Genomic DNA, 103,184 nt, shown 5'->3' with positions numbered 1-103,184 from the left:
AGACCATTGAGGGTAATACCTGATGGGTTAATCTTGCATCTACCTATAGTCCTTGGGTTTTCATAAGGTGGTTGGACCCAAGGACCATTTAGTGTAAATGTTGGGCCCATTAAGAGCCCATGGTGATGGACTCAAGGGTTCACTGTCTCCTATAGTGAATTCGGCCAATCCTTGTAATGAAGGCTAGGTTGAACCCATGTGGCTGATGTGTAGATCGATGTAAGGGTCCCACGACATACAAAGATAGCCAACTGGGTAGCAGGTTAAAGTTGTAAGTGAGCACATAGGCTTAAGGGGCCTAAAGCCCAATTCGAAATAGGCTTTAATTGGTTAATTAAAAGGAGGCAAGAATTGATTTATGATCTGATCAGGATTAGCTGAAAGGATAAGATAAGTCTTATCCATTAAGAGTCCATATCTAAATATCAGATTTGGATCAAGAAACCCTCTCCTAATTAGATTAGGAGGCTGATCCAAAAAAGACTATAAATAGGGGGCAAATTCCTTAGTTTTAAACACAGCACTTAGCAAAATTCTCTTATTGTTTTTGCTATCCCTACCTAGTTTGATCTCCGCCTATCAAGAAGAGTTCTTGATATTGTTTCTTGGCTGAAGAAACAATCTGAAGTCGTGCTCACCAACCCTTTACTCCATTCTTGCTGAAGAGCCATCCTGTTGATCTTGCTTCACTTTACGCTGTGTCATATTCAGTGGAAGCGGGTTTTTGGTTTTCTCCTTGGGCGTGAACACCTTCATTGGGAGTAACTATTACTTCGTATTAGGTATATCACTCTCCACCCTTTGGTTTCAGATCTAGTCTGGTCTTGCTTCAATAATGATCTTTGAAAATGTAGTTTTCTACAATAGGGAATGCGATTCCGAGATTGGAGAGAATTTTCTGCCCTTTTCTCCTCTTTAACCTTCTAGAAAATGCTGCCCCTTTCTCTTGAACTCTCTAGATGTTGCCACCCCTAGCTCTTCTTGGGCTGCACTTTGGGCTGCAATTTGAGCTATTTATGGGCTGCAATTTAGGTTGCTCTTGAACTGAAATGGGCCTCCTCTTTGCTAGGTCAAATTTGCTTTCTTGCTAGGCTCTCTCTTTGGGTTCTTCCAAAGAGTGTAGCATGGGCTGCATGGGCCGAGTGAACCTCTCTTGTTCTCTCGGCTGGGCCATGGTTCTATCTGGGCTAAATTACCTAAAATTTGGCTCTTTTCTTTTTGTTTTATGTCTTCTTTCTCCTGAGTTGGTTTGCCCTGAATTATTTCCTGAAATTAAGCTGAAATGAGATGAAACTCAAACAAACCGTCATAAAAATCATGCATAAATCCTTATAAATTATATGTAAATTATGTACTCATCAAATACCCCAACACTTAGGCTTTTGCTTGTCCTCAAGCAAAGACATTAGCCATAAACTGATCATCCCCCCTTTTATTCTCACCATTTACCGGATGAATTTTTAGGAGGGAAATGCATTGAGTGGTTGGGAAACTTTTGTAAGTATTCTGCTCCTATTCCTATAAACTACCATTTTACCATATGCATAAGAGCCAAGGAAAGGGAGAATATGAGATCCTTCAAGTTCCAGCTTTCACTCCCGTTCAATATGTAGATCAGCTCCTTGACTGCCAGAATTAACCATCACTTTGAACTAGGTTCAAATCTGTAACTGCACCTCATGAGTAATCAACTGCATTTTGTCCCCTTGAACCTAGTCATCACCAAATTTTCTTTCTTTCTTTAATTTTTTTTTTGGGTGTGAATGCAACTTATGCTCTATCTCACACTTTTTTCCTTTTTCTTTTGGTATGAGTGCATTTTATGCTCCATCTCACACTGGTCATAGGCTTGAGTGAGTGCATTTTTTGTGTGAGTGCATTTTGCTAGTTTTACTATTTAGCTTGGAATAGCAGAGTCAATTGGACTTTGTCCTTTTGTAGTTATTGAATCTCATGCATTAATAGTTCAGATGTGAACTAGCTCGACTAACCATTAATAATGAAATCAAGTGCTTTCATACACATGAAGGTAGTTAGGGCTGGTCATGATGAAAGACATATTCAACCCCCTTAACCTCATGCATATGCTAAGTTGAATCTTTTACAAGAATAAAAATTGATACATATGTTGGTCTCCCTCAACTCTTTATACTCCCTTTTTAAATTCACTTAATAAACAACATTGAACTTGGGGGATTTCAGTCTAATTGGTCATGTCATTGCCTGCATGTGTATGTTGGGGTGATTGAGGTGCATGGTTCCAGCCTAACTCCCCCACACTTAAGGTGAGCATTATCCTCAATGTTCCTAGTGTTAGGGAGCAACAATAAATCCAGCAATGAAGGTAATTGCATGAAGAGTACTATCAAGTAAGGAGAGGGGTTTAGAGGACTTCTCCAAAGATTATTCTGAATTCTGAAATAACTCTTTTGATGGGAAGCCTCTAGCTGCTAAGAATCACACAAAACTAAAGAGAGAAATCAGTAACCTAATTCAATTGAAATCCTAAGAAACAACTAACTAAAATCAACTACTAAAACTAAGAAAAGCAGAAAGCAAGTAAGTTAATTTATGACTAAGCATCTGAATTGGGATGTCTCCCAACAACCTCTTGTTCTCTTGGATTCACCATGGTGTTGCTTGTTAGAGTGCCCGGTGCTCTTGCTAAACTCATTTGCGCCAACTGCCCAACCTGATTTTCCAAGTTCCTTATCGATGCTTCGTTATTTTGAAATCTTGTTTCAGCACTAGCTATGAACTTGGTCATCAGCTCCTCTAGGTTAGATTTTTTTCCGGATGATAGAAATTTTGGGGAAAGGGCTTCGGTGCATGCTGATTCTGCCATGATTGGTTCGGATGTCCTCTCCATCCCGGGTGATAGGCATGATGGCACTGATATCCTTGCTGCCTTGGAAGGTTGCCGACAAAGTCTGAAGGGATGATATATCCATCGCATGGACGCTCGAATCTTATGGAATAGAATGGGCGAATTTCAAAAATTTCTCTTCATCCTACTGGGAATCGTATTCCCTATTTTAGAAAAATCATATTTTTCAATGATCAATCTTGAACCAAGAACCGAACCAGATCAGCAGGAGAGGGATATACTTAATACGGAGAAATAATATCTCCCAATGGAGGTGTTCATGAAGGAATGGTAGGATCCATCATATGTACACCAAAAAGGTTGTGGAATGGGTGGGCAAATTTCAAAATTTTCCTACCTTCTTCCAACTGGGAATCATATTCCCTAAATTTAGAATACAATATTCAAGGATCCTACTTGAACCATAATTGAACCAGATCTGAACTAAAAGACAATGAGGGAATTATACCTGATCCAGAGAAGCAGTATCTCCCAAAGTTGGTGTTCACACCCAAAGAGGACACCAAGATCCGCTCCTGTTGAAGATGACACAACTGTATGTGGAACGGAACCAGCAGAGTGCATCCTACACACTGAATCCTTCACAAGAATCCACTGAAAACTCTGAGCACCAAATCATTTTAGTCTTTTCTGCAAAACTGATGTCAAGAACCAATTTCTTGATTTCTTTCTACTTCAAAGATCGAATCTTGAAAGAAAGAATGGCGGGGGCTGGAGGAGAACTCCTGAAGTGAAAATAGCTAGATCGCTTCTCTTCTCTCTGGAGTGTGTATGAGATCCAATCCCAATTCGCAGGATGATTTTCCTTTCACAAAACCCTATGTTTGAAATCTGATTGTGATCTCTTAGGGTTTCTCCTCTTTTCTTCTTGAATAAGAAACATCCTAATTAGGAGTTATCCCAATCCAAATCAGTATTTGGATAGGGGATGATCTTAATCATATTTGCAGACTAAGTTAGCTTACTCCTGATATTATCAAGAGGTTACCAGATTCAAATCTGATTTGAATTTTGTCTCCCAGAGTGGATAAGGTTAAAGGCCCAATTCTTTTGCTAACTTTAATCCCAGATTCGCCACATAGATGGGTGATCATATCAGCCCAGCTCGAAATGGGCTTTTGGCCCATTAAGTGTTTAGTGCTTAACTAGTTTCCAATCTGTTACCCAGTTGGGCTTCTTTGTATGGCGTGGGATCCAAGCGTTGTTTTGCATGCCAGCCACATGGGTTTGGCCCAACCGAATTCATTGAAAATCTCAAAAAAACCCTAAGCCCATCATATAGACCCTTTGGGCCCAACACTTACATTAAGTGGTCCCTGGGCCAAGCCATCTTATAAAAACCCAGGGGCTGTGGGCAGGTGCAAGATTAGCCCATCAGGTACTATCCTAAATGGTCTTACACTTAAGTGATAAGGGATAACCCTTATCTTATCTACAGATCAGATCAGCCATCTCCTAATCTAATTAGGAGCCTTGCAGATCTAAATCTCATTTAGATCTTGGACTCTCTAAGTGGATAGGGTCTAGGCCCAATCCTATCAGCTGATCCATCTCAGAATTCGCCCCCTTTTAATTGACTGATCAAATCAGCCGAGTTCGAAATGGGCTTAAGGCCCATTTAAGGTTATATACTCACTTAGGCTTCCAAACTGCTGCCCAGTTGGGCTTCCTTGTATGGCGTGGGACCCAAACATTGATCTACACATCAGTCATATGGGTTCAGCCCAGCCTTTGTTACAAGGCCTGGCTGAATACACTGTTATGGATAGTGCACCTCCAAAACCCATCTTATGGGCTCTATGGGCCCAACACTTACCCTAAGTGGTCCTTGGGCCAAACCACCTTGTAACACCCAGGGACTGTGGGCAGATGCAAGATTAGCCCATCAGGTATTATTCTCAATGGTGTTACACTTAACCTCTCAGACCATAATGATCACACAATGCGCGACAAGAGAGGACCTCTCCCTCGGCTGCAAGGAACAGTGTTGCACTCTCTACTTATATGGATCCCGAGAATTAAAACCTTTTTGCAAATCATTTCGAAACCATAATATATATATATATACTTTTATCTCTCACATAAAATATATTTTGCAAAACAAATCTCAACGATTGAAATCGGTTGCCAGCAGTCTTGGTTTCCATCAGTAAGACTGCATCCCCGATCATTACCTTTGTCCGACAAAGGGGCTGATCTTGTCACTTTGATCACCCACTAAGATGAATTCTCAGACTGTCCCAACATACCCAGGTTTTGACCCCCGCAATGGATCTCACTGATTGGTATATCAAAGACAACCCAATCCGACACCTAGTGCAGTATCGTAATCGAGTATAGGGATTAGGTGTAACTTTCCAGTTTTGCCCATCAATCTCCAAGGTCCAGGGCAATACTGGAAATCTGGTCCAGTTCAATGTTTCAATTAATCCTACACTGTATGTTCCTAGGGTCTCACCCTAGCAGCTGAGACAGGCCACCCTAACCGACTTGGTGGCACCACAGTGGCAACCTTGTCAGGATAGGTCTCCCCAGACCGACCCAATGGCTGTGAACATTTTAAACTAACACGAGTCTCATTAAGTGTCCAGTTTAAGGGTATTACACAGAAACATACCAAGGGAACATGAATCAAATATGCACTTTTATTCATTTACAACAAACTCATAAAGTACATCATCTTGATTGAAGCTAAGGGCATACGAAACTGTCTAACAATAGATATCTTCACCAAGATCTCCATTCAGGAACGCAGTTTTGACATCCATCTGCCAAATCTCATAGTCATGGTACGCTGCTACAGCTAGCAAGATCCTAATGGATTTATGCATGGACATGGGCAAAAAAATTTTCCTCATAATCGATGCCTTCTTTCTGAGTATACCCTTTCGCCACCAAACGAGCTTTGTAGGTCTCAATCCTACCATCGGGGCCCTTCTTCCTCTTGTAGATTCATTTGCAACCAATTGCTTTCACCCCAGAGGTCGGATCTACTAGAGTCCAGACTTCTTTGGTCTCCATCGAGTCCATCTCAGCTTTCATGGCCTCCACCCACTTCTAGGAATTTATGTCTAACATAGCTTCTGCAAAATTTACGGGATCCTCCTCACTAGTTAAGGCTTCCACCAGCTAACTATCTTGGTCATAACCATATCGAACTGGTGGTCTAGATACCCGAGTGGATCTTCTAGGTTGGTCACTACCTGAAACTTGTAGGACATCCCCTGTTGCTCCTGCGCTCTCCTCATCAAGAACAATTTCCTGACGATGGGTGTCCAGGATGTATTCGGTTTCTAAGAATTGGGCATTTCGACTGCAAAACACTTTCTGCTCACTTGGGTCATAGAATAGATATCCCACCGAATCTTTTGGGTAGCCTATAAATAGGCAACGACTGGTTTTAGACTCCAACTTGTCCGCACTTGTTCTTTTAACGTGTGCAGGACAATCCCAAATCTTAAGTGTCTTACACTTGGCTTTCTTCTGGTCCATAGTTCATATGGAGTTTTTGAAACTGATTTGGTTGGAACCCGATTCAGTACGTAGATAGAAGTCTCTAATGCGTATCCCCAAAAGGATGTGGGTAACTCTGAGCGTACGAGAAGTGACCGGACCATGTCCAACAAGGTCCTATTCCTCCTCTCTGAAACACCGTTGAGTTGAGGTGTAGCAGGAGGAGCTAGTTGTGACACTATCCTGTTGACCTTTAAGTAGTCCCTAAATTCGTCAGAGAGATACTCGCCACCTCGATCTGATCAAAGGGCCTTAATTTCTCTCACTAACTGTTTCTCGACTTCCTGTCTGAACTCTTTGAACTTTTCAAAGGATTCAAACTTGGGTCTCATTAGGTACACGTAACCATATCATGAGAAATCATCTGTAAAGGTGATGAAATACACGTGTTGATTCCGTGCCCTAACACTCAAGGGACCACATACATCAATATGTATTAGGTCAAGTGTGCCTACAGATCTTTCAGGCTTACCGTCAAATGGCCGCTTAATCATCTTACCTTGTAGGCAAGGCTCACAAGTGGAATGATTTTCTATGGTAAGAAAATCCAAAGGACCATCCTTTACCATCCTTGTGATTCGGTCAACACCGATATGGCCAAGTCGGTAATGCCAAAGGCACATGGGATTTACTGTATCACGACTTCTTTTCTTGGGATTTTCGACCAACGTAGTTTCGGTTAAGTTAGTTTCAAGAGAAGGGTGTAGAACATAGAGACCGTTCTCCAGTTCCCCGCATGCAATGAATTTGTTATTCTGTTTAATAGTAATCATATTACTAAAATAAATAGTTTATCCATCAGCACACAGTTTGGAAACAGAAATTAAATTTCTTCTCAAGTTCTGTACATAGAGACAATCTTTAAGTACAAGCACTCCTCTAAAGACTAATTTTACGGTTCCTATTGCCGCAGCTGGAACACTTGCAGTCATTCCCAAGAATAGTGTCACTTCGCCTTCACTCAATCTTCTGTTAACTTTGAACCTCTGTAGTGAGTTACATGCATGAGTTGAAGCCCCGGATTCAACACACCAGGACATAGAAGTAACTAACATATTAGTTTCTATGACACAAGTTTCGATGTTACCTTTCTTAGATTCCAGGTAGGCAGGACAGTTCCTTTTCCAGTGGCCAGTCTGCTTGCAGAAGTGACAGACATCAGATGCCTTGTTCTTCTTCTACTTCTTAGGCTTGGCAGCTTTCTTCTGGGGCTTCTTTGCCTTTCTCTTTTTCTTGCCCAATTTGTTAGCTTCAGCAAGCATAACCACAGGCTCATCCTTCTTGAGTAGATCCTCGGCCCTCTACAACATATTGCTGAGTTCTTGGACGCTGACATTCAACTTGTTCATGTTGTAGTTCATTGTGAACGCATTGAAGGAAGAGGGCAAAGAATTTAGGATGGCATCTATTTGTGTGCCAAGATCTAGCCCGGATCCAAGAGCTTCGAGTTCGTTAATGTAACCCATCATCTAAAGACAATGGTCATGAACTTTTTGCCCTTTGGACATCTGCGTGATCATGAACAGTTTCAGAACCTTCTGTCGAGTAGAATGGTTCTGCTCTTCATACATTGTCTTTAGACTATCCAATATGTCATTGGCTAGTTTGATCTGATCGAACTGCCTCTGTATTGATTTGTCTAGTGAGGCAATGACAAAGCAGCGGGCTAGGGAGTTCTTATCCTCCCAATCTTGGTAGTCCCTCCTATGGGTCTCAGAAGCCCTATCACCCGGATGCTCCAGGGTAGGATTTTTCACCACCTTATCTAACTTTTCAAAAGTTAGAACCAACATAAGATTTTTGTACCAGTCAGCATAGTTTGGGCCCTTAAGCTTGTTATCATCTATAAGCTTTGCGAATTGACCGTTTGCCATTTTCTGATAAAACAATAAAGATGTTAGTCCACAACCTTAGTTTGATTCGTGTTACCTACATAGATATGGTTTTTAATTTGTGTTCCATTTCCATTTGTTCATCTCTGAGATTTCCCTCCTTACTCAGTGACAGAGATGATGAAACGTCTCTAGAAATGTGGGAAATCACATAGGGTGCATGAGGCCAACTGTTTCAACTGCATAACCCCACCACCTTTCTGTGACAGATCATATCCACTCATCAAATGAGTTTCCCTTTGACCTCTGTCAGACAAGGTTCAGAGCCGTTTTCAGGTAAACCTTACTGTCCAGTGAGTGCCCACCCATCATATTCAGGTTACGCCAAGGTACCATGAGAGAGTTCCCATTTTCTGGTGAAGCCCCTCCCACATCGGTCTATGACGCCCCTATCATCTTATGAAACACTTTGACAGATCCAACATCAAATGGATAGCCCAATTTTATGGTGTGTTTCCTCATTACTGAAGGACCCATCATTGTGCTAATAATGGAAGGCCTTTAGAGAGTCCATCATATGGATCTCCCTATCACATGCACTCATATTTGCTGGAGGGAACAAGATTACGCCCTAGTTCTAATTTAGGTCAAACCAGAGTAGCTCCCACTGACCTTTATAAAGTCAAATTTCTAGTGGGCCTTAATCGGCTAGGGTTTCTGTACGCATCCTTTTTTAGGGTTGTGGGGCCCACCAAGTAAGGAGGGGTCATCCAATGACCTTCTGGGACACCATGGCAATGATGTGCATTCAGCCATGGTGTGCGCAAAACCCACTAACGAGTCATCATGGGCCAAGTGCTTATGGCCCATGGTTGCAGCACATCAAACATCCAAACATCACATGTAAAGGAAGAATTGATTCAATCAATTAACTGCTGTAAAGCCCATTGAATAGCCCATTTAAAAACATAACATTAACAATTAATGTCTACTAGGTGTATGGGCTAAATCGCAGATAGCAATTCAGCCCATATAGCTTTTCTCAAAAGAGTGGACTTTTGCAGTTTTAACCTTTTAAAACTGAGCTTTACAGGTGGGCCGAATTAATCCCTATAATTGAACATCAGATTTGGAACTACAAGAGGGAAAAATTGGACTAAAAACAGTCATTTTCAAACCCTAGATTCGGTCCAAACAGTTTTGGTCCAATCTAGTCTGAAACTATCTAAAACTGATTTTCAATCAAGAGTTAATTCATGAAAGATCTGAAATTAATCATTTCGATTTTAAACAATCACAAATCAAGTATGGACTGTTCACACCACCTACAAAACAGAGGTTAATCAATAGAGTTGCAGTTTCGCAAACTGCAAATCGCAGAAAGCAATTTCTCTATTTGCAAATCTCCAGCACCGCCTTCTTCATCCTTCTTCTTTAATCAAGAAATAAAAAACATTACAAAAATCCTATTTCTATTAATTAATTACATTCTTGATCAAATCCTATACATTCAGTCTTGAAAATAAAAAAAATATTTATAGACCGAATTGAATAAAATAAATGAATAAAAAGGAAAATGGGTGTGCAAACCATCTGCGTCAAATCTGCATTATGATCTCCAGGTTCAAATAGTCCATTAAATCAAAATAAATAAAGAATAGTTCTAAATAAATTTTGGATTTAACAAAATTAATTTCAGATCAATCGTCCTTAACAAGAAACCGTTTCTTGAAATAAAGAAAACAAACTGCACAAATCTTGGCAGAACAACTTCTGTCCACTTGCGTAGGTTCAGATCTGATTTTCTTTTGGTTCAAGATTCAAACCTATGGCTCTGATACCACTGAAAGAATGGTAGGATCCATCTAATGGACACCATGAGGGTTGCAGAATGGGTGGGCAAATTTCAAAAATTTTCCTACCTTCTTCTAACTGGGAATCATATTCCCTAAATTTAGAATACAATATTCAAGGATCCTACTTGAACCATAATCAAACTAGATCTGAACCAAAAAGAAAAGGGAGGAGTTATACCTGATCCAGAGAAACAATATCTCCCAAAGTTGGTGTTCATGCCCAAAGAAGACACCAAGATCCGCTCCTGCTGAAGATGACACAGCTGTTTGTGAAACGGAACCAGCAGAGTGCATCCTACACACTGAATCCTTCACAAGAATCCACTGAAAACTCTGAGCACCAAATCATTTTAGTCTTTTCTGCAAAACTGATGTCAAGAACCAATTTCTTGATTTCTTTCTACTTCAAAGATCGAATCTTGAAAGAAAGAATGGCGGGGGCTGGAGGAGAACTCCTGAAGTGAAAATGGCTAGATCGCTTCTCTTCTCTCTGGAGTGCGTATGAGATCCAATCCCAATTCACAGGATGCTTTCTTGCTTACTCAAACCCCCTGTTCGAAATCTAATGTTTTTCTCTTAGGGTTTTTCCTCCTTTCTTCTTGATTAAGAAACCCCTAATTAGGAGTTATCCCAATCCAAATCAGTATTTGGATAAGGGATGGTCTTAATCCTATCTGCAGATTAAGTTAGCTTACTCCTGTTCTTATCAGGAGGTTACCAGATTCAAATCTGATTTGAATTTGGTCTCCAAAGAGGATAAGGTTAAAAGGCCCTATCCTTTTGCTAACATTAATCTCAGATCCGCCCCATAGATGGGTGATCACATCAGCCCAGCTCAAAATGGGCTTTTGGCCCATTAAATGTTCAGTGCTTAACTAGTTTCCAATCTGCTGCCCAGTTGGGCTTCTTTGTATGGCGTGGGACCCAAGCATTGATCTACACACCGGTCACATGGGTTCAGCCCAGCCTTTATTACAAGGCCCAGCCGAATTCACTGAAAAGCTCAGTAAACCCCTGAGCCCATCACATGGACCCTATGGACCCAACACTTAAATTAAGTGGTCCCTGGGCCAAGTCATCTTATAAAAACCCAGGGACTATGGGCAGGTGCAAGATTAGCCCATCAGGTACTACCCTAAATGGTCTTACACTTAACCTCTCAGCCCTTAATTATCAAGCACTACCCGACAAGAGAGGACCTCTCCCTCGGCTGCAAGGAACAGTGCCGCACTCTCCACTCACATGGATCCCGGGAATTAAAACCATTTGCAAACATTTTGAAACCGTGCATATACATACATATATTTTAATTTTGCAAAATAAAATTCCAACGATTGAAATCAACTGCCGGCAGTTTGGTTTCCATCAGAGAGAGTGCCTTCCCGATCATTATCTTTGTCTGACAAAGGGGCTGATCCTGTCACTATGATCACCCACTTAGATGAATTCTCAGACTGTCCCAACATACCCAGGTTTTGATCCTCGCTAAGGATCTCACTAATTGGCATATCAAAGATAGCCCGATCCGATACCTAGTGAAGTGTCATAATCGAGTCTAGGGGTCAGGTGTAACTTTTCAGTTTTGCCCATCCGTCTCCAAGGTCCAGGGCAATACTGGAAATCTGGTCCGGTTCAAGGATTCGAGTAATCCCATACTGCATGTGCCTTGGGTGTTACCCTGGTGTCCGAGACAGGCCATCCCAACACTTGGTAGCACATCAGTATCAGCCTTGGCAGGATAAATCTCCCTAGACTCATCCAATGGCTGTGAACATTTAAAACTAACACGAGTCTCTATAAGTGTCCAGTTTTAGGGTCTTACACAGAATTATACCAAACAACATGAATCAAACATGCACTTTATTTATTTACACTAAATGTCAAAAGTACATCAAATCGGATTGAAGCTAAGGGCATATAAAACTGTCTAACATTGGGATGTTTTTCAGGGATCAACTGTAATTGTTGGATGACATCCCTGCAAATAATATTTTCCTGACTGCCACTATCAATAATTAAATTAAACAATTTTCCCTTGATAGTACATCTGGTACGAAACAATCTGTGCCTTTGAGAAGTATCCTTATTTTTCTAGGACAACATTAATTTTCTAACCACACAAGTATACTCCTCATGTTCATATGTACCCTCTTCTTCGTCCCCATCAAGCCCACAGTATACCTCCTCCTCAATATCTTCTTCCTCCTCCCTTTCTACCATATTAACTGCCTTCCTCCTGGGACAGTCACTGGATCTATGTCCAACCTCATTACATTTAAAACATTTAATAGCCGGGTGAGAGGGTTGTGCTGCCGGGACTGATTTTTTCCTGTCGACAGTTGCCGGTCTATTGTTGCTCCTGCTATACCGGCGGTAATTATCATTGCGTGCCTTGTCTTGGAACATTAATTCTGCTTTCAAGGCTAGGTTCCTTGCTTCCTGCACACTAAGAACCATTTGTACACCAATTTTGTCCCTGATGGATGGTCTTAACCCACTCAAATAATGGGCTGTCTGCTGGTTATCACTTTCAGACAACTGGTTTCTTTCTGCTAATCATAAAAATCCTGATGTGTACTCATTAACACTACGTGAACCCTGCGCACACCACTGATAAGATTCAAACATATATTGTTCATAGTCAGGAGGTAAAAATCAGCCTCTGATTAATTATTTCATGCACCTCTAGGTTCGAACAAGACCCCTTCCTTCTCTGATCTGGGTCTCTCTCATCCATTCCCACCAAACAAATGCGCCTTCCTTTAATTGGAAAGCTACCAGTTTTACCCTTCGTTCCTCTAGTATTTCCATGTAATCAAAGAATCTGTCGACTTCTGTGATCCAATCCAGAAGTCCTTCTATGCCAAGATCTCCACTAAAGGTAGGAATATCTATTTTGAGTTTAAATTCATCATTATTCCTATAGGGGTTGAAATTACCTTGATTGTGCCAATTCCTGCTGTTTCTGTCGTTGCCAGGAAGAATTGGAGCACCACCAAATTCAAAATCATCATCACGGTCATTGTCAAGAATGGGACGTCGGGACGCAGTAGCGATAGGTGGTCTATCATGGTCATCTCCTTCGATCTATTGTGGATTTTCTCGGTTCCGTGGGACAACCTCCCGTAACAAGGTTCGCAATTGCTTAGTCACCTCTGCCAACTGTTGTTCAATGTTACGTGTGGTCGTGCGTTGTTCTTCAATCGCTCTCCAAACAGCTGGGAACCCCTGATCTTCATCACGGGGTGGGTTGTGACTGCTACCGTTTGGGTTGGACATGACTGGGTGAATTCCGTGCTTTGATACCACCTGACGCAGCATGGAAGCAATGAAAAACTAGGCTGGCTATGTAAGCACCGGGCGATTGCTAGCTTCTAGCGAAGAACACCGAATTCTCTAGGAGAGAAAAAGGTGGCGAAAATTGGAAGAAGAGAACTTGAAGAAATTTTGAAATTATGAAGTGTGTATTAACTGGAAATAATCAATATTTATAGTACATCTTGGAAGTTGTTAAGTAACTAGGAAAGAACATGAATCTTGATCCTCTTGGGTTGTCTTGATAAGGTCGAACCTTCTTGGAATTCTTGGGCTTGATCTTCTACCGTCTGATCTCCCTGGCTCTCCTTATGCATGAATCTGGAAGTCTTGGAATTCTTGATGCTTCTTGGAGTCTTTGTTGCATCTTGATTGGAGTCTTGAATTCTTGCTAATCTTGGAAGTCTTGCCTTATCATCCTTGGACCTTATCTTGACTTACCCTTATCCTAGGAGCTTTCGCCCCTAGGGTGCGATGGGCCTTGTGATGGGCCTCCATCATTTCCATTGATAATAGAGGCTTTTTACACTATTTCCAAAACACATGCAGTTTTGGACCGGAGTGCAATAATGCACTGAACCGGAATTTACAGTCCTTATAAACACAACCTAAAATTATTCTTTGCACAGGGAATTGTTTCTTTGTTAGCAGAGGAAGACGAGCAAAAGGGTGAAGTGCCCTTATTTGATATTTAAAACAAATTATTCTATTCTAATTATTATATAAAAATTGTTATTTTTACTGATATTAAGGGAAAAAAAGTTGCCCTTATCGACTAAAAACCGTTTTATTTTACACACAACGCTTGGTCGATTTATTAACCGGGGTAGTCTTTTCACCCCGATTCGATTTATTACAACGCTCGGTCTCTCTCTCTCCTCCCTTCTCTCTTCCTCCGACGAGAACAGAAAGGCAGCAACAATAGTGGTTGACCATCAACGACAATAGTGGGAGGCAGCTACAATAGTGATTATCTGTTCATTATCTTTGTTAGACAGTTTTGTATGCTCTTAGCTCCAATTAGTTTTGATGTACTTTTGACATTTAGTGTAAATGAATAAAATAAATGTTTGATTCATGTTGTGTGGAATGTTTCTGTGTAAGACCCTTAAACTGGACACTTAATGAGACTCGTGTTAGTGTAGTTACAGCCATTGGATAAGTCTAGGGAGATTTATCCTACCAAGGCTGACACCGGTGTGCTGTCAAATGTTGGGGTGGTCTGTCTTAGCCGCCAAGGTGAGACCCAAGGCACATGCAGTGTAGGATTACTTTAATCTTTAAACCAGACCAGATTTTCAGTATTACCCTAGACCTTGGAGATTGAAGGGCAAAACCAAAAAGTTACACCTAATCCCTAGACTCAATTATGATACTGCACTAGGTGTTCGATTGGGTTGTCTTTGATATGCCAATCAGTGAGATCCTTAGCGGGGGTCAAAACCTGGGTATGTTGGGATAGTTTGAGAATTCATCTGAGTGGGCTATCATAGTGACAGGATCAGCCCCTTTGTCAGACAAAGGTAATGATCGGGAATGCACTCTCTCTGATGGAAACCAAACTGTCAGCAATTGATTTCAATCGTTGGAATTTTGTTTTGCAAAATTTATATATGATATATAGATATGTACGGTTTCAAAATGTTTGCAAATGGTTTTAATTCCTAAGATTCATATGAGTAGAGTGCAACACTATGGCTGGGCCGAACCCATGTGTCTGATGTGTACATCAATGCTTGGGTGCAATGCTATACAAAGAAGCCCAAATAGTTTTAATTCTCAAGATCCATATGAGCAGAGAGTGCAACACTGTGGTTGGGCCGAACCCATGTGGCTGATGTGTAGACCAATGCTTGGGTGCCACACAATACAAAGAAGCCCAAATGGTTTTAATTCCCGAGATTCATATGAGCAGAGAGTGCAACACTGTGGCTGGGCTGAACCCATGTGGCTGATGTGTAGATCAATGCTTGGGTGTCACGCTATACAATGAAACCCAACCGGGTAGTAGTTTGGAAGCCTGTTGAGCACTTAATACCTATTGGGCCTAAAGCCCATTTCGAACTAGCTGATTTAATTACCTACTTAAAGGGGCGGATCTGAGATTAGGGCAAGCCAAAGGGTTGGGTCTTGACCCTATCCACTCTTGGAGTCCAAATTCAAATAAAGATTTGAATCTGGTAACCTCCTGATAAGATCAGGAGTGGGCTGACCTAATCTACAAATAGGATTAAGATAATTCCCTATCCAAATACAGATTTGGATTGGAATGACTTCTAATAGGATTCGGAGGTTTCTTAATCACTAAGAAAGAGGAGAAACCCTAGTCTTGAATTACTAGAATTCGAACAAAGGGTTTAGAGAGCAGAAAAATTATCCTACGATTTGAGATAGGATCTCAGAGTTCTCCTCCAGCTGTCGCCGCCATTGACTGTCTAATTCGATCTCTCTGAGAGGGAAAGATCAAGAAGGTGTTCTTGATATCAATCTTTGTTGAAAGGCTGATTGTGTACGGTGCTCTTTGCTTCCATCGAATTCTTGTGAAGAATTTGGTTCGTAGGACGAACACTGCTGGTTCCATTCCAGAATCACTGCGTCATCTTCAGTGAGAGCAGATCTTGGGAGTATTCTTTGGGTGTGAACACCGACGTTGGGAGATACCGACTCTCCGTGTCAGGTATAACCCATCCCTTTCTCTGTGGTTCAGATCTGGTTCGGTTTTGGTTCGATTATATCCTTGAATATTGTATTCTAAAATCGAGGAATATGATTCCCAATTGGAAGGGAGGAGAGAAATTTTTGAAATTTTCCCACCCTATTCTGTTGCACTCTTGGAATCTATACGATGGATCTCTCCCTCCTTTCAATGATATCAGAGCCACAGGTTCAAATCTTGAACCAAGAAAATCAGATTTGAACCTGCGCAAATGGGTAGAAGCTATTCTACCTGGATTTGCACAAATTGTTGTTTTTATTCCAAGAAATTGTTTCTAGATGTGGGCGATTGATCTGAAATTAATTTCGTTAAATCTGAAATTTATTTGGAAATGTTCTTAATTTATTTCTTGATTTAAATGGGTTGTTCGTACATGGAGATCGAAGTGTAGATTTGGCACAAATAGTTTGCGCAATCTTTTTGTAGTTTCTACTCTATTCGGTCTATAAAATAATTTTTTTCTAGACTGAATGTATAGGATTCAATCAAGATTGTAATTAATTAATAGAAATTAGGGTTCTGTCATTTTTTATTTTCTTGATTGAAGATGGCGGCGGCACTGGAGATTTGCAGATCGTGATATCGCATTCTACGTTTTGCAGTTTATGAAACTGCAGCCCTTGATTACTAACTTCTGTTTTGCAGGTGGTACAAATAGTCCATATCTGATTTTTGATTGTCTAAAATCAAAAATATTAATTTCAGATCTTTCTTGAATTGTTTCTTGAATTAAAAATTGGTTTTGGACCATTTCGGACCAAATTGGACCAAAGCTATTTGGACCGAATCTAGGGTTCGAACGGGGCTGTTCCCAACCCTGATTTCTCCCACTTTCAGGTCTGAAACTAATCTTTAATTGGAAGAACCAATTCGGCTCAACTTGTAAAGCCCAGTTTTAAAGAATTAAAACTGCAAATGCCCACTTTTGTGTAAAAGATATATGGGCCGAACTGCTAACTGCTATTCAGCCCATATACCTAAATAATGTTAATTGTTAATATTATGGATTATAAATGGGCTTATTAATGTGCTTTATAGCAAGTAATTGATTGGATCAATTCTTCAATTACATGCAATGTGTGGATGTTTGATATGCTGCGACCATGGGCCATAAGCACTTGGCCCATGATGATACGTCAGTGGCTCTCGCACACACCATAGCTGAATGCACATCATTTCCATGGTGTCCCTTATGGTCATTGGATTACCCCTTCCCTTCCTGGTGGGTCCCACAACCCTGAAAAGGGAGACGTGCGAAAACCCTAGCCGAATTGGGCCACCGAAAATCTGACTTTATGAAAGTCAGTGGGAGCCATTTTGGTTTGACCTAAATTAAATAGGGCGTAATCACTTATTCCCTCTAGTAATATGAGTGCATATGATAGGGAGATCCATATGATGGACTCTCTAAAGGCCTTCCGTCATTAGCACAATGATGGGTCCTTCAGTAATGAGGAAACGCACCATAAAATTGGGCTATCCATTTGCTGTTGGGCCTGTTAGAGTGTTTCATAAGATGATAGGGGCTTCATAGACCGATGTGGGAGGCGCTTCACCAGAAAATGGGAACTTTCTCACGGTACCTTGGCGTAACTTGAATATGATGGGTGAGCACTCATTGGACAGAAAGGTTTACCCTAAAATGGCTATGAGCCTTGTCTGACAGAGGCCAAAGGGAAACTCATATGATGAGTGGATATGATCTGTCACAGAAAGGTGGTGGAGTTATGCAGCTAAAATAGTTGACTCCATGCAACCTATGTGATTTCCCACATTTCCAAAGACATTTCGCTGTCTCCGTCACTGAGATAGGAGGGAAATCTCAGAGATGAACAAATGGAAATGGAACATAGGTTAAAAGCCATATCTATGTAGGTAACATGAATCAAACTAAGGTTGTGGACTAGCATTTTGTTGTTTTACCAGAAAATGGCAAACGGACAATTTGCTAAGTTGCTTGACGATAACAAACTTAAGGGCCCAAACTATGCCGACTGGTACAGAAAGCTTATGTTGGTCCTAACTTCAAAAAAGTTAGATAAAGTGGCAAAGAATATTGCACAGGATCGTTTGGGAGACAAGGCTTCAAAAGCCTGGAAGAGGGAATACGAAGAATGGGAGGAGAAAAACACCCTAGCCCGCTGCTATATCATAGCCTCTTTAGATAATCCAATACAGAGGTAGTTCAATCAGATCGAACTCACCAAAGTCATATTGGATAGTCTAAAAACAATGTACGAAGAGCAAAATCGTTCTACTCTCCAAAAGGTCTTGAAGCAGTTCATGACTGCACAGATGACCAAGGAGCATCAAGTTCATGACCATTGTCTCTAGATGATGGGTTACATAAACGATCTAGAGTCCCTTGGGTCCGGGCTAGATCTGGTCACATAGATAGACGCCATTCTTAACTCCTTGCCTCCGTCCTTCAATCCGTTCATTATGAACTATAATATGAACAATCTGAATGTCAGTGTTTTAGAGCTCAGCAATATGTTGCAACGAGTTGAGGAACTGATTAGGAAGGATGAGCTGATAGCCATGCTTGTTGAAGTTGGCGAATCTGGCAAGAAGAGGAGGGCAAAGAGGAAACCCCAGAAAAAGGCCACTAAATCTTAGAAACAAAAGAAAGATAGGGCATCTGATGCCTGTAACTTTTGTAAGTAGGCCGACCACTGGAAGAGAAACTGTCTTGCCTACCTGGAATCTAAGAAAGGTATTTTCAAAACTTGTGTCATGGAAACTAATCTATTAGTTGCTTCTGTGTCTTGGTGTGTTGACTCCGGGGCTTCAATTCATGCGTGTAATTCACTGCAGGGGTTCAAAGTAAGCAGTAGGCTGAATGAAGGAGAAGTGACACTTTACTTGGGGACTTCTACAAGTGTTGCAGCTACGATGATAGGAACCATAGAATTAGTCTTTAGAGAAGGAATACTTGTACTTAAGGATTCTCTTTACAAAACTTAAGAAGAAATCTGATTTCTGTTTCTAAACTGTGTGCAGATGTATATACTGTTTGTTTTAGTAATATAATTACTATTGCAAGGAACAATAAATTCATCGCATGCGGGGAACTAGTGAATGGTCTTTATGTTCTACATTCTTCTCTAGAAACAAACTTAACCGAAACTGTGTCAGTCAAAATCCCCAAGAAAAGGACTCATGATATAGTTAGTCCCACGTGCCTGTGGAATTACCAAATCACAAGGCTGGTAAAGGATGGTCCTTTGGATTTTCTAAACATAGAAGATCTTCCCACTTGTGAGCCTTGCCTCCGAGGTAAGATGACAAAATGACCATTTAACAGTAATCTTGAAAGATGTACAGGCATGCTTGACCTTATACATACTGATGTATGTGGTCCCCTGAGTGTTAGGACTCGTAACCAACACGTGTACTTCATCTCCTTCATCGATGATTACTCATGATATGGTTACGTGTACCTAATGAGACAGAAGTTCAAATCGTTTGAAAAGTTCAAGGTGTTCAGACAAGAAGTCGAGAAACGGTTAGAAAGAGAAATTAAGGCCCTTTGATCAGATTGAAGTGGCGAGTATCTCTCTAACAAATTCAGGGGCTACTTGAAGGCCAACGGGATAATATCAAAGTTAGCTCCTCCTACAACACCATAGCTTAACGGTGTTTCAGAGAAGAGGAATAGGACATTGTTAGACATGGTCCGGTCACTTCTCACATGCTCAAAATTACCCACATCCTTTTGGGGATATGCATTAGAGACTGCAATCTACATGTTGAATCGGGTTCCAAAAACTCAATACAAACTTTGGACTGGAAAGAAACCAAGTGTCAGATACTTGAAGATTTCATGTTGTCCTACACACGTTAAAAGAACGAGTGCGGACAAGTTGGAATCCAAGACCAGTTGTTGCCTATTTGTAGGCTACCCAAAGGATTTGGTGGGTTATGGTTATGACCAGGATAATTACCTAGTGGAAGCCTTGACTAGTGAGGAGGATCCCGTGACTTACGCGAAAGCTATTTGGACATAGATTCCCAGAAGTGGGTGGAGGCCACATGAGCCGAGATGGACTCAATGGAGGCCAATGGAATCTGGACTCTAGTAGACCCGCCATTTGGGGTAAAAGCAATCAGTTGCAAATGGATCTATAAGAGGAAGAAGGGCCCCGATGGCAAGGTTGAGACCTTCAAAGCTCATTTGGTAGCAAAAGGATGTACTCAAAAAGAAGGCATTGACTATGAGGAAACCTTTTCACCCGTGGCCATGCTTAAATTCATTAGGATCCTGTTAGCTGTAGCAGCATACCATGACTACGAGATTTGGGAAATGGATGTCAAAATCAAGTTCCTGAATGGAGATCTTAGTGAAAATATCTACATGCAGCAGCCGTAAGGCTTCATTGCTGCTGGTCAGGAACACATGGTATGTAAACTTAATCGATCCATATATGGACTTAAGCAAGATTTTAGGAGTTGGAACATCCGTTTTGACTCTGTAGTCAAATCATTTGACTTTGAGCAGAATCCGGATGAGCCCAGTGTTTACGAGAAGTCCAGTGGGGATAAGGTCACCTTCTAGGTGTTGTATGTGGACGATATCCTAGTCATTGGGAATGTTGTAGGAATGTTGACTTCGGTCAATGTGTGACTTTTGCAACAATTCTCCATGAAAGATCTTTGAGAAGCTTCCTATATACTAGGTCTTTGACTCTATAGAGATAGATTGAAGTGGATAATTGGATTATCCCAGGCTGCTTACATTGACAAAATTGTCAAAAGGTATAGCATGGAGAACTCCAAGAAAGGAAATGATCTTTTTAGGCTTGGAGTCACTCTCTCCAAGAAGATGTCTCCCAAGACTTCTAAGGAGATTGAGGGCATAAAAGATGTTCCTTATGCCTCGGCCATAGGGAGCATCATATATGCCATGTTGTGCACTCCCCCTGACATTGCTCAGGCAGTGAGTGCCATAAGCAGGTTTCAGTCCAAACGAGTGCAGGAGCATTGGACTGCTGTGAAGAACATACTCAAATACCTTCAAAGGACAAAAGAGTTTTTTCTAATATTCAATGGTAGTTCACTACAAATTTTGGGGTTTACTAATGTCGTTTCCAATCGGATTCATATGATATAAAGTCTACATCTGGGTATGTTTTCATGATAGGATCGTGTGTTGTTTGCTGAAAAGTATTAAACAGGGGTCCACGGTAGATTCCACGACGGAGGCCGAGTACATTGCCACAAGTGAAGTTGCCAAGGAAGCTGTGTGGATGAAAAAGTTCATTCACGAATTAGGAGTGGTTCCGTCCAGCACATCACCCATCTCGTTGTTGTGTGATAACAATGGAGCGATCGCTCAAGCTAAGGAGCCTCAAACCCACTCGAAGGCAAAGCACATCGAGAGGAAGTACCATGTACTGTGGGAGATTGTTGGTAGAGGGGACATTCTGATTCAGAGGGTAGCATCAGCAGATAATGTGGCAGACCCACTGACTAAGCCACTCACACAGAAAGTGTTTGAGAAAAACGTGGAAAGCATGGGACTCTGGCTTGTACCAGATTGGACCTAAGTGCAAGTGGGAGCTGTTAGACAATTTTGTATGCCCTTAGCTCCAATCAGTTTTGATGTACTTTTGACATTTAGTGTAAATGAATAAAGTGCATGTTTGATTCATGTTGTGTGGTATGTTTCTGTGTAAGACCCTTAAACTCGACACTTAATGAGATTTGTGTTAGTTTAGAATCTTCACAGCCATTGGATAAGTCTGGGAAGATTTATCCTTCCAAGGTTAATACTAGTGTGCTGCCAAATGTTGGGGTGGCCTGTCTCAGCCACCAGGGTGAGACCCAAGGCACACACAGTGTAGGATTACTTGAATCTTTGAACCGGACCAGATTTCCAGTACTGCCCTAAACCTTGGAAATTGATGGGCAAAACTGGAAAGTTACACCTGACTCCTAGACTCGATTATGATACTGCACTAGGTGTCGGATTGGGCTATCTTTGATATGCCAATCAGTGAGATCCTTAGCGGGGGTCAAAACCTGGGTATGTTGGGACAGTTTGAGAATTCATCTGAGTGGGTGATCATAGTGACAGGATCAATCCCTTTGTTGGACAAAGGTAATGATCGGGGATGCACTCTCTCTGATGGAATTTTTTTTGCAAAATTTATATATAAGATATATAGATATGTACGGTTTCAAAATGTTTGCAAATGGTTTTAATTTCTGGGATCCATATGAGCAAAGAGTGCAACACTGTTCCTTGCAGCCGAGGGAGAGGTCATCTCTCGTCAAGCAATGTTTGATCATTATGGGCTGAGAGGTTGAGTGTAAGGCCATTTAGGGTTACACCTAATGTGTTAATCTTGCATCTGCCCACAGTCCATGGGTTTTTATAAGATGGCTTGGCCCAGGGACCACTTAGTGTAAGTGTTGGGCCCATAGAGTCCATGTGATGGGGGATCAAGGGGTTCACTGGGCTCTCTAGTGAATTCGCTAGGCCTTGTAACAAAGGCTGGACCAAACCCATGTGGCTGATGTGTAGATCAATGCTTGGGTCCCATGTCATACAAAGAAGCCCAACTAGGTAGCAGTTTGGAAGCCTATTGAGCACTTAATACCTATTGGGCATAAAGCCCATTTCGAATTGGCTGATGTAATTACCCACTTAAAGGGGCGGATCTGAGATTAGGGCAAGCCAAAGGATTGGGTCTTGACCCTATCCACTCTTGGAGACCAAATTCAAATAAAGATTTGAATCTGGTAACCTCATGATAAGATCAGGAGTGGGCTGACCCAATCTGTAGATAGGATTAAGATAATTCTCTATCCAAATATAGATTTGGATTGGAATAACTCCTAATAGGATTAGGAGGTTTCTTAATCACTAAGAAAGAGGAGAAACCCTAGTCTTGAATTACTAGAATTCGAACCAAGGGTTTAGAGAGCAGAAAAATTCTCTTGTGATTTGAGATAGGATCTTAGAGTTCTCCTCCAGCCGCCACCGCCATTGACTGCCTAGTTCGATCTCTCTGAGAGGGAAAGATCAAGAAGGTGTTCTTGATATCAGTCTTTACTAAAAGGCTGATTCTGTATGGTGCTCTTTGCTTCCATCGAATTCTTGTGAAGAATTTGGTTCATAGAATGAACATTGTTGGTTATGTTCCAGTATCACTACATCATCTTCAGTGGGAGCAAATCTTGAGAGTATTCTTTGGGCATGAACACCAATGTTGGGAGATACCGACTCTCCGTATCAAGTATAACCCTTCTCTTTCTCTATGGTTCAGATCTAGCTTGGTTTTGGTTCGATTAGATCCTTGAATATTGTATTCTAAAATCAGGGAATATGATTCTCAGTTGGAAGGGAGGAGAGAAATTTCTGAAATTCGCCCACCCTATTCTGCTACACTCTTGGCGTCCATTGGATTGGATGGATCTTTCCCTCCTTTCAATCTTCCTCTGACGAGAATAGAGAGGCGGCAATGAAAACAGCAGTGGTTGCCTTCCCCATGACCGTTTCAGAACTTTTTGAACTCTCGGAGAGGATGATTGAAGCAGGAGATCGTGGGAAGGTATGTCTGTTCACTGTGCAGATTTAATGAAAAACTGTATGGACCACCTCATGGATTTCGCATTGTAACCTCTCTTAGTTCCCATTCTTTATTGATCACTCTTCATGTTAGACAGTTGTATGCCCTTAGCTCCAATTAGATTGATGAACTTATGACATTTATTGTAAATGAATAAAATGCATATTTGATTTGTGTTCTTGTGATGTGTTTCTGTGTATTACCCTTAAACTAGTCATTAATGAGACTCGTGTTAGTTTAGAATGTTCACAGCCGTTGGATAAGTCTGGGGAGATTTATCCTGTTAAGGCTAACACTAGTGTGTTGCCAAGTGTTGGGAAGGCCTGTCTCAGCTGCTAGGGTGAAACCCAAAGCACACGCTGGGTTGGTTTACTTGAAACCTTGAACCGAACCAGATTTCCAGTATTGCCCTAAACCTTGGAGATTAGTGGGCAAAACTGGAAAGTTACACCTGACCCCTAGACTTGATTATGATACTGCACTAGGTGTCAGATTGGTCTATCTTTGATATGCCAATCAGTGAGATCCTTAGCGGGGGTCAAAACCTGGGTATGTTGGGACAGTCCGAGAATTCATTTGAGTGGGTGATCATAGTGACAGGATCAGCCCCTTTGTTGGACAAAGGTAATGATTGGGGATGCACTCTCTCTGATGGAAACCAAGACTGCCGACAACCGATTTCAATCATTCAGATTTGTTTTGCAAAATATATTTTATATGTGGATATAAAAGTATATATATGTTACAGTTTCAAATTATTTGCAAAATGTTTTAATTCCCAGGATCCATGTGAGTAGGGAGTGCAGCACTTTTCCTTGCAGCCGAAGGAGAGGTCCTCTCTTGTTGGGTAGTGTATGGTCATAATGGGCTAAGAGTTTGTGTAAGACAATTGAGGGTAATACCTGATGGGCTAATCTTGCATCTGCCCATAGTCTCTAGGTGTTACAAGGTGGTTTGGCCCAGGGACCATTTAGTGTAAATGTTGGGCCCATAGAGTCCATGTGATGGGCTCAAGGGGATCACTAGGCTTTCCAGTGAAATCGGCTAGGCCGAACCCTTGTGGCTGATGCATAGATCAATGCTTGGGTCCCACGCCATACAAGGAAGCCCAACTCGGTAGAAGTTTGGAAGGCTAAGTGAGCACATACTATTAATGGGCCTAAAGCCCATTTCAAACTAGGCTGATTTGATCAGTTAAAGAGGGGAAAATCTGAGATTGGATTAGCAGATAGGATAGGGTTTTACCTATCCACTCGGAGAGTCCAAATCTGAATACAAACTCAGATCTGGAAACCTCCTAATCAGATTAGGAAAGGGATGATCTAATCTGCAGATAAGATAAGGGTCTATCCTTATCTCTTAAAGGGAATTCAAATCCAAATATGATTTGGATCAGCAACTCCTAATGGGATTAGGATCTGATCCCTTAAAGGTTATAAAAGTGCATCCTCATGCTCCATCTCACACTGGTCACTTGTTTGAGGTAGGTAAATAGGACTCATGTTCTAAGCTGCTAGTTTTACTATTCAGCTCAGAATAGCGGAGTCAATTTGGGCTTTTGTCCTTCTTTGCAATTATTGAACCTCAAGAATTAGCACTTCAGATGTGCACTAGCTCTCTTGACCATTAACAATGAAATCAAGGGCTTCCATACACATGAAGGAAGTTAGGGCTAGTCATGCTGAAAGGCATATTCAGCTCCCCTTTTCTCCTGCATAAATCAAATTGGGTCATTCACAAGAATAAAAACTTAACAAGTACATCAGTCTCTCTCAACTCATTGAATTCCTTCTTAAAAAAAATCATCAAATAAATAGTAATGAACTTGAGGGGTTTCAGTCTTTTTTTTTTTTTTTTTTTTTTTTTTTGTGATGTCATTGCTTGCATATGTGTGTTGGGGTGCATGAGGTGCATGGTTTCAACCCCCATACCCTAGCCTCGGGCTCACTCCCCCACACTTGAGATGAACATTGTCCTCAATGTTCGTAGTGTTAGGGAGTCACACTTGCTAGAGCAAACTGAAGAAAAGAAAATGATGAACTGAGTCCTTAAAGAATTGGAATTTTGAGAAAAAGATCTTTATTTTACTAACTAATATTCTATAAAGATAAATGACAAAAAGATTCCTTAACTTGTTCATGAGCAAGCATAAGAGATTATTGGTTATCTAGATAAACAGTGGATGGAGGGGGTACAGTACTGCCCATTAAATATGGTTTCAGGCGCTGACCATTTACTTTAAACGTGCCCTGAACTGGGTGGGTGAGTTCTATAGCCCCATGGGGAAAAACCTGTGAAATGGTAAAGGGTCCAGACCACCTGGATCTCAGCTTACCTGGAAACAAGCGGAGACGGGAATTATATAACAATACCTGTTGGCCTACATAAAAGTCCCGTCTCAGCAAGTTCTTATCATGCCAGTTTTTTATTCTTTCTTTATAAACTTTGGCATTCTCATAGGTGGTAAGTCTGAATTCATCCAATTCATTCAATTGCAACCGCCTTTTAGCCCCTGTGGCCTGAATGTCAAAATTTAAGAATTTAAGAGCCCAATAGGCCTTGTGTTCCAATTCAACTGGTAAATGGCATGCTTTACCAAAGACCAATCTGTAGGGGGACATGCCAATAGGTGTCTTAAATGCAGTTCTGTATGCCCATAATGCATCATCTAATTTGATGGACCAATCTTTTCTGGTGGATGCTACGGTCTTTTCCAGAATTCTTTTGAGTTCCCTGTTAGCCAACTCCACTTGGCCACTGGTTTGAGGGTGATAAGGGGTAGCTAATTTATGTGTAATTCCATATTTCTGCATTAACCTCTCAAATTGGCTATTGCAGAAGTGAGTTCCCCTATCACTAATTATAGCTCGCGGAGTGCCAAATCGGGAGAATAGCTTCTTTAGGAAGTGTACTACCCTTCTTGAGTCATTTGTGGGTAAAGCCATGGCTTCTACCCATTTGGATACATAGTCAACTGCAACGAGGATGTACTTATTCCCAAAAGAATTCGGGAAAGGTCCCATGAAATCTATACCCCAAACATCAAAGATTTCACAGATTAAAATATTGGAAAGGGGCATTTCATTCCGTCGGGAAATGTTTCCCGATCTTTGGCATTTGTCACATGTGGCTATAGATCCTGCCGGTAATGAGTTCAACCAAGCTTTGGCTTTATCCTTCAAAGAAAATGGGAATAACCTCAGCCGGATGGCATCATCACTTACCCCATTGTGTTTGAAGGTGTCACAGATTTCCAAGAAGTTAGCAATATGGGCATTCGGATCCTCATGGGCCATACCACAAAACTGAACCGTATTTTGTATCATTTGGATTATGGCCGGTTTAATTTCGAAGTTATTGGCAGCAATAGTTGGCCTGATAATGCTGGAGACAGTCCCGGTGAGGGTAGGCTTGGCATAATCCATCATAGTTCTTTGTTCAGCCATTTCTTGTGCTTCTTGTCTGACTTGCTTAGCAACTCTCAAACGGACACGGAGAGTCCGTTCAATCTCTGGGTCGTAAAGGATATCTTCCAGTTCAGGTCTGCTTGTCATAAACTGTTAAAGTCAAAGCAATAAAAATGCCAATATTCACAAAAGAAAATAAATAACTAATCCTATCACACTGAAAATGTAAAGTGAAGTATTGGAATACAAAACCTACATCCTATCATGAATAAATGAAGCCGATTATACTAAAAGCAGATTTAAACCAAACATCTTATTCAAGGTTCCTTTATCTACATCCATCGATTGCAACATCTGAATTCAGACCCAATTTAGATCTGAGTTCAGATCTACAAGTCTTTGGTATTGTTAGTCTAGAGAAATTAATAAATAATAATTCAGATCTGAGCTGGATATCTCATACACACTCATTGGTATACACTACAATATACATCCATTAAGGTTGGAATCAATTCTGTGATGCTTTAGGGCTGAAATCAGATCTGATCTAAAAAAAAAAAAATTTAAAAGGATCTGAAATAAACTAAAACCAGTCCTGAGTTAGGCTTGGGTTAAAAACTCTACAATTGAAGCTCAAACCTGTATAGCTGATGCATATCAAACACTTGCTAAGACCTGAAAATTGGGTCTGCAATGTTTGGTATTGCAAGCTATTCGGCCCATACAACTTTTGTAGAAATCTGAAATCAGGTCTGCTAACTGTTGCACTATAGCAGCCCTGCTACAGATCTGAATGCTAAAAGAAATACTTGGAAAGTGCTAATTTTTCTTAAATATCTGAGGCATAACAATTATTCAATCCAAACATACACCTCCTTAGCTAATGTAGCTCGGTTACAAGTGGGTAAAGCCAAGAATTCAGTCCACCCAGAATTCATAGTATGCTCTGTATCAGTTCAGTCCTCACATCATATCAACTGAATTTTAGATTTGAATTTCTCTCATTCCTTGCTATCCATTCACCCTTGAGGCAGGTTGGATGTATCCTAGGGTGGATTGGGGTAGTGATGGCACCCAATTCACCTCAAACTTGCATCGGTTCAGATCTGAGTTCAGAGGAATTCAGATCTGAACTGAGCAGATCTGTAACAGCAGAATTCAGATCTGAACTCAAGTCTGAGTTTGGATCTGAATTCTCAATTGCCTTACCTTCAGTTATTGCTACCAAATTGTTTTTGGGGAATAGCAGAAGTGCCCTAGGGTGAATTGGGGTGGTGATGACACCCAATTCCCCTCAAAATTGCATCAGTTCAGGTCTGAGTTCAGAGGAACTCAGATCTGAACTGTTGCAGATCTGCTGTAGCAGAATTCAGATCTGAACTCAGATCTGAGTTCTGATCCGAATTCTCAATTGCTCCTCTTATTGTTCAAAAGATCTCCCCTTTGTTTTTTTTAATTTGTTTTTTTCTTTTTGTAATGAAAGAAAGAAAAAAAAAATAAAGTCTGAAACACAAGCAACTCTTTTCGGCTGAGTGCTGCAGATCTGAAATCTGCTGATCTGAGTGCCGAATGCAACTCAGATCTGCAACACTCATGTTTTTTGTGAAATTTTTTTTTCTTTTTTTTTTTTATTTTTGAAGGGAACAACATCAAGATTGAATAGAAATCAAATATGCCTTTATTAAAATGAAACTGAAACCAGAAAAAGAGAGTAATCTACTTAAGAAAGAAGAAACATAACTACATGAGTACAGCAGTTGCAGTCCAAGCTGAAATGAAAAAGTTAGCAAATTAACCCAACTATGAATGCAATGCTGAATGAGATCAGATTAAGAATGCTCAATGTTTCCTAATATTGCTTCTCTAAATCCCCGGCAACGGCGCCAAAAACTTGATGTGTAGCTCATTGTGACACTAGCAAGTGCACTAGCCGTTCAAGTAATAAAGTAGTGAGTGAAGTATCGTTCCCACGAGGATTTAGGAAACAATTACCAATACTAAATTGAACATTTCTTATCTGATCAACAAATAAATCAAAACTCTAATGAAAGCTAAGAAATCCTAAATTAAAATCTATCTAAATCATTGGTCCAATTGCCTTCAATTCAGGTTAGAAGAGTAAGCAGTAAATGTCAATCTCAGAATTCAGCAATCTATCAATTTGGATCATTCGAATGAATCATGATTGAGCCTTGGTTTGGTGAAACCCCAAGGTCATGAACAGCCTCTCTCAAGCGCATGTTCATCCTATGCATGAGTGACGGTTCTTCTATCTCTAGCAAGAATCTAATCCCCATGCATGCATTTCTTCAAACACTTCTAAGGCATCAATTCAAATCTGAATTGATCACCAACTGAATTGTGCAAGTTATCTCTAACCTTGCACTCAATTCAGTTCTTGAATAGTAGATCTGAATTCCTAGAGTCTCTCTCAAGCACTCTAGGAATTCCAAGCTGTAGATTAATTCGCCCAATCTGAAAATTGCAGATCTGAATTTTCTTTCAAGCAATTCAGATATTGCAATCTCAGATCTGAGAATTCAGATCTGAGTTTTGAAGGTTAGTTGGCCGAATTAATCTACAATCACACCCTTATTCAAGAAACTTCAAATACAATGCATGACCATTTGAATGAATCAAAAAGAATTAGATTGCTGAACTGAAATTTTACAAGCTGAAATACATCAAGGAAGAATGGAAACAAGGAGAAAGAAGAAAGAACATATAACTAAGAAACTGAATTCAAATCAAAAGAGAATGAAACTACAAATGATTTATTACAGAAGATCTTTGAATCACAAACTCTCAATTCGAACTCACCTTCTTCTTCTAGCTTGCTTGTCTTGAACTTCCTTCAGCCCTTCTTCTTCTTCTTCCTTGCGCCTAGCCTTCTTCTCTTCTCTTCTCTCAAGGTGGCCGAACCTCTAAGAGTGGGAGAGCTTTCCTCTCAAGCAATTGAACAACTTTCTCCCCTCCTAGAGGCCTCCTTATATAGTTTTTCAAGGGGGCTCTTGCCCCTTCTTGAAGCCTCTAGAATGGGGTGTATTACACCCCTCATGAACCTTCTAGAGTGCTCCCTCCTTCTCTTCAAGAAACTCCTAGAAGTTGCCGCCCCTAGCTCCCTTTGGGCTGCTATTTGGGCTACAACTTAGCTTGCTTTTGAGCTCATGTGGGCTACACTCTAGGCTGTTATTTGGGCTAAAAATGGGCCTTCCTTGCTGGGCCGAATTCTCCTCATAGCTAGGCTTCTTCCCTTGGATTTTCCAAAGAGTTTCACTTGCTCTTCTTGGGCCGAATGAAATTCTCTTGCTCTCATGGCTGGGCCGGGCTGAACTTGATAAATTTTTTTGGGTTTTCTTTTCTTCCTTTTGCCTTCTTTTTGTTGATTTGGCTCCCCCTGAAATCTTTCTTGCAATCAAGCTAAAATACGGCAAAAATTTAATTAAACCATTATAAAATTTCATGCAAAAACCTCATAAAATATAGATAAATTGTAAGTTCATCAAGGGGAGAGGAAATTTTTGAAATTTTGCCCAACCTACCTGTAGGGTTCGGCCATCCATATGATAGATCTCTATTTCCTTCAGTGGCATCAAAGTCAGGTTCATGTCTTGAACCAAAATAATGCATATTTGAACCTGCACAAATGGGCAGAAGGTGTTCTACTCGATTTGTGCAGATTAGGGTTTTATCTGGAAAATAGTTTCCCAAATAGAGGGCGATTGGTCTGAAATTAAATTTTATAAATCTGAATTTTATTTAGAACTATTCTTTATAATTTTCTTGATTTATGGGTTGTTCGTACAACTGGAGATCGAAATCTTGATTGGCGTAGAAAACTATGATTTTGTAGTTTCTTGATTTATTTGTTACATTTGGTTTGTAAAATATATATATATTTTTTTATTTTTAGACCGAATGTATAGGATTCGATTTGATGTAATATTAATAGAAATTTTAGGGTTTCTGTTTTTATTATTTTTGGATCGAAGATGGCGATGCAGGAAGGAGATTTCATAGATGGGGATATCACTATTTGTGATTTGCAGTTTGTGAAATTGCATTCTGTGATCTAACCTCTATTTTGCAGGATGTGATGTGCAAACATCCCTCTTTGACTAATTCTTGCTTTTCTTTGATCAGTATTTAATTTCAGATCATTTTTCTTGAATTAACTTTAATTAAAGATCAAACCCTAGACCCATTCGATCCAGATTGGTCCAAACTGGTTGGACCGAATCTAGGGTTCGATGAAGGCTGATTGTCAACCCTTATTTCTTACTGATGGGCCTAAGGATTGATAATTAATTAAGGGTTTAATTCATCCCAACCTGTAAGGCCTAGTTTTAATTTGTTAAAACTGCTAAAAGCCCACTTTTACAAGAAAGCTATATGGGCCGAACTGCTAAACCCTAATTCGGCCCATTTACCTAGATAATGTTAATTGTTAATGTTATGGATTAAAACAGGCTTTAATTATGGGCTTTATAGATATTTAATTGATTGGATAAATTTATCCCTGCATGTGATGTATGGATGTGTGATGTGCAACGTACATGGGCCATAAGTGCTTGGTCCATGTAGATTCGACAATGGCTCTTGCGCACACCATGGCTGAATGCACATCATTGCCATGGTGTCCCTAAAGATCATTGGATGATCTCCCTCAATGGTGGGCCTCACACCTCCTGAAGAGGATACGTGCGGAACCCTAGTCATTTAGGGCCCACCAGAAATCTGGCTTTATGAAAGTCAGTGGGAGCCACTTTGGTTTGACCTAAATTAAGATAAGGCGTAATTCTTGTTCGCTACAGCAATATGAGTGCATGTGATAGGGAGATTCATGTGATGAACTCTCTAAAGGCCTTCCATCATTAGCATGAAGATGGGTCTTTCAATAATGAGGAAACACACTAGAAAATGGGCTATCCATTTGCTATTGGATTTGTCTGAGTGTTTCATAAGATGATAGGGGCGTCATAGATTGATGTGGGAGGGGCTTCACCAGAAAATGGGAACTCTCTCATGGAACATTGGCGTTCACGAATATGATGGGTAAGCACTCACTGGACAGAAAGGTTTAACCTAAAATGGCTATGAACCTTGTTTGACAGAGGCCAAAGGGAAAGCTCATATGATGAGTGGATATGATCCTTCATAGAAAGGTGATGGGTGAGCAACTGAAACAATTGGCTCCAGGCACCCTATGTGGTTTTCCATATTTCTAGAGACAAGTCACTACCTCCATCACTAAGATAGGAGGGAAATCTCAGAGATGAACAAATGGGAATGGAACATAGATTAAAAGCCATATCTATGTAATGAACATGAATCAAATTAGGTTGTTGACTGATGTTTGCTCTTTTATCAAAAAATGACAAATGGACAATTTGCAAAGCTTCTTGACGACAACAAGCTTAAGGGCCCAAACTATGCCGACTGGTGCCGTAACCTTATGCTGGTCTTGACCTCTGAAAAGTTGGATAAGGTGGCCAAGAATCCTGCCCCAGATCATCCGGGAGATAGGGCTTCTGAGGCCCGGAGAAGAGAATACCAAGAACGGGAGGAGAAAAACTCCATTGCCCACTGCTATATCATTGCCTCGTTGGATAATTCGATACAGAGGCAGTTTGATCAGATAGGACTATCCAAGGACATATTGGACAGTCTCAAGACAATGTATGAAGAGCATAATAGTTCTATTCAGCAAAAGGTCTTTAAACAGTTCATGACCACGCAGATGTCCAAGGACCAACAAGTTCACGACCATTGTCTTCGAATGATGGGTTATATTAATGAAATAGAGGCTCTTGGATCCGGGATGGATCTAGTAACCCAGATTGATGCTATTCTCAACTCTTTGCCTTCATCCTCAATCCATTCATCATGAACTACAACATGAACAAGCTAAATGTCAACTTGCAGGAACTCCGCAATATGTTGTAGAGGGCCGAAGAATTGATTAAGAATGGTGAGCCCATTGCCATGCTTGTTGAAACAGGAAAATCAGGCAAGAAGAGGAGGGCAATGAGAAAGCCCCAGAAGAAAGCCACCAAACCCAAGAAGTAGAGGAAAGACAACGTATTAGATGCTTGTCATTTTGGCAAACAAACCGACCACTAGAAGATGAATTGTCCTCAATACCTGGAATCTAAGAAAGGTAATTTTGAATCTTGTGTCATAGAAACCAATTTGTTGATTGATTTTGTGTCCTGGTGTATTGACTTTGGGGCTTCAACTCATGCGTGTAACCCACTGCAGGGTTCAAGGTAAGTAGAAGGCTAAGTGAAGGAGAAGTAATGCTTTACTTGGGGATTTCTGCAAGTGTTGCAGTTGCGACCATTGGAACTGTAGAGTTAATATTTAGAGAATGAACTATTGTACTTAAATATTGTCTTTATGTACAGAATTTAAGAAGAAATTTGATTTCTGTCTCAAAACTGTGTGCTGATGGTTATTTTGTCTTCTTTAGTAATATTATTACTATTAAAAGAAATAACAGATTCATCGCATATGGGGAACTGGAGAATGGTCTCTATGTTCTACATCATTCTCTACAAACCAACATAGCCGAAACTATGCTGGCTGATATCCCCAAGAAAAGGATTTGTGATACAATTAATCCCACGTGCCTGTGGCATTACCGACTTGGCCATATTGGTGTTGACTGTATCACAAGTCTGGTAAAGGATAGTCATTTGGATTTTCTAACTATAGAAGATCTTCCCACTTGTGAGCCTTGCCTTCAGGGTAATATGACAAAATGACCATTTAACGGTAAGCTTGAAAGATGCACAGGCACGCTTGACCTTAAACATAGTGATGTATGTGGTCCATTGAGTGTCAAGACTCATAACCAGCACGTATATCATTCTCGGTATGGTTACGTGTACCTAAGGAGACATAAGTCCGAATCCTTTGAAAAGTTCAAAGAGTTCAGATAAGAGGTTGAAAAACAGTTAGGGAGAGAAATTAAGGCCCTTCGATCAGATCGAGGTGGCGAGTATCTCTCTGACGAATTCAGGGACTACTTGAAGGTCAATGGGATAGTATCACAGTTGACTCCTCCTGCTATACCACAGTTTAATGGTGTTTCAGAGAGGAGGAATAGGACCTTATTGGATATGGTCTAGTCACTTCTCGTACACTCAAAGTTTCCAACATTCTTTTGGGGTTACGCATTAGAGACTGCGATATACTTGCTGAATCGAGTTCCAACCAAATCGGTTCTGAATACTCCACACGAACTTTGGACCGGAAAGAAACCAAGTGTCAGACACTTGAAGATTTGGGGTTGTCCTGCGCACGTTAAAAGAACAAGTGCAAAAATGTTGGAATCCAAGACCAGCCGTTGCCAATTCATAGGCTACCCAAAAGGCTCTATGGGTTACCTATTCTATGACCCAGGTAAGCAGAAGGTGTTCTACAGCCGAAATGCAAAGTTCTTGGAGACTGATTATATCCTGGACTCACACCGTCAGGAAATAATTCTTGATGAGAAGAGCTCAAGGTCAGTGGGAGGTGTCCTTGATGAGACTGAAAAGAACCCTATTTTTGTCCCCTAATTTTCATCCTTTTACACAACTTTAGCACTTAATTTCACTCATTACTCTTGTATTTCGATTCAGGGCAATAAAAAAGGCAATTGGAAGGAAACAGGTCAATTCAGTTGATTTTGCATAGTTTCGGCGATAGTCAGTGATCTGGGCCTAACTCACAATTCCGGACTCCGAATTGGGCAATTCAAGAAGCATTAGTAAGAAGAAGAAAGGTCCACAACTTTTGTGTTTTGGGTTTTGACTGATTCGGTCTGCATCGAGTACGAAACTGTGCCTGAAGTCGAAGCAAGTTCATAGCTAGGCCCATTTAACAGCTGAAGCCCAACTCGTAGAAGAACCTAGAAGCAGCCCAAGTAGCAGAGAAGCCCAACTCGGATGCAAGAGTCTAGAGTCCTAATTCGAATGTAATCTCCCAAGAGGGAGAGAGTCTTATTAGATCTAAACTTTGAATGTAATCCTATAAGGACAAAAAGGCTGGGGATTAAATAAGAGACATGATAGGATTAGTTCAAAGAAGATCAAGACTCCCTAAAGATAAGATGATCTCCTAGAAGGAGTTGGAAAACAATCCTCTCCTTTGGCTATATAAAGAGGGGGGTGAATCAGCTCTAGAATCACTCATTCCAAGATCCAAGAGATCATCAAGAGGCCAAGAAGCTCAAGGAAGCAGTTCGGCTATGGAGAAGAAAGGCATGGAGATTGCGCAGATCATGAGTAGCTAAGCTTCTTTTTCTGGTTCAAGGGGGGAGGTTTGATTGTGTAATTGAGAGGTTCTGTAATTACTTTATTTTCTTGCTTTCTAATTCAAGTATTCATTGATTCTTGTGCATATTTTTATTGGATGTTGATGTTAATTAGTTTGACAAACTAAATTAATGTTGATTTTCCTATTGCTATCCATGATTTCGGTGATCCGTAATTGTCACAAATAATGGTACAAGTAGCAATTAAGTTGATATCTTTTTGGGTCAATTGTTCGTGACAACCTTTGACCAATGTTTTATCATGGTTCAACCTAAAGGAATCGATGGAACAAACTTCAATAATTGCAGCTATCTCAATTATTGTTATTTTGGTTTAACTGTTTTCACAAATCTTAATGCTATCAATGTTTAACATGGAACACTATCGTACCCAGTTGAGTGGTGATAAGTGTTGATCGAATGCTTGCTTTGGTCAATTGAATTAGGAAAACACGAGGTTTATTATGGCAATCCTAATAAATCTACGGTTAAATTCTTGAATTACAAGAATACTGAAATGTACCTAGGATCGATGGCTAATCGATTCAACCTGAACCCTTGAACCAGAATTCGGTAAGGCTGATTTTCTCTTGTTTGATTAGTTTGTTGTTCTTTTAATTTTAGTTATTAAATTTTCCCACACAAATACTTTATCCATTTAGCTAAGAGATTACTGAACACCTCCATTGGGTGCAGATTTTGGATCCTTTCTTGGGCGTGAACACCTGCATAGGGAGATACAACTTCTATGTATCGGGTATTATCTCTCCCTACTCCTTTTGGTTCAGATCTAGTTCAGTTTATGGTTCAAGAATAATCCTCGAAAACATGTTTTTCTAAATGGGGAATTCGATTCCCAGTTGAAGGGAGAGAAAAATTTTTGAAATTCGCCCCCTTATTCCACAATCTTTAGGCGTTCATGTGATGGAATTCCTATCCCTTCAGTGGTATTAGAGCAATGGTTCAAATCTTGAACCATTCTGTTTCAGATCTGAACCTGCGCAAATAGGGAGAAGGCGTTCTACCCAATTTGTGCAGATATGGGTTTTGGGAAATTTGTTCCATAAACTGATGGGGATATAATCTGAAATTAATTTTATATAAATCTGATTATTATTTAGAATAGTTCTATATGATTTTCTTGATTTATGGGCTGTTCGTACAAGAGGAGATCAAATTCTTGATTTGCACAAGGAGAACTGCAAGATTTGCAGTTTCTTGAATTTATTTATTACATTTGGTCTGTAAATAACTTTTTTTTTATTTTTTAGACTCAATGTATAGGCATTCAATCTGATGTAATTATTAATAGAAATAGGATTTCTATTTAATTTTATTTTGGATCGAAGATGGTGGCGCAGAAAGGGAGGTTTCGCAGAGAAGGAAATTTCGCAGATGAGACATTCGCTATCTGTGATTTGCAGTTTGTGAAACTGCAATCTGTGATCTAACCTCTATTTTGCAGGATGGAGTATGTGAACAACCCTGATTAATTGATTCTTGATTGTCTTTTATCAATTATTTAATTTCATATTATTTTCTTGAATTAAAGATTTAATTAAAGATCAAACCCTAGACCCATTCGAACCAAGATTGGTTCAAAACTGTTTGGACCAAATCTAGGGTTTAATCAAGGCTGAAAGTCAGCCCTATTTTTCCCACTGATGGGCCTGAGGATTGATATTTAATTAAATGGTTAATTCGGCTCAACCTGTAAAGGCCCGATTTTAAATAGTTAAAACTGCTAAAAGCCCACTTCAAAGGATAAAGCTATATGGGCTGAACTGGGTAACCCTAATTCAGCCCATACCTAGATAATATTAATGGTTAATATTATGGATTTTCAATGGGCTTCCAATGGGCCTTACAGATAATTAATTGATTGGATCAATTTATCCCTACATGAGATGTTTGGATGTGTGATGTGTTGCGTACATAGTTCATAAGTACTTGGCTCATGCTCATTCGATAGTGGCTCTTATGTACACCATGGCTGAATGCACATCATTGCCATGGTATCCCTTTTTGTCATTGGATGACCTCCCTCAGTGGTGGGCCCCACACCATATCAAGAGGTTACGTGCGGAACCCTAGCCGATTTAAGGCCCACCGAAATCTGACTTTATGAAAGTCAGTGGGAGCCACTTTGGTTTGACCTAAATCAAACTAGGGTGTAATTAACTGTTCCCTTCAGCAATATGAGTGCAAGTGATAGGGAGATTCATATGATGTACTCTTTAAAGGCCTTCCATCATTAGCATGAGGATGGGTCCTTTAGTAATGAGGAAACACACCAGAAAATGGGCTATCCATTTGTTGTTGGGCTTGTCTGAGTGTTTCATAAGATGATAGGAGCGTCATAGACCGATGTGGGAGGGGCTTCACCAGAAAATGGGAACTCTCTCATGGTACCTTGGCGTTCATGAATATGATGGGTAAGCACTCACTGGATAGAAAGGTTCACCTGAAAATGGCTCTGAACCTTGTTTGACAGAGGCCAAAGGGAAAACTCATATGATGAGTGGATATGATCCTTCACAGAAAGGTGGTGGGGTTATGCAGCTGAAACAGTTGGCTCCATGCACCCTATGTGATTTTCCATATTTCTAGAGACAACCCGAAGTCTCCGTCACTGAGAAAGGAGGGAAATCTCAGAGATGAATAAATGGAAATGGATCGAAGATTAAAATCCATATCTATGAAATGAAAATGAATCAAATTAGGTTATGGACTGATGTTTGCTCTTTTATCAGAAAATGGCAAACAGATCATTTGCAAAGCTTCTTGACGACAACAAACTTAAGGGCCCAAACTATGCCGACTGGTACAGAAACCTTATGTTGGTCTTAACCTCTGAAAAGTTGGATAAGGTAGCCAAGAATCCTGCCCCAGACCGTCCGGGAGATAGGGCTTCTGAGGCCCGTAGACGAGAATTCCAAGAATGGGAGGAGAAAAACTCCCTTGCCCACTGCTATATCATTACCTCTTTGGACTATCCAATTTAGAGGCAGTTTGATCAGATCGAACTTGCCAAAGACATATTGGATAGTCTTAAGACAATGTACGAAGAGCAGAATCATTCTACTCGGCAGAAGGTCTTGAAACAGTTCATGACCGCGCAGATGTCCAAGAACCAACAAGTTCACGACCATTGTCTCCGGATGATGGGTTATATCAATGAACTGGAGGCTCTTGGATCCGGGCTGGATCTGGTAACACAGATCGATGCTATTCTCAACTCTCTGCCTCCATCTTTTAATCCATTCGTCATGAACTACAACATGAACAAGCTAAATGTCAGCTTGCAAGAGCTCAACAATATGTTGCAAAGAGATGAAGAATTGATTAAAAAGGATGAGCCCATTGCCATGCTTGTTGAAACTGGCAAATTGGACAAGAAAATGAAGGCAAAGAGAAAGCCCCAGAAGAAGGCTGCCAAACCTAAGAAGCAGAAGAAAGACAAAGCATCGGATGCCTGTCACTTCTGCAAGAAAATCGGCCACTGGAAAAGGAACTGTCCTACCTACCTGGAATCCAAGAAAGGGAATTTCGAATCTTGTGTTATAGAAACCAATTTATTGGTAGCTTCTGCGTCCTGGTGTATTGACTCTGTGGCTTCAACTCATACATGTAACTCACTGCAGAGGTTCAAGGTAAGCAGAAGGCTGAGTGAAGGAGAAGTTACACTCTACTTAGGGACTACTGCAACTGTTGCAGCCGCGGCAATAGGAACCGTGGAGTTAATTTTTAGAGAAGGAATAATTGTACTGAAAGATTGTCTTTATCTACAAAATTTAAGGAGAATTTTGATTTCTGTATCAAAACTGTATGCAGATGGTTATTCTGTCTTCTTTAATAATACGATTACTATTAAAAGAAATAACAGATTCATCGCATATGGGGAACTGGAGAACGGTCTCTATGTTCTACATCCTTCTCTAGAAACTAACATAACTGAAACTACGTCGACTAAAATCTCCAAGAAAAGAGCCCGTGATACAGTTAATCCCACGTGTCTGTGGCATTACCGACTTGGCCACATCGGTGTTGACCGAATCACAAAGTTGGTAAAGGATGGTCCTTTGGATTTTCTAACTGTAGAAGATCTTCCCACCTGTGAGCCTTGCCTACAAGGCAAGATGACAAAACGACCATTTAACGGTAAGCCTGAAAGATGTACAGGCACACTTGACCTAATACATACTGATGTATGTGGTCCCCTGAGTGTTATGACACGAAATCAACACGTGTATTTCATCACCTTCACGGATGATTTCTCACGATATGGTTACATGTACCTAATGAGACACAAGTCTGAATCCTTTGAAATGTTCAAAGAGTTTAGACAAGAGGTCGAGAAATAGTTGGGGAGATAAATTAAAGCCCTTCGATATGATCGAGGTGGCGAGTATCTCTCTGACGAATCCAGGGACTACTTAAAGGACAATGGTATAGTATCACAATTAGCTCATCCTACTACACCACAACTTAAAGGTGTTACAGAGAGGAGGAATAGGACCTTATTGGATATGGTCCGGTCACTTCTCATACACTCAGGGTTACCCACATCCTTTTGGGGTTACGCATTAGATACTGTGACTTACGTGCTAAATCGGGTTCTAACCAAATCGGTTCCGAACACTCCATATGAACTTTGGACCGGAAAGAAACCAAGTTTCAGACACTTGAAGATTTGGGGTTGTCCAACACATTAAAAGAACAAGTGCAGACAAGTTGGAATCCATGACCAGTCGTTGCCTATTTGTAGGCTACTCAAAAGGCTCTGTAGGTTACCTATTCTATGACCCAAGCGAGCAGAAAGTGTTCTATAGACAAAATGCCCAATTCTTGGAGACCGATTACATTCTGGACACCCATCGTCAGGAAATTGTTCTTGATGATGAGAGCTTAGGAGCAGTGGGAGATGTCCCACAAGTTCCAGGTAGTGACCAACCTAGAAAATCCACTCGGGTATCCAAGCCACCAGTCCGTTATGGTTATGACCAGGATAGTTACCTGGTGGAAACCTTGACTAGTGAGGAGGATCCTGTGACTTACGCGGAAGCTATGTTGAACATAGATTCCCAGAAGTGGGTGGAGGCCATGAGAACAGAGATGGACTCAATGGAGACCAATGGAGTTTGGACTCTAATAGATCCACCCTCTGGGGTAAAAGCAATTGGTTGCAAATGGATTTGCAAGAGGAAGAAGGGCCCTGATGGTAGGGTTGAGACCTTCAAAGCTTGTCTGGTGGCGAAAGGGTACACTAAAAATGAGGGCTTTGATTATGAGGAAACCTTTTCACCTGTGGCCATGCTTAAATCCATTAGGATCCTGCTATCTGTAGCAGCATACCATGATTATGAGATTTGGCAGATGGATGTCAAAACTGCATTCCTGAATGGAGATCTTACTAAAGATATCTATATGCAGCAGCTGCAAGGCTTCATAGCTACGGGTCAGGAAAACATGGTATGTAAACTCAATAGATCCATTTATGGACTTAAGCAAACTTCTAGAAGTTGGAACATCCGTTTTGACTCTATTGTCAAATCGTTTGACTTCAAGCAAAATCCGGATGAACCCTGTGTTTACATGAAGTACAGTGGAGATAAGGTTACCTTCTTGGTTCTGTATGTAGACGACATTCTACTCATTGAGAATGATGTAGGAATGTTAACTACGGTGAAAGTATGGCTTTCACAGCAATTCTCCATGAAAGATCTTCGAGAAATCTCCTATATACTGGGTCTTCGACTCTATAGAGATAAGTCGAAGCGGATAATAGTATTATCCCAATCTGCCTACATTGACAAAATAGTCAAAAGATACAGCATGGAAAACTCCAAGAAAGGAAATGTTCCTTTCAGGCACGGAGTCACTCTCTCCAAGAAGATGTCTCCCAAGACTTTTGAGGAGATTGATGGCATGAAAGACGTTCCCTATGCCTCTGCCGTAGGAAGCATCATGTATGTCATGCTGTGCACTCGTCCTGACATTGCTCAGGCAGTGAGTGTAGTAAGCAGATTTCAGGCCAACCCAGGGTAGGAGCACTGGACTACTGTGAAAAACATACTTAAGTACCTTCGAAGGACAAAAGAGTTTTGTCTAGTATTCGATGGTAGCTCACTAAAGATCCAAGGGTATACAGATGCTGATTTTCAGTCGGATCTAGATGATAGAAAGTCTACATCTGATATGTTTTCACGATAAGATCGTGTGTTGTTTCCTGAATGTCAGCAAACAAGGGTCTTAAGTAGCAAATTAATAAGTCCACGACCCAGGCCAAACGCATTGCCGTAAGAGAGGTTGCCTTATGAATGAAGGTGTTCATTCCTGAATTTGGAATTCAGCACATCACCCATTCCACTGTTGTGTGACAATAGGAGGTTGATGTTGAGAGGTAGCAGCAGCGGAGAATGTGGCAGACCCACGGACTAAGCCACTATCACAGAAAGTGTTTGAGAAACACGTGGAAAGCATGGGACTCCGGCTAGTACCTGATTGGACCTAAGTGCAAGTGGGAGCTGTTAGACAGTTTTGTATGCCCTTAGCTTCAATCAAAATGATGTACTTTATGAGTTTATTGTAAATGAATAAAAGTGCATATTTAATTCATGTTCCCTTGGTATGTTTCTGTGTAATACCCTTAAACTGGACACTTAATGAGACTCATGTTAGTTTAGAATGTTCACATCTAGTGGGTCAGTCTGGGGAGACCTATCCTGACAAGGCTGACATTGTGGCGCCACCAAGCCGGTTGGGGTGGCTTGTCTCAGCTATCGGGGTGAGATCCTAGGCATAGGATTAATTGAATCTTTGAACTGGACCAGATTTCCAATATTGCCCTAGACCTTGGAGATTGATGGGAAAAACTAGAAAGTTACACCCGACCCCTAGACTCGATTATGATATTGCACTAGGTGTCGGATTGGGCTGTCTTTGATGTACCAATCAGTGAGATCCTTAGCGGGGGTCAAAACCTGGGTATGTTGGGACAGTCTGAGAATTCATCTGAGTGGGTGATCATAGTGACAGGATCAGCCCCTTTGTCAGACAAAGGTAATGATCGGGGATGCACTCTCACTGATGGAAACCAAGACTATCGGCAGCCAATTTCAATCGTTGAGATTTGTTTTGCAAAATATATTTTATATGAAATATAAAAGTACATAAATTATGGTTTTGAAATGATTTACAAAAGGTTTTAATTCCCAGGATCCATATAAGTAGAGAGTGCAACACTGTTCCTTGCAGCCGAGGGAGAGGTCCTCTTTTGTCGGGCAGTGCATGATCATTATGGGCTGAGAGGTTAAGTGTAAAACCATTGAGGATAATACCTGATGGGCTAATCTTGCATCTACCCACAGTCCCTGGGTGTTACAAGGTGGCTTGCCCCAGGGACCACTTAGAGTAAGTGTTGGGCCCATAGAACTCATGAGATGGGTTTTAGGGGTGCACTGTCCATAACAGTGTATTCGGTCAAGCCTTGTAACAAAAGCTGGGCTGAACCCATGTGGCTGATGTGTAGATCAATGTTTGGGTCCCATGCCATACAAGGAAGCCCAACTGGGCAGCAGTTTGGAAGGCTAAATGAATACATAACCTCAAATGGGCCTTAAGCCCATTTCGAACTTGGCTAATTTGATTAGTCACTTAAGCGGCGAATTCTGAGATGGATCAGCTGATAGGATTGGGCCCACACCCTATCCACTTAGAGAGTCCAAGATCTAAATAAGATTTAGATCTGGAAACCTCCTAATTAGATTAGGAGATGGCTAATCTAATCTGCAGATAAGATAAGGATTATCCCTTATCACTTAAAAGGATTTCTAATCCAAATATGATTTGGGTTAGCAACTCCTAATGGGATTAGGAGTTTATCCCTTTTAAGTCTATAAAAGGAAGAGGGGGTGGCAGCCTTTAGACATGCAAGCAATACACATTCTTGTCTTCAGAGCTGAAATCACAGAAGAGAGAATCTGCACACTACAAATACTCTCTTGCCGCCTCCTTCCTGCAACCGCCGCTTACAGCAGTTCGATCTCCAGTTCTTGGGAGATATCAAGATTTGATCTTGATACCAATCTTTTGGAGAAAAGATTGGTGGGAGTTGTATTCACAAACCATCCAGGTGACTTTTGAGAAGGGTCAAGTTCTTTTGAAAGAACACTGCTGATTCTGCTCCACCCTGCACTGCGCCATCTTCAGTGGGAGCAGTTTTTGGATCCTTCCTTGGGCGTGAACACCTCCATTGGGAGATACTACTTCTCTGTATCAAGTATTATCTCTCCCTACTCCTTTTGGTTCAGATCTGGTTCAGTTTATGGTTCAAGAATGATCATTGAAAATATGTTTTTCTAAATGGAGAATTCGATTCCTAGTTGAAGGGAGAGAAAAATTTTTGAAATTCGCCCCCTTATTCCGCAATCTTTGGGCGTCCATGTGATGGATTTTCTATCCCTTCAAAGGAAAACAGGGAAGTACCCTCAAATCCTTCTATTTTATGCATAATCACATACATTGGGGACAATGTATAACTTAAGTGTGGGGGGGATTAGGGAAATCTGATGGAAATTTGAGATACCTTACCTTCTTAAAATTTCTACTCCCGAAAACTTATCCTTGAACAATTTCAACTTATCAGGAATCATGTGCTTAGGCTGAATAGATAAGATAGAATGCAAGCATGACTAACTGAATCTTTCTTGGCTGCATATGGTACCTCATGATTTTAATCGATCAATAGGCAAGATGCATAAGGGTTTGATTGATTTTCACATAATTATCTGTCAAACATGGGTTGATTATTCTAGAACTTGTTGTGTTAGGCATATAGAGACCACGATCAATGAATTCATGGATCAGGCAGTGAAACCCTATGATTCTTGTAAAAAAAAAATAAAAAAAAATAAAAAAATAAAAAAATAAAAAAGGGGAGTTTGAAAATAAAATTGTGACCAATGTGAAATGGAGCATAAAATGCACTCACATCTAGAAATGAAAGCAAGTGTGAGATGGAGCATAAAATGCACTCACATCTTGAAAAGAAGACAAGGGTGAGATGGAGCATAAAATGCACTCACCCTAGAACCCGAACCCCATTCTCACCTTTAGATCCTAGGAATTCACACTAAGTGGTGGAGATGTGATACATAGCAAGCTTATGGCAATAAGCACACCTTATTTTAATTCAAAGAAAAGTAATTGCATCTGACTGAATTGGTTTGTTAAAGCAATGAGTACCCATTCAGCTAAGGATGCTTCAGCCGGGAAGGCTTATCTCCTGGACTATCGATTTAACCTGGGACTATGGGGAATGGTGATTTGCAATCACTCTTGGACAAGAAGAAGGGGGGAAAGAGATATAAAGAGGGAAGGTTACCAAGTCTGAATTAAAGCATGCAATGAACCAGGACTCATGTAGAGAAAGAGAAAGATTGAAAATCAGTAGTTAGGTTCTCTTGTTTTGCTTGAGTTTTGCCTTGCCTGAGGACGGGCAAAGTTTAAGTGTGGGGGTTTTTGATGAGACTGAAAAGAACCCTATTTTTGTCCCCTAATTTTTATCATTTTACACTACTTTGGCTCTTAATTGCACTCATTACTCTTGTATTTCAATTCAGGGCAATAAAAAAGGCAATTGGAAGGAAATAGGCCAATTTGGGTGATTTTGCACAGTTTCAGCGATAGTCAGTGATCTAGGCCTAATTCACAATTCCGGACTCCAAATTGGGCAATTCAAGAAGCATTTGAAAGAAGAAAGAAAGGTACACAACTTTTGTGTTTTGGGTTTTGACTTATTCGGTATGCATCGAGTACGAAACTGTGCCTGAAGTCGAAGCAAGTTCATAGCTAGGTCCATTTAACAGCTGAAGCCCAACTCGCAGAAGAACCTAGAAGCAGCCCAAGTAGCAAAGAAGCCCCAACTCGGATGCAAGAGTCTAGAGTCCTAATTCGAATGTAATCTCCCAAGAGGGAGAGAGTCTTATTAGATCTAAACTTTGAATGTAATCCTATAAGGATAAGAAGGTTGGGAATTAGATAAGAGATAGGATAGGATTAGTTCAAAGAAGATCAAGACTCCCTAAAGATAAGATGATCTCCTAGAAGGAGTTGGAAAACAACCCTCTCATTTGGCTATATAAAGAGGGAGGTGAACCAGCTCTAGCATCACTCATTCCAAGATCCAAGAGATCATCAAGAGGCCAAGAAGCTCAAGGAAGCAATTCGGCTATAGAGAAGAAAGGCACGGAGATTGCGCAGATCATGAGTAGCTAAGCTTCTTTTTCTAGTTCAAGAGCTAAGCTTCTTTTTCTAGTTCAAGGGGGAGGTTCGATTGTGTCATTGTGAGGTTCTATATTTACTTTATTTTCTTGCTTTCTAATTCAAGTATTCATTGATTCTTGTGCATATTTTTATTGGATGTTAATGTTAATTAGTTTGACAAACTGAATTAATGTTGATTTTCCTATTGCTATCCATGATTTCGGTGATCCGTAATTATCACGAATAATGGTACAAGTAGCAATTAGGTTGATATCTTTTTGGGTCAATTGTTTGTGACAGCTTTTGACCAATGTTTTATCATGGTTCAACCTAAAGTAATCGATGGAACAAAATTCAATAATTGCAGCTATCTCAATTATTGTTATTTTGGTTTAACTGTTTTCACAAATCTTAATGCTATCATTGTTTAACATGGAACACTATCGTACCCATTTGAGTGGTGATAAGTGTTGATCGAATGCTGGGTTTGATCAACTGAATTAGGAAAACACGAGGTTTATTATGGCAATCCTAATAAATCTAAGGTTAAATGCTTGAATTGCAAGAATGCTGAAATGTACCTAGGATCGATGGCCAACTGATTCAACCCGAACCCTTGAACCAGAATTCGGTAAAACCGATTTTCTCTTGTTTTCTTAGTTTGCTATTCTTTTTAGTTATTAAATTTTCCCACACAATTACTTTATCCATTCAGCTAAGAGATTACTGATTTACTCCTTGTTGGATTCGACCTAGTACCACTTTTACTACAAATATTTTATTGTGGGATTAGTATTAATTTTGAGGGCTTCGACAAGCCATCAGTCCTACAGGTTTCAGGTTTTGACCAACATAGAAGATCTACCTGGGTGTCTAGGCCACCAGTCCATTTTGGCTATGACCAGGATAGTTACCTGGTGGAAGCCTTAACTAGTGAGGAGGATCCCATGACTTATGCAAAAGCTATGTTGGGCATAGATTCCCTGAAGTGTGTAGGTGCCATGAGAGCTGAGATGGACTCAATGAAGACCAATGGAATCTAAACTCTAGTAGATCCGCCCCCTGGGGTAAAAGAAATTGGTTGCAAATGGATCTATAAGAGGAAGAAGGGCCCCGATAGTAAGGTTGAGACCTACAAAGCTCGTCTTGTGGCGAAAGGGTACACTCAGAAAGAGGGCACGATTATGAGGAAACCTTTTCGCCCGTGGTCATGCTTAAATCCATTCGGATCCTACTAGCTATAGCAGCATACCATGACTACGAGTTTTGGCAAATGGATGTCAAAACTACATTCCTGAATGGAGATCTTACTGAAAATATCTATATCCAGCAACCGCAAGGTTTCATAGTTGCGGATTAGGAACACATGGTATGTAAGTTAAATAGATCCATATATGGACTTAAGCAAACTTCTAGGAGTTGGAACATCCGATTTGACTCTACCGTAAAAAAGTTTGACTTTGAGCAAAATCCAGATGAGCCCTGTGTTTATAGGAAGTCCATTGGGAATGACGTACGAATGTTGACTACGGTGAAAGTGTGGCTTTCACAACAATTCTCCATGAAAGATCTTGGAGAAGCCTCCTATATACTGGGTCTTCGACTCTATAGAGATAGATTGAAGTGGATAATAAGATTATCCCTATCTACTTACATGGACAAAATTGTCAAGAAATACAGCATGGAGAACTCCAAGAAGGTAAATGTTTATTTCAAGCACGGAGTCACTCTCTCCAAGAAGATGTCTCCCAAGACTTCTGAGGAGATTGAGGGCATGAAGGACGTTCCCTATGCCTCAGCCGTAGAAAGCATCATGTATGCCATGCTGTGCACTCGTCCTGACATTGCTTAGGTAGTGAGTGTGGTAAACAGATTTCAGGGCAACCCAGGGCAGGAGCATTGGACCGCTGTGAAAAATATATTTAAGTACCTTCGAAGGACAAAAGAGTTTTGTCCTCTTGATGTGCTTGGAAGGCTAAGTGAGCACAACTGGGTAGCAGTTTGGAAGGCTAAGTGAGCACATACGATTAATGGGCCTAAAGCCCATTTTGAATTGGGATGATTTGATCAGTTAAAGAGGGGCGAATCTGAGATTGGATTAGCATATAGGATAGGGTTTTACCCTCACCACTCAGAGAGTCCAAATCTGAATACAGATTCAGATCTGGAAACCTCCTAATCAAATTAGGAAAGGGCTGATCTAATCTGCGGATAAGATAAGGGTCTATCCTTATCTCTTAAAAGGAATTCAGATCCAAATATGATTTGGATCAACAACTCCTAATGAGATTAGGAGCTGATCCCTTTAGGGTTATAAAAGGAGAAGGAGACGGCAGCTTTAGAAAATTATCATATCCAAAACAAAGAGAGAACACAGCACCTAGTGAGACTGAGCTATTTTCTCCTTGCCGCCTTCTTCCTGTTGTCGGCATTACTGCTAGTTTGATCTCCTCTCTTTCAAGTAGGAACGATCAAGATTGAATCTTGATATCAACCTTTGGGGAAAGGCTGATATGAAGTTGTGCTCACAGCCCCAGCGAATTCTTGTGAAGGGTTCTGTTCTTTTAGAAGAACACTGCTGATTCTGCTCCATCCTACACTGTGCCAACTTTAGTGGGAGCAGTCTTTGGTTCCTACCTTGGGCGTGAACACCTCCGTTGGGAGATACTGTTTCTCCGTATCAGGTACATCCCTCTCCTGCTTCTGATTTCAGATATGGTTTGGTTTATGGTTCAAGATTGATCTTTGAAAATGTAGATTTTCTAAAATAGGGAATGTGATTCCCAGATGAAGGGAGAGAATTTTTGAAATTTCACCTAACCTACCTATAGGGTTCGACCATCCATACGATGGATCTCTATTCCCTTCATTTTTTATTTTATGTGCATGCAACGGATGATTTTTCGGCCATTTGAACTGTTTTCGATCAGAATCTTGCCGGAATCTGGATGCTCGTATTCCAAATTCAATCAGGCCTTTGTCGATCTACTTATTGTGCTGGTAGTTTCGAAGAAACAACGGTTTTGTAGATAATTTTTTTGCGATGCGGATCTTTTTCTTTGTAAGTTGTCTTGTAGATAATTTTTATTTTTGCGATGCGGATCTCACCAGAATCAATTTCTTTTTGCGGTGCGGATCTGTTTACTTGTTGTTTTGTAGATAATTTTGGAAGTTGGGTTTCTTTGTGCCGGTTTCCTTCCATTAAAAACGCTATCTCGGTACACTTCCCTTTTTGTTCTCTCTATCTCAAGTGGTTGGCAAGTTGTTAATTCAGAGTTGCTAACTCAAAGGTGGTCTGAGATATGCCTCACTGTATGTTCTCTCTCGGTGATACTCTCCATCTGAAATCAGAACTTTTAGAGCTCGACCGGTTGGGGCCGTTCTACTTCATCAGCAGAACTGACGAGAACTGCCAGAAGGGAGAGAAGATGACCGTGGTCGTGCTGTTGCCGAGACACCACGGGTCTAGTTCTTCTACTCCGGCAGTGGCACAAGGGGGACCGGCGCTTACCGCCGCTCGCGGTGCTCTGTTTTTTGGCCGACCAACAAGTACTGCAATCTCTCGGTTGCAATGGACCTTTACACCACTATTCTTCCAAACGTATATAAGTGTAAAAACAATACAAAACCGGTTCAACTTTCGCATTTATCTATCTGATCGTTTTTCATTTACACCGGTGTATTTTTGTATTTATACCTCAAATAAAACGAAGCCTTTATCAAAATTATTATTTGTCTTATGAAACATAATATGAAACAAGAGAATTTGTATTTTTAAAACCACCGATACAATAAAACATTCATGGTTTCCGATTTGGAAACAAGAAATACTTCACAGAACCAAGAGCATGTTTTCTATATGTTTTTGTTTTTTAAATCAATGCTTTTTTAAAATCAGGTGTAGAATCTTTGTTTTTTTAAGCTCAGACAAGAAGAAAAACAACTCCCCCTTATGAACCGAACCATATATACTATTTTAAGCTTATTCTTTATTTAAAATAGGTTTAAAAAGATGACTCTGTAACCATTTATTGCTTCTTGTTATGTTACTATTCTCATTTGAGCGAGTGAAATGGTCGAACCAGATAACCTGAGGGTTGATTCATTGGGCCCATATCAAATTATAAATGGGCCTAAAACTGAAATCCATGTAAAATATTCGAGCTGTATTTGTATCATGTAGAAGCCAAATCGCCCCTTTGGTATCTGTGGGCCCCATGTTTTTCTTCGCGAGCGTTCGTGATTGGCAAGAAGGAGCGAGAATGTTCCTAAAAAATACGAAAATCTGGAGACATACAGAAATTTCTCAAAATTACGACAGTCTTCCTCTTCTTTTCCGTATGTACCGAACGAATCTCACCACCTCTGCATCGTGAAAACATCCAGCTTTCTTCAAGTTTAAGGCTTCCGCTCATTGTTACCAGCTAGCAAGCGTTTCGATCTCTCTGTGACTGTGATTATTTTCTCCATTTTCAACAGAAACCCAGAAGTAAAGATATCGATCATCCCAAGCATTTTTGGTGGCCGACGAAGCAACATCTTCGATCCGTTCTCTATGGATATCTGGGATCGATTCCAAGACTTCACCTTCGACAGTACTCTCACCAGCCCTCAATTCACAACTGAGACGGCAGCATTCGCCAATGCCCGCATCGATTGGAAGGAGACTCCAGAAGCCCATGTCTTCAAAGCTGACCTTCCTGGGCTCAAGAAGGAAGAAGTGAAAGTCGAACTGGAAGAAGGTAGTCTTACAAATCAGTGGGGAGCTCAATAGAGAACACGAAGAGAAGAACGATAAGTGGCACCACGTCGAACGCAACAGCAGCAAGTTCCTTCGTCGGTTGAGGTTGCCGGAGAATGCCAAGGTGGACCAGGTGAAGGCGACGATGGAGAATGGGGTTCTTATTATAACTGTTCCTAAGGAAGAGATGAGAAGGCCTGAAGTGAAGGCTATTGAAATCTCTAGTTAGAATAAATAGTGTAACACTTCCATTTAGCCCGATGAATGTGTTTTGTATTAGCATGTAGAGAATGGGGTGAGAAGGTATTTTTGTGTGCAAGGTTGAACTTCTATGAAGAAATATTCGAAAATTGTATAGAACTTGTTTGATTTAATGCTAAAACCAGATTTTGCACCCAGAAGGAGTTTGTTTTCTGATGCAAATGACATAAAGATTTGTACATTTATGTTTTCTGATGAAATGGAAAATCTCTTGTGGTTTTGCTTCAACTATGTTGATTTTCTGAATTGAGAATTTGTTTGCTACTGCTTCAAAAGAAGCATAATTGGGTTTTATTTGACAGAGAACGTGGAGCCTGCTTAGGCCATCATATGTTTGATGTTATTTGTATCCAAGAGATGAGTTTGTTGGAAAATGAGTTTACTGTAATTTTGGATATTTTGGATTAGAAGCTTTGAGGCGCGCGTTGCATGATATCAAACTTCCATACTCTCCTCTACTATTTTTAAGGAGTGTAAATCAACTCCTATTAAAATACTGAAAACAAAGCTTATAATTTTCCAATGTGGGATAAATTCAAAACTGGGTTTTGTAAGAGAAAAGTTAATTTTTCAATAAAATGTGGAGATGCAATTTCTCATGTAATTGACCAATCAAACCCATTGGATTTAATCTCTTATGAGATTAAAATCCAACAAAATCTGGTTAAAACAGAACTAGAAATCTAGGGTGAATAGTTTAGGATTGATGATATTATTCTCAAATTGAATTTATACGGGCTATATGAATTCATGTTTTCATTTGGGTAGTATTACATCAAATATCATGAGCAATGAAATTGGCTTTTCAAGTTTTAATAATTCATGTCAGCATTTCCTTGGCATGTAAATTGATGCAGAGACTAGTTCCCCAATCCTACTCATGATGAGAGTGGAATTAGCATTTATCAAATACTAGTTGAGGGGTAGTGCATTTGCATGTGCAAGATGAGAGAGCAGATAGTGGAGAGAAGAAAAGAAAATGAACTAAAGTGTTTGATTATCTGGCGTGAAAATGAAAAGAAAATGCAAGTATCAATATTATATAGTAAAGATTAATGGGGTATTTAAGGTTGTTAAAGTTTTAGTCATGGATATTCCATTAAGTATGCATTATTAATGACTATGCAAATATAGGGGTGCAATCAAGTATTAATTTGAGTGAGCTTGGCCTAAGGAGCTGGCCTTAAGTATAAATTCTTCAAATCAGGTATCCAAGTCCAATTTTGTACTTTGAAGGGTTAAATAAAGGGAAAAATTCTCGATAGGTACTTGTACTTTAGGCCAATTGTCAATTTAGTGCCCGAACTTTAAAATGCAACAATCTAATACTTACCATTAATAGACTGTCAGTTATATATATCATGTGATTTTACTTCACATGCAATTTAATACTTTTTAAAATGTCAAAAATACCCTTGAACACTGTTCATTATCTTCTTTTTACGAAAATGAAAGAGGCTAACTAACAACTGCTTCAAGCTCTAGCAAACCTCCAAGCACCGGACAACAAGCATTTTCCACTAGGTTCTCTATCAAACCTCCAGGCACCGGATTTGGTAATGGCAGATACAGTGGTCGCCCTCTGGGCTTATCTTCATTTGCATGGCCGCCTCTGCAGCAGCAGCCTCAAGCTAGTTCGGGTATGAGAGTCATTTTCCTTGGAGGCTCTGGTACAAGAAGGGAGTGTAGTGGAACCGGTGTCTTCTTGCCTCGTAGGATGGGTAGCCCAACTGAATCCCGAAAATAACCAGGTAATTTTTGTTCCCTTCTAAAGCCTCTCCTTTTCTCTTTCTATGAGCTATGTCATTTATAGGGGCGTTGTTCTCATTGATTGTTAGGATTGAATTGGGAGTCTCCGGGATTAGGAGACTCTATTGAGTTAGGATCAAATTAGGAGTAGGAGTCTCCGTTTTGAGTTTGAGTTCCTATGAACTTAGGAGATTCGATGGTTGTGTATGGTTGTGTATATATATCTGAATCTTCAATGAATGAAAACAAGAAAAAAGAAGAAACTAGAAAAGCTCTAGTTTTACATGGTATCAAAGTCATCGACACTCTGGAGATCAGCGGCGGCGGCAACGATTGTTCGGCATCGGCAAAGGACCAGTGATCAGCTGCGACACTCCTTCAGTGATCAGTGGCAACACTCCTTCTCGTTTCATCGAGGTCCCCTGCACCCGTGGTTTCTGAAGTATCACTGTTCATCGTCTCCTTCGGTGAACAGCAGCGACACTTCAGATCAGTGATCAGCGGCGACACTCCTTCTGGTCCACTGAACTGTGTTTTCCTTCGAAGGCAGTAGTTGATGTATGGTGCGCTGATTTGCGTGTCTTTGAGTTCTACTTCCCTGTGTACCTCTGCGTTTCTCTGAGCTCTGCTTCTCTACATACTCCTCTGTAAATCACCTCTGTGTATCTCGAAGTTCTGCTTCTCTGCCTTTGTTGCTGCTATATCAACTCATCGCAAATGCTGAAGAGTTGTCGTCACCGTCCTCCCTCTGTTGCCGGCACCATTGATCATCCCAGTTGTTGTCGCCGTTTCGTCTAGTTGTCGTCGCTGTTCATTTTTTCCTCCATTTAAACAGTAAGAATCGCTATTTCACTTGTCGCTGATCCACCTTGGGTAGTACACAGAAGATGGGTTTGGTACCAACTGAGGCATCGGAGAAGAGATCATCGAGTCTGCGTCTTTGGTTCTCAAATTAGAATTGCTACCAGAGGTGGTCATGATAGTTGAAGAAGAGGTCACCGTGGAGCTGAATTGTTGCTGCTATGATGATTGATGGGTTACTGACGGGGAGTTGACTCTGTAGATTATCGGCCGAAGAAACTTCCTGTACTGAGCAAAATTATTTCCGTCTTCTTTAGAAATTTTACATTTCTCGTGAAGAAGAAAGGTTTGATTCTTCAGAAAAAAAAATACTGGTTATCTTCTCGACTTCTTGTCGAACAGAAAAGGTTTGATTCTATTCCTTGTCGAACTGACTCAAATAGAGAAAGGTTTGTCTTCTTCGCGCGGCGGGAGAAAAAGGTTTTCATTCTCTGTTTCCGATGAATAGAGAAAAAGGCTTTCACATGACAAAAAGTTTGGATTTTTGCCTCACCAGGTAAGAGTAAAGAACTCGGGGGTTCATTCTCGATCAGAACGTCCTGATCTTTAATAGGTTTTCGGCGAGTCGAAGTTCTGTGGCAGGTATTAGGGAGATCCAGAGATTGGTTATCTATCTTTTGTGGCGATTCTACCACCGAATGTGGGCTTTTAGACACAATATTCAGCATGACTGAAAACAGAGAAAAAGGAGCAGGGGCAGGAGGAAAAGGTCGTGGCGGTCAAGTCAAGGCCAATATAGCCAAAGCCTCTGCGCAAGGCAATGCATCTTAAGGAGAATCAATTGATCCAGCCAATACTAGGTTAAATGGACTGAGTAGTAAGTAGTGGAACATGTTGCTCAACCTTTTGAACACATAGAAAGAGAGGAGTCAACGACTAAGTGGTAAGCAAAAATTGTCAAAATGGATAATAGACACAGGGGCCTCTCATCATATGTCAGGAAGCCTCCAGTCAATGAGAGACATAAAGAATATCATTTCGTGCTCTGTCGGGCTACCAAATGGGAACACGACAATAGCAAAGAAAGAAGGCATAGTTGCACTAGACGATCATCTGAAACTAACTAGTGTTTTATATGTGCCTAGTTTGAATTGCAACTTACTTTCTGTATCACAATTGATTGAGGAATCAAATTGTATTGTCTAGTTCACTAATAAATTTTGTGTGATACAGGACCGCACTACAAGGATGCTAATTGGAGCAGGTGAGCAATGAGAGGGACTCTATTATTTCCGAAGCATTGCATCAACAAGAGCAATGAAGACTACAGAGAACAGGACATGTGATATTTGGCATCAAAGGTTAGGGCATCCTTCTTATAGAATTGTTAAGTTGCTGCCTTTTATTAGTACTAAGAATAATAATGATGACAGTATTAAGGGTTGTGATGCATGCTTCCGAGCTAAACAATGTCGAGAAGAGTTTGTTTCTAGTAATAATAAAGCACCCAATATTTTTGAGTTAATTCATTGTGATTTGTGGGGTCCTTATAGAACTACAGTTTCTTGTGGTGCTCATTATTTCTTGACCATAGTAGACGATTTTTCTAGAGGCGTTTGGATTTATCTTCTGGTTGATAAGACGAAAGTGGGACGAGATCTTCGAATTTTTTTTGCTATGGTTCAAAGGCAATTTAATAAACCTATAAAGGTGATCCGTACTGATAATGGGACTGAGTTTGTATGCTTGGCTAGTTATTTTGTTGAAAGTGGTATTATTCATCAAACCACTTGTGTCGGGACCTCTCAACAAAACGGGAGGATTGAACGCAAGCACCGCCACATACTCAATGTTGCCCGAGCTTTGCGCTTCCAAGCCAGCTTGCCTATTGATTTTTGGGGGGAATGCGTCATGACCACATGTTATTTGATCAATCGGACACCGTCAATTCTGGTTAAAGGAAAAGACTCCCTATGAAATGTTATTTGGGCGACTTCCTATTTATAATAATGTGCGAGTCTTTGGTTGCTTAGCATATGCGCACAATCATGGTCATCGAGGGGATAAATTTTTCAATCGAAGCAGACGGTGTGTTTTTTGTCGGGTATCCTTTTGGGAAGAAAGGATGGAGCTTGTATGATTTAGAGTCTGGCATGTTCTTTGCTTCCAGAGATGTTACGTTCTTTGAGCATGAATTCCCGTATGCACACAAAGAGGATGCACAGCCAAACAAAGCACAAGATTGTGGAATAATTGGGATAGATGGAGGTGTTAGTACCATCCACTTATTCACCTGGACTAGCAAATGGCGAGATGAAGACTAACCAGCGAGGTGAACTCGCAAAAGAAGGAACCCACGTAGACCCAAATGCCAATACTAGTGAACCCATGCATTCTTCTAACATCACCACAGAAAATGCAAGCGAAGACAGTCTTGACGTCAGGGGGGGTGGCAATGTTGAGCAACAACAGCACTCTGATTCTCATTTGGGGTGTGGGCATCGACAGAAACAGCAGTCCACAAGATTAAGAGACTATGTGCTTCACACAACACAGTGCTGGAGTCCCTCTCCACGTCCCTTTGCGAGCTCACTTGGCCAATCACATTCTGCAGGTAGTCCTCATCCCATAGATAAATATGTGCATTGTAACAGTTTTTCTTGTTGACATCGTGCTTTCTTGGCAGTTATTACGGTAGGAGTTGAACCTACTTCTTTTGCTAAGGCCGTAAATGATGAAAAATTGAGGGATGCAATGCAGAAAGAAATACAGGCACTTGAGAATAATCAAACATGGACCGTAGAGCCTTTGTCATCTGGAAAACGAGCCATAGGATGCAAATGGGTATATCGAATCAAGTACAACATTGATGGGATAGTGGAAAGATACAAAGCCCGTCTTGTGATTTTTTGAAACAAGCAGGTTGAGGGAATTGATTATAATGAAACTTTTTCCCCAGTTGCAAAAATGGTTACTGTCCGTACCTTTCTTGCAGTCGCAGCAGCTAGAAATTGGGAGCTTCATCAAATGGACGTACATAACGCATTCTTGCATGTTGACCTTCATGAGGAAGTCTACATGAGAATGCCTCCTAGTTTTTAGTCAGATAAACCAGGTATGGTGTGTCAGTTGCGAAAGTCTCGGTATGGCTTGAAACAAGCACCAAGATGTTGGTTTGCTAAATTAACCGCAACCTTGAAGACATATGGGTTTCAGCAATCAGGTTCAAATTACTCCCTATTCACCTTTCGTCGAGATAGGGTACTTGTGCTTGTCCTCGTGTATGCGGATGACATTATCGTGTCAGGTAATGATCATATGGCAATTCAAGTCTTCAAGCAATATTTGAGTGACTGCTTCCATATGAAAGACTTGGGACCATTGAAATATTTTTTGGGCATTGAAGTTGTCCGAAACTCAACAAGAATTTTTGTCTCAACGAAAGTATGCTCTGGATATTATCACTGAAGTTGGATTACTTGGGGAAAAACCTGCTCCTTTTCCTATGGAGCAGAATCACAATCTGGCCTTGACAGATGGGCCTCTCTTATCTGATCCTGAGCGATACAGGCGCTTGGTGGGCAGGCTTATTTATCTCTCAACAACTCATCCTGAGTTGTCTTATTGTGTGCATGTTCTATCCCAATTCATGCAGCAACTGCAAAAAAGACATTGGGAGGCTGCATTGCGAGTGGTGCGCTACTTGAAAGGAAATTCTGGTCAAGGAATTCTCTTGCATTCAGATTGTGACTTGCAGTTATATGCATGGTGTGATTCAGACTGGGTGAGCTGTCCTTTGTCCCGACGTTCCCTATCTAGGTTGTTTATTCTACTTGGGAAATCACCGATTTCCTGGAAAACTAAGAAACAACACATTGTGGCTCGTTTTTCAGCGGAAGCAAAGTATCGGTCTATGGACACGACCACGTGTGAGTTAAAATGGCTGAAGGGATTGTTATTGACTCTTGGAGTGACGCATTCGAACCCAATGCGATTATATTGTGATAGTCAGGCAGCCTTGCACATTGTAGCAAACCCAGTGTTTCATGAGCGTATGAAACATATTGAAGTTGGTTGCCATTTTGTTTGTGACGAAATTCAAAATGGTTGCATTCGTCCTGCTTATGTGTTGACTACTATTCAGCTGACTGACATTTTTACAAAGGCGCTGGGTCGCAAAGAATTTGAGTATTTTCTCCGCAAGTTGGGCATTCACAATCTGCATGCTCCAACTTGAGGGGGGGTGTTAGGATTGAATTGGGAGTCACCGGGATTAGGAGACTCCGCTGAATTAGGATCAAACTAGGAGTAGGAGTCTCCGTTTTGAGTTTGAGTTCCTATGAACTTAGGAGATTCGATGGCTGGCTGTGTATATATCTGAATCTTCAATGAATGAAAACAAGAAAAAAGAAGAAACCAGAAAAGCTCTGGTTTTACATTGATGTGTTGTTTGTTTGATGGAGTTGGTTTTTAGTGATCCGTTTTTTCCCATGCGATTACTTTTTAATTTGTTTGGGGCCTGTATAAGTTTTTTTTTTTCCCTTTTATTTGGATGTCTATTACAAATACTGGGTTTGTATTTCGGTTCGTTTTGATGAGTTGTTTTTGGGTGGCCAGAGGTGGTAGTATTTGTTTTGCATCTGGGTTTTTCATGGGGTTAACTTGTGTTTTCTGTATATCAGCGTGTTCGACAGTTCTACTTCCTGCAAGAGTTGTGCAGGCCTTGAATTTAAACTTCGACGACATGGGTGCTCGTCCACGCATCCATGGAGTTTTTGCTGCAACTGAAAATGGTAGGCGAGCTATTGAGTTTCCTCAACTCCCTTTCCGAGTTGGTGACGCATACACCTAACGTAGTATTTGTTATGTGGGCAGTTGGTATTGCAGATCCGGTGACTGCTCGAAGTAATGCCTCCGATTCCCCCCAAACAATTGGAATTGGAATAACTCATTCCAATTCCGATTCCAGACCCCTATTCCTGCAAACCAAACGAATCCTTATTTCTTAATTGGTTGTTCAACTCTTCAACTCTTTAAAGGGGAGTTGCCTTTCCTGTCGTGAGCTTCAAAAACAAAGATCCTATACTTGCTTTTTTTTTAAGAAAAAAAAACATTGATTTCAAAAGCAAAAACATAGGAAACATGTTCTAGTGTATTTCTTGATTCCAAATCCGAAACCGTGAATGCTTTTTAATGAATTGATGGTCTTAAAAATACATTTTCTTTTTGTTTGAAAATTGAAATTATATTTCATAAGGTACAAATAGCGATTCTGATTGAATGGATACTAGTAGCATAGTTTTCAAAACCAGACTGGATAATGGTTAGATCGGAAAAACTGGGAACAATCGGTTCCATTTTACCCCAAAATTGTTATTTCGGCAAAAACCATTGATTTGGTCAGTAAATCGCTGAGTTGGGCAGTCGAACCATTCGAACCATCCAACAGATTTGGCCATTTTTTTTGACAGAACAGGCCATCCGTTCAATTCGAACGGTCAGACCATTCGACCTGAGAACCGGACCCTTGACCTGTTCGTTATCCAGTTCGATTTTAAAAACCTTGACTACTAGCTCACCTTATTTTAACATTTGATATTTTTATTAATTTATACATTTGGATCCAAATCCATTTAAATGTGGGTTGGTATGATCCATAAAAGTTTGAACATGTGCTAGTTAGGGCCGTTTATCAAACCAATTAACCCGACTCAACCTGACCTGAGTTGGTTGGTTTTCTAGATTTTTTGATTGATTTTAATTGGTTCTGCAATCATATCAGGTGGGTTTTGGTTTGGCCATCTGTAAGTCGACCAAAATTGAACTGACCCAACCATAAATCTATAGTAATATTTTGTATTTTTAAATTTAATTTTTTAATATAGGAAAGTAGGAAATATTCCCATATTTCCTATTTTAAAATATTTTTATATTGTAAACTTAAATTTTTAATTTATTTTTTACTAATACCATTATAATTTTTAAATTTAAATTTGATTTTTTAAGTTTAAATATTTTGAGCCAATTGATCAAACTGAAAACTAATCCAAATCAATACAACTCGAGTTGGCCAATTTTCACTAGTAGTCAATCAATTTCGGGTGACTAACTCCCCAATCCGATCAGGCCAGTTTGGTTGGCCAAACAACTTGCAACCAAACCAAACCAACCAGTGAATACCACTAATGCTAATAATATGGTATACATAATATTATGGTATGTGTAGAATAAAGTTTTGGGAAAATAACATAGACCCTTTGAACTTTCATTTGCAAACTTCAATGAGCTTTCACTCTGTGACAAATACCCCTCAATTAAGACTTCCCACAATTAACTTGGAAAAGGATTCTCATTCAATTAATTTTTTAATCCCCAAATTACCTTTTTTTATTTATTTGAATGATTACAAATACCCTAATGTTAGTGGATTCAAAAGTTAATGCATAAAAAATGTACTGTTCTTTGAAAAATCGTATGATACAAGCCACTACATTGCAATATTTTCAACCTTGGGTGGACTTTTTTTTGTGTGCCACAAACTAAGGTGATGTATAGTGGACCCACGAAATAGTGGGTTTCAAAGCACACCGCACCACTCTAATGCGTTCTGTTATGATGTGGTGTGGTTTAAAACCCACTATATCGTGGTGTGGACTACACCACACCCCAAAATATTGGCAACACCATTATCTCATGGTCATAATCATGCCACAGGCCTCTTTCCCTATCCAGTATTTTGCATGTCTATTAATTTATACATTTTTTAATTTTTTGTCTTATATTTAATTAATAATATTTGTCTTAGCATTACAATTGTTATTAATTGGTATTCAAAATCAGAATTTTACCTTTTTATGTTTTTACTAATTTTAATAATTCTAGATTGATTTCTTGTTAATTATTTATCATGAATATTAGTTCTCTTATATATGTGTGTGCTATGTATTTTTATATTATCTTTAATTTTTTAGTCATTATTAATTTTTTAATTCATCCATTAACTTTTTATTAATTCGTATTAGCCATATTTAAATTGATCAAATATTAAATTAATTTGTATTTTTCTTAAAAAACAAAAAAATATTACTCTTGACCGATGTTGTAGATTATCTCACAGCGTATCCAAGATACATAGAACCAAAATACAAGGTGTAGCCTGAACCACACCACACCCTACAAAAACACCTATATGGGCATGGTGTGGTTAGGGTACCTAATTTTTTTCCATAGCATGGTGTATTCTCAATTACACTACAGGCGTGGTGTAGTCGAAAAATGTAATTAAGAATATATCATCCAATTTCTCAATCACACTACCAATGGAAACATATTCTATATTTTATAACCTTATAGCCACTTTTTTGTTGATTACAAGAACAAAATCAAATTGAATGAGTTTTCACTTTATATTTCTAAAAGATATACATTCTAGACGGCTTTTATGTTGTTTTTGCCCGGTATTTCTTTTTTTTTTTATTCTTTGGACAGGTGACCGGAAGGAAAATAATAATACACCATCATCATGACCAGAAAATTGCAGCCTATTGATACTTCTATGATCTGATTTTTCTCAGCATATAACTTGATGAAGGATGATTTGGCCCAACCTATGAAACGGTGACACGTAAACGCTGACTTAGCATGAGCGACAGTCCAGAGTTGAAGCCCGATGCGACCAAGTGACGGGCCCATGAAGCAGTCCGCTACATTACAGCTCACGAGGGGAGGAGTCCGCCGCGCCGCGAACTCTGGGTTCCCCGTGCTATCTTTGAAGAGATACTCCGAGGAAACTATAGCTCGCGAGCTAAAGTTATTAGCTCGCCCAAGCTCCCTAGCAGACAAGTCATTCCGAGGACCAATTCCACTAAGGGTAATCCTGGAGTGTTTCAAGCTCGCCACAAAATAGCTTGCGAACGAGCCGCACTGGCGCTCTTCAGGAAGCTTCCGACTGACAAGCCGTACCGGTCAGACTGTGTCATATCCTCTACTGACGGCACAGCCCTAGTCCTTTCGACAATCTGCGTCCATGTCTTTCAGTAGGCAAAGGCATGCCTACCACTTTGGAAATGTGTCACTCACCCGGGCGAGGCATACGCCACAACAGCCACCAGCGCAGCCCTAGCAGGTAACGGCTGTGGCAGGAGCCCAGTGGCGGTTATGCCCGACCTAATGTGAGTGTCCCTATAAAAGCCCTCAGGGCAGAAGAGAAACTTCTTCTTGAATCTCTGACCTCTTGAATATAGTGGTAACGCGCTATCTACACTCTTAGCCTTTTGCCTTTTCCTTGCTTCTATCGAGTACTGACTTAAGCATCGGAGCATTCCCACGGGGTAAACCCCCCGGGAATTCTTCTTCTTCCTCATCTCATGTACCTTCCAGGATCCATGTGAGTGCCAGATAGGAGTGACCGGATTGCGCTACATCATTTGGCACCGTTTGCGGGAAACACTTCAAAAGGCCTTTCTCTCTAAATTCTCACAGTTCTTTTCTTCCTTGAAAAAATCCAACACTCATAGCTTCCTCTAGCAATGTCGGACAAATCACGAAAATGGATAACTCCAGGGAACAACCCCAGCTTCCTACTGTCTGTATCGGACAGTTCACCGTCCCCCTCTCAGCGGATGGAATCCCTAGCTTGAATGTGCCTCTCACAGTGGCACCTGCCATCGCCCCACTCCCTGCTATAGTCGGAGCAACGTTCACCAAACCTTCGGTCGTGCCCTCAGCGGCCAGCCCAAACCAACTGGAACACTTGATGCAGTGCATGTGGGCCATGCAGACCCAAATGCAACAGCTCCAGCAACTTCAGCTCTATCAACAACACATACTGCACCAAGTCTCCCAGTATCAGTATCAGCAACAATTCCCCCAGCTGCCTCAACCTCAACTTCAACAGCCACAGTTCCCGCCTTGGCACCCAGTCTCGCAGCAAGCTAAGTCTCGCTGCCAGGACAAGCGCTCCGCTGGCCAAGGAGAGGCCCCCCAAAACCTCCCAGAAACCAAGCCTCCCCCCGCGGCAAATGAGAGAGACCGGCTACCCTGGTCTCACCGTGGGCGGGCAGGTCGGGAGGACCCCAGCTCGCCAGGTCTGCATCACCTCGGTAGTCGAAGTTTGAAACCCTGATCCTTGAGAACCGGTTTGAGATCCTAGTAGCAGACTCCAAGCAAGACCCCTCTGTCCGCAGCCATCACCAACAGATCAAGCTACTTCTTACACAAACCATTCCAGACAGCGTAGAGGTGAGCAGTACGAATGTCGAGCCCGCCAAGAACCAGAGACGCCGCCGCCGAGCTCGCCGATCAGTCACCCGCGATTGCCCGAGCTCATGGGCAAAGAAGAGGTAAGCTCGGCCGAAGTCAAAGCTCCCCTCCTCTCGGTTCCATCCCCTCTGTCTTCTGAATTCCTGGCAGTCCCAATGCCCAAATACTTCAAGCTCCCCCCTCTTGACAAGTATGACGGGTCGTTCAACCCAAACGATCATGTAGATGTCTTTCAGTCACAGATGCACCTGGCGAGAGCCAGTGAGTCATGCATGTGCGTGGCTTTCTCCACTACTTTTAGAGGAGCAACCCGCACGTGGTACCGGAATTTGGCACCTGGGTCGATAAGAAGTTGGGCGTAGTTCGCACAAACCTTCACGTCCCACTTCATCACTAGCAAACGGTGCCCGCGAACTGAAGAAAGCCTCCTCAGCATAGTACAGAGAGGGAGAGTCCATCCAGAGCTATATCAAGTGGTTCAACGATGCCTGTATGCAGATACTGTGCCTGGACCCCATCGTACGCCTTGCATCAGCTAAGAAGGGCATGACACACAAAGAGTCTAAATGGCACATGGTCATCAACCAACTAGCGACCATAATCGGGTTCCTGAAGCTTGTGGACAGGTTCATAGCCACCGAAGAGGAGATCAACCAAAAGGGTGAGGGCACACCCAAAAAAGGGAAGAGGGAAGGAGAGATTTACAGTCAAGGGGACAACCGAAAGAAAAAGGACACAGCTCGGGGGGCAAAGCCGGGTGAGTTTTTTTGACCTCCTATAGCGGACCGAGCTGATTACACCCCATTGAACGCGAAGTGGGCTGAAATCCTGATGGCGATCAAGGATGCCTCGTATGTGAAGTGGCCACCCCGTCTGAGGGGGAGTCCCAATGAAAGAAATAAGAATTTGTATTGTAGTTTTCACAAAGATCATGGTTATAGTACCGAGAGTTGTAAAAACCTCCATGACGAGATAGAGGAGCTCATCTGTCGCGGATATCTAAGAAACTTTGTACAGAGTAATAATAATAGTAATAAAACAGGTCAGCAAGGGGAGCACCGTAAGGATGCCCCCGAGTCCAACAGCAAGCCAGTCGAGCAACTACAAAGGTAGCCTTTGGAGGAGAGGCCAATTTGGGGGACCATCCACATGATAGTGGGAGGTTCGATCATTGCGAGTTGCACATCAGTGACAACGCGGATGTCGGTTCGTGAGGCCACCCGAGAGGAGCAGAAATCCCCAAAGCGGCCAAGAACAAAAGAGCTAATTTTCTTCATAGAAGATGATGCGTGGGGAGTCCATTACCCCCATGATGACGTGCTCATAATAAAGCTTTGAATCAACGACTTTGAGGTCAGACGCGTACTCATCGACTCAGGTAGCTCGGCCGACATCCTCTTCAAAGCTGCGTTTGATCAGCTCCAGTTGCAAAGAGGCGACCTGAAGCCCGCAGACACTCCTTTGGTAGGCTTCAGTGGAGAAGAAGTTTGGCCCCTTGGGAAAATAACAGTACTGGAGGAAGTTAGCACGTGGCCTTGTGTGGTCAGATTCCAGCATGACTTCCTGGTGGTCGCGACCCTCTCCCCCTACAATGCCATAATAGGTCGACCGATCACCCATGTCCTATGGGCGGTGGTCTCTACTTACCATTTGGCTATGAAGTTTCCAATAGACTTTGCTGTGGGGGCAGCGCAGGGCAACCAGCTCGAATCCCGCAAATGCTACGTCGCCGCCCTGAAGGGAAAAATCAAGGTGGCCGATGACCTCAAGCTGGAGTGGCCTATGGAGCAAGGCGAAGAATGAGCTGCGCCCATAGAAGAAACAATCGCAGTTCTGACCTTAGCAGCAGACCCAGCTTGGATGCTTCAGATCGGCGCTTCTGTCCAAGAACCTCTGTGATCCGAATTGGTAAGTTTCTTACTTCAAAATTTAGATATTCCCGAAATGTTCAAAACTTCTTTTGGAAAAACATTGTATGCCTCTTCGGATTACCTCGGGTATTGATTTCTGACAATGGAAAACAGTTTGAAGACTTCAAATTCCAAGACTGGTGCCAAGACATGAGAATTCGACAAAACTTTACTTCAGTTGCACACCCTCAAGCAAACGGTCAGACAGAAGTCACGAACAGAGCCATCCTCCGTGGATTAAAGGCACAGTTGAACCGAGCTAAAGGATTGTGGGCAGATGAACTACTCAGTGTTCTATGGGCATACTGGACCACGGAGAAGACTGCCATGGGAGAAACACCCTTCAATCTCACCTACGACACCGAAGTAGTAATCCCTGCAGAGATTGAAGTGCCTACGCTGCAACTAGAAGCATACAGTGATCAAACGAATGAAGATGAGCTACATACCAACCTCGATCTACTCGACAAAGTAAGGGACCTCACGTACATCAGGACCGCAACCTACCAACAGAGAGTAGCTCGGTACTATAATGCTAGGGTCAAGAGGTGGACCCTTCGCGTTGGCGACCTGGTCCTTCGTAAAGTTATGGTACCTGAGCTCGGCGCTGGCAAGCTCGGGTCCAAATGGGAAGGTCCCTACCAAGTGAAGTGGGTGCTCGGGGAAGGAATGTACGAGCTCGAGATCCTCGAAGGGAAACAAGTACCTCGGGCATGGAATATTGTCAACTTAAGACAATACTATCTGTAACAACCGAGTAGGCCACGAGTTGCTCCCAAAGCCTAAGGGTAAAAATGCCAAGCTAACACAGTCTCGGCACAATAAGAATTGTCAACTTAAGACAATACTATCTGTAACAACCGAGTAGGCCACAAGCCGCTCCCAAAGCCTAAAGGCAAAAATGCCGAGCTAACATGATATCGGTGCAATAAGACCCGGTCGCCTTTGAGGCACGGGCAAACCTCAAAAATAGACTATAAGTCACCCCCAGAGCCTAAGGGCAAAGAATGTCGAGCTAACACGATCTCGGTGCAGTCAGACCCAGTCGTCTCCATGATAGCTTGTCAAGGTGAGGAGTGTAAGCAGCTCGGGCTTAAACCCCACAAAATGTGGCTTGTCCTAGTACAACGATCGAAGTAAAGAATAAACGACGGACAAATAGTTTGGGTACACGTAGTGATCGACTTGTGCACCATGGAGATGCCTTACTTCGGGTAAATAACTCTAATAGCTTAGTATCGAGATCGCCTTAGAAAAGATACAAAGAGCCCATCATACTTGGAAGAAGAACGAAACAACTTTCATTATCATTTCAAAAAAAAAGGGTGCAATAACTGAGCTAAACAGCTTGAGGAAGTCTAACTACCACAGGGCACAACCGCCCAACCAAAGACTTGTGAAAGGCTGGGTTTACGGCACCCGAAAGCAACCAGAAGTCCAGAGAAACACCGCCTCAAGGATCCACCATCTCATCCTCTGGGGAGTCAGGCTCCTCTTCTTCTGCTTGGTCCACTGTCTTAGGAGACAGACCCTTCATAGTAATGCTGTTGAGGTTGAGTCCGGAGAATTTCTTCCGAACTAGCCACCAGCAAAGCTTAAACCCAGAGCGCTAGAGCTTCTTGTTAACAACCCATTGGTCGAGGGCATCGACGTGATGGATGTGTGTTTGGAGAGCCATGGCATGGATGGCGGAATTCACCTATTGACGAAAGAGAAGATCAGAGGACAACAAAGAGAAGAAAAACAAGAGAGAAAAAGGGAAAAAGGTCACTTACCACCATGCAATGGGCAGAGGCAAACGCGGAGAGGTCTCCGGGCTCCATGTTCCCCCACTGAGCGACCTCGTCATTAGTAATCACCTTCCGGCTTCTCCGGCGAGCCACAAGATAATCATTTACCCCTTCCCAGTTTCCCATTGGGAACCGGGGGTAAGGACGGGGCTGAAGGGGATTACAGGGAGCCTCCCCCGACTGAGGGAGCTCGTTCCTCCTAGGGTTAATCCCACTAGTCCCCTCAGGTGGGGGCATCAGAGTCTCGGGTGGAGGAGAGGGTAGAACCGGCTCGGCAGGCCCGAACTCAGTACTTCCCGAAGGGGGAGTCCGGTCGGGGCACACCCTCTTCGCATGGCGCCTCTGGCTACTCAAGAGGAGGCGGTGCGAATCGGCACTGGACATGATGGCTGCCAAAAGACCACAAGATATTAATCCAACAAGAAACAAAATACATGTGTACACGATATTGTCACAAGGCACTACGCAACCTAGAAAGCCGACCTACTCAGGCTCAAGTCTGCCTGAACGAGCTTCTCCTCAGCCAAGTAGTACGAGCAAAAGAAGCCTACCAATGCCCAGGACAGCATCGTTTTCTGAATTTTGGGGTCTAGCTCAGCCCCGGGGTCTTGGATGGCGCCCCTCCAAGCAGTGGGGAAGGGCCACCCCTCAGGGTTACAAACTACAAAGTAATCCCACTTCCAAATGGGAATCTTATTCGGCAGATTGTACATGAGCTTATAGCCACGACGGGGAGAGAGGTAAAAAAAGCGTCTGTCTAAAGGAACCCCAGGAGCAGCATTTTTTATACAAAGGATAAAGACAAAAATATCAAGGTCCAAAGGAAGCCAGTACTCGTAACACAGAGATATAGTCCCAACCATGTTTTGAATGGCGTTGGGATGAAGTTGGTCAATGGTGACGTTAAAGTGATTTAACACCTCCACTATCAAGGGGTGTAGGGGGAGACGCAAGCCAGCCTCAAGCTGTTCCTAAAAGATTACTATGTTATTGGGACCATGTTCCCAAGGGAAGTTGCCAGTAGGGAGGCTGTAAACTAGGTCCCCAGGGAGGCAAAAGTAGTGGATCAGAGATCTGAGTCTCTCCGCTGTCATCAAGGTAGGGCCAAAGGTATCAGGCTCCCTCCCCCTAGAAGTAGGTGCTACGTCGCCAGAGGCCTCCTGAGCCTCTGGGATCTACTCCCAGGCTCCCCCTGAGCTTGAGGGAGCATCATCATCCTGGCTATCGCCCCTGTGATAGGTGTGGTATGAGTACCCAGACATGGCTAACAGCGATTGAAACTCACCAGAGTAGACGGAACGAAGCAAACTGAGGAATTCAGGTAGGATAGGTGAAGTGCGCGACCTTAGAATCCAAAGACAGCAAGATGGTGTGGGAGAAAAAGAGGCCCGAGGGGGTCCCTATTTATAGTCTCCACCCTTTCAAATTGACGGCCTGGATCAAAGCAAATCCAATGGCCCACGGGCGCCTTGACTACACGCTTTCTGAAAACTGAAGGCGATTGGCGGCACGTCTTCCATAATTAAGGTAGTCGCAACCGCACGACGTTCGGAATTCAAAGCCACTTCAGCCCATTTTCGGAATCCAAAAAGTTAGGAAAATCAGAAAATCTCTTGATCCCCGCAAATGCATTTAATGAGGGCAGTTAATCAAGTTTGAGTTTCGGTCAAACGGTCCATCGCGCTTCATAAACTCCCCACACTAAGGCAGTACTCTTAGCTCGAGGAGTGGGGGGCAATTGATGAAGGATGATTTGACCCAACCTATGAAACGGTGACACATAGACGTTGACTTAGCATGAGCGACAGCCCAACGTTGAAGCCCGATGCGACCAAGTGACGGGCCCACGTGAAGGGGATGGGATATCCATCACATGGACACCCAAATCTTGCGGAATGGACTGGGTGAATTTCAAAAATTTCTTCTATCTTTGCAGGGAATTGAATTCCCTATTTTAGAAAAACATATTTTTTAATGATCAATCTTGACCATTAACCAAACCAGATCTTAACCAAAAGGAGTAAGAGGGAGGATGTACCTGATACAGAGAAACAGTATCTCCCAATGGAGGTGTTCATGCCCAAGGAAGGATCAAAATCTGCTCCCATTGAAGATGACGTAGTGTAGGATGGAGCAGAATCAACAATGTTCTTCCAAAAGAACTTGACCCTTCGCAAGAATCAATAGGATGGCTTGTGAATATAGCTCCAATCAATCTTTTCCCAAAAGATTGGTATCAAGATCAAATCTTGATTACTTCTGTAGAGAGTAGGAGATCGAACTACTGGAGGTGGCGGCTGCAGGAAGGAGACGGCTAGAGAGTATTCGCAGGGTGCAGAATTCTTTCTTCTTGTGATTTTTGGCTCTGAAGAGAATTGAACATCAATCAATAATAGTTGCCGCCCCTTTCTCCTTTCATAATCTTAAAGGGATCAGTTCCTAATCCCATTAGGAGTTGCTGATCCAAATCATATTTGGATTAGAAGTCCTTTTAAGTGATAAGGGATAAGCCTTATCTTATCTGCAGATCAGATCAGATTAGCCATCTCCTAATCTAATTAGGAGGCTTCCAGATCTAAATCTCATTTAGATCTTGGACTCTCTAAGTGGATAGGGTCTAGGCCCAATCCTATCAGCTGATCCATCTCAGAATTCATCCCCTTTTTAACTGGCTGATCAAATTAGCCCAGATCGAAATGGGCTTAAGGCCCATTTAATGTTATGTACTCACTTAGCCTTTCAAACTGCTGCCCAGTTGGGCTTCCTTGTATGGCATGGGACCCAAACATTGATCTACACATCAACCACATGGGTTCGGCTCAGCCTTTGTTACAAGGCCTGGTCGAATACACTGTTATGGACAGTGCACCCCCTGAAACCCATCTTATGGGCTCTATGGGCCCAACACTTACCCTAAGTGGTCCCTGGGCCAAGTCACCTTGTAACACCCAGGGACTGTGGGCGGATGCAAGATTAGCCCATCAGGTATTATCCTCAATGGTCTTACACTTAACCTCTCAGCCCATAATGATCACACACTGCCCGACAAGAGAGGACCTCTCCCTCAGCTGCAAGGAACAGTGTTGCACTCTCTGCTTATATGGATCCCGGGAATTAAAACCTTTTGCAAATCATTTCGAAACCATAATATATATACTTTTATATCTCATATAAAATATATTTTGCAAAACAAATCTCAATGATTGAAATCAGCTACCAGCAGTCTTGGTTTCCATTAGTGAGAGTGCATCCCCGATCATTACCTTTGTCCGACAAAGGGGCTGATCTTGTCACTATGATCACCCACTCAGATGAATTCTCAGACTGTCCCAACATACCCAGGTTTTGACCCCCGCTAAGGATCTCACTAAATGGTATATCAAAGACAACCCAATCCGACACCTAGTGTAGTATCATAATCGAGTCTAGGGGTCGGGTGTAACTTTCCAATTTTACCCATCAATATCCAAGGTCCAGGGCAATACTGGAAATCTGGTCCAGTTCAAAGATTCAATTAATCCTACACTATATGTGCCTAGGGTCTCACCCTGGCAACTGAGACAGGCCACCCCAACCGACTTGGTGGCACCATAGTGTCAGCCTTGTCAGGATAGGTCTCCCCAAACCGACCCACTGGCTGTGAACATTCTAAACTAACACGAGTCTCATTAAGTGTCCAGTTTAAGGGTATTACACAGAAACATACCAAGGGAACGTGAATCAAATATGCACTTTTATTCATTTACAATAAACTTATAAAGTACATCATCTTGATTGAAGCTAAGGGCATACAAAACTGTCTAACACCACGAAGCAGTCTACTACGTTACAGTTCACGAGGGGAGGAGTCCACCATGACGCAAACTCTGGGTTCCCTATGCTATCTTTGAAGAGATACTCCGAGGCAACTGTAGCTCGCGAGCTAAAGTTATTAGCTCAGCCGAGCTCCCTAGCAGACAAGTCATTCTGAGGACCAATTCCACTAAGGGTAATCCTGGAGTGTTTCAAGCTCGCCACAAAATAGCTCGCAAACGAGCCGCATTGGCGCTCTTCAGGAAGCTTCCGATTTACAGGCCGTACTGGTCAGACTGCGCCATATCCTCTACTGATGGTGCAGTCCCAGTCCTTTCGACAGTCTGCGTCCACGTCTTTTAGCAGGCAAAGGCATGCCTTCCACTTCGGAAACGTGTCACTCACCCGGGTGAGGCGTATGCCACAACGGCCACCTGCGCAGCCCTGGCAGGTGACGACTGTGGCAAGAGACCAATGGCGGTTATGCCCGACCTAATGTGAGTTTCCCTATAAAAGCCCTCAAGGCATAAGTGAAACTTCTTCTTGAATCTCTGACCTCTTGAATATAGTGGTAATGCGCTATCTACACTCTTAGCCTTTCGCCTTTTTCTTGCTTCTACCGAATACTGACTTAAACATCGGAGTATTCCCAATGGATAAACCCCCTGGGAATTCTTCTTCTTCCTCATCTTAGGTACCTTCCAAGAGCCACGTAAGTGCTAGATAGGAATGACGTAATTACACTACATCATAAAGCACAAAATGCAATTGATGTGTCCACTATTAATGTTCTTCAACCTAGTGTCGTCCTACTGGAATCCTAATAAATAATAACCTATTGGAATCCTCTGAAATTCCTGACACAATTCTGAGCTTAGATGGCTCATCCTAATAAATAATAACCTAAGGACATGGTTCTGAATTGGCCCTAAAATAGTCTTGGCCGTATGAACATGTTCCAGAGGAAGGAAATACTTGATTGAACAAGACTTCTAACAATTTTTTCATATAGAATTTACTGCATCAAGTAAGTTTTATACAATTTTATATACTTTTCTACTCATTCTCAATCCTCCACATAAAACATCATCTCTCACCATTTTGTAATCTTACAATGCATTCATCCGACCAAATGGAAGTATTACACAATTTATTCTAACTAGAGATTTCAATAGCCTTCACTTCCGGTTTCTTTGTCTCTTCCTTTGGAACAGTTATAGTAAGAACTCCATTCTCCATCGCCGCTTTCACCTGGTCCACCTTGGCATTCTCCGGCAACCGGAATCGACGAAGGAACTTGCCGCTGCTGCGTTCGATGCGGTGCCACTTATCGTTCTTCTCTTCGTGTTCTCTGTTGCGCTCTCCACTAATTTGTAAGACCCTACCTTCTTCCAGTTCGACTTTCACTTCTTCCTTCTTCAGGCCAGGAAGGTCAGCTTTGAAGACATGGGCTTCTGGAGTCTCCTTCCAATCGATGTGGGTATTGGCAAATGCTGCCGCTTCGGTTGAGGATTGAAGGGCTCTGACAGCATTGCCGAAGGTGAGGTCCTGGAATGGATCCCAAATGTCCATAGAGAAAGGATCGAAGATGTTGCTTCGTCGGCCACCGAAAACGCTTGGGATGATCGACATCTCTGCTTCAGGATTTCTGTTTGAAATAGAGAAAATACAAATAGTCACAGAGGGATTGAAACGCTTGTTAGCTACGAGCGGGAAGCCTTTCAATTTGACGAGTGCTGAAAGATTTCACGATGCAGAGATTAGGGATGCATTCGGTATTTATAGAGAAGAAGAGGAAGTCTCTCGTAATTTCGGAATATTTCTGTATGCTTCGACTTTGTCAATTCGGGAACATTCTATGGTTCTAGTTCCTCTTTTTAACGTTCTAGGCTTCTAGCTCCTTCTCACCAATCACGAACTTACACGAATATATGCCCATTTGGCAGGGCTTTCACTGAGCGGCTTCTGGCTTTGCACGATGGGCTCGATGCACCTGGAAAGCCCAAGTAGCGTTCACTCGGTGCAGACATTCACCATCCGATGAAACCACTGATTCTAATAGCTTCTTCAAAGCGGCTCTCAATCAACCCCGGTTTTAGGCCCATATGTGTTCTGATATGGGTCCAATCACCAATGAATGAGTCAGCCCACATAAGACAACTAATATAAGGGATGTCAATCTATGTCTCTGGTTCCATCATTTAAACTACCTCATCTGGTTCACAGGTCCAACCGTTTCATTATCTGGTTCGACCATTCCACCATTCAAATAAAAATTGTATTAAAACAACAAAAAAAAAGTAATTGATGGTAAAGCCTTTCAAAACAATGGAAGGGAAAAGTAGGGAAACCAAACACAGCCTAAGGAAGTGTTCTCCAATATGAATATTTTTACTTATTGTGAGCAAGGTTCCAAATATTTTGATAATGCATCAGGCGTATTGTATCGTATTAGTAGCTCCTTGAAATCCCAAATAAAGGATATTTTGGAATTTGACCACTTTCAGGAGTAGGAAAGCCTAAAACCGACCCCTGAAACAATTTAAAAATCTAAAAAAAAAATTATGAAGTATCGAAATGCCCATGTTCGTGCGTATCGATAGTTCGATACTTTAAACCATGGTTGTGAGTTTTAAAACAAAGGTTCCATATTGGGTTTTTCTAATTGTTCCTTGTTGTATGGTGAATTTCTTGTTTCCAAAGCTGAAACTAGAAACATTTTCTTGAATTTCTAATTTTAAAAACATATGTTCTCTAGTATTTGGTATTATATTTCAACACAAATGGTGGTTCTGGTTAAATGAATACCATGTTCTAAAAAAGATGAGCATTCCCGGAGAGTCACTTATGCCCAAAAGGAAGATCACCCTACCCCTATTGATCGGAGATGGTTGACTTCATCGTTGTCCAATACCAATGGTTGACTTCATCGTTGTCCACCATCCTCGGTCGACTAACCCTGAATGCTCTATGAGTCTCGGTGTCCACCTACCACCTAGTAATCAAGTTCTCGACCCTGTATGGAATAGGTGTAGCGTGTGGAGACCAGAGGGCAGCACAACAATGCTACCTGACAGCCTATTGAGGAAGACCACATGCTGCGGAGACGTTGATAACAGAGAACATAGACCTACGAGACGAGCTAAAGATGCAGCACGACAAGCCCGTCGAAGACCTCATATAGGTGTCGCCCTTTGATGAAGACCCCAAAAAGACAGTTCAGGTCGGATCCCTCTTAGAAGATCATCTTCGAGAAGATTTGATACAATTGCTGAAGGACAACATGGACGTGTTCGCCTAGTTAGTGGCAGATAAGCCGGGCGTCAACCCCTAGGTCATCACCCATTGCTTGAACGCTGACCCGCGTGTTAGACAGTTATGCCCTTAGCTCCAATTAGATTGATGTACCTTTTGACATTTATTGTAAATGAATAAAGTACATAATTGATTCATGTCATTGTGGTGTGTTTCTGTGTAATACCCTTAAACTGGACACTTATGAGACTTGTGTTAGTTTAGAAACTTCATAGCCGTTGGATAGATCTGGGGAGATTTATCCACCAAGGCTGACACCGATGTGTCACCAAATTGGTTGGGGTGGCTTTTCTTATCTGCCAGGGTGAGACCTGAGGTAAATGTAGTGTGGGTTTTCTTGAAACTTTAAACTGGACCAAAATTCCAGTATTGCCTTAGACCTTGGAGATAGATGGGCAAAACTGAAATGTTATCCCTGACCCCTAGATTCGATTATGGTACTACACTAGGTGTCAGATTGAGCTGACTTTGATATGCCAATCAGTGAGATCCTTAGAGGGGGTCAAAACCTAGGTATGTTGGGACATATTAAGAATTCACCTGAGTGGGTGATCATAGTGACAGAATCAACCCCTTTGTCAGACAAAGTGAGTCGGGGAATGCACTCTCTATGATGGAAACCTAAACTGTCAGCTGTTGATTTCAACCGTTGAAATTTGTTTTGCAATATATATATATATATATATAGATATATATATATTATGGTTTCAAAATGTTTGCAAAAGGTTTTAAGTCCCAAGATCCATGTGAGTAGAGAGTGCAGCACTGTTCCTTGCAGCCGAGGGAGAGGTCATCTCTTGCCAGGCAGTGTTTGATCATTATGGGCAAAGAGGTTAAGTGTAAGACCATTGAGGGTAATACCTGATGGGCTAATCTTGCATCTGCTTACAGTGCTTGGGTTTTCATAAGGTGGTTGGACCCAATGATCATTTAGTGTAAATGTTGGGCCCATTAAAAGCCCATGGTGATGAACTTAGGGGTTCACTGTCTCCTATAGTGAATTCAGCCAGGCCTTGTAACAAAGGCTGGGTTGAACTCATGTGGCTGATGTGTAGATTAATGTTTGGGTTCCAAGCCATACAAGGATAGCCAAATGGCAGTAGGTTAAGAGGTTAAGTAAGCACATAAACTTAATGGACCTAAAGCCCAATTCGAACTGGGTTAATTAGATTAATTAAATAGGGGCAGATTTGGGTTTGGATCAGCATATAAGGATAAGAAGATAAGTCTTATCCACTTAAAGTGTCCAGATCCAAAAAAAGATTTGGATCAGGAAACTCTTAATTTGATTAGGATTAAGCTGATCTTAAACTGTATAATAGATAAGGGATTATCCTTATCACTTAAAGAGTCCAGGTCCAAATAAAGATTTGGATCAGGAAACTCCTAATCAGATTAGTAGGTTGTCTCTTTAAGGCTATGAATAAGAGAGTAGGGTGGATATGCAAAACACACAACAGACTTTACAACAGTCTGTTGAGTTCTCCCCTGTTCTTGCCACCCCTACCCAGTCCGATCTCCACTTGTGGGAGTGATCAAGAATTGTTCTTAATATATCTTCTTAGTAGAAGAGGCAATTTGAAATCGTGCTCACCAGCCCTCTACCCCATTCTTGCTGAAGAATTCGGTTTTTGTTGAAGAGCCGTCCTGCTGATCCTGCTTCACCTCACACTATGTCATCTTCAGTGGAAGCAGTTTTTGGATTTCTCCTTGGGAGTGAACACCTTCATTGAGAGTTACTGCTACTCCGTATCAGCTATATCCCTCTCCTCCCTTTTGGTTTTAGATCTGGTCCGATTTGGTTAAAGATTGATCATTGAAAATGCAGTTTTCTAAAATAGGGAATGCAATTCCCAAATGGGAGAAAAGAGAAATTTTTGAAATTTCACCCAACCTTCTTGTAGGGTTCGGCCATCCATATGATGGATCTCTCATCTCCCTTCAATGGTATCAGAGACAGGTTCACATCTTGAACCGAATTAAACCAATCTGAATCTGCGCAAATGGGCAAAAGGCGTTCTACCTGATTTGCGCAGTTAACATTTTTTTGGGAAATTGGTTCCCAGTTTTTGGGTGAATTATCGGAAATTAAATATTTATTAATCTGATTTATATTTAGAATTGTTCTATTTTTTTCTTGGATTTTGGGCTGTCCGTATGGTGGAGATCGAATTCTTTATTGGCACAAGAAATCTGTGCACCTGCTGATTTGTTCTATGCATTCTTGGTCTGTAATTAATTACTTTTTTTTTTATTTTAGACGGAATGTATAGGAATTCAAATCTGATGTAATATTAATAAAAAAATAGTTTTTCTATTTCATTTCAATCGAAGACGAAGCAGAAAGCGCAAAGGAGAGAATTTCACAGATTTGGGTTCAGAAATCTGTGATTTGCAGTTTTGGAAATTGCATACTGTGAACTGATCTTTGTTATGTAGGGTAGCAGTCTTACGAACAACCCTCTTATTGATTCTTGATTGTCATGCATCGGTTGTTTAATTTCAGATCATCTTCTTGAATTGAATCTTGAATTAAACATCAAACCCTAGACCCATTTGAACCAGATTGGACCAAACTGGTTGGGCCAAATCTGTGGTTCCATATGGGGCTGGTCTCAACCCTAAAATTTTCTCTATGGGCCAAAGGATTGATGGTTAATTGCATGATGCAATTTGGCCCACATTTGTAAAACCCAATATTAATTTATTAAAACTGCTTTTTCTTAATTTAGCATAAAAGCCATATGGACCGAACTGCTCTTTGCAGTTCAGCCCATATACCTAGATAATATTATGAAATTAAATGGGCTTTATATATGAGTTTTACAGTTATTTAATTGATTGGATGAATTATGGATTTCATGCATGTGATGTATGGATGTGTGATGTGCTACGTTCATGGGCCATAAGCACTTGGCCCACGATAATTCGATAGTGGCTCTTATGTCACACTATGGCTGAATGCGCATCATTGCCATGGTGTCCTTAAGATCATTGGATGATCTCCCTATGTGGTGGGCACCACACTAGCTTCCTCCCCAAGATGAACCGTGTGGAACCCTAGATGTATAAGGCCCATCTAAATCTAGCTTTATGAAAACTAGTTGGAGCCACTTTGGTTTGACCTAAATCAGAACTAGGGAGTTTTTCGATCCCTCCATTAAACATAAGTACATGTGATAGGAAATTTCATATGATGAATTCTCTAAAGGCCTTCCATCATTAGTATGAAGGTTGATTGTATTGGTGGGTGGGGATGCACCATAAAATTGGGCTATCCATCTGCTAATGCAGTTGGCTGGATTGTTTCATGAGATTATAGGGGCATTATAGACCGATGTGGGAGGGGCCTATCCTAAAATGGAAGACTCTCTCACGATACTTTGGCGTTCACGAACATGATGAGTGAGCACTTACTGGATAGAAATGTTTAACCAAAAATGGCTATGAACCTTGTCTGACAGAGGCCATAGGGAAAACTCATAAGATGAGTGGATGAGATCCTTCACAGAAGGTGGTGTGATTTTGCAGCTGAAACAGTTGGCTCCATGCACCCTATGTGGTTTCCCACATTTCTAGAGACACAACTATCTCCGTCACTAAGATTGGAGGGAATCTCAGAGATGCCCAAAATGGAAATGGAACATAGATTAAAATCCCTTTCTATGTGATGAGATGAATCAATTAGGTTGTGTACTTACAAATCTGCCTTGTCTTTACCAGAAATGGCAAACGGAAACTTCACCAAATTGTTGGATGATAACAAACTCAAGGGTCCTAATTGTGCTGACTATTTCTAAAACCTTATGCTAGTTTTGACATTCGAGAAATTAGACAAAATTGCTAAGAACCCTGATCCGGATCGTCCGGGTGACAGGGCTTCTGAGGCCCGAAGAAGAGAGTATAAAGAATGGGAAGAGAAAAACATCTTGCTCGGTGTTATATTATAGCCTCCTTGGACAATCCGATATAGCGACAATTCAATATGATCGAAGTGTCCAAGGATATATTGGATAGTCTGAAGACTATGTATGAAGAGCAGAACCGTTCTATTCGACAAATGACCGAGAACCAACAGGTTCATCACCATTGTCTAAAGATCATTGGTTATATCAATGAAGTGGAGACTTTCGGGTCAGGGCTAGATCATGACACCAAAATTGATGTTGTCCTCAAATCCTTACCTCTGTCATTCAATCAGTTTATCATGAATTACACCATGAATAAGCTAAACATTAGCCTTTAGGAATTCGACAATAAGTTGCAGAGGGCTAAAGAACTGATTAAGAAGGATAAGCCGATATCCATGCTTGTTGAAGGTGGCAAATCGGGCAAGAAAAAGCAAAAGGCTAAAAGGAAGGCTCAAAAGAAGGGTGGCAAAACTAAAAAGCAAAAGAAAGATAAGGCATTGGATGGTTGTCAATTCTGCAAACAGATCAGTCACTAGTAGAGGAATTGACCTCAATATTTGGAGACAAAGAAGCAAGGTAATTTTGAATCTTTTATCATAGAGACCAATTTGTTGATCACTTCTGCTTCCTGATGTATTGACTCTAGGGCTTCAACTCATGCGTGTAACTCACTGCATGGGTTCAAGATAAGCAAAAGACTGAATGATGGAGAAGTGATGCTCTACATGGAGACTTTTGCAATAATTGCAGCTATAGCCATAGGAATTGTAGAACAAGTTTTAAGAGAAGGAACAATCGTACTTAAAGATTGTCTTTTTTTACCTAATTTAAGAATAAATTTGATTTCTATATCAAAATTGTGCATGGATGGTTATTCTATCTTATTCAATAAGGTGATTACTATTAAACAGAATAAAAAATTCCTCGCATACGGAGAACTTGAGAATGGTCTCTTTGTTCTCCATTCTTTTCTAGAAACAAATATAACCAAAACTATGTCAAAAATAATCCCCAAGAAGAGGACACATGATATAGTTAATCCCACATGCCTATGGCATTATCGACTTGGCTACATTAATATAGATCGTACCACAAGGTTAGTAAATGATGGTACTTTGGATTTTCTAATTGTAGAAGATCTTCCAACCAGTGAACCTTGCCTTCAGGGTAAGATGACATAACATCCATTTATTGGTAAGCCTAAAAGATTTACAAGCACACTTGACCTTATACATACTGATGTATGTGGTCCCCTGAATGTTAGGACACGTAACCAACACGTTTATTTTATAACATTTACCGATAATTACTCACGGTATGGTTACGTGTACCTAATGAGACACAAGTCTGAATCCTTTAAAAAGTTTAAAGAGTTCAGGCAAGAGGTTGAGAAACAGTTGGAGAGACACATTAAGACCCTTTGATCAGATCGAGGAGGTGAATATCTCTCCAACGAATTTAGGGACTACTTAAAAGAAAATGGGTTGGTATCACAACTAGCTCCTCCTGCTACACCACAGTTAAATGGTGTATCATACGCTTGGACTTTATGGATATGGTCCAATTGCTTCTCGTACACTCGAAACTATCCACATCCTTTTCGGGTTACACATTAGAGACTGCGATATATGTGTTGAACCAGGTTCCAACCAAATCCATTCCGAAGACTCCCTATGAGCTTTGGACCGGTAAGAAACCAATTGTGAGACACTTAAAAATTTGTGGTTGTCTAAAACATGTTAAAAGAACTAGTGCTGATAAATTAGAATCTAAGACCAGTCGTTGCCTATTTATAGGCTACCCCAAAGGCTCTGTGGGTTACTTATTCTATGAACCAAAAGAGCAAAAGGTGTTTTGTAGTCGAAATGCCCACTTCTTAGAAGAAGATTACATCCTGGATAATCATCATCAGGAAGTTATCTTTGATGAGGAGAGCCCAGGGGTAGTGGGAGATGTTCCACCAACTCCAGAAAATTACCAACCTAGAAGATTTACCCAGCTTTCTAGACCTTCGGTTCGTTACAGCTATGACCAAGAAAGTTACTTGGTAGAAGCCATGACTAGTGAGGAGAATCTCGTGACTTATACGAGAGCTATGTTGGACATAGATTCCTTGAAGTGGGTAGATGCCATGAAAGTTGAGATGAACTCAATGGAGACCAATGGAGTCTAGACTCTAGTAGATCTGCCCCCTAGGGTAAAGGCAATTGGTTGCAAATGGATCTATAAGAGGAAGAAGGGCCCCGATGATAAAGTTGAGACCTACAAGGATCGTCTTATGGCGAAAGGGTACACTCAGAAAGAGGGAATTGATTATGAGGAAACCTTTTTTCTTGTGGCCATGCTTAAATCCACTAGGATCCTGCTAGCTGTAACAGTGTACCATGACTACGAGATTTGGCAAATGGATGTCAAAACCGTGTTCTTGAATGGAGATCTTATTGAAGATATCTATACGCAGCAACCATGAGGTTTCATAGCTGTAGGTTAGGAACACATGGTATGTAAACTCAACCGATCCATATATGGACTTAAGCAAGCTTCTAGGAGTTGGAACATTCGGTTTGACTCTACCGTCAAACAGTTTGACTTTGAGAAAAATCCGGATGAGCCTTGTGTTTATAGGAAGACTGGTGGGAATAAGGTTATGTTCTTGATTCTGTATGTAGATGACGTTTTACTCATTGGGAATGATGCAGAAATGTTAACTATGGTAAAAGTGTGGCTTTCACAACAATTATCCATGAAAGATCTTGGAGAAGCCTCCTACATACTAGGTCTTCGACTCTATAGAGATAGATCAAAGAGGATAATAGGATTATTCCAATCTATTTACATTGACAAAATAGTCAAGAGATACAGTATGAAGAACTCCAAGAAAGGAAATGTTCCTTTCAGGCATGGAGTCACTCTCTCCAAGGGTATCTCTTCCAAGATTCCTGAAGAGATTGAGGGCATGAAAGAGATTCCCTATGCCTCAGCCATAGGGAGCATCATGTAATGTTGAACCAAATTTATCATTCAATTTTTTTTATATGAAATGGAAAAGTGATATAGTTGCTTCAGTTCAATTATGCTACTTTTCTATGCAATTATGGATTTTTGTAACTTCAATCATTAATTGTTTTCTTTCGATGGAACTAGGAGAAGATTTTTAACCTTTATGGACTCTCATATATTGTTGCACTTACATTTAAATAATTCATCTTTGTATTCAATGCTTATTAGTATGACTTCGGTTTGTTTAGGAATTAGAGAATTGCACCAACTACTAAGACTGAAATGGCGTCATGCCTGATGCAGTAAATGCTATATGAAAAATGCTCATGGCCTTTGCTTCCTATTGTTAGAAGTTTTGTTCAATCAAGTATTTCCTCTGGTACATGTTCATAATGACAAGATTGTTTTAGGGCCAGTTCAAAACCATGTCCTTTGCATCTAGGAGAAAAATTACAGTAGTAACTCAGAAAGGATCTATTTAACCTCAGAATTGTGTCATGGATTTTAGAGAATTGCAGTAGGTTATTACTTATTAGCTTATTAGGATGATTGCTAGAAGTGGAAATTGGACACTACTTCCTTGCATGGCTGAGAAAAATTAAATCATAGAAGTAATAATCTTATTGGGGCTTGAATTTTCTGGTCATGATGATGGTGAATTCTTGATTTCCTTCCTGTCTAAAGATTTAAAAGGTCAATTCTTATGCATTAGGCGTGTTTGTGATGAATAAGCAGCATTTGGTAATAAATCTTATCTATAAGAATAGTCGTTGACTTGAACCATATCTGTTCCCTCAAAAGGACTACACATCTGCATATTTAGAAACTTTTCTGCATACTTGGGTCCTGTTGTTGTAATTTTGTCTTGTTCTTATTGTTTTAGCAGTAATAGATAGGGATGGCAGATTTGTTGTGGGTACCTTCTGAAGGGAAGGGAGATCCATCATATGGATGGTCGAATCATGTAGGGTGGCTGGGCAAAATTTCAAAAAATTTCTTTCTCCTTTTCGGGAATCCTATTCCCAAAAACTGCATTTTTCAAGGTTCATTCTTGAAACAATCTAGACCAAATCTGAAACCAAGGTTGAGGAGAGGATGGAATCCATGCAAGAAGCTCCTCCCAATGTAAGTGTTCATCATGCCCAAAGAGGTTACCAAATCCTTCATCCACTAAAAATGACACAGCTTAAGGCGAGGTAAGATTAGTAAAGAGATTCTTTAGCAAGAACCACAGTTCTTTAGAAAAAATCAAGCAGGGATGTGAGCTCAGTTTCAAGATTGACTCTTCCAGCAAGAATCAATATTAAGATCCAATCTTGATCACTCCAAGAACTGGAAATCAAACAGGGTAGGGTGGCAAGAGTAGAGGGAAAGAGAACTAAATGTAGAAAGCTGTAAAACTGTGTAACCTTTTTCAAGTTCACCCTCCTCCTTTTATATAATCCTTAAAGAGTTAACCTCCTAATCTAATTAGGAGTTTCTTGATCCAAATCTTTATTTGGATCCGAACTCTTTAAGTGATAAGGCTTATCCCTTATCTTATCTACAGATTAGGATTAGATTCTCCTAATCCAATTAGAAGTTTCCTAATCCAAATCTTTATTTGGATCTAGACTCTTTAAGTGGATAAGAGTTATCCTCTTATCCTTATCTACTGATCCATACCCAGATTCTCCCCCTATTTAATTAATCAAATTAAACCCAGTTCGAATTGGACTTTAGGCCCATTAAGTTTTCAGGCTCATTTCCCTTTAAGTGTTGGTTAGCTTGGCTCTCTTTGTATGGCATGGGACCCTATTATTGGTCTCCACATAAGACGCATGGGTTCAAACTAGCCTCTGTTACAAGGACTGGCCGAATTCACTACTGAATACAATAAACCCCTAAGCCCATCAGTATGGGCTTTTAATGGACCCAACATTTACACTAAATGGTCATTGAGTCTAGCCATCTTATGAAGGCCTAAAGACTATGGACAAATGTGAGATTAGCCCATCAGGTAAAAGCCCTAAATACTCTTACACTTAACCTCTCATCCCATAATGATCAAACACTGCCCAGCAAGAGATGACCTCTCCCTCGACGGCAAGGTACTGTGTTGCACTCTCTACTTACATGGATCCCGAGAATTAAAACCTTTTTGCAAACATTTTGTGAAACCATAATATATATGTATATCTTTATATAAATATATTTTGCAAAACAAATCTCTACAACTTTGAAATCAACTATCGGTAGTTTAGGTTTCCATTAGAGAGAGTGCATTCCTCGATCATTCACTTTGTCCGACAAAGGAGCTGATCTTGTCACTACGATCACCCACTCAGGTGAATTCTCGAACTACCCCAACATACCTAGGTTTTGAACCCCTCTAATGATCTCACTGATTGACATATCAAAGACAGCCCAATCCAACACCTAGTGCAATACCATAATTGGGTCTAGGGGTCAGTGTAACTTTTCAATTTTGCCCATCTTTCTCCAAGGTCTAGGGCAAAAGTGGAAAATGGTCCAGTTCAAGGTTTTAATTAAGTAAATCCACACTAAGGTGCTTCAGGTCTCACCCTAGCAGTTGAGATAAGCCACTCCAACTGATTTGGTAGTGCATTAGTGTCAACCTTAGAAGGATAAACCTCCCCAGGTCCATCCAACGACTGTGATGATTTTAAACTAATATGAGTCTCTTAAGTGTTCAATTTAAAGGTATTACACAGAAGCACACCATAATAACATGAACCAATTATGCACTTTATTCATTTACAATAAATGTTAAAAAGTACATCATTCTGATTGGAGCTAAGGGCATACACTATCTAACACCTTCAAATTTCTTTGAATGATGTTTAAACATGGGATTTAAGTGAAAGAATGACAGCTCCATGAGAACACTGTGCTTGAGTGCTGTCCATACGTTATGCACAAGTATTTAGTATGGACAAAATGAGAGATATAGGGAGGATAGCTCAGGATTGATATTATTTTCAAAATGTTTCTTACATTTTATATGAATTCAACTTTTCATATCAAAATAATATTCAGGATATCTTCTTCAAACAAATTTATGTTGTTTCACCTTTCAGTGGTACATGACTGGATAATCTTCAAAAGAACATGGGTGTTGAAGGAAATGTGGTATCTAGTTTTGCTGGTGCCTACCACAATGCACTAGGAAGAACAATGGAGTTGCAAGTACTCTTAGCAGTATATGTAATACTAGGACAGCTTTTGTTTTATAGAACATGGGCAATCTACTAGAAAATACCAAGAAAACATCACCTTTCTTTGGTTTTACTATTTTAATTAGCATTGGAGTTGTAAGTGTCAAATAATCTAGTTTGATTTATTTTGTTTGGTTAGGGTTAAAGTCCATCTCCTTTGTACTGTTTTGTTTTTTTATGTCTTGGGAGTTGGGAGTGGGAGATGATACCCAAATGCGTACTTACTAACTGGGGTAATGTGATCCTCCCAAAAAAGTTCTTGTCTGCATCTGTACCTTGTGGTAACTCTTTAGCTTATTTGATTTTATTTCTTCTTTATAGCAACTAGGTAAGAATTTCTGCATTCTGCTCATTTGCTTATAGTATCAGATTTTGAGTTTACCCTGACCTGACCAATTGACATTTGAGACTTGGCAGCACCTCATTTATAAATTATCAGATAAAATGGAAGTAGAGGGGAGATTGTTTGTTTGGAAGGAGTAAAGTGGAATGCAGGTTGGACTGGTTGACCCATTATCTGGCCAAATTTAATGTGTATCTTTTACCAATCAAAAGAAGAAAATAAAAGAAATACCATGCTGGCAAAAAACATAAAAACAATCTAGAGTGTGTACCTTTTGAAAGTATAAAGTGAAAACACTTTCAATTTGATTCTAAAAAACAACTTTGTTCTTGCAATCAACAAAAAATTGCCTACAAAGCTACAAAAATAGAACATGTTTTCCCTTCTTTTGGCTGCTATTTAGTATATGTCTATGTCACACAAACCCTGTAGATGTAGATACATTGTGCCAAAAATACGTGTATGCTACCAAAAATACAACCTGTGGTGTTGACAACGTGTATGCTACCAATTAAATGTACAATCAATAAAAATACGTCTATAACTTACTTAGTCATGAGACTAGAATGTACAGTCCAGGAATATTCTAGCCTCCTTATATAATTTAAATTGCTAATGTGTATGCTATCCTCATTAACATAGACACAGGAATTTGATTGGGGATATTTTACCAGAAAAATAATTTGAGGCTAGGCCTCAGATACCAAGTATCTACCATGTCTGGACACTTGTAATCAAGTCCAGAAATGCTACCATTTCTGACTAGCCTCAGAAAAATAATCAAGTCGTCTACCATTTCTCCATACTCTATAATCAAGTCCAAAGTAATCAAGAAAAAAATCATAAAAAATACCAATATATAAAAAAAGGCTAAATGATCTGCAACAGCCAATAGTTCGGTTAAATGATCAAGTCCGATAGTTGGGTTAAATGATCTGCAACAGCCAAGAAGATGGGCTAACTAAACAAGGAGCAGATTGGACAAGCTACCTCACCAAACAAAGTTTTTCTGATCAACCCTTAGAGTTACCAATGCAACTAACATTTCTTCCCAGCAACTAACTACCCATAACAAAATTAATACAATCAATGCAACTAACCACAAAGAAGCTTCAACCCTTAGAGTAATGGAGTCACCTCATACCTAACTCTATTGTCCCTTCTAACCACATTTCTTACCAGCAACAGATATAATGATTTAGCTGTATATTTTCCATCAGAACATTCATTCTGACATTCATTGGGCATGCTATTCTTAACTTTGGATACTTCCTTTTAGGTAAAGCAATTCATTCCTCAACTTCTCAATCTAACAAGGGACATCTATATTTTGGACAGAACACTACTTGATCATCTCTTTTCTCAAAAACTTAACTTTTACCTCTTTAGAACTTACTCCATACACTAGAACATAAATAACATAATATCATAAGCTGCATAGACTAAATGATACTTTGAAGATTAGGTGGGAATCTCTGTAGGATGATCTAAATGATGAGAAGAGATTCCATCTTGTAGCATGGAAAATGATATCTTGCTCTAAAGAAGGGGCATGGCCACACGAGAGTGGATTACCATGGATGATGAGCAAACCCTGGATTCAAAAATAGTTGTGGATATTTGGGATGGAAAGAGAACTTGTGGAGAAAACATGGGCAAAATTTCATGGGGTTGGAATGAAAGAATGGTAGGATCCATCTGATGGACGCCATGGAGGGTGCGGAATGGGTGCACGAATTTCAAAAATTTTCCTACATTCTTCCAACTGAGAATCATATTTCCTAAATTTAGAATACAATATTCAAGGATTCTACTTGAACCATAATCAAACTAGATCTGAACCAAAAGGAAACAGGAAGGATTATACCCGATCCGGAGAAACAATATCTCCCAAAGTTGGTGTTCACACCCAAAGAAGAAACCAAGATCCGCTCCTGCTGAAGATGACATAGTTGTGGATGGAATGGAACCAGCAGGGTGCGTCCTACACACTGGATTTTTCACAAGAATCCTCTAGAAACTTTGAACGCTGAATCTTTTTGGTATTTCTTGTAAGACTGTTGTCAAGAACTGATTTCTTGACTTCCTATTGCTGCAAAGATCCAATCTTGCAATAGGGAATGGCGGCTGCTGGAGGAGGAGAAATCCAGGGACGAAGAGGGCTGAACTGTGTCTCTTCTCTCTAGAGTCTGTGAGAGATCAAATCTCTATTCGCAGGAGGTATATCTTGCATACAAACCCTAGTTCAAAATCTGATATTTCTTTTAGGGTTTCTCATCTTTCTTCTTGATTAAGAAACCTCCTAATTTTGGGAATTATCCCAATCCCAATCAGTATTTGGATAGGAGATAATCTTAATCCTATCTGCAGATTAAGTTAGTTGACTCCTGATCTTATCAGGAGGTTACCATATTCAAATATAATTTGAATTTGGTCTCTTAGAGTGGATAAGGTTAAAGATCTAATTCTTTTACTAACATTAATCTCATATTTGCCCCATGAATAGGTGATCATATCAGCCCAGTTCGAGATGGGCTTTTGGCCCATTAAGTGTTCAACTAGTTTCCAATCTGCTGCCCAGTTGGGCTTCTTTATATGGCGTGGGACCCAAGCATTGATTTACACACCAGCCACATGGGTTCGACCCAGCCTGTATTACAAGACCCAGCCGAATTCACTGAAAAAATCAGTGACCCCCTTGAGCCCATCACATGGACCCTATGGGCCCAACACTTACATTAAGTGGTCCCTAGGCCAAGCCATCTTATAAAAACCCAGGGACTGTGGGCAGGTGCAAGATTAGCCCATCAGGTATTATCCTAAATGGTCTTACACTTAACCTCTCATCCCTTAATGATCAAGCACTACCTGACAAGAGAAGACCTCTCCCTCGGCTGCAAGGAACAGTGCCGCACTCTCTACTCACATGGATCCCGGGAATTAAAACATTTTTGCAAATCTTTTGAAACCATACATATATATATATATATATATATATATATATATATATATATATATAATTTTGCAAAACAAAATTCCAACGATTGAAATCAATTGCCAGCAGTTTGGTTTCCATCGGAGAGAGTGCATTCCCGATCATTACCATTGTCCGATAGTTGATCCTGTCACCATGATCACTCACCCAGATGAATTCTCAGACTGCCCCAACATGTCCAGGTTTCGACCCCACTAAGGATCTCACTGATTGACACATCAAAGACAGCCCGATCCAACACCTAGTGATGTGTCATAATCGAGTCCAGGGGTCAGGTGTAACTTTCCGGTTTTGCCCATCTGTCTCCAAGGTCTAGGGCAATACTAAAAATCTGGCCCGGTTCAAGGGTTCAAGCAATCCCATACTGCATGTGCCTTGGGTCTTACCCTGATGGCCGAAACAATCCATCCCAATACTTGGTGGCACATCAGTATCAGCCTTGGCAGGATAAATCTCCCCAGACTTATCCAATGACTGTGAATATTTAAAACTAACACAAGTTTCTATAAGTGTCCAATTTTAGGGTCTTACACAGAACTATACCAAACAACATGAATCAAACATGTACTTTATTTATTTACACTAAATGTCAAAAGTACATCAAAATGGATTGAATCAAACATGTACTTTATTTATTTACACTAAATGTCAAAAGTACATCAAAATGGATGGAAAGAGAACTTGTGGAGAAAACATGGGCAAAATTTCATGGGGTTGGAATTGGTATTTATTTGGTGCACCTATGACTCAAACTTATAAAGAAAAGATGGTTTTATTCAGCATATCACTTTTAAACTGGGCAAGGGCAGTTGATGCATGGCTAACTGATAGACCCTCAAGAGATATTCATTCTTGATCCTCTAGCTGAAACCAATCCTCATTAATATAATATACTCAAACCATTTCTTTATATAACCATAGCCTCATTCTGCAAAATATGTAACCATATAATAAAGAGAAGGAAAAAAACATAAAATAAAGAGCCATGTAGAGAAGGAAAAAAAAATATATGTAACCATATCATAAATGTTGTAATCAACTAAAGTATGAGATTATGCATATAGAGCTATGTAAAACCCTCTACTAGTTATGTTCACATTCAACAAAACAAGTTGTGTCTAGTTAAAATAAAAGATCAAAATATGTCATTATTGTGAGCTATCAAAACGCATGACATAAACCATAGTTTGTGTAAGTTGATCAGATAGTAATGAAGTTATAGAAAGATTAAAGTATGTCTAATGCTTCTGAAATTCAGGTAATTTTGATAAGATGTTGTATACCATCTATGCTCGGAACGGCTTTTGCCTAGCAAGAAATAGGTTAGCCTCACTTTTATTTCCACCCAAATACCCGAATACTGCATCTAGGACATTGATATCAAACCCTTCCAAGTCCATCACTTCTGTCCATAATTTGCTAAGAAACTCCTCCTTACTTTGCACTGTCATGACTGTTGTAAGTTGCTTAATACTTTCATTCATTCTGTCCATTGCTTCAATGAAATGTTCAAATGATTTACTCTTTGTACCATGTACTCTCTTCTTTTCCCTTGATGAATATGAACTTGTACGAGATACATTGGTATGGGATTGACCTCCATCTTCATTAATGTTTACAGTGCATGTAACAGGGGTGGATGCATCAACATCCTCAGCATCATCATCAACGTCAAAGGAATCCCCCCCAACATTATAACCCAAACCCCCCTCTTCTTCTAGCTCAGCTCCTATCATGGCATAATCTCCACTTGGTTGATCATTCCCGAGTACCAATTGCATCTCATCATACATTTCCATCACTCATCCTTTCACACAATGTGCAAGAGGGTTAGCCTGCATTCAATAAACCAATTTTTTATGGTTGGGTGTTTCTTGTCATTTGTAATAATAACATTACTAGTATAATACTCAATGCATTGGTTTACCTACAAGTACTCCTCCCAAAATTGTGTGTTGGCTTGTATTTGGTTTCTTGCTTCATTCCATCCAAATCTAGATATACCAAGTAATTTTTTGCTTCCAAGTAAATGGGTTTTAGTGTGTGCATTTTACTTTTAATGTTGGGAGTTTTCGGTTCTATCAAAAACCTATCAGTCATTTCCTTGCATACATGAGTGTATGCAGATGTTTTGAAGCCTTTATCTATCTTGTTGCCAAGGGAAACCTGTTCGGCCAAGAGCTCTATCATGGCCTTATCCATCACATCATTCCATCGGATCTGCCCACTACGCTCTGCTTTTGATATGACTAGACGCGATATTGATAGTGCCTTCTTTCCGGACTGTCAATCTACCAGATGACCAATAGACAAATCTCTAGTGTCCTTTCCCGACACCATTCCTAGTAACTAATTTCATCCCAATAAATAAATGTAAAATGTACAATAAATCAAACATTATATTAAAGTGAAAATTATTTGCTAATAATAATGATTATAATAACAATAAAAATTAAGATGATGACCATTTCTTACTAGTAATAAAAGCATAAAGATGATGTTTTCCACATTAGCCATAAGTACCAATCCGAAAGTCAACTATTCAAATAATAAAATATAGATGAAGCAACATTTAATTAGAGCATTAAATCAACAATAATCATAAAGGCATAACATGGTTTTAACTATAAAAAACTAATACACTCATGATATTCAACATCGGGATCTCCGCCAATCTTGAAACATTTCTGACCCAAGTTGATCTCTAAAGGATGACCACCTTGCAAGTTCATTCCATTGGAGTCGTTGAATTAGGTTATCCCCTACTAGCATATCATCCATAAGCTCAACCCCAGTCTCAGCCCTAGCGGCTAACAGTCTCTTGTGATCTTCCAAATCTTACATGGACTGTACTAATCCTTACATTGTGGCCAATTGTGTGAAGGAACATTGCTACTTGTTCTTCTACATTTAGATGGGGGCTTGGTTTGAGGTCCCCGTGCAACTTAAGTAAATTGCATAGTGAATCAAAGCATCCCCTTCGCATTCTAATTTGCAAGAGGCATGACTTCTCACTATTAAATATGCTTTTCATAAACCTCCCCTTTCCTATGCTTCTAACCTCCCTTTGCTCTGGACTCTCAAATAAAGTGTGATATGCCATCATAACAATAGTGTGGTAGACTCTAAGGATGATTGATATGACCACAACAAACCATTTGTGTCATTCAAAATCATGTGGTGCCCTCATTTTTTATCATCAAATTGAAACATACAAAGATCATCTACATATACCACAAGGAGATAGACACAATTTGAATAGTAAAATTGTTCAAGAAATTAAAGGACTACAATTATGTTCATCAACAAGCTCTTTTGCATTCTTAAGTAACCTAAAAATTTTAAAGATTCCATCAAAACCTAATTCAAGGGTGTGACTAATCATTAAACTGAATTATGTATCAAAGTTGACTAATCATTAAACTATACTTTTTTTTTTATCAATAACTCTGAAAAACTCTGCAAGCGAAAACTCTGAACCAACTTTGCAAGTGTGGGAATTCTGCCGCACATTGAAAACATCTCCCCATGAATTTAACATTCACGTATGGGAGATGTCTTTTTATGAGATACGGACTTTTCTAGTATTACTTACTAGATACGGACTTTCCCACCACATGGGAAAGTTGTCAAAACATGATAGACAAAATTGTTTTATTTAATAATGGCTTTTTTATAGATAAGACAATCATTATTTTATTTAACAAAGAAACAAAAGAACATCAATAAGTGCATTTACTAGAATAAATGACAAAATGAAAAATAATAGGGCCTAGACTGAACTTAGGTAAATGCTCTTAATCTCATTGAGTCTAAGAGAATCCAATTTGGCAATTTGTGTAAAAAAGTGTCAAAAGTTAAGATATTTTGACATTAGGACATGGGTTGGGTTCAATATAGGCTCTACTACTCAATGCTAAGGTTTGGCCCAATCAAAAAGAAGAAAAAACAAACTTCGTTTTTGGTCGAGAGTATCTAGACCCAACCTGTGAAGGGATGAGAGATCCATCCCATGGATGCCCAAAGATTGCAGAATAAGGGGCGAATTTCAAAAATTTTTCTCTCCCTTCAACTGGGAATCACATTCCCTATTTAGAAAATCATATTTTCAAGGATCAATCTTGAACATTAAACTGAACCAGATCTGAACCAAAAGGAATGGGAGAGAATAATACCTGATATAGAGAAGTAATATCTCCCAACGAAGGTGTTCACGCCCAAGGAAGGATCCAAAGACTGCTCCCACTGAAGATGGCGCAGTGCAGGATGGAGCAGAATCAGCAGTGTTCTTCCCCAAGAACTCTGTCCTTCACAAGAATCAGTAGAATGGTACGTGAGCACAGCTTCCTTTTCAATCCTTTCTCAAAGAACTGATGTTAAGATCCAATCTTGACTTCTCCCACAACTGGAGATCAAACTGGCAAACAGGGCGGCAAGAATAGGGAGGCGGCAAGAGAGTATTCGCAGGGTGCAGAATTCTCTCTTCTTGATTTCAGCACTAAAGAGGATCTAATGTATCTCTTGTTGGTCTCTCCATAGGCAGCCGCCCCCTTCCTTCTTTTTGTTAAATTAAAAGATCAGCTCCTAATCCCATTAGGTGGTGCTTATCCAAATCATATTTGGATCAGCCTTCTCTTCTAATGATAAGGATAAACCCTTATCTTATCTGCAGATTAGATTAGCTTTATCCTAATCCCATTAGGAGGTTTCTAGATCTGAATCACATTCAGATCTGGACTCTCTGAGTGAATAGGATTAAGACCCAATCCTATCTGCTAATCCATCTCAGAATTCGCCCCTTTAATTAACTAAACAAATAGCCCAGTTCGAAATGGGCTTTAGGCCCATCAAGCTTATGTGCTCACTTAACCTTCCTAACTGCTGCCCAGTTGGGCTTCCTTGTATGGCATGGGACCCAAGCATTGATCTACACATCAGTCACATGGGTTCGGCCCAGCCTTTGTTACAAGGCCTGGTCGAATACACTGTTAAAGACAGTGAACCCCCTGAAACCCATCGAATGGGCTCTATGGGCCCAACACTTACCCTAAGTGGTCCCTGGGCCAAGCCACCTTGTAACACCTAGGGACTGTGGGCAGATGCAAGATTAGCCCATCAGGTATTATCCTCAATGGTCTTACACTTAACCTCTCAGCCCTTAATGATCATACACTGCCCGACAAGAGAGGACCTCTCCCTTGGCTGCAAGGAACAGTGTTGCACTCTCCACTTATATGGATCCCAGGAATTAAAACCATTTTGCAAACATTTTAGAAACCATAATGTATATACTTTTATATCTCATATAAAATATACTTTGCAAAACAAATCTCAACGGTTGAAATCGGTTGCCGGCAGTCTTGGTTTCCAACAGTGAGAGTGCATCCCCGATCATTACCTTTGTCCGACAAAGGGGCTGATACTATCACTATGATCACCCACTCAGATGAATTCTCGGATTGTCCCAACATACCCAAGTTTTGACCCCCGCTAAGGATCTCACTGATTGGTACATCAAAGACAGACTGATCCGACACCTAGTGCAGTATCATAATCGAGTCTAGGGGTCGGGTGTAACTTTCCAGTTTTGCCCATCAATCTCCAAGGTCCAGGGCAATACTGGAAATCTGGTCCAGTTCAAAGATTCAATTAATCCCACATTGTATGTGCCTAGGGTCTCACCCCGGTAGCTGAGACAAGCCACCCCAACCGACTTGGTGGCACCACAGTGTCAGCCTTGTCAGGATAGGTCTCCCCAGACCGACCCACTAGCTGTGAACATTCTAAACTAACACGAGTCTCAATAAGTGTCCAGTTTAAGGGTATTACATAGAAACATACCAAGGGAACATGAATCAAATATGCACTTTTATTCATTTACAATAAACTCATAAAGTACATCAATTTTTGATTGAAGCTAAGGGCATACAAAACTGTCTAACAACCTGGGCTTGGGTTTATCAATTAGTCCACCCTAAAATTTGATCTATATATATACAAACACATGCATGCAAATATGTGTCCATGAATGCATATATGCATGTACATCATCAAGTTAGGGCTACTAAGAGCTAGGCCCAGGTCCAACTTGAAAAAAAAAAATCATATTTTAGGATCCAAGCCCAACACTAGGACTGAAAACGCAAGCCCAACCTATGTAAAATTGCAAGTTGGATTTATGTAGGCTTGAGTTGTGCCCGCCCATGTTGCAGCCCTAATCATTTTGAATTAGGTGTTCAAGCTTAGATGACGCTTGCAGAAATTGCCTCCTAGAGATGGTCATTATATGGTCTAGACCACCAAATCAAACCAAAATTGGTGGTTTGAAAGAGATTTTGAGGAATGCATTTTTGGGAATAAGCTGCCTAGCACACCATGCTTGCCAATCATAGATCCACATCTCTCTCCAGGTGGAAATATGCTTGCCTATGTAAGAGGCAATGAGCTGCATGTTTTGAATTTGTTATACAATGAACCCAAACAATTAACATATGGTGCAAGGAAAATTTCCTGGTGAGCTTTATTTTTCTTATCTATTTCTACCCAATCTGGGCTAAGGAATTTATTAACTTTGAGTTCCTTTTCACTTATGTAGTTATGTTTACTGCTGTTTCAAGTGACAAAATATGAGTCATCCTTTTTGTTTTCCTAATATTATTTTACAATTTGTTTTCAACAATACTTCATTTTACTTGTGGCCACATGGCATACCTACATATTGGTGGTGGTTGTTTGTACTAGTGATGTAGGATATAGTAGGGATCCTACAAATTTCAGATCTATTTGTGGGCTTTGTGGGGTGAAGGAAGGAATGTTGGTGATTAATGATGAAGAATCAAGTAGGCAGTTTGCTGTCACCCAAAGAATGAGTTAAGGAATTAGAAGAGAGAGGGAGGAACCCTTGTTAGAATAAACTGCAGAGATGGATCACTTACAAGAAGAAATAGGTATTCTTGACAAAAACTAGAATTCATTAAACCAAACTTTGTTTAATCAAATCAACTCTTCTTTTTTTTCATGGGAAACTGTGCACTTTATTGATTGATTATAAAGAATAACATTTGGTATAGGTATAATGTGCCAAGCACCTAAATAGTTTACACTACCTGAGATATTCATTTAAAATGATCCTAGGACTCAAGAGTCCCTATTAGTCACCCCAAAACAACTGCTTCCTATTGTTTTGCAAGACAATCTGCCATACTATTTTTAGTTCTTTGGGTCCAACGGAATTCTGCTCTTAATTCTTGTGCAAGTTGTTTCACCTCCCTCAAAATATTTCTATATTGTCATGTGTCCTTCCTTGTTATGCCTTAAACAATTCAAAGCAACCCAACAATTTTCTTCTAACACCATGTTAGTTTGCAGGAACTCAGCAACATGTTGCAGAGGGCCAAAGAATTGATTAAGAAGGATAAGCCCATTGCCATGCTTGTTGAAGCAGGAAAATCAGGCAAGAAGAGGAGGGCAAAGAGAAATCCCCAGAAGAAGGCCACCAAACCCAAGAAGCAGAGGAAAGACAAGGCATTAGATGCCTGTCATTTTTGGAAGCAGACCGGCCACTGGAAGAGGAATTGTCCTCAATACCTGGAATCCAAGAAAGGTAATTTTGAATATTGTGTCATAGAAACCAATTTGTTGGTTGCTTCCCACTTGTGATCCTTGCTTTTAGGGTAAGATGACAAAACGGCCATTTAACGGTAAGCCTGAAAGATGCATAGGCACGCTCGACCTTATACATAGTGATATATGTGGTCCATTGAGTGTTAGGACTCGTAACTAGCACATATATCATTACATTTACCGATGATTATTCTTGGTATGGTTGCGTGTACCTAATGAGACACAAGTCCAAATCCTTTGAAAAGTTCAAAGAGTTCAGACAAGAGGTCGTGAAACAGTTAGAGAGAGAAATTAAGGTCATTCAATTAGATTGAGGTGGCGAGTATCTCTCTAACTGTTTCACAAGAGTTTTGTCTGATATTCGATGGTAGCTCACTACAGATCCAGGAGTATATTGATGCCAACTTCTAAGATCAAAATGATAGAAAGTCTACATTTGGGTATGTTTCCACGATAGGATCATGTGTTGTTTGCTGGAAAAGCAGAAAACTAGGGACCATGGCAGATTCCAGAACCGAAGCTGAATACATTGCCACAAGTGAAGCTGTCAAAGAAGCCATATGGATGAAGAAGTTCATTCATGAATTGGGAGTAGTTCCATTCAACACATCATCCATTCCGTTGTTGTGTGACAACAATGGAGCTATCGCTCAGGCTAAGGAGCCACGAGCCCACTCGAAGTCGAAGCACATCAAGAGGAAGTACCATGTACTGCGGGAGATAGTTGGAAGAGGGGACGTCCTGATTCAGAAGGTAGCTTCAGCGGAAAGTGTTGTAGACCCATTGACTAAGCCACTAACACAGAAAGTGTTTGAGAAACATGTGGAAAGTATGGGACTCTGACTTATACCAGATTGGACCTAAGTGCAAGTTAGAGCTGTTAGACAGTGTATGCCCTTAGCTCTAATCAGAATGATGTACATTATGACATTTATTGTTAATGAATAAAGTACATTTTTTATTCATGTTATTGTGGTGTGTTTCTGTGTAGGACACATATGAGACTCATGTTAGTTTAGAATGTTCACAGTCGTTGGATAGATCTAGGGAGATTTATCCTCCCAAGGCTAACACTGATGTGCCGCCAAATTAGTTGGGGTGGCTTGTCTCAGCTACCAGGGTGAGACCTGAGGTACATGCAGTGTAGGTTTAGTTGAAACCCAGAACCATACCAGAATTCTAGTATTGCCTTGGACCTTGGTGATTAGTGGGCAAAACTGGAATGTTACACCGGACCCCTAGACTCGATTATGATACTACACTAGGAGTCGGATTGGGTTGTCTTTGATATGCCAATCAGTGAGATCCTTAGAGGGGGTGAAAACCTGGGTATGTTGGGACAGTCCGAGAATTCATCTGAGTGGGTGATCATACTGACAGGATCATCCCCTTTGTCGAACAAAGTGAATGATAAGGGATGCACTCTCTCTGATGGAAACCTAAACTGCCAGTAGTTGATTTCAATCGTTGAAATTTCTTTTGCAAAATATATTTATATAGAGATATACATATATATATATATATATATATATATATATATATTATGGTTTCAAAAATTATTGCAAAAGGTTTTAATTCCCGGGATCCATGTGAATAGAGAGTGCAACACTGTTCCTTGCAGCCGAGGGAGAGGTCCTCTCTTGTCGGGCAGTGTTTGATCTTTATGGGTTGAGGGGTTAAGTGTTAGACCATTGAATGTAATACCTGATGGGCTAATTTTGCATCTGCCCATGGTCCTTGGGTTTTTATAAGGTGGCTTGGCCCAAGGACCACTTAGTGTAAGTGTTGGGCCCATTAAGAGCCCATGGTGATGGGCTCAGGGGTTGACTGTGCCTTACAGTGAATTCGGCCAAGCCTTGTAACAGAGGTTAGGCTGAACCCATGTGGTTGATGTGTAAATCAATGTTTGGGTCCCACACCATACAAGGAAACCCAACTGGACAGCAGTTTGGAGGCCGACTGAGCACATAGACTTAATGGGCCTAAAGCCCAATTTGAACTGGTTTAATTTGATTAATTAAAGAGGGGCAGTTCTGGGATTTAGATCAGTAGATAAGATAGGGAGTTATTCTTATCCACTCAAAGAGTCCAGATCCAAATAGTGATTTGGATCAGGAAGCTCCTATTGAGACTAGGAGGGTTGATCTTGATCCGCATATAAGATAAGGGATTATTCTTATCTCTTAAAGAGAGTCCAGATCCAAATAAGGATTTGGATTAGGAAACTCCTAATGAGATTAGGAGCTCTCTTTAAGGCTATAAAAGGAGGAGGAGGGCAAACCTCAACTCATTCAATCAGATCTTAGATCACAGAAAGATAGAAGACAACAATAGTAAGACTACACCATCTTCTGCTCTTGCGCCTTGCTCCTGTTGCTGCCATTGCCAGTTTGTTCTCCACTATAGGAGGGATTAAGAAGGATTCTTGATATCAGTTTTTGGTGAAAAACTAATATGAAGTCGTGCTCACATACCCTCCATCGAATTCTTGCTGAAGGATTCGGTTCTTGTGAAGAACCACCTATTGATTCTGTTCCACCCTACGTTGTGTCATCTTCAGAGGGAGCAGTCTTTGGAGTTTTCCTAGGGTGTGAACACCTTCATTGGGAGTTACTACTACTCCATATCAGGTATATCCCTCTCCTACCTTTTGGTTTTAGATTTGGTTCGATTTCGGTTCAAGATTGATCCTTGAAAATGCATATTTTCTAAAATAGGGAATATGATTCCCAGATGGGAGAGAGAAATTTTTTGAAATTTTTCCCAACCTACCTGCAGGGTTTGGCCATCCATATGATGGATCTATCATCCCTTCAGGTGGGTGGGGATGCACCATAAAATTGGGCTATCCATCTGCTAATGCAATTAGCTGGATTGCTTCATGAGATGATAGGGGCATCATAGACCGATGTGGGAGGGGCCTATCCTAAAATGGAAGACTCTCTCACAGTACCTTGGCGTTCACGAACATGATGAGTGAGCACTTACTGGACAAAATGGTTTAACCTAAAATGGCTATGAACCTTGTCTGACAGAGGCCATAGGGAAAACTCATAAGATGAGTGGATGAAATCCTTTACAGAAGGTGGTGGAGTTTTGTAGCTGAAACAGTTGGCTCCATGCACCCTATGTGGTTTCCCACATTTCTAGAGACACAACTGTCTTCATCATTGAGATTGGAGGGAATCTCAGAGATGCCCAAAATGGAAATGGAATATAAATTAAAAGCCCTTGCTATGTGATGAAATGAGTCAATTAGTTTGTGGACTTACAAATTTGCCTTGCCTTTACCAAAAATGGCAAACGGAAACTTCACCAAATTGTTGGATGATAACAAGCTTAAGGGCCCTAATTATGTTGACTAGTTCCGAAAGCTTAAACTAGTTTTGACGTCTAAGAAATTGGACAAAATTGCTAAGAACCTTACTCCGGATCGTTTGGATGACAGGGCTTCTAGGGCCTGAAGAAGAGGGTATCAAGAATGGGAAGAGAAAAACTCTCTTGTTTGGTGTTATATTATAGCCTCTTTGGATAGTCTGATACAACGACCATTCGATAAGATCAAAGTGTCCAAGGATATATTGGATAGTCTAAAGACTATGTATGAAGAGCAAAACCATTTTACTTGACAAAAGGTCTTAAAATTGTTTATGGCCACACAAATGACCGAGAACCAACAGGTTCATGGCCATTGTCTAAAGATGATGGGTTATATTAATGAACTAGAGACTCTTGAGTCAGGGCTAGATCATAACACCAAAATTGTTGTTGTCCTTGTTAGATAGTGTATGCCCTTAGCTTCAATCAGAATGATATACATTATGACATTTAATGTAAATGAATAAAGTACATATTTGATTCATGTTATTATGGTGTGTTTCCGTGTAATACCCTTAAACTGGACACATATGAGACTTCTCTTAGTTTAGAATCTTCAAAACCGTTGGATAAATATAGGGAGATTTATGCTGCCAAGGTTGACACTGATGTGCTGCCAAGTTGGTTGGGGTGGCTTATCTTAGCTGCCAAGGTGAGACCTGAGGTACACGCAGTGTGGGTTTTCTTGAAACCCTATACCGGACCAGAATTTCAGTATTGCCCTAGACCTTGGAGATAGCTGGGCAAAACTGGAATGTTACACCTGACCCCTAGACTCGATTATGATATTGCACTAGGTGTCGGATTGGGCTATCTTTGATATGCCAATCAGTGAGATCCTTAGAGGGGGTCAAAACCTAGGTATGTTGGGACAGTCCGAGAATTCATCTGAGTGGGTGATCATAGTGACAAGATCAGTCCCTTTGTTAGACAAAGTGAATGATCGGGGATGCACCCTTTCTGATGTAAACCAAAACTCTCGGCAGTTGATTTCAACAGTTGAAATTTGTTTTTCAAAATATATTTATATAGAGATATACATATATATATATATATATATATATATATATATATTTATATATATATATATTATGGTTTCAAATTGTTTGCAAAAGGTTTTAATTCCCGGGATCCATGTGAATAGAGAGTGCAGCACTGAAACCTTGTAGTCGAGGGAGATGTCCTCTGTTGTCGGGCAGTGTTTGATCATTATGGGCTGAGATATTAAGTGTAAGACCATTGAGGGTAATACTTGATGGGCTAATCTTGCATTTGCCCACAGTCCTTGGGTTTTTATAAGGTGGTTTGACTTAGGGACCATTTAGTATAAATGTTGGGCCCATTAAGAGCCCATGGTGAAGGACTCAGGGGTTCACTGTCTCTTACAATGAATTCGGCTAGACCTTGTAACAGAGGCTGGGCTGAACCCATGTGGCTGATGTGTAGATCAATGTTTGGGTTCCACGCAATACAAGGATATCCAACTAGGCACCAGTATGGAGGGTAAGTGAGCAGATAGACTTAATGGGCCTTAAGTCCAATTCGAACTGGGTTAATGAAATTAGTTAAAAAGGGGCGGTTCTAGGATTTAGATCAATAGATATGATAAAGGATTGTTCCTATCCTCTTAGAGAGTTCAGATCCAAATAAAGATTTGGATCAAGAAACACCTAATTAGGTTAGGAGGGTTAATCTTTATCCGCAGATAAGATAAGGGATTATCTTTATCTCTTAAAGAGAGTCCACATCCAAATACAAGATTTGGATTAGGAACTCCTAATGGGATTAGGAGAACCTATCTTTAAGGCTATAGATAGAGGAGTAGGGCAAACCTCCAATAACACATTCAGTCTACAGATTTAAGAGAGAAGACAACATATAGTTTGACTGCTTCTATCTTCTACTATTGCTCTCTCCTGCTATTGTCGCCATACCAGTTCGATCTCCACTATGGGAGCAATCAAGAAGGGTTCTTGATATTACCTTTTGGCAGAAAAGGTAATTAGAAGCCGTGCTCATTGTCCCTCCATTAGATTCTTGCTGAAGAATCGGGTTCTTGTTGAAGAGCCATCCTGCTAATTCTGCTTCATCTTGCACCATGTCATCTTCAGTGGAAGCAATTTTTGGATTTTTCCTTGGGCGTGAACACCTTTATTGGAGGTTATTGTTACTTCGTATCAGGTATAACCCTCCACTCCCTTTTGGTTTCAGATATGGTCTGGTTTAGTTTCAAGATTGATCCTTGAAAATGCAATTTTCTGAAATAGGGAATGTGATTCCCACATGGGAAAGAGAGAAATTTTGAAATTTCACCCAACCCACCTGTAGGGTTCGGCCATCCATATGATGGATCTCTCATCCCTTCAGTCCTCAATTCCTTACCTCCATTATTCAATCAGTTTATCATGAATTATAACATAAATAAGCTAAACGTTAGCCATCATGAGCTCAGCAATATGTTGTAGAGGGCCAAAGAACTGATTAAGAAGGATAAGCCGATAGCCATGCTTGTTGAAGGTGGCAAATCGGCCAAGAAAAAGTGAAAGGCTCAGAAGAAGGGTAGAAAAACTAAAAAGTAGAAGAAAGATAAGGCATCGGATGCCTATCAATTCTGCAAATAGACCGGTCACTAGAAGAGGAATTGTCCTCAACATCTAGAGATTAAGAAGTAAGGTAATTTTGAATCTTTTATCATAGAGACCAATTTGTTAGTCACTTTTGCTTCCAAGTGTATTGACTCTGGGGCTTCTACTCATGCATGTAACTCACTGTAGGTGTTTAAGATAAAGAGAAGATTGAGTGACAGAGAAGTGACGCTCTACTTGGGGACTTCTACAACAGTTGCAGCTACATCCCTAGGAACTGTAGAACTAGTTTTCAGAGAAGGAACAATTGTACTCAAATATTGTCTTTCGTACCTAATTTAAGAAGAAATTTGATTTTTATCTCAAAATTGTCAATGGATGGTTATTCTATCTTATTCAATAATCTGATTACTATTAAATGGAATAACAAATTCCTTGCATACGGAGAACTGAAGAATGGTCTCTTTGTTCTCCATCCTTCTCTAGAAACAAATATAACCGAAACTATGTCAAAAATAATCCCCAAGAAGAGGACTCGTAATATAGTTAATCCCACAATGTTAGTAAAGAATGGTCCTTTGGATTTTCTAACTATAGAAGATCTTTCAACTAGTGAACCTTGCCTTCAGGGTAAGATGACAAAACATCCATTTACTAGTAAGCCTAAAAGATCTACAGGCACACTTGACCTTATACATACTGATGTATGTGGTCCCTTGAATGTTAGGACACGTAACTAGCACATTTATTTTTTAACCTTTACCAATGATTACTTACGGTATGGTTATGTGTACCTAATGAGACACAAGTCTGAATCCTTTAAAAAGTTCAAAGAACTCAGGCAAGAGGTCGAGAAATAGTTGGGGAGACACATTAAGGCCCTTCGATCAGATCGATGGGGCAAATATCTCTCTACCGAATTTAGGGACTACTTAAAAGAAAATGGGATAGTATCACAACTAACTCCTCCTACTACACCATAGTTAAACGATGTGTCAGAAAGGAGGAACCAGACTTTACTAGATATGTTCCAATCACTTCTTGTACACTCGAAACTACCCACATCCTTTTGAGGTTATGCATTAGAGACTGCGATATATGTGTTGAACTGGGTTCCAACCAAATCCGTTCCGAAGACTTCCTACGAGCTTTGGACCAGTAAGAAACCAAGTGTGAGACACTTGAAAATTTGGGGTTGTCCAGCACATGTTAAAAGAACTAGTGCTGACAAATTGGAATTCAAGACCAACCATTGCCTATTTATAGGCTACCCCAAAGGCTCTGTAGGTTACTTATTCTATGATCCAAAAAAGAGCAAAAGGTGTTTTGCAGTCGAAATGCCCACTTCTTAGAAGAAGATTACATCCTGGATAATCATCATCAAGAAGTTATCCTTGATGAGGAGAGCCCAGGGGTAGTGGGAGATGTCCCACTAGCTCCAGAAAATAACCAACCTAGAAGATCTACCTGGGATTCTAGACCTCTAGTTTGTTACGGCTATGCCAAGAAAGTTACTTGGTAGAAGCCATGACTAGTGAGGAGGATCCCGTGACTTATACGAAAGCAATGTTGGACAAAGATTCCTTAAAGTGGGTAGATGCCATGGGAGCTGAGATGGACTCAATGGAGACCAATGGAGTTTGGACTTTGGTAGATCCGCCCCCTAGGGTAAAGGCAATTGTTTGCAAATGGATCTATAAGAGAAAGAAGGGCCTCGACAGTAAAGTTGAAACCTACAAGGCTTGTCTTGTGTCGAAAGGGTAGACTCAGAAAGAGGGAATTGATCATGAGGAAACCTTTTTGCCTGTGGCCATGCTTAAATCCATTATGATCCTACTAGCTATAGCAGCGTACCATGACTACAAGATTTTGCAAATGGATGTCAAAACCGTGTTCCTGAATGGAGATCTTACTGAAGATATCAATATGCTACAACCGTAAGGTTTCATATCTGCAGGTTAGGAACACATGGTATGTAAACTCAACCAATCCATATATGGACTAAAGCAAGCTTCTAGGAGTTGGAACATCTGGTTTGAGCATCATGTATGCCATGCCGTGCACTCGTCCTAACATTTCTCAGGCAGTGAATGTGGTGAGCAGATACCAATCTAAACTAGGGGAGGAGCATTGGACTACTGTGAAAAACATACTAAAATTCCTTTGAAGGACAAAATAGTTTTGTCTAGTATTTGATGGTAGTTTACTACAGATCCAGGGGTATACTGATGCCGATTTTCAGTCAGATTCAAATGATAGAAAGTCTACATTTGGTTATATCTTTACGATAGGATCATGTGCTATTAGCTAATAAAGCAGCAAATAGGGGTTCACCATAGATTCCACAACCGAGGCTGAATACATTGCTACAAGTGAAGCTGCCAGGAAACCGTTTGGATGAAGAAGTTCATTCAAGAATTAGTAGTTCCATTTAGCACATCATCCATTCCGTTGTTGTGTGACAACAATGGAGCCATTGCTGAGGCTAAGGATCCACAAGCCCACTCAAAGTCAAAGCATATTGAGAGGAAGTACAATGTACTGCGAGAGATAGTTGGAAGATGGGACATCCTAATTCAAAAGGTTCAGCGAAAAACGTAGCAGACCCATTAACTAAGCCACTGACACAGAAATTGTTTGAGAAACACATGGAAAGTATAGGACTTTGGCTTGTACCCAATTAGACCTAAGTGCAAATGGGAACTGTTAGACTGTTATGCCCTTAGCTCCAATCAGATTGATGTACCTTTTGACATTTATTGTAAATGAATGAAGTACATAATTGATTCATGCCGTTGTGGTGTGTTTCTGTGTAAAACCCTTAAACTGGACACTTATGA

At 40.7% G+C, this 103,184-nt stretch overlaps 1 protein-coding gene and 1 pseudogene across 1 annotated transcript; one reads left to right on the top strand and one right to left on the bottom strand.

Annotated features, from left to right (window-relative positions):
* Positions 1–23,588: 23,588 nt before the first annotated feature.
* Positions 23,589–50,901, top strand: LOC148846192 (17.8 kDa class I heat shock protein-like; annotated as a pseudogene).
* Positions 50,902–70,966: 20,065 nt separating this feature from the next.
* LOC148846191 (17.8 kDa class I heat shock protein-like) lies at positions 70,967–72,271 on the bottom strand. The gene has a single exon (XM_088953303.1). The coding sequence runs from the start codon at positions 71,606–71,608 to the stop codon at positions 71,132–71,134; it is 477 nt and encodes a 158-aa protein (XP_088809429.1). The 5' UTR covers positions 71,609–72,271; the 3' UTR covers positions 70,967–71,131.
* Positions 72,272–103,184: the final 30,913 nt, after the last annotated feature.

The sequence above is a fragment of the Nelumbo lutea genome, chromosome 7, assembly GCF_056320005.1.
Source record: "Nelumbo lutea isolate HS-2025 chromosome 7, American lotus-T2T, whole genome shotgun sequence".
In the NCBI taxonomy this organism is placed as follows: Eukaryota; Viridiplantae; Streptophyta; class Magnoliopsida; order Proteales; family Nelumbonaceae; genus Nelumbo; species Nelumbo lutea.
Note: the sequence above shows the minus strand (reverse complement) of the source record. Positions and strands in the feature narration are given on the sequence as shown.

What these genes read in the sequence shown, in the direction of transcription:
- LOC148846191 (XM_088953303.1), bottom strand. Translation starts at nt 71,608, where the DNA reads ATGTCGATCATCCCAAGCGTTTTCGGTGGCCGACGAAGCAACATCTTC.